This window comes from Sturnus vulgaris, chromosome 6, assembly GCF_052056855.1.
Source record: "Sturnus vulgaris isolate bStuVul1 chromosome 6, bStuVul1.hap1, whole genome shotgun sequence".
Lineage (NCBI taxonomy): Eukaryota > Metazoa > Chordata > Aves > Passeriformes > Sturnidae > Sturnus > Sturnus vulgaris.
Window position 1 is genome coordinate 23633737 of NC_142248.1, and position 131550 is coordinate 23765286.

Below are 131550 nucleotides of genomic sequence, written 5' to 3' on the forward strand. Positions count from 1 at the left end.
AAGGATATGCAGGGCATTGCTATAGCAACACAGCCTCCCTTCCAGCACTAAGAGAAAAGTCATGAATAAAAGATGGGGTTCTAAAGACAACAAAATAGAAAAGGTTGTTTCAACCCTTCTAATACCTGACATTTGCCGTTATTTTGTTAAATGCAAACCAAAAAAAATGTTAGGAAAGGACATGCCATTGTTGAAAGTATGCATTTATATATTGGGAATGTCACCAAGTAGATATACACTTTTTGCATTTATCATCTTAGAAAAAAGAGTAGAAGGCATGAAGCTGACAACATGCAATTTCTTAAAATTTACATAAAAAATAAACATCTAAAATATCTATCTGACTTGAAAAACAGTGTTTGCTTTCTATTTGAATTAGCGTAACGAAAATATAGTGTTGGAAAAACACCACCATTTTCTGGTGCATACTTGAGGTTTATAACAAATTCGTATTTTCCTTTAGCTGAATAGAGATTATAATGAAAGTGACGCTCAATCTCATTTTCCTCTGTGCCTTACTCCACTTTCTGGCCCTTAGTGTTTTTCATGGAAATTATTAAAGAATTAACTGTGAGGCATAAGGACAGCTGTATGGTTTGAAAGGATTTTTTTAAAAATGCATATTATTTGTTACTGCATTTCAATTCAGACTAAATCCAAAATGGACAAGGAGACTGTTTCCTGGCTATGATCTTGTTTGCTAAAAGATTCTTATTAAAAAATGCCCTTTCTTTAGAAAAGAATGATAATCTTGTTTTATTTACTCTTCAGAGTAATCTGCAGTGTTTATGTGCACCAGGACTTTTTCTATTTGAAATGATACCCTAGTGAGAGATGACTGTTGGTTATGCTGCCTAATTTTCACTGAGTGACTGTAAATGTGATGGAGGGAGCAATGTGATCCAGTAGTGTTAAAACCTCCTCACCTTTCAGTTCCACATCTTGGCTTCAAAGCTGGGAAACTCACTTCCTGCAGTGCATAAGTTTAATTTGCTTTGAAGATACACTTTGCTTATAATTACATCTTTCCACTGAACAATACAAGTATGAAGAAAGATAAATAACATTGCCCCTCACCACTAGAAAACCCAACTGATTGATTTTTGTTTTGTTTTTTTTCCTTCCATTCCAATCCAGTTACTTTTCTGTGCTTTGATATAGAGGAAGCAGATGAAATATCATTCCAGAGGATCCTGAGAAATGCTTTAAGCAATTTTATAGCATTTAAATATGGTATTAATGGTCCTTGGACTTGCAAAAAAGAAAAAACAAACAAAAAAAAGCTTTTGCAGGGAGATGGTGAGATAAGTTCCCCTTTGCATCCCTGCTGCTGCAGAGCTGCTGGTTGTTTCCATTCTTCAAATCCTCTTTGTTCTGCTTGGTGGTTCTGTGGTGTGTCACATGTTGCATTGAAAGCCTTGTCTTGGCAAGACTTGTGCTCTTTCACAGCCCTAGACACAGCAGCAAAATTCAGTTATCTCTGTTCCTGCAGAATTCTGATTTCTGCTGTAACACAAACTGGAATGGAAAAAGGACATATCTGCATTTAATAATTCTGGAAATATTTAGCCTATAAATTTGTTTCTACTTGGACATCTCAGGACATTTCCTTTATTCAAAAAACTTGTAAAAGTTGTGTTTTCCCAAAGAAATATCTCACCATCTATCACAGATAGCCTTCACCTACACTACTGAAGTTTTTAGAAATGAAACTCTGTTTGGCAATTTTGTTATGTGACAGTATTACCTTGGGAGATGAGGGAAAGACAAAATATCACTGACAGGACTGGGAGGAGGTGGGGGGGATTAAAATCTGCAGTTGTTAGCATGCTATTATTCTGATCAGCAAAACTGTGCAGTGCCACTGTCACAAACAGTCACCAACATGATCCCATGCCATTGTAAAGGGTATTTATGCTCTGTCTAGTGCAATATCATAATGATTCCTTTCTCCAGCCCTTCTGGTGACCAGGCATGCTCAGACAAAGAGCAACTATTTCATATTCTCTTTGCTACTTTAATCTAACCTGTAGTTATCTAATCCCACCATGCCACGTTAGAACTCTTTGATTTTTGGACAGCCCAAAGAGACTTCCTTGCTAAAAATGTCAAAATCAGTCTGCTTAGACTATGGTGTTGAGATTTATTTTTGTTTTGAGCAGTTGTCTGTCTAATGCACCTTAAAAATTATCTGTTAGTTATTTTTTTTCTCTGGAAATGAGAATGTTTTTGTGCTGATCTTCTACTTTCCATTTTATCTACAGATTAAGTTGCCCATGCCTGTTTTGTAAGTTGTTATAAAAGAGAAATTTTTCAACTGCTGTTTCCTTTTTTTTTGGCCTGTCAACAGGTCTCTTTAGCACTGAGAATGGTCACTGCTCTGATCCCACTGTCTGTGTACTTGAACACTACGAAAAGACAAGACAAACTACCTGTAAACATTGAAGTGGACTAGCAGATCCTTTTTCATATTAGCAGCTGCTGTACAAATTGCTTTTGCAACTCTCTTTGTGGGAAAAATTATTAACATTCATCAAACCATTTCTCACTGCTGCTGAGTTAGCCAGTTCTAATACATGTTCCAGCAGTGCTTCTTAGCTCTTGGATTCCTCTCGTGGTTTTTAGTAGCTTGCTGTTGAAAGCCTTTATAAGATGTGATATGGTTTACCCATGTCTCCTCTGTCATGGTCTCTCATTTAGCACTGAACCTCTCTGCACGTTCTGTGGAGCTGCTGCTCTCTGGGTCCAGGACTCTGCATGTCCTGGCACTCTTCACCAGGGCAACTTTCCTGTCCTATTGGACTTCTGGGTACATCACTGCTTTCTTGCCTGGTGGGATACTATAAGCACACAGCCATCTAAATCAGCTTGCATACAGGTAATAAATAGCACAAGGAACTAACAAAAGATTTTTCAGAAACATTTTACATGTGTGCTGGAAATCATATTGCCACATTCCATGGGTGGCTTTTGCTTTCGAGGCCTCATAATTTTTGTTTTAAACATGAAACTCAAAATAAATCCAGGATTAAAGTCTCAAGTGGGAAGCATGATGTACTTTTCTTTTTGGTGCTAGATTGTGTCTGAACAGAGGATGGTTATTACTTCTTTGTCATGGCATGTGGCTTCGCTCAGAAGTCTCTAGATAGAAAACATGCCATAGCAAGTAGCAGAGCAGCCAAATCCCTGCAACTCAAAACTGAAAACAGAACACATTTGAAATTAATTAGGTGGAACAATGAGGCAGAACTTGAAATGTGACAAATATGTATAGGTGCCTATTGCAAAGGTAAATGTGTGTGGATTTTCTGCTGCATCAGGGCAATTCTTTACCAATAGTACTCCAAAATAACTGAAAAAACCCCATTGTATCAACACAGAGGAAAACTAAACTGTTTTGACAACATAACAAGAACCCTAAAAAGAAACATACTGTGATTATTTAATCAATTAGTAAATAACTTCATCTATGGGTGCATAAATAACAAGTAATAAAGGCCAAGCAGTGCATAGTACTACCTAACTATTAATGGCAATGAAAATTCAGTATAAAAAAGCTGGATAAATGTGCAGAGAAGAATTTAAAGAAAACCTGCCTGGCCCCCCCCAAAAAAATTGAAAAAGGGAATCCATGGCAATCCAACACTTCAACCAAGATATAGGCAAAATAAAGAATTATGTTCAATGAGTTTATCCACCACTTTATTGCCCAAGTGGCTAACAACCAATCATGTTATGGCATTTACAGTTTAAGTTATGACTTTGATGTTTGTGAAGGTTACAAATCTATTAACATAGGATTGGGCCAATTATTCTGTTTTTATGGATGCATTGAATGGCTTGATTTATTAGTAAGTGTCAACAATTAAGTGATTCCCAGTAGAATTCATGGTTATTTTTGTTTTAAATTAAAACATTTCAGAGGAAGAAACCTCACACTTACAGGAATTTAATTCAATCTTCTGAAAAAAATGCTAACAATTACATAAACTGACAACTGTAGTATTCTTCTGATTTCACCCTCTAAAAAGAGTACATTGTGATGTGTTTCTTGATTAATGGATTTGTGGGGTTTTGGCTAAGAGAAGCACTTTTGCCTAAATGTAGAAAAATGCAGTTTCTCAAGCTCAGGTACTTCTGGGATGCAGAACTTGTCACAAGCTAATGCAGATTTTTTTTTTTTTGCAAGAACCTCATGGAGAAATAATTGGCAGAGTATCCCTGAGAAGGCTTCATGAATGCTTTGCTAGCACTCTGTTAAAAGAACCTCCTCTTCTCATCAATAGATTTTGACGGAATTGAAGGTTAAACATTTAAATTGCAGAAAGTGGAGCAAACATCTGTTAGCTTCTGTAAATAGGTGTATATTCAACAAGGAAAACTTTCATTCTAATGTTCTATAGACACAAAAATCTCTTCAGAGCTTCACAGCTATGCTTCCCATTGATTACACTATGAGTTCATTAGAGCAAGAGTACAAGGGTGGAGTGTTGTCCTTGAAAACCTCATGATGTTGGCAAGAAAATGTGTGCAAATGATTGATTCCTGGCTTTTGTCTCAGCTGGAACCTGGGTCTGTATTTGTATGAAGTTCTCTGAGGACTGTGTTTTCAGGCATTTCATCAATGTTAACATGGCTTAATATCCATCACAGGCCATCTTTTTATAAATGAATTCCATAGAACCACGAAGGTGTTTGGCGAAATTGTAAAGTAGGGTTTGCAAGACAAATGTGGTTTCCATTCTTCTTCCATGGATTCCATATTCTCCTGGTTGCTGTGGGAAGTACCTCTGAGCTGTCCAGCACGGCAGAGATGGGAGGAGGAGATAAGAAGCATCACTTGGAGAAAAGAGACAACCAGCTTTATTTTATTTTTATAACAACATAATATTGAACAAAACAAATGCAAAGCCAGAGAAGAAAGAAGATATCACAGTAAGAAACCTATTGTTTTCTGTGAATGCAAATAGGTGTAAAGATCCCTAAGCCATTAAGTTTCCTATTCTTACTATTCTAAGACTATGACAAGACTGTACCTGGATATCAGGGAAAAGGGCCTTTATTCCCTAGGTACCCTCTTATGAAAGAAATGTGTGTAAATTAGCTGAGGTTGGCTTAGACAGAGGCTGTATTCCAGGTACCACTGCTATTTGAACACAACCAAATAAATCAAGAGGGGCTAAAAAGAGGAAGAAAGTCAGGTAGACAAATAAAAGAATGTACAGGGATGGGAAAGAAGAGAAAAAATAATCTAAAAATGTCAGGAAAAAATCAACAGAGCAAGGTGTAGAGAAATGAAGAAAAAATGGTATTAATTTTAAAGAGGGTAAAGAAAAAAAGACCTTTTTTTGTTTTCTGTTAATAAAGTTTGTTGCAAAACCAGATTTACATGTGGTTGAAATTATTTTCAGTGTTGTGTCCATAGATTAGTGGATTCTTGTCTATATCTCAGATTGACTAAATCTGATTTCTCTACATTCTTGCATAAGGTGGTTGTGTGCAATATTTTATTGTATTTTGAGTGTATTTGAAAGAAAAATATTGCTTTTCTAGTGTGAAGTGCATAGAAGAGGGCTTTGGTTGCAATCCATGTAGTTACAAGATAGAAAATTTCTCTTGGAAGTGCTGCTGACATTCTTCAGCTCCTATCATTTTAATTTCAGTCAGTCCTGGAAATTGTTACTAGTTTCATACTCACTTAAGAAAGTGAGAGGCCCAAATGTAGTCTTTAGTCACCTTTGTTCACCCTTGAATTGTGTTCAATATTTGCTTCATGGCACAGTAGTTTTAGACCGTTCAATTCATGTTTATTTATACAAACTGACTATTCCTCACTGTGCTGGGGTGGCCTTAGTGAATTTATCTCTGGGTTAAACAAGCAAGTCTTCATTCTGATCTTATTTCAAGGGAGATCACTGAGCTGGAACAAAACCCCAAAAACCAGTCTGGGTAACAAAAGCCATTGAGAAAAAATTATCAAGCACTATTTGTATCCCTGAATCAATTTCACTGTGATCTGGGTGAACCTGGCTAACTGGGGTAGTCCCAGATGACTGGAAGTTAGGCAATGTGATGCTTATTTACAGGAAAAGTAGGAAAGATCATCTGGGGAACTGTGGGCCTGTCAGGCTGACCTCAGTGCCAGGGAAGGTTATGGAGCAGAGATTACCTTGAACACATCACAAGGCTCGTACAGGACAAGCTGGGGATCAGGTCCAGCCAGAATGGGTTTAGAAAAGGCAGGTCCTGCTTGATCAGCCTGACCTCTTATAGCCAGCTGAGCCACCTAGTAGCTGAGGGAAAGGCTGTGATATTGTCTACCTGGACTCCAGCAAAGCCTTTGATAGTGTGTCCCACAGCATTCTCCTGGAGAAGCTTGGACAGGTGTGCTCTCCCTGGGTAACAAACTGGCTGGATGGTGGGGCCCAGAGAGGGGTGGTGGAAGGAGCTACATCCAGCTGGCAGCCGGTCAGCAGTGGGGCTCCCCAGGGCTCAGTGCTGGGCCAGCCCTGGTTGACACCTTTGCTCATGGCCTGGGTGAAGGAGATCGAATGCACCCTCAGCAGGCTGGGAGGCAAAACCCAGTTGGGTGGGAGTGTTAACAGGATGGAGGGCAGGAAGGCTCTGGAGGGATCTGGACAGCCTGGACTCATGACCTGAGGCCATTTGTGTTAGCTTCAATAAGGGGAAATGTTGAGTCCTGCCCTTGGGTCACAACAATCCCAGGCAGTGCTACAGGCTGGGGCAGAGCTGGATGATTGGAGGGCAGCCCAGGGAAATCTACCAACAGTTTAAAGGAGACCCCTCAGCTGATCTTCCCACTTTTTGACCCCTCAGTGGGTTTTCCTCTCTATTTCCATGTGTTACTGCCAGCACCTGTGAAAGACTCACAACAACAGTTTATGGAATAACACTCTTTGTTGATATAAAATTGTGACAGGTTAAGGTTTGGGGATTGTTGGTGATAGTACCTGACTGAAAGCACATATTTAAAGCAATCCATAGGCAAGATCTAATCCCCAATAAAAGTATTCTGCACTCATAAAGTATGATTGTTACCCAACAGGTGTCCCTATGAGGCAGAAGGCAGGTTCAGCCTATTGACAGATCCCAGCAGTTACAATGGAGACTTCTCTAACTTTTCCCCCATTCTCAACCTACTTTCATACGATCCCTTTATGTTTAGGTGGAGCTTGAGTGACTCGAGTCATAAACACCTTTGTTACTGATTGGTGTAAAATTCTCTTGCTTTGCTGTTAAAGATACAGTCAAAACAGTATAGAGCACATGCCCAGTGAGGGGTGGCTGCACTGGTGGTACCTTGGGGGGGTAACTCTGGGGTGGATTGTGTGTTAGCTGTACAATTAGGCTGTTATGAGCCAAGATGGAGAACTAATGAATATAAGGAGAGGGATTTTACCACCACTGTTGGCTCAGCAGCAGGACATCTCCTGTCTCCCTTGGCTGACAGATGCAATGCTGTTTATCAGCTGCAAAGTGCCATCCCTGCAAGGATTGCAGCAGAGTCTGGCCCGTGGTGTCTCCTCTCTGCTCCACCCTCCATTCCATCCCCCTTGGCAGGTGCTTACAGTTGTATCAGGAATCATCCTGGGTTATGCCAGCCGCTTTCCATCCAGGGAGTAGCAGCTGCATTTTACCCTATAATTTCCATACAGTCATAACTCCTTTTAGGATGTGAATATAACTCCTCAGTTTCCTCTGATTTGAATTCCAGCCGTCTTTCCACAAATGGGATATGGAAGAAATTTCTTCCTGAATTAGCAATGGGTTAATAAACAGGGCGGAAAAAAAAAAAAAGTAGGATGGGTTATTATTTTCCAAAAGATCTTGTAGATGAATGGATGGAGCTGTATACCACTTAATATATCCTTAATTGATCAGGCAAAGGGTGCAAATAATGAGACAATTTCTGGCAGATATGAAATTATTCAAGATTGCCAAATCTTATTGTAAAGAGTTATGCAAGGAATTAGTGTTGAGAGGTTGGGTGAGAAAAGACTAAATTAATGCTAAGTAAACCTCCTGAGGGAAAAACAGTTTAAATGATGAAGCTCACAGTGGTGGACTCTAAATTAGCAAAGATCTCAAAACTCTTCTGATTAATTCCTTTAAGACAGCAGCCCAAATCTCAGCCACCACCATCAAAAGAAAAACAGGATGCTAAGAAGCACTGGGAAAAAATGGCAATTTTAAGAAAGCATCAGAAAGCTTCATTATGTGTATATTGATGAGATGAAAAGGTAGTAAATGGTTTGTGTCAGTTTAGAGGCAAATAAACCTAGAAAGGGCAAAGAGAAGAGCAGAGAGGGAGGGTTAAAGGTATGGAACAACTTCTGTGAGACATATAACTGTGCAGCAGTACCCCTCAGCTTGGAAAAGAGACAACAAAATGTGGGTGTGAGGGAGGAATAGCAAATTATGAATGACATGAAGAAACTGAATAGGGAATGATTACTCACTGTGGGGTACCCAAGGAAACTATTAGGCAGCAGGTTTAAAACAAACAAAAGAAGGCTCTTTCCTGCATAACAGTATTACATGTTGAGATTCATTTTCTTTGGATGCCAAAATTATAAATAAGTTAAAAAAATGATTAAACAATTTTGTAAAGGAAAGGCCGTGAAGAACTATTAAACATGAGATGGATGATTTGAAACAGAAGTAGCTGGCAACTACTGTTCTACTTTCCCTCTTTCATATGTTCTTTTTTTCTAAACCTGAGCTGCGGGCCACTAGCTGAGAAAAATCTTTTGGTTTTTAGTTTGATCTAGCATATCTGTTTTTATGTAAAGCAGACTAGAAAATATGGTTTATTCAATACTAAGTATGTAAGTTCTGATTCTGCTCTCCTTTATCCCAGCCTATTGTCAATATAAAAGCTAACCTGGTTTCTTTTGGCGACAAAAATTATTAAATGTCACATAACTGAGCACTTCCAAATCAATAATATATCACTAATAATCCAACCAAAACTTTCTATTAAATGATCCTTTTTAGACATTTATCATGTATGTAATGGTATGCAAATATTTTCAATATTACTAAGAAAAAGGAATAAATATAGAATATACAGCTTGAGACTCCATAAGTATTGCATGACTTAAGGACAAATGGGAGAGATATATGTCCACAAGCTAGCATGGAATGCTAACTCAGTTTCTCTACAGTTCCTCTAGTTTTGCTTTAGTGAAGCAAAATTAGGAAGGAATGAATGGTTAAGTATTCTCAATATCTTTATGTTTACAAAGCAGCACCAGAACAGTAAGCCAGGTGGTTTTTGTTCTTTATTACTGTATGAATGTGGAGACTTCCATTAGTTTCAAGGGCTATTCCCACTAAATGTGTGATTTTTGTAGGAATAGAAAACAGCATGGTTGGAGAATGTTGGTGTCTTCACAGATCTTCAAAACCAATGTGACAATGATCCTTCCTCTGTCAAGGCCCAACATGAACAAAACTGCAACGTGGAACTGGCACATGGAAGGTCTACAAAGCAGAGTTGTCTGCTAGCTACAAAGCTAACTGCTAGCAGAGTTATTTCTGAGAATGAAGGAAAAATTCTGAGGGCTTTTTCTGAGGAGAGAAAATGAGATTCTTCTGACTGCAAAGCTGAGAAATGGGAAATTCAATTTGGATTTGCTCTGCTGGTTGAGAATTCTGAGGTGAAAAAAAAAAGCACCCTAAATATTTGAGGAAGAACGAAATCCTTAGAGCTCACGCCATGGGAGATATAAGAGAAAATGGAAAAACTTGCTGTTAAAATTGCTATCAACAACTGAAATACTGAGTTAGACTTTCAAGGACCAAGTGTTGTCCTAGCAATTTCAAATTTACAAACAGGTACTGTTGTATTTTCTGGAATATTCACTTCTGAGAGCTGCAGAATGACAGAGCTACAGAATTACAGAATGACAGAGTTCATTTGAACAGGTGTCCCACCACTCAGGCAGCTTCCTAATGGAGCTGGGACTTGTATTGACATTTGTTTTCAAGATAAGAGCTCTGGCAGCATTAGACAGGGCACTGGCTTCGTATGATGATGTGTGTGCATCTGGACAGGTTCCAGCTGTAAGAGTAGCATGTCTGCTGTGTCAGGTTGGACTGGCTGGAAATACCCGTGGAGGTGGGTTCTGGCACTGTTGGATATATTGCACAGTGGCAATGAGCTGAATGGTCCTGTCAGGCTGGGGTGTAAGAGAAGCAGTCTTGAGCACTGCATAAACATCCTGGCCTTTGAGACTTGGACAGACTCTGAGAACAGCTTCTCCCTGAGCACGGCTCAGGTGTCATTGCATATGCTTCAGTGTCCACATTTAGGTGCTTTGAGGAATTTGTGTCAAAATTGAGATGCAAACTGCATGCAGGCATCAGTGAGGATTAGACTTCAATATTACTGGCTTGAACTTTTCACATTTTTCTCATCCGCTCTGCCATGTCTGATGCATCATGGTCACTGCCAATTGCTTTCTGATTATGTTTGATGGATGTTTGCAGCTGGTGGAATCAACTAGTTATTTCCAGAACTGTGCTGAACTCACTTCTTGAACTCCTGGAATGACAGCTCGATGAAACCAGAATAAAGATGGGATCTGCATTTATGCTGGAGTAGGAATACTCAAAATTAAAAAGATTCATCACCTGCAGTCTATGTGAGGTAACATCTGTGTAGGTTTGTTTTCTGAGGGCTAGTAAAGAAAAAATATAGGGTTAAAAGAAAGAACGGGATTATGTTCCTGCTGTTACTCTGCAATTTTAAATAAAATATCCAAGACCCACAGGCTTTGTTTCTTCATGCTGTTAAAATGCAGGTTGTAAACCTTGGCCATACTTGAAAATGATTTTGTATTAAAGTTGATAATACAATTTCAAAATTATTTTAACAAAAAAAAAATAATATGAGGGGAAGAAATATTTCCTCAAAACATTTAAGAATGGTAAAATTCTGGTGACTTATCTCTGCAAGTTTGCTTTGAGTTTTAGACATGAGGCTGTTTTTTGGTTTGTGCAGTCACAGAAATGCTTGCCCACTGAATTGAGTCTGATATAAGTTAGGTATAAAAAATAGCTCCTCTCTTACATAGGAACAAAACACTGGAAAATTGTTGTCAATTCTCGTAACAATATTCAGACTGTAATATTTTAAAAGACGTGCTCTCTTTCTCTTAGTAGTACAGTTTCTGCTGTCAGAATTAAGGTTTTTTCAAGTTTCAAGCAAAGTTGATAGAATTTTCTTCTAAAGTATCCACCTAAAATGAATGCATTAAACAATGTATTGGTTTGTGTGTTTGGTTGTGAAACTTAACTTCAACAATTTAACATAAAAGTGGGATCCAGTGCTGTTTGCATGCAATTATACTGGTGATAATTAATAATTGGAGGAAGGATGGGGATTTTGATTTTCTAGGATTAAAACAGTGGAGCTACAGAGCAAAATATTCTTCATGTTAATACTAATTATATTTTCCCATACTTTTTCATGTATGGGACACATTTTAACATGCATTGTACTCTGTTAATTGCATGACATTTCTACAGGGTAGTAGAGCTATAACAGTGCTGGGGAATGTGACAGGGAATGGTGTTTTGGTTTTTTTACCCTCCAGTGCTCTCTGGCAAGGTAACTGTCTGGATTTTCTGATTGTAGCCTTTCATGTTGTACAAGTAAGAGATTTTGTGGTGGGATTGTCAGATATTTTTAAAAAGTTCTATTAGATTTTCTAAATCTGAGCATACGTTTTCTGACCTTCCTTCTGCATCCGCAGTTTTGATATTTTCAGATTTGTTTCTTGATTTGAAAACGTGCTTTCTGATCTATCCCTTCTGGTCGCATGTGGTACTGTTATGTTTTCCTGAAGCTGTTGTTTGTGATGAATAAGAACTACTGGAATAATCTAGTGATGCTAATTCACATTCACTTGTAGTGCTGCTGCCTAGATACATAGTAATTGTTACAAGAGCCTCCATTCTGATAAGCACAAATATTCATGATGAAGACATCGCTGATTTTTAACTAATTTGCTCTTTAAGCTCAGAACTACATTTTTTTTTCCTAATGGAGAGAAGCAAAAGGACAGGTATATAAGTTTTGAGGATGTATATGTATGGCTTTAATAACCCTAAAATACAGTGACTGATCAGTTGAAAACATGTGATGTATATTGCTTGAATTTTGTGTGCCAATGTATTTAAAGTATGAATGTCTTGGAGACCACAGTGCCAGCATAGCACCCATTGCAACCCTCCCTGTCCATTGCCACTATTAAGGCACTGTTGTACATGAGGGATATTCCCTGAAGATAAAATCAGGAGTGCTCCTCAGCCAACTGTTGGTTTCTGGTGGTAATGCACACTCTTAGAACTTCACCAAGCTGGAGACCTGTAGACGGGCACTAAGTTTGAAATTATTTACTTTCTGTATTTGCAGCCTTTAATAAACTAAAGAGAATTTGTTTATTCCGAGTGGTTTGCCTTAAAAAAAAAGTAAAATAAAACAATCACTTGGGGATTTTTGCTGGCTTTCCTGTATGGGTGTATATAACTACGCAGTTATCAATTGCAAATTCAGATGTTTGTGGACAAGGGTTTTTGCAATAGTTTTTAAGATCAGATTTAAAAACATTGTTCTAGGGTGTTCAGTTGGAGTTGGGCTATCCAATGGGAGAGAGTGGTAGAAAGAGTTTGTAGGAAAAAACACTGAATCATTTGCAGCAGCTTTGAAATTACCATTTTTAACAGCAAAGGTTAGATGGTGCAATCTATATTTGCTGGCATTTAAAAATCAAAATAGGTTATCTTTCTAAAACTCTTGGAGTGCATAAAACAATTGATTCTGTGTCATATGTTCTGTTGGGCTCTGAGTTACTACAGAGTTTTCTTTAGCTGCAGACCTAAAGGCTTTGCTTTCAGACTACTCACCTCAGTCTTATCTCTGGTGCTGCTGCTAAGCCCTGAGTGCTTGGGGTGCTCAGCAGACAGACAGAAGGCAAGTCCTAGTCAGAGGACTGGATTTTTGTATTAATAACACCATGTTTATTTAACTGTATTAGAATATGATAAACAGGTTATTTGATTGGCTTTTGAATTTCACCAGCATTTGAAGAGTTTTATCTCATTTAACTCCTCACCTTCAGTCTTCTTGCTTTAGTTGGCAACTGTTAATTTGAACCAAATTGAGAAAATGCTGGAGACCTTTTGTAATGGCAGTTTGTTAATCTGACTTCTTTGTCCACAGAGAAGTCAGGGAATTGGCTCTCAGAATAGCTTCTCTTTGTTCTGTCTGTGGTATTCTTAAAGGCCTTTTTAAAAATGGTAAATGCTAATTACCATGTATCAAGTACAGACAATCTCTACGAAAGAAAAGGAATGTGAGAGAAAATAAAACTGCATTCCAGAAAAAACATATCATAGAGAATAATGAGAACCTAGGAAAAACTGTATCTCTTTTAACCTCTTTAGAGAGATTTTTATAATCTTTTACATGCTTTTGCTCCCAGCTCTTATCCAGGAAATGGATAATTAAAGTCTGGATGATGAGCAATTACATTCAAACTAAATGTATATTTATTTAGAGAGTATATATATTTTAGAGGTTTTATTAATACCAGTTATCATTTAATATCAGTTATCATTTAATATAACACTCACGGAATGCTGGAGCATGTCTCAGGTTTACTGGCCACCGCTTCTCCATATTAATGTTTAAATAATTTATTAAAAATGTAACTTTGGGAGCCATAAGCAGTAGCTTGCCTGTTCTTACATCAGCAACTGTGGACTGACTGCTTGTTTCTCTAACCCATATGGACTGTTATTGTCTACTGGCATTCTGCTTTTAGAAACTAATTTAAAAAAATGTAATACTCTCCCTAAATAGTACTATCTCTTGGCAAAGAAAATCTCTATGAACTGTATATCTAAAGAATCAAACACATGTTTTTCAATTTAAAATCTAGGCATTTATTTCCTCCTTACCCATATCAACTCAATTTTTGTCAGTAACTACCATGGATAAGTTATGCCTTTTAAAGTGCTGGTGGTTCATTGCAATAGCCTTCATTAAATCATATTAAGAAAATGTTGAGAAACTACTGCTTTTGGTTTCCCAAAAACTCCATAACCAGTGATCACAAAGACATCCATTTATTTTGTAGGATATTTGGTGAAGGAATTGACTTGCAAAAGATTGTAGATGGAGTAACTGCAGAATCTTTTCCAAATGGATACATAGTGCTTTCCCAAATCATTCTTGGGTTTTACTAGATTCTGTGCTGTCTGCATGACCAGATAGGATCTACCTAGGAATTGTTCAGCAAGAAACCTGCTGAAATTGTTCACCAAGACACATTCCATCTTTTCCATCTTTTACCATCAGTTCTGACCAGGGAGGTATCAGACAGTTGAAGTTAGCCTTTGTGATGCTTACCTACAAGAAGAGTTGGAAGGAGGATACAGGCCTGTCACCCTGACCTCAGTGCTGGGGAAGGTTATGGAGCAGAGATTACCTTGAACACATCACAAGGCTCGTACAGGACAAGCTGGGGATCAGGTCCAGCCAGAATGGGTTTAGAAAAGGCAGGTCCTGCTTGATCAGCCTGACCTCTTATAGCCAGCTGAGCCACCTAGTAGCTGAGGGAAAGGCTGTGATATTGTCTACCTGGACTCCAGCAAAGCCTTTGATAGTGTGTCCCACAGCATTCTCCTGGAGAAGCTTGGACAGGTGTGCTCTCCCTGGGTAACAAAGTGGCTGGATGGTGGGGCCCAGAGAGGGGTGGTGGAAGGAGCTACATCCAGCTGGCAGCCGGTCAGCAGTGGGGCTCCCCAGGGCTCAGCGCTGGGCCAGCCCTGTTTGACACCTTTGCTCATGGCCTGGGTGAATTGTATCACTACATATATGCCTGTGAAAATATGAATTTGACAACCTTTCAGAAATGGCTTCACAAGCCTGTCTCTCTATGCCAGTCTTGACTTATTTTGTCCAAATTGAAATCTTAGACCAACTTTCTCATATCGCCTCCAAGAGACCTGTGAACTCATGTACAGGTCAGAGATAGCTACTGACCTTTGATTCTAATTCCAGCCTACAATTTCATTTTCTGAGTATGAATGCTGCTAGACTTGTCAGTGAGGCATAAAGCATGGTTTTGCTATGTGTGTTATTTTTCCCATTCAGGCTGTCTTGATGACTCTTGCTGCAATATTTCAAGTCTTTCCCGTCTTTTCATGTAGCAGAAGTTGGCATTATCTTGTGACTCCATTACTATGGCATACGTTTTGTCTTTTGCTGTAATTTTTTTCCTCTGGCAATTCTTCATATTGCTGCAAAGGTCTTCCTTCCAGTGTTTCTATTACTTTCAATTCCCCTGTTTCACAAAATCCATCCCCCCCTTGCTTTGCTAAACTTCATCTGTTGAATAATTCTCGAAGCATTTCACAACAGTTTGCAGCATACTTAGGACCTTATCTTCAACACTGAGGGTGAACAGCAAGCTCCAGTTGGCTCTGGAACAATTACTGTGTATCTAGGCAGCAGCACTACAAGTGAATGTGAATTAGCATCACTACAGATTATTCCAGTAGTTCCTATTCATCACAAACAACAACAGCTTCAGGAAAACATAGCACTACTACATGCAACCAGACAGGAAATAGATCAGAAAGCACCTTTTCAAATCAAGAAATAAATGTGAAGACTATCAAATATGCAGATGCAGAAGGAAGGCCATAAAATCTGTGATCAGATTTAGAAAACCTAATTGAGGCCCCAGCCTTCTCCACCTAATTGTTGAAGTTCCAGGTAGACACATTTGGTTTTTTGCCTGTAGTATTCCTATACCTACCCTTAAGCTGGGAAACTGGAATATCCCTATAAGCAGACCAAATCTACTCCATTATCCTCCAAATCCCTGCTTAATATTCTTCTTAACTAAGACTAATACATGAGAGCATGAGCACAGTCTCCTGAGATCAAGCTGAGCAATGCTGGTTGCTTTATCTCCACTGCTGATGCCTGCATTAATTTCCTCTGTACTTCACAAAATAAGTTGTCTGAGGCAGGGGCAAGTAGCATAAACAAAGTGCTAGTGAAATGCAGTTGGTAAGTAATGATTTTGGAAGGCTGGCCCTTCTAGATTTTGGAGTGGTAGCCTAGGCTATATGAATGCTACAGAACGTGAACCTCTGGCTGAACAATAAGGTGTTAAGGGATTTACTTTTCATTTCCTTACTTCTATGAAAGGTTTATTTTATTTTATTTTATTTTATTTTATTTTATTTTATTTTATTTTATTTTATTTTATAGAAACCTTTCTTGTTTCTCAATTAAGTTATTTGTATAATAACGGCATGTGTGGGTAGCACAGGATGATAAATATTGAATATGTGGAAGTGATTCATATTTCATGAACTCTGATCCTGACCTTCTTACAATTACCAGAACAAATTACATTAATTACATCAAATTACATGACAGGTGGAGGAAGTTGTCATTAGTATCCATTACATACAGCAATATAGAAAGAAACTCCCTGGTTTTCTGTGGTAATTGACTGTAAGCATGACCACTCTTACATAACAGCAATACACATTCAAGAGGTGATGCTTTGTTTGTGTCGTTTTCGTGTAAAAAGAGCTTACTTATTTCAGAGTAAAAAAGTTTCTCCTGAGTGATAAAACCAATGGAGCCTAGGTGCCTATGGATTGGGATCTACTGTGTCCACTATTGCAGCCCCTTTTCCCCCTCTCTCTAAGTCCTCTCCAGTGTCCTAAACCAAGCAGTGATGTGGGTGCCACACATGGACCTCCTGCCAGTGTTTGTGCCAGCTGCAGTGGCAGCTGCAAAGGCCATTTGTGCTCCTCTGGGGCAGACATACATTCCTGTCTTTTAGACTTTATTGCTGGTCTTCAGGAAACCTGTAGGAGTGCAAGCATTTCTAAGTCTCAAATTTGAGTTAATAGTGAGTGTGTGTGTGTGAAATTAGATGAGAGGAAGATACTGTGGTAAGAGAAACCACAATCCCCTAGACAAAGAAACAGTGAAAAATATTTTATGCGGAGGTCAATATCCAAAAATGTGCACCTGAGAATGATCTAGGAGGGTCATACAGTATGACCCATGTGACAGACTGGTGCAGCATGGCATTATGCCCTGCTAGGAGCCTCACCAGGACCTCCCATAGTGTTTGCTTTCCCCTGGCTTTTTATTTTTAGTCACTTTTTTCTTTTAGTCACAATTTTTCTGAGGTGAAAGACTGTGATAAGAAAGGGAGATATTTTTGCATTTTAACCCCAGCCAGCAGCTAAGTACCCTGCAGCCACTCACTCACTCCATGCCCTTCCTTGGTGGGATAGATGGGAGAATTATAAGAAAGTAAAACTTGTGGGGTGAGATAAGAGCAGTTTAGTAACTTAGAAACAAATAATAATAATAATAATAATAATAATAATAATAAAGAGAAGCATACAGAGGAGGAAAAGGTACATAAAAAAAGAGAGAGACGGTTAATAAACCCCAAGAACAACAAGTGATACACACTAGACACTTGTTCACCATCCCCTGACAGATGTACAGCCTGTCCTCAAGCAGTGCCCAGTTCCCCCTGCCCAAATCCCCCCAGTTTATACATTGGGAATGACATTCTATATTGTCAATCATCCCTTTGGTCAGTTTGGTCAGCTGTCCTGGCCAGGCTCCCTCCCAGATTTTTGTACCTCCTCACTGGCAGAGCATGAAACACTGAAAGACCTTGACTTGGGGTAAGCACCACTTAGCAACAACTAAAATATTGGTGTGTAATCAACATTATTCTCATACAGAATCCTAAACAGAGCAGTGTACTAGCTACTAAAAAGGAAATTAACTCCATCCCAGTCAAACCAAAGACAGATATGTACAAGTTTTCTTCATGCCTGACATAGCTGAATTGTTTACTAAGCACAATGGAAATATCCATTTGACCAAAATTTGGAAATTCCCACTTTTCCAGAGTGGGGAAAAAACCATTTTGCCATTTACTATTTCTCTCTTCAGAAAGAAGTAAAGACCACAGATAAGATCTTGTTCTTCCTTCGCTTTGTTTTATAAAGCTTTCCACTGTGTTCTTCCCTGTGGAGCTTGTAATGTGTGCTTTTGCTTTCCTTTGCTTTCACCTTGATCCATTATTCATCCTTAAACAAAGTTTTATCCCTGTTGTTAGTTTGTGTTAAGAAAAAGAGTTTTAATTTAAATCTTTCAAGGTAGTATTACAAAAAAAATAGATAGAAAATTGTATGAAAAAAACCAGAACAAATTCCTCCTAATTTAAAAAAAATCTCTGGTTGTCTGTGAGGAGTTTAGAGAATGTAATTAAAAATTTATGGTAGAGACTGGTTTATTCAATTATCCATTATCTATATTATTTGATTCCCTTTGTAAACAGTTTTTAGCCAGTTGAAAGGCTCAAGTAGTGTAATAAAAATGGAGACACCTTCCTTTTCTGGATGTCTGAGCAGAGCAGACTTTGACATTGCATGTAATTAATGGCCACTATATCTCTAAATATCTCTTACACTGGGGCCTGAGACCCTGTTAATGTACCTGACTCTTGCTGGGCTCTTGGAGCTTCTTCATGAAGGACCATGTGCAAAAATAGCACATGGTACAGGTATTTTCTTGTGCATATGTAGCTGGGTTTTTTTATGCAGTAGGCATGATAAAAATAAATGAAACTGCTCCCATGAACTCCAGTTTGTTTCCCAGGTAGGTGTGTACAATTTGATATACATTAAAAAGCACAGTCATTAACAACAAATGGATCTTGCTTTAAAAAAATGCAGTGAGCCCCCATGTGAGTGATGAAGCAGTCGTTATTTTCACATAAGTCCTTTGATTTCAAAAATGCAGTAAAATCTCATTAATGAAGATAAGAATGCAATCAAGAAATTAACATGTATCAAATCTTTGCAAAAACAGCAAGAGAATCGTTGAAGGAGACAGTGGAGAGGAAAGTTTTGAATAAAAACTTAAAAAAAGAGAAAAAAGGTTAAGTAATCCTTTAAAAAGTGGATGAACATGATACATGCACAGTGGTATCCAATGCAGTGTCACTGGAGGAAGCAGTATGGTTAGCACCTTCCACCCCACCTGGGGCATCTTTGGCTGGACCAACCTCAAGCTGGGAATGTCAATTCCTCTGTTGTAATTACCTAGAAAGTGTCTTTAAACAGTTCAAGGTCAGTATATGATTAAAAAAACCTTCCATCTTGTTGATCGACCAACTACTTCAGAACGAGGGCCAGCACTCTAGTTTGTGGAATAACAATGTATTTCTGCTATAGGTGCACTTTTTCACCAGTAAGGTGAAAGATTCATCTTTAAGATGAAGGGAACCCTGGAGCTGGAGACAATTGTATTGTGTATAATGAGTTTTCTGCAAGAAAAACCTAAATATTGTAGAGAATATATGAATGGAAAACCTGAGGAAAAGAGTAAGGTTTGTGCTTTGCCTTGCATTACTGAAGCATATATTTGCTGAATTTGTACAGAGAAAGCTTTTCTTTTTGAGGCTGCCTAATAAAATTGGAGAACTTATCTTACAGTTAGAATCAAAATTTATAAAGGTTTTTATATTATGACAAACACACACATCTTTTAAGCTCTGGGCTTGAAATCCAGGCCTTCAACAGCATAGTCTGAAATGTCATAGGCATACGTCAGCTCATGATGCTGGAAGGGAAGAATATATGGGGCACAAGATTTACCCATTCCACGGTAAATTAAATAGGACTTTAAATTTTATGACTTTTAACATCTTTTATAAAAGTTAAACCTTACTCCCCTTTTCTTGGAAAACTATAACAAAACACTATTTGATATGTTATTACAATTTTTCTTCAAGCCAGCATTGATCTTTAGTATGTAGTACCACCTAATACTGTATAATAATTTAAATCCGTTTTAATGACTTTTGTAATATAAATGTTTTAAGTATAATAACAATTATTTTAACAAGTGTTTCCTGATTCCAGGCATGTGTAAAGAAGATAGGGTATGTAATATAGCTGACCAGATAACTGCTTTTACAAATTATCTTCATTCTTCTTTATTTCGCTGCAAAATGAAGAGAGTTCAGTGTAGTTCAAGGAAAGCATTGTGATAAACAGACAGCTTAAATGTGAGCAGTGTAAAGAGCAGCAGCTTGCAGAAATATTGCTATAGATACTAAGACCGTATCCTGCCTCACTACGGACCACACATAATTGAATCATGTTCAATAGAAGGCCATTACAAAACAGTGCTGATTTGCAATGCTAATATGGTGAAGACAGCTGTCACTGGGAATTAAATATGATCATTCAAAGCCTGAATAAATGAGGTGCCCATTATCTTCTGGCTCTGCTACAGCCTGCTTAAAGAACACAAATAAATGATACTGTCTCAATAACCAGCTCAGTTTTGTCTTCCAGCCATAGAAATATGAAGAAGACAGAGGGAAGAGGGAGGGGACACAACAACATCAACAACAAAAAGCAGAGTCAATTTACAAAGACATGCAGAAAACCAATGCCCTACGACTTCATTTGCAACAGAACAGTATTTGTGGAAAAATGGAGAAAAAGCTCTTTAACCAAGCTAACATGTTGTAGTGTATACCATGCATACTTATTTACAAAAAACCCCCAAAAAAACAAAACAGTGAAAAAACCCAGGTGTCTAAAAAACTCAGGCAATGATTTGCCAAATAAATCAGTTAGAGATGCCAAAATGTCAGATGAACTGCAACAGCATCTGCCAAGAGTGATAAAGGACAGGTCAAGGTAGATTTATTACCTTTTGCCATCCAGTACTTTTAATGTAATAAAATATTTCAATTCCATTTTAATGTGAACCATAATCTATACACAAGGAAAATGCCGATCAAGTGGAAGAAACCTGATTTGTTTGAAGAAAAAATTTGTGTGAAGTTTGTGTCATTCCACAGGGAGCAAAAAAGCCAGCAGTGATAAGAAGGAAAAAGAAAAGTTAATATAAAACATGAAGGGTATTTCTACTTCAGGTGAGAGTGTCAGAGCGAACTTACAAGTAAGTCCCTAGTGTAGCTAGCTCAGTGCTAAGTGGAATGGGTCTGAAGCTGGGGCTGGGCAGTGCAGGGAAGCAGCCGAGCCCAGGTGAGAGCCGTGCAGGGCTCAGGATGCGCCTCATGCCGGGTGGGGAGGGATGCTCTGGCTGCCTGCTCCGTGTCCTGCCCAGCAGCTGCCTGGGCTGTGGTGCTGGGCTGCTGGCAGAGGGGATCACTGACAGCTGCTGTGATAAGAAATGCCTTAATTGGTATTTAATTACCAACTCATGCCTATAGAAAATGCTGTGTAAAATTTGCACCTTAAAGGAGAAAGAAGAGAGAATATAGAGGAGTAACTTACAGCAGTCCTACTGATAGCAGGTGTGAAAGCACTTCTTTATACCTGTGATATCATCAAAGGAGAGCAACATATGAAGGAGTACAGAGCTGTTTTTCTTCCATTGAAGTATTTTCCCACCCACTGCCTTTTCACAGTGTTTTACATTTTCCAATAGGAGAAGCAGCTGTTAGAGCCTGGAAATGTCAAAATGAGCTGGACAAAGTGGAAGGAAAGGAGCTGAGCATAATGATGACCTAGAGCACTATTTTGTGTAATGCCAGGTCTCAGAGCAAGTGACTGTTCTGGGACCTTTGGCAAAATTATGTAAGTACACAACAGGCAGCAGCTTTCACAGGGGGGCTGGCTGTGAATGTGAGGACATATGCTGGTCTAGAACAGTGAGATAATTCCCAAGAAAATAAAGATATGGGCAGGGATTAGAACATCCATCATACAAAATCAGGAAACAAAAAATGCTTAGAAGCTGCATGACTGAAAAATTGCATCTGATTAAATTACCAGCAAGTGTAAGGCCATATATATGGCACAGGAAAAAAAATCAAAATCAATAGGGTGCATAAAAACTGGGGAGTAGCTCTTTAGAAGTCAAGTTTAGAAATGGGTGGAGAAATAAAAATAGAAAAATAAATATAAAGTTGCAAATTGAAGCACAGGCTGGAATTGGTGAAACGTAAGTGCACAAACAAAAAGCAGCAGTGTTTACAAGACACATGGCATTAATGCATCTGCACTTGAAATGCTGTGTTTGCTTATATCCTCACATGTACTGAAATGCTTGTGAAATCATCAAGAAGGACATTTAATAGTGGAGAAAAACACAATACAGAGTACATGTGTAATGCCCACTAGCACCATGTCTCTCTTCTTTAGAAATTAGAGGACACAAGTCAAGCTATACCTGAAGAAGTGAAAATGTTCATATTTTTGAAAGGGATCATAGATGTATGAGATAACCATGTAAAACAGGTGTGAAAGGAATTTCAAGGCCAGAATCCAGAATTGGTATCTAAACATTTTTAGATAAACTTTTCTTAAATAAAGCAAGGCTGAAGAAAGACAGATTTGAAATCACTATTTTAAGTTCCTTCATCTGTCATTTACTTGATAACTATGTGTTTTGCAAACCCGTTATCTGTAAGCCACTAAATAGAAGGCCTGTTGTGTCCTACTGTGAGAATATCTTTAATGGCTTCTCTATTTTCACAGTTTCACTTGGGGTTTAGTATTTTTTCCTGTTTTAAAGCCCATGGAGTGAAAACCTTGTATTAACTGTTTTGAAACTCTGTGGGTGCAATACAGCAGCTGTACATTTAATATCAAAGCGTTTGATTATGGTTAACTGAGGGGGTTCTTCTTCCCTGCCCTATTCCTTCCTGTGTCTCAGGCATTCCCTGCAGATTTATGCATTTTATCACTTCAGGGTTTTCAAAATACGTTTTAATTGCGAGGTAACTTTTTCTGTAAGACTCTTGTTGATGCAGGTTTGTAATTTTTTAAAAATAGCAATGGCAGAGGTGAAGTGCAGCCAGAGAAGGAACCAGGGCGTGGGCAGATTGTCACACACTGCACAATCCTGCAGTGCTGTGCCTGTGCACATCTCTCAGATAAGTTAAATGTGCATTTCAATCCCTCTCCTCTGATTCTGGTCCTTTTTTGGTGAGACTTGGTGAAGGTTGCTTTCCATATGCCTTAATTCCTCCCATCTTACAGTACCCACAGCCACAGCATTATCTTGTCCTCCGTTTTATTAAGTGCTTTTATTACTAGACAGATTATTAAGTCCACATAATTAGCAATTTTGCAGCCAATATTATTTTATTTCTTATGCAGGAGCTACAGTGTTCATTGCACAGCAGTAAATGCAAGGCCCATTTGGTGTTTTTCTTCTCAGGAAGGCCATCAAATGCCACTGGATGAATGAACAATCCTGATGCTTTACAAAGAAAAGCTAGGATAATTCACAATTTTCCATTTTCAATAAGGCACTTAGTGTTTTCATGCATTTAAAGCTGTAGACATGGTAAATGGTGAGCAATTCATATTTTTGTCAAATGGAAGTATGGCTCACACATAAGGTTTGCTGCTGGCAGTGCAAAACCAAACTTTAGTGTTGTTAAATAAATGACTGTTAAATAAATGAATGTTCCATGTCAAAGTGACAAGAGTAGTAGATGAGGGAAAGATGTTTTTTACCCGGACTTCAGCAAAGGATTTGACACTATTACCCACAGCATTCTCCTGGAGAAGCTGTCTGCTCATGGCTTGGACAGGTGCAGTGTTTGCTGGGTATAGAACTGTCTGAATGGGTGGTGTCAAATGGAGTCAAATCCACTTGGCTCACGATTGCTACTGGTGTTCCCCAGGGCTCAGTCTCGTGTTCAATCTCTTTTAGTATCTCTATCTGGATGGGGGTGTTGAGTGCACCCTTAGTTTGCAGAGGACACCAAGCTGATGGAGGTGTTGATCTGCTGGAGGGTAGGAAAGCTCTGCAGACAGGTTTGGACAGGCTGGATCAATGGGCTGAGGCCAATTGTATGAGGTTCAATAAAGCAAAGTGTTGGGCCCTACCCTTGATTTGTCCACTTAGGGCTACCTTGTCTCAACATTGAGAGACATAGAGAATCACAAAGGACTTTTGTTAGAGAAAGTGACCCTAATTGGCTCTACCACATAGGAGGAATCAAGTAAGTAAGGTGCTCAGAAGAAGTGGAGCAGGTGTCAAAATTGTGAGATATATATTTGATTTGTACCAGGGGAGTTCTGAGAAAAATAAAACTATGCATAACCTAAGCAAAAATTTAAAAAACCCAGGAAACTGCATGGACATATTCTACAGAAAGCAAGGGTTTTGTCCCTATCTATCTGCCTCCATCTGGATCTTAATAAAGAGTTAGTGAATCTTGACTTCAAAAAATGTGGTCCTTATGCTTGACTGCATTACCCCCAGTACCTTCTGTTCCACTTACATCTCCCCACACTGCTGAAGGAAAAGGGACAAAGCATGTATAAACACAGTATTTATCCTTCGCCTTAAAATCAAAGCATCTGTAACTAAAAACCAGGGAAATGAGGAGAGGAATGGAGCAATGGAGGCATCTTGCTGTCAGTAACTGGAGAACTTTCTGCATATTTCAATTCCAAGCTGAGCTGCATACTCTCACGTTCTTGTTATTAGCCCAGTTTTTTTCAGATTTCTCTTCAATGCTGCTGAAATCCAGGGGAGAATTCCTATTCATTTCCAGGTTTTAACTATATTTATTTTCCTGTCTAGTGGCATTAAAGTACTAGAATCTAAATTTTCTAAAATACACACTTTGTGATGCCTAGATCTTGTTTAATTTCCTATTTTATCTCAGTATCTAGAACAATTAAGAAAGAAGAGCACAGATAATGATGGTATTGCATTCAGATAGGGATGGAATAAAATCTCTTTTGGATTATCTTCTTGATACAGTTAAGGAATGTAGCTTTGCCTATTGTGGAAAAATGGTGGATTTTGGTGTTTGTGGGTTTTTTTCAGACTTGCACAACTCACTGATTAAATCTGTGTTTACCATAGTAAATGGTACATAACTGATGGAAACTGATTGCAGTGTCTCATAAAAAATGATTGCTGTTAAATTTTGATCTTTATTTCTTAATTTTTGCCTATCAGTGAAGGACTCTGAGATTTCACATTTCATGATAAAACAAGTGTCACTGTTTCTTAAATTCATGGCATACTGCCTCATAACTTTGCATCAGGGCTTCAGGTATTGCACAGCTCTCTTTATCATGGTGTAAAAGAGACGCCCTGAAAAGTGAGCAGAACTTCATAAAATTTCTGAAAGCTTTAAGATACCCATGTGCTTAGATCCCTACATAATCTAGCAATCATTACTCTTTCCCTGCTTTATGAGGCAGGTAGATGGAGGCAGTTAGGCTAATTAAAACCCAGCATCAAAATACTGAGTCTGATATGTTTTTGAACTTCTGTTGTTAATCCTATGTATAAAATGTAATTTATTTCCTTTTCTCATTATGCATTAAACTATGAATAGGATAAGTGTTGTGCTGAAGTGTTTGTGTTGGATTCATAGCTATGAGGCTGTTGCACAGCAATGAGTGTTTTATCTTTACATTATGACACTACATTAATTTTTGTATGCTATACTCAAAATACTAAAAGAAATGGTAGAGGAAGGAGTAGAGATTTGTCTTCAGTTTGCATTTTTTCAGTCATTTTGTGTCTGTTCCAAATGGTCTAAACTGTGTTACTTCCTGTCAAATTTTATTAAAAATAATGCCCAAAACTTCAAACTAATTAGCTGATTGAGGGCATAAAATGTTCTCTCTGTCCACCTATTTTTATTTTTGTTTACTTTTGAAGTATGAATGGGGTGGAAAATCTTCCCACTAAAAGGCAGATGGAGATAATTGAACTCTTTTTATGCAGTCCCAGGTAGAAATAAAATCCAGGACCCAGAGGTGAAAGGTGAGCTCTGTAACTACTATACCAAACTATTCTTGGTAATTATCAGCATGAACACAATTATTAACATTTCAATTATATTCACAGTTTTACATCTCTCCAAGGGGTTTAACTCCACTGATTTTCAACTTGTCTTATTTTTTGGTAGACATCCAGTTGGAACAAACTTACTGGATAATATTTTTGACACAAAAGGGTAACATGCTTTTCAAAATACAGGATCTATATGTTTTGTCCTCAGTGATACTTGTATGCTTCCAGATTTTGATTGCTTGGTAACACTGCTTGGCATAGTGGGTAGATTTAAATAGATTTAAATAACACAGGAAATAAAAAATGACACAGGAAATTAAAAAAAACTGTATCTAAACTCTTCTCTTGTAAAATATATAGTTTGAAATTGAGACCTAAATTATTAATAATTCACCATTTAATTTTAAAATGTTATTCACTCTTTGTCTGTTGTTTAATAATTTTTACAAGTGTTTCTTATAATTTATTTAGCCAATGTATGAAGCCAAAAAATGTATCTATTTTAAAATATTTTGTTTTTCTGAGCATTCAATCTTAAAATGCTTAATAAAAGGTTTTATGATCAGTGGGAATCACATGAGCTATTTCTGTGCCTTTATTAATTCTATATAATCATCTTTAGGGCTTGTACATTATGGTTGAGTTCCAGTTACTGGGAATGTGAGCATCTCTGAGTAAAGGTACTGTATTATTCTGTATTTATGGAAGTGGTACTTTCAGGAAAGGCTCATGAGAGAGACCAGCTTATCTGGAAGAAAAATGGAGACTTCAGCATGAGGAGTGATTATAACAGCAAAAGTGACTCCAATCCTAGAGACACGTGAATCAGCACAAAACAAACTAAACAAAACAGCATTCAACAGCAGCAAAGGTAGAACCCTGTATTTCTGCTTTTCATCACATGGGTGTGAAAGAAACCTTGTTTAGCAACTGTAAAATTCTTAAATCTTCATAAGAAAATGGCAAACGTCCAACAGGGCTGTAAGAGAGAAGACTGCAGTAAGCCTGTACTGAAATTGTATGGCCATTTTAATATTTTTTCTGTAAGAACCATCCTTTTTAAGGTTATAAGCTGATATAAGTTACTGATGCATGGAAAAACATGCTATGGCTTTGGAGGACCTTCCCTACGTCCCCACCCAAAACCAAAATGTCTTTAGATACTATAAAAAATGTATTTTTATGAAAAGGTAAACCTTTGTCGGTCAAGTCAAGGGGTAAAAAAAACCTACCATAATGGGAGATACAGTAGGGGCTTAAGCTATTTTTCATATATTAGTGCCATGCAAAACTTCAAAAACAACCATACTGGTCAGCTCAGAAATGGAAAAGGAAGACCAACAGATGAGGTAGGTGTCTATAAACATGTAAGGCTACAATGATGTCATCAGCTCTCTGGAAGAAGGACAATCAAAACCAACTCAATGCAGTTCTACAGCAGAGTGGTAAAAGACTACTAGGAGGAATGTAAATTTCATTTACAATGCCAGGTAAAATTTTCATTATGGAATGATCAGATAAGTATCATAAAATATAAAAAATTATTTATGATTTTAACTGAATAACTTTGTCAAAAAATTGAAACATATGCCAAAATCATATGCAAAAAAATGGTTAGGTACCATAACTGTGCTTCAACAATTAATATAAAATTGCCAAGATGAAGTTAAGGAACAAAAATATCTTCTGGGCATATTATACCCAGAAAAACACTTTGGATTCTGAAAAGTAAAACTATCTGCTAATTTTGCCAGCACTGCCTGCAGATACAGTGTGCCATGAAACAGAGGATGCTGCAAGGAATAATGAAAAGGAGAGATAAGGGTCAGAGAAAAACATCTACAGTAACACTAGGGAGTGATGCTGGGGAGATAGTATTACAGGAAATAAAATCTGGGTTTTTTTAAATGGAGGTGGAAACAGATAATTTTAGTATTCATGGATGTTGCTGAGTAGGGAATAAGTCAGAATACATTCCTTTATTTTATATTGCAGATACAGATGCTGAAGAAAGACCCTGTGAACAAGATGCAGTTATTTTTGTCTCAGCAGTCGACAGGTGATTCAATGTCAAACGCTTCAAAAAGTGAAAAATTCATTTCCAAAACCCAGTAATCATTCTAAAAGCACATCTCCAAATAATTGAGATATTTTTGACTCAGCTATGACCACATTCACCATCTCAGTAAGCTTTGCAACAACTGAAGGTTGTAAAGGCCAGATATTTGTGTAGTTCAAAAAAACTGACAGCATCCTTCCCCCAAGCCCAACCAACCAACACTGTCTTGTGTATCATAAAACTCACCTGGTAATAGCCAGAAACACTTCAGGTTTATTAGTATAAAATAATTGATGTTACAATTTCCTTCTCTCTCTACTTTTTTAGGAAACTATGCAAGCATTTATTGAAAAACATTAAGATGATAACTTGTAATTGTAATTTTTAAAATAAGATGAATGAAAGAAAAATTGCGTGTGAAGGATTAACAGATCTTTGATGATGGATTTAGAATATTTTAATGGGAAATAAACAGTAACACGTACAAAGCTGCTGAGCTGTTTTGTCTACAAAAAACGCAGGTAAATTCACAGAAAATTTCTTGGTCATTGCAACAGAAAATTGGAGTTTGGACCAAAGTGATTTTACTTCTGTTTCTGTAAATTTGAAAAATACTTGTTTAGCTCTAATTTTCCTGAAATGCATTCTAAAAAACTGCAGCTAGAGAAGTGATTATGTATCTCAGATCTACTGTCCACTGGCATCCCCAGGTGTACTGCCTGCCAGCAAGTCACACTGTTTTGGGCAGGAAGTCAAGCAGCTGGCAGAACTGTGCAGTCTCAGATATGTATTGGTGCTCCTGACCATTCTCAGTCTACCTACCCAGGAAAAGTGGTGAATAAAATTGTATTTTAAATAGTAGCCTGACACAGATTGCCTACAGTGTTTATGACTGATTAAATTACAGCACATTGCCACTACATGAGCAGTGGATTCATCCTGAACCTGCTGATAATGGGAGACATGAGCTGAAGAACCATTTCATGGTGACTTTGTCATGAAATTTGAAACATACACACAGAGTATATGACCATTTCATGGCTCTTTCTCTCTCCTGACAGAGAATGCCTGCTCACCCCTTGGTCCACCATCTGAGTGTGAGTGTGATGCTGCCTGTGTCTGCAGTGCCCGTGCTTAGGAGAATGTTGTAAAGTTGCTGTACTCCAGATAGAGAAGCTGCACTGTCCCCAGAACTGATTAATGGGGTCAGCAAGGATCTACTAAAAAAGAAGGCCAGAGGTAAATTATAATAATAGGTGCCTGAAATATAGGAACTGGAGCAAATGGACTGACTGTTTCTTAATAATAACGACATATGATGGGCATGGTTTGAGTGCATTGGCTGTTCACATAAGGCACTACACAAGGCTCTTCAGGCTACCCTGAAAGTTGTTAAGAAATTCAGTTGATAGCACAGGTAGCTTATAGTTATTTGTATCATACTCATGTCTCTTTTTTTAATACTTTTTTTGTTTTGCTATTTTTTTGTTTGTTTGTTTTGTTGGTTTTTTTCTTTTTTGTTTCTTCTCAGAAATCTCAAAATGGATGTTGTGGCACTGGGAACTTCAACATCCAAAATTACTGGAGGTAAATGGTGCTATGGAAACCTGTTTAGTTACTGATCACTAGAAATGGTTAAAGAATGAATCCACTCCTTTGCAAGAATTGTTTTAAACGGCCTGACTGTCCAGTGCAAAAGAAGGAGTGAAGTTGTTATGTGGCCTTCAATTCCAGAGCAAGGCTTTGGATTTTAACAAAGTCAGAGAGTGAATGGTGCAGGAGAAATATTGTCTTAGCTGCTTGCAATTGGACAGCATGTAGAGGAGGGAGCCAAGAGTAAGACATGCTAGGAGGATAGTTCTGTATTAGAAAAGAACAAAATAATGGAATGGGGCTATAATGACAACAGCAACAGTGCTCTAATTTTCTTTATCCAGATGGTGGAAATAGATGAAGACTAAAGTCAGAGTTGGATATATTGTCTTGAGTGAGAATCTGATGAAAATGAGAAGTTTAATCCCAGGAACAGGCAATGCAATTGAAGTACAGCTGCTTCTACAGGGTGCAGAATAGAGAATCTCTCAATCCTCCACAATCATATTTCTGATCTTATGTCACATATATGCATAGGCGAGTGCACATGTGCAAATATGCATGCACAGTAGGGATGTGCATTGTCATAACTACTTGTTACCAAGCAAATATCTACAAGCAAAGATCATTTTGCACAGTAGGAATACCCTGTATTAACAGCAGTATTAACCTCTACAGGTTTAACAGAACCAGCAGGTTCTGCCTGCACTGCACATGAGGTGCAGTGGGAGCTCCTTGGCACCCCAGTGCCACTGCCTCTTACACCCTCTCTTGCATCTGATCCTGGGATGTTCAGCTCTGTAAGGACATTCTTTTCTGATTCACTTGAGAAATTAGGATTGTACCACTTATTTACTCCCTTTTTTCTAATACTACATTTTTGCTTTTAAAGCATTTGATTCCTAATTCTTTTTGGTCTTATGGTTACAAATGTAGTGCTAGTGTATAACTGAGGATGCAGAGCTTCATCATTCCCCTCCACTGTATCCAGCAAAACCAGGTCCCAGAGCAACTGAGCATTTTGAAATCTGAGGAAAACAACCTACTTTTCCTTCTATACCTCATGTTATTTCCAATGGCCTGTCAAAAAAACCATGAACACCAAAACCAAACCAAACCCGAAAACCAAACCAACCAACCAACCAACCAACCAACCAACCAACCAACCAACCAACCAAAAACCACCTAAATAATAGAAATAGGGCCATAATCCACCTGAAATAGACTGTCCAATTCTATTGCCTTAAGTGAATTTTAAAGCATGTGATGATCTTGTGCTAGGACTCCTACTCTGAGCACGTAAGGACACCTGTCTTATTTTGACAAAGCTTCACTGTTTTCAGTGGGTTTTGCACTGGTGGTAGCTAAAAATCTGTCTGCTGGTAGTAACTAATGTGAAGAAGGTCGATATTTGCTCTGATATTTCAATATCCTAGTTTTACAACAACCAGCCAAGCTATCTCCCTTGTTCTGTCAATGTTAGAGTGTTACAGTGTTGATATTTTGATTACATTATGCCATTTATCTATACAGAACAAAAGAGTGCAGGTAAATTACAGAACGTATGTCCTGATGTTAGCTAGACATGTTGCTGGGCTAGATGGTTTGGCTGTATGTCCATGTGCAAGCTGGACTTTGACAGCACTTACTTATTTATGTGCTATTTTTCATCATGAAGGAGCAATATATTCAGAAATGACAAGAGATCTACCTTTATAAATAAAAGGGTGAAAACAGTATCCCTGTATGATTGGAGAAACATATGGAGGAATCCAGAGCTCCCTGCTCTTCCCACTGTCATTGACAGGAACTGGTGGTGTTCTGGGTATTTGTTTTTAAACAAAAAATCACAGTCTTGTCATGTAATTATACTGAATGAAGACATACAGCAAAATTCAAGAAAGAAGACTCATCTTAAGTTTTTTTTCTACTTTCAACTAATTCTTCTGTACAAATAGATATTTAAATAACATAGGCTGTAAAAGCAGCAGCAACCAGCCAGAGTGTATGTGTATAGAAACTCTCTAATATAAATGAGTGCCTTTTAAAAATCATGGTAAACTCTGTTTTCTGTAATTATAACAAACCCTAGAGTTTTACCCATGTAATAGTAATTTTTAGTGTCTTCACCATTATTTTCCTTTTTATTTATTTAACTACAACTAACTTGAGCAGACAATGTTAAGTGGGGAAACAGATGTGGTTAAATAGTCTGTAATTATGCCTTTAGTCATCTCTTACCATCACAAGGCTCCTCCTGCTACTATGACCAGAAAAAGTGACCTAACTGATTTCACCAGCAACCCTGCCAGTGTCTGATGTAGAATAGATGGCCTTATTAAGCAATCAGAAAAAAAAATAAATAAAAATCAACCATTACAGTGGAATAGTAATCAGCAGTGTTTATACTAGTCCCACAATGCACAATCAGAACCATGAATTCTGCTAATTGGGTACCTTTTGCATCCAGAGGTGCCTGCAATAGGAAACAAAAGGGACTTGAAAATTAATGTTTGTAGCAATTAGTCTCTGTCTAAAGGCTTAGCTTAGTTCATGGAAGCCATGATTCAAACACAGATTATTATAGTAAGTATGGTATTTAAATGTCCTCTGTCATTATTTAGCATCAAATTTAGCACTGCAAGACTAATTTGGATTTACTCTTTAAAATATGTTTGCAGGGAATTTTTAAAGTCCCCAACTGCAAACCATTTATTTTATGCTTTTTTATGTTGTTAACTTTTCAAGATTAAGAGTCCGTTTCAGATTCACTGTAGAGCTGATTAAATGTGTTTGCTATTGAATAGATGAGATTTACAAATTACATATTGAAGAATGTTGGACTATTCTTTTTCACAGAATGATCTATGCTTTATGGCATATTGAGGGATTTTATACTCCATAGAAATGCAAGGACTGGAAGTTTATTATTTATAAACACAGCTACAAATTCACACCAGTGTGTACTGGTATACAAATTCTTAAGAAGAGAAATTTAATTATACAATTTTTGGAGCAAATTATTCATGCATTTTCACATGGACTTCAGTGAAAGCTCAGTGGATTATGTTAGTTGGTTATACCTTTTACCTTTTTCTTTCCTTTGAGTCTTTAGCATTTCTGATATAATAATCTGATAGACCTCTGTTCTTCAGTCCTTACCATTATAGACTCCTTGCTGTAAGTGTTTAAAGGACAAATTAACAGTAGTACCATTCAAGTAACCTCTTCACCTTTGTATTTAAGAATCAGCTGCATGTTCTTGCTTTGCTAAAGGTCTCCATATGGTTACAGAAGGACTTTGACAATAGCATACAAAAATGTCTAGAATTCAAGAAAAGAAACCTCAGGTAGATATATGAAAAGAGAGGCAAGAAGTATTTAAGTCAACCCTCAGTCTTAGCTCTGCTCTTTAAAGGTTACACTGAATAACGGAAGTGTATCAACTGTAATTTATTAATAAGTTGTCACCCTCATTAGTTAACTACTGTTTAATCAGTATGTGATTAACTGTGTGACCTTAAAAAGATTGTTATTAATACAAAACATTGCATTATGAAACCATTAAGTTATAGGAAAATATTGGTACTTTGAAGACAATCAGAATGTTAAGTGTGATAGTTTTTAGAGATACTATATCAACATTTCCTCTGACTGATTGCATTACATATTGATAGCAAGTATCAGTATGTAGTGCAATCAGTCAGTGGAAAATGAGTGAAATGTGAACTAATGAGAGCTAATTGTCTCATATAATAGCAAGGACACAGAATTCTATCAATTAAATTAGTCTGAGTTGAAACAACTATCAGTGTAATAATGTTGATAATATCAACCAAATTAGATGTAATGAAATAAATGGTATGCTAAAGATCAAGGATATCCATTGGCTTCAGCCCCCACCTCCTGCTAACTAGGGAGAGAGCCTCATGACTTTGGGCTCAGTTTGCTTCAAGTTCTGCCTAATGCTCAGCCTGAAACATGTGACTCTGTACTCTGTACTGGTAGTGGGGACTTTGTAATTATCACAATTTGCATCTGGCAAATGGGGGAAGCCCTCTGGGAGTTTGAGGCAGTGAACAAATAGTGATATGACATTAAAGACTATTGCTAGCTTCAGCACAGCTGTGGGGGAGAGCAGGTGATGAGAGGGTGAGAAGCACTGGCTTGGGCACACCAGGTGTTGGGCCTTTTGTTTTTTCCTTTGGAAACTACTGCAACTGAACATCTGTATTGTATCCTGTGATCAGTAACAATCTCACAGTGCTCAAACACTGCTTTCTCTCCCCTTGCTTAGTCCCATTCCTTCCACCTGCTCTTAGGCAAGGCTTCCAAATCTGTTCCAAAGTTGTTCACAAACAATTAAATCACAAGGGGACTGAATAATGAGGGTTAGGTTTTCAGAGAGATGCTGAGAACACAGTAGCTCCCATTGAGGTTAAGGGAAACCTTGGATCATCAGTCCTTCAACTCTGATATTTAGTTCAAATGGAACTAGAAGCCTAACATTACCCACTTCTGGGCTTCCAGCCTCTGCAATTTCTGCTTTGCTCTGTATTGCTGTTTCACCTCCTCACTCTCAGACTTTCTGATTCTGTGATCTAATTTTTGGGATCAAGAGAAGCCCATTAAAGGACAAGTAAATCCATTAGTCAGTCCTGTAACAGGACTTGGCATTACTAACAACAGGAATTATCAAAATTGATAGAGAACATTGATCTGGGTTTATGCAACAAAGCAGAAAGGCATTTAATTTATTATAATGGTCCTGGTAACCTGATCAGCACCAATCCCTCCTCAGTTAACACCCTAGAAGCACAATCTGATAAAATAAAGAAAACCAACCAGGGCCAGAAATTGAATGTTCAATAGACAGTGACTTAGAAGTTGAAAAAGTGAAAGAACTTGATGCCCAGCCTGAGTGTGAGCATTGTGAATGATTCAAAAGTGAAAACTTTGTGATGCAGTGAAATATTGTTTGTAAAGCCCACCTTCTGCTCTAAGGCCTTTGGACTATGCTATCATGCAAGAGTTTGAGCTGGTGAGACATGGTAAAATAAGCTCACACATAAAGAGCAGATAAAGGCACCATAGAAGCAGATAAACTCCAAGGCTGGCAAAACAAGAGAGAGCAAATGCATGCAATTTGAGAAGTAGAGAAGAGACATGTGTGGCCAGGATTACCAAAGGTAACAGTTTGCACTTATGCAGTGTTCACTGTGCCAACCTGTAGAGCTACTCACGGTCTAAGACAACAGAAACACAGCCCACAGGTACTACCAAGCTACTACTACTACTTGTGATGTATGCTTATCTGAAAATGCAGCTCAGGGAAGCATTATAGAGGACAATGCCCCAGAAAAACTGCAAAATTTGGCTGACGGCTTTCATGCTGATCTTGTAAAACTCTGTGACTGTGTATGAATGTTTAAATCGGCCATTCATGACTGGATGAAGGGAAATTTTTTATCCATGATAAAGAATGTGGATGTAAGAGTGTTACAGCTGAGCCATCCTACTGATATCCCTTCCAAGAAAAATTCATGTCCTTGTATTACATGATCCCAGGAAGCAAATGCTGAGAATATTGCCGTGGTACAGAAAGCTTGTGTCAGAGGAGGGGAAGGCACCTAAACCATCCACAGTGCTGAAACCACATAACTGAAAAAACATAATCACCTACTAAATGCATATTTTATTTATTACTTAGAAAGCACTTGACATCTCTTATCTCAAAAGTTTAGGGGGATGCTGGCAGATTCAACAGCATGTCACTGAACTCACCACAGGCCTCTATCATCAGTATCAAACCATGGTGTGAAGATGAAATGAGAAGGAATGATTCTATTGGACTGGGCATTTAAAAATGCTCTTTCAACAGGAATATTAAGCTTATTTTGAACCTCCTTTGAAAGAATTTTGAAAGACGGAAGGATCAGAAGTTTCCAGTGGTGAGGCTGTCCTCTGATGCATTAATGGCATGATGCTCTGTACTGCAGTGAAAGATGCAATACAGTCAGTTCTGGAGGTGAGAATGGGCAACTAACCAGGGACATGAATCGTCCTGAATATGTTGAAAAAGACAAGCACATATGCTGACATAAGTCCTAAAGATAAATGCTCTTTAGTAGTAGAAATACAGTCAAAGAAAAAGGGACTCCCAACAACTAGCTGAGAATCTTACTTTGTATGAATTGAAAAACATTCAGAAAAGAAATTAGGGAAGCACTAAGGGAGTAATAACATAGGGAAAGCTAGTCATCATGAAGATCAGATAGATGGTGAATGCATTGGCGAGATCACAAAAATATGAGTCAAACTAGAGAAGTCTCTGGAAACTGCTACAACATCATCACAGGTCATGCTTGAATATGTAGATGTACTTTCTGAAGTTATAATAATCAGTGAGTGAATATATTTGTTAGCTAATTCTCATAATACATAAGGATGAATGAAATATTTAAATTGTATAAATAATTAAATTGTAAATTTAAATTGCAAATTTAAATTGCAAATTTAAATTGCAAATTTAAAATGTATAAGTAAATATTTAAATTGTAGAGTCTTACATGTCATTACCAATGGTTGTTTTTGGTGGACCTTTCAGTTAATTTTTTTCCTTCTATTTTTCATTTAGCAAGACTATTATCTTACCTATTTTACCTATCTACCTATTAATTTTACCAATTAATTTCATCCTCCTCATCTGTTAATAGAGTTTCTTTCATATGGACTTCCCCAGCCATAAAAGCCTTTTTAATCCTCCCAAGTCTCTTTTTACTTATTCTGGATTTGATGGTAATGTTGTACTATGTCCTCAATAATTAGATATGTTGCCCCAGGAGTAGGTCAGCTAATTAAGCAGGACTTGGAACTCTGGTCTCCCTCTGCGCTCTGCTCCTGAAAACAGGGTTGGATTGTGGCTGTGTGCCTCCAGTCTAACCAGTAACTTTGTCCAACAAGCCAGAGGGAAAAGCGTTTGGCAGACACAGTGACTGATTTCCCTGATGATTTGTGTGCGAGTGACGGGTCCTGCTCTCCATGCCAAACTTTCTGCTGCACAAGAGAGCAACATGCAGCAGGTAATGTAATACTTTGGTGTTTCTGTGAGCCTCAGCTTCAACGTTTTAAATGTTCTTAGCCTTGAGCCAAATAAGGGAGTCTCAATGCTGTGGTGACCAGCAGGCACAGAGGTACTGGCAAAATGTCATGGTCAGGAAGCCTGGGCGGGGAAACAGCATCATGTCCTGGTGCATCATCATTCTTGTCTTCACATGTCAGCTTTCTCTAATTATGTCAGAATGTTTTAGACTGGTTTGCTAAGGAAATGGCCCTTCTAGAATTTTACTGCATATGTGTGTGTCTACACATCTCTCTGCCTACATTTTAGTTATTTCTCCCTTTCTCTTCTTCCCTCTCTATAATGTTCCAGCCTATTCTTCAAATGCAATCACACAGAAATAGAGAATCCAAAGATGTTTTGAACACAGGCGTTCAGATAAGGAAAAGCCAGTGTTTACAAAGCCAGTGTTAAGGTTTCTTTTTCACAGGACCTATCTGTGGTACATACACTAATTCACACTTAATAGTCACTTTTCCTGAGGGCTCCCTTTTCATCTTGTTTGGTTTTTTAAATCAGATACCTTTTTATTTGTGTCTTACTGCTCTGTTTTCAGATAGCTTCTGGCTGCGGTTTCTTTACTTTTTTTCTATGAATTAACACGGTTTCTTGTTCTGAGCAATAAAAGTTTGTAACTTGAGAACCTCCTTAATACACGTGTACTGTATTTGTTATCCAACAGAGACATGAGAGCTCAGGTTTTCTCCATGATGGCTTTTACAAGATGAAGAAATAATTATCCTTCCTTGACCCTGTGTACTTTGTAGTCAGAACTGTTCTTCTCTCCAGGTTTGCTCAGTGTGGGCCATTCCACATGCTTGGTGGGGCAGGAAGCTTGCCATATGTGGCCAGTAGTCTGCCCTTGCACAAAACTCACCCTGTTGCACTGTATTGCCATAAAACCCTAAAGTATTGTCCACTCACCTGGTGAAACTTGCAGAGAAAACTAGTGGGATGAATTAATCTGCAGAAGGAAAGAAGAGAAACTAGTTGGATATTTTCTCCATGGTTAATACCAATCAAAAATGATGGTATAGAAATGTGTCAGAATATTTATCAAAATAAAGGATAAAATTCTAGATAATCTTTACTTGGCTCTTCCTACATTTTTGCCTCTTTTCTTCTGTCCTGAATACTCTTGTGAAAAAGCCCCAGCAGTTATGACATCTGAACATGATGAATTTAATGACCTAAAAATATGTTATTGTCCACAACTTTAACTGCTTTCAAGTAACCTTCACATTTGGTTGCTGTTATGTTTTATCATGTATGTTGTGGCTCCTTTTTTTTCGCTCCCTTTGCTTTTGTATTGCTTTAAAAAGACAACAGAACATGCTGTGAGTTAATGTTTCACTTGTAAAAGGTTATGGATTAAGCTCAGCTGGTTTCTCAGGCTGACACAGGGTTCATGATTAGAAGAATGAAAACAAACATGAATTGAAAATGTCACTAACCTTTATTGGGTCCTGAAAATCCCTGAGCCTGCATGACAGGAGGCTTTCCTGTTTTCAACAGGATAAAAAAGATTGAAACAAAACAGCACGGATCTTGGCTATTTACATCTTTTAATGAATGCTCTTCACGTTTGGGTCCCTTTGTCAATCTCCCAGTTTTCAAGGGTTTAGCTGTGAAAAGTGCGGATGGTATCACATACTCTTATAAACCATGGAATAGACATCTGTCTAGGATGCTTTTCCCTCCAAATTATGCTGAGTGTAAAGGACCACATTTTAAGCTTCATTTACGACTATGCATGTATAAGGTAGCCAATTATCCAGTCTGAGTGTTCAGCAGCAGAAAAGCTGAATAAAACAGTCTCCACATAATACAACCAATTTAATTTTAATAAAGTAGATCAGAAAAAAAATTATAAACTCTAGATGATAGTGTAGTTTGAACTTTTAAACTGTTTGTTGAAAAAAAAAAAAAACCAACCAGCCTATTCACTTCAAAAATAATGAGTTCTTGCTCTAGGTGTTATGGTAGAACATGCCCTGTATTAGCAAGGGTAAGAGGAACACAAAGCCAACACCAACTGGCCAGAGTGGGAACCAAAAATGTCACTGATCTGGGATCCTTTGTTCTGTCAAGAGCACAGAGCAGGTCGAATATCTTAGATCTGCAGGCTGAAGGAGGCTGTTGCATGAGATGGCTGCCCTTTTCAGTGCTAACTCTTCCATGCAGTAGGAAAAGAAGAGTCAAGCATCATGTTTGCCCTCACAGACCCAGGTATTCCCTGCTTCCTTATCACCTTACACTGCTCAACTGACTTTTTTCAGTCAAATCACTGAAAACACAAAAGAATTATCAAATGTTTTTCTATCTAAGAAGAAACAAAGGTATATGTTTCCCTTCATTTTAATTTTTTCTAGCTGTATGTTTTAGGAACAGCTGCACCATTGCTTCACCGATTTCATAGGTAACCTGAGAAAATACTTTATGGAGGAAGAACACCAGGGGATCCTGCAGCCAAATCTATTTCCTTCTTCTGATCTATAAATGTCTGGTGGATATGGAATTTTTGCCTCACAAAATCACATTTACCTTTTTCACAAAGTGAAGTGAGGCAATATAGACCCACGCTTAGTACATAATTATTTAACATATCCTACTATTTCATGGTGCTACTCTGACCTGTAACTGAGATTTAATGAAGTGCTTTGGCAGAGAATTAATATTAGGGGGAACATAAACCTGCAATTTTTTAGTCTCACTTCATCCAATTATAGCTTGTTCTTACATTACATAATCTATTTTACAGTTTTTGGTGTAGAAGCAAGAGTGAGATCTTGCAACATTTAATGAGGTCTAAGGCTTTTTATCTCTAGCTATTTTAGTCTTTCGCAAATACTGAGGGAAGTAATATTTGATAAAATTTCCCATGGATTCTTAATAATTTAGAACCCTAATCCACAGCTTCAAAATCAGCTGAGGACTCAGTTTCTAAAGGTACATGGACATATGGTTCTATTTATTGAAAGTGATAAACCAGATTAAGTGAGTTAACTGAAAATGAAATAAATGTCTCAAAAACTAGAGTTTTGATTCTTAAACAATTGATCTGAGACTGACCAAGTCCGGATCCAACTTCTAAGTGTTTTGCTGCACACAGAATATACATCAACAATCTCTCATTCTCTGGATGAAAAAAATAGGGAGCAGGGTGAAGAGCAATCATAATTATCCGTGGGAAGAAATGCCAAGGAGCATTAGGGACATGACTGGCAAATGAGTATTATGCCTTGCCAGTTACTGAATTGCCTCTCTGTCCCCTGTCCAAAATCATCTTGGAGAAGAGGAACACATGTCTCTAAAACCTTGTAAATCCATAATTATGTGTGAAGGGTGAGGCTTGTTTCTGATGTGCTTCTGGAGAACAGGGCAGCTTGATGCAGTTTGATGGTTAAGATGCTCACATGGAAAACAGAAATACAGAAGTCTAAGGGGGATTGGACCCTGATCCCAAGGAAACATTTGTGATACTGCTGCTACTACTACTGGTTGGGATAAGAAGGCTTGGAATAAGGGAATGGCCACACTTTGTCTGAGGTTAGACATCCTCAGGGTATATCTGACATGTCAGCTCTTGAAGGTGAGGTAGTTGGTAGAAAACCTGTTCTGGGCATGTCAGTGCATTTAGATGTGAGACAGACATCAAATTTCTGAGTACTTTCAGGACCTGAGCATTCTGCTCATTCTTTGTGCAGAAACTCAATCTCCTAGGAGGTTTCTCTTGTGAAAACTTGCAGAAGTTTTGAGGATTTGAATTTTGTATTTTTGATTTGAGTTCTTAAAGTGGTATCAAGATCCTGCATACTCCTCTTAAATCTAATTAATGGAGGCAACTTTTTAAAGATAAGTAGTGTGCAAAAGCACATGGAAGCACTTTACTTTATTTTGATACTATCTGTACAGGACATGTACAGATCTTCAGCATAAATTAGTTAGAATTAGACTCTTGGGCTCTTCAGTACCCATATCTATCTATCTATCTATCTATCTATCTATCTGTCTGTCTATCTATCTATCTATCTATCTATCTATCTATCTATTTTCCCTAATACATTTTTAGACAGTGAACATATATGAAATTCGCTATAAAAGCCCAATGGGCCAATGTTTCAAAGGCATTTATGCATCTTTGTAAATTTCTTAAATGTCATTTTACTGCTGCATTACCTGCCGTGTAGTAATAGAAATATGGAAAATAAAAGAGAAAGCAATGGCATTTTCATCTTGTTTTCAGCTATAATAGCTAACATCACACACTATTTATCTGGAAAAAAAGAGGAAAGAACCACACTGAGCAATGTAGCATTGTTAAGTTTAATTTGATAAGCTCTTGAGAACAGTGTTACTGAATACATGGTGCTATATAAAGTCTTGGCTTAGTCTGGACTGTGGGACAGTGAAGCATGAACTCAGGCATAACTCAGCAACCATTGTTTTCTGTGTAGAAAATGCATGGGCACAGCAGATTTATAACCAAAGGAAGGAGCTAGTGACACTTGGCAAGTGGAAATTACTGTTTAGCTTGGTGCCAGTTTCTGCTAAACTTTCCCAATGTACTTTTGTCTTGGTCCAAGCACTTTTGCTTCTTCAAGGAGAAAGGTTTCCTTCAGCAGAGAACTGAGCCAACTGTTTAAAGGGTGTTTTTTCCCTAATAAAACTTTACAGCACTTTCACGTGAATTTAGTGTTTGTGAAAGGCCCTGCACTGACAGCCCAGGGAGCAGAGGCCCTAAGTTTGTTCACAGACCATGTGCAGTGCAGACAGGGGTGCTAGCAGCACTGTACTCACTCTTCACAGTCCAAACAGGATTACCTGTGGTGGATAAAAGATTGATGTGGTCTCTGATGCTCTTCTGCTATCTTCTGATTTTCATCTGAGACTGCCACAGGACTGTGGCCAGATTCTAGCTGGGGAGAGGTTTTGTGGTGTGGATGCCTGCACAATTGTTATACAATTAACAATTAACTTCTATTAGGTAGTTTTCTTTTGTTTGAAACCAATTGGATTTGCACTAGTAATCTCCAGTGGGTGAAACATCTTTCATTTAATCCACCCCTTTACCTCTGCTAAAATGTGATGATTAAACCAGTGGAGGAAATGTCCTTACATAACAGAACTAGAATAGAAACGCTTCTGTTGTCATCGCCAACAGTAGATCTAACACAAAGTGTAAGGGGAAATTTGTATTAAAATTGGTGTGCACGCCAGAAGCTGCATGCAGGGTACTCAAAGGCTGTAACTCCAGACAGCAAAGATGTTAGAGACAAGGAGCCCTGTCAGGATTATTTGGACTGCACACACACTGAGGCTTTGTGTTTGACACACACATCTCTTGCATGAGCTGGACAGGCTGTCCCACTGGAGCCCCAGCCTGACCTGAGGAGGTCACATCACTCATTTCCTTTAAAATGAGAGGAGGTTGGCTGCTGTACACTGAGCAGCCCAGTGTGGGAAGTGATGTCCAGGGATGGGGGAAAAAGACATTGCCACCACCGTACGGTGAGGGAGGGTGTGGGGGACCAAGAAGACCCAACACCCTGGGCTCAGCAGGAAAAGAGGTTCAAGCATTTTGGGCAGTCTTAGGCAAGAAAATTGGTATGAAGGTGGTTCAGCAAAGACATGGTACCTCTAAGTATAAAAATTAGCACAGCTCTGAGTGTCTACAACAACTTTTTTATAAATATCTTGAAAGTTTAAGCATTTTTCAATGCGTATGATGCAAATTATGGCTGAGTTTTGTGGACTGCTTTTAGCAAGTTAAGAGAAGAAATTGTGGCATTTTTGACTTTATTTTGTCTTCTTGAGAATTTTTGAAGTTCCATGAATTATGGTCTGTGAAACAGTCATGGTGAGGTAATTAACATTTTCACCAAGGCTTTAAAATATAGGAGGAATGAAACACTTAGGCATGGAAAATGCACTTCTCCTGGTCTGGCATTGGCATTTACTGGAGCTCAGAGGAATACTTTCTAAGGAAAAAAAAAGCCCTAAACCTCTTATTATTTGTGTGAGTAATATAAAGATTACTGGCTCTCTTGAGGAACTGTCCATTGTGAGCTGAGACTAAATGCCTCACTTCATATTTTCCTGGTGATTCAACTGTGAGGGACTCGACTCTTCATTACTAATTTCCCTTAAAGAATCATTTAAAACTATTAAACCTCAATTAATTTGAGGTTGGATTCAGTACAACAGACTATGTTTAGAATTAAATGCAAAAATTCAATGATAAAGAACCTATTTTACAACAGTATTGTATTTTGTGATGGTGCTATTTCAATGTGTACAACAAAATAAGGCCAAATATTTCCTTATTTTCTTATATGTTCTACTTGTATTTCTGAAAAGCCTATTGTAATCTTGTATTATTTTTTATGCTTAATTTTGCATATACTGAGAACTGGGAGAAGAAGAGTTTGAGAGATGGTGTCATTCAGCTGTCCACCAAAATCCTACCCATAAAGCATCCTTCCTAGATGGCCCTGAAATTTCTGTGTGTTTCCAAGCTGCAGTTTGTCTTAGACAAGCTTATTTCATTGCATTTCATGTTATGGTTCTCTCCGAATGCTTTGTACACAGTACCTACATATGTTTTCCTATTTAGAAATCTTGCTGGCAAGTCATTTCAAGTAATTCTATTAATGATCCACAGCAAGGTTTTTATAGATTGATGTGTGACAGTGTCTTGGATTCCTGGTGGAACAATGTCATTGAGGATATGAACCTGCAGACACACACAGCACTGGGAGGATAATCATATTTGGTTTAACAACACCAGTTTATTGAAACAGGCTCATGATCTGGCCTATAATTTACAGCCTGAGTTTAAGGTGTCTTTGTCTCTCTCCTCCCTCTTCCTTGCACCCTCTTTTTCTCCTTCTCAATCCCCTTATCCCTCTTTCCATCTGTCTCTCTGTGAAATCAGGGACAAGTAGCAGAAGCCTGAGATGCCATCTTTGCTACAGCTTGAAAGATGACTACATGCAAGTAACACTCCCTCAGCTTTGTGTAGCATCATCAGTGACTTTTGAGGCCTCTGTGCCATGTATTGTCCTTGGGACAGTGTCACTGAGGTAACAGAAAACTCTCATAAATCTGGGCCACACAAAAAAAGGGCAGCTCCTCAGTGACTGAGCTCTCACTGTGCTTTGCTCTCCATAAGGGATGCTTAGACGTGTTAGGGCCAGCAAAAGCTCCCTGTGCACTTCTTACAGTCTCAAAATAGAGCTTATGCTGCATATAAGTGGCTCCAAAGACTTATTCTGGCCCTCCGTGCTGGAATGAGTGTCGTGCAGCACGCGTGCAATGACTGCATCCTGATGAGGAGTGGTGTCATCTGACGCTAAATGACAAGGCAGCAAACCAAACACAGGAAGGTCTTTGCTTGCTGCAACAGCTGCTCCCGCTGCTAATTGATGCTGTGTATCCGTGGCATCATCCCAGTGCTTATTTTAGGCTGTTTCCAGCTGTGAGGGTTTTTGTCTCACAGCTAGTGGTATCTGTGCAGCTGGCAGAGTGAGGTAAAAATAAACACAACTAATTCAGCAAAGCAATGAGAAAAATGTACAAAGAAGTGTAAAAATAATATAAGTCAAGGTTATTTGGGAGAGACATCTGAGTTTGAGTGGAGAGCGACCAATCTGGCAAGGAAAAGAGTTGATCACCTGCCTGTGTCTATCAAGAAAAGTGGAAGATTTTAATGTGAATTTGGGACTTATTAAATTTGTTGGATGACAAAATTTTCCAAAGACCAAGCTCTGATGGCACTATTGACAGTTCCTCTACAATGGCCTACACATATGCTTAAACATTTACTGTGAGGGAGGCATTTTGAAGAATGAGAACATATTTATTCATATATTATTTTCATGAACTCTCTGCTTCTTTCCTGAATAACAGTTAAGCAACTACTGCTAATTAGAAGTCTTGTCCCCCCATCTTTTAATTTGGATAATTCACCTTAAGAAATAAAATTTGTACCATCAAACCTACTCCCTGGGTATTCTGTTTATGTTCTTCTAGTTATCTTATCTGCTGGTCCAAACAACTATAAATATGTGTAACTACTATTATTTTAGACCTCATTAAACATCTGAATGTATGTAGTCCTGGAAATTTGTCTTGAACTTTAGTGACAAGAAACATAAATACTTATACAATTAATCCAAATATATGTTTCCTGGTTTAAGTTTAGGTTAAATCTTGGAAATTTTCCTTCTTAAAATAGAATCTGACTGATTTTATTTCAGTAAGTTTTTCCGGAGATAATTGTATTTAAAAAAAGTGTTTGTAGTTGGCTACTGTTTTGAGGAAAATGTAGGTCATATGTTTGTTAATGCCAAAAGCATAATGTAGTTTCATTAACTTACAAAATTAATTCTAATTTTCTAGAGGGAAATATATCAACTAATGTTTTGCCTCAGAGTTATGGATATACCACCACACGCAGAACATCAGTTTCATGAGTGGGATTATAGCCTGAAAATGCTGACCTCTGCTCCTTTTAAATATGTACCAAATTTCTTCTTGCCAGAACTTAGGGAACTGGCATTTCCAGGTCGGTCACATTACCTAGAATGCAAATGTGTTCTACTTACAGTAGCGAGACATGAAGTAACAGAAAGATAAAATAAATGAACTTTACTTGATTTTATCAAGTTGCTTTACTTGATAGTCTTGCTCAGCTATTCTATTTACAATATCATTGTTTTCTTAATGCATTCTGTTTCATAAGGAGAAATGCTACCTAGAAACACAGAAACAAACATTGCAACAGAAAAGAAGCAAGTTCCTAAAATAATATTTGGTTAATCTGCGATAACAGAGAAGTCCCTACTTGATCTCTTTTTTTCAGGATATCCATTTCCTACAGTTTCCTGTAAGTTTGGATCCTACACTGGTGTAGAGATATATTAATATTGTTTATGGCAGTGGAATACTATATTAAATCATATCTCTTTATATAAGCTTTAAACTGAAGTAGTTTTTCCAGCCCCACATTTATATGGATGAATTTAATATAAACATTGATAATTGATATTGATTCATATATTGATAAGTTTAATAGAAAAAGATTTAAATTTAACATTCCACCACAGTGGAATAGTATTAAGTAGGAAAGAAATTTGTCACTCTTCACTCAAAGGAATACTTTAATATTCTTTTTTAGGAACTCAATCATGGATATGTGAGTAAATACAGAAAAGTTTTATATCTGCTCTTATCTCATATTCAAACATCTTCAGTATAAAAAAAACCATCCTTTTTTAGTTCTACAGAAAAGTATAAGTGAAGCTCATTATAAATGGATTTACATTCAGTAAGCCCTGGCTGGTAATGGGACTTCTCTTGGGAAAAGAGTGCGCAGCGGTTAAACTTTCAAAGATGCCTATTAAAAAAATTTGTTTTGTTCTGGATTCATGATTTTTTTCAAAGCATTATTTTGAAATGTGTGCATTTTTGAAAAACCTAGACAATGTTCTACTGTGAATGAAGCTTTCCAAGGTACTTTGCCCAGCCAGAGGATAGATGAATCTGTCTAGTGCTAGAGGAGGTTTAGTCATTAACGCTGCTGAGACCAGGATTTTATTCAGCGAGTTTGCATTTTGTTTTAGGGTGCAGCAGTAGAGTTGAGACCTCACATAAGGATGCAGTTCCTGTAAAAGTCACTTGATGCCAGCCAGGCTGCTGCTTTGCAGCCTGTGAGAAACACCAGTGCCAGTACAAGCAGAAAAGCATCAAAGTGTAATTTACACAATTCCTTAAACTCTAATGTCTCTTCACAGTGTTATTCCAAATTCTGTATCTAATGAGGCTGCAATTCAGCAGCTTATGCCAGATAGCCAAAATCCAACACAGAGATAAGCCCAATTTTTGCCCACAAGCCTGAAGTTGTTGCAGTGGAATGAGTGCTGCTGAACAAGACGTTTCCTCCTTGCTAAAATGCAATCCCTAATGCGTCCCCTCTCAAATAAAATCACTCAGAATGATTTCCATGGATGTCCTACCTAAAGGGACAGTGACCCAAGGAGAAAAAAGCCAGAGAGTTGAGAAGAAAAGCTTGCTCGTATAAATAAGAATCAATAATTTTTTTTAATTTTTAATTTTTTTTAAAATTTTTTTTTTCCCCAGAGCATCCCATTCCTTTTATCAAGCCACCTAGGCAGATTCTTGAATCCACCTCCTGGAAAGGAGGCATAAACCTGCTGCCTGAGCTGTCTTAAGAGCTTGATCAAGCAGTGAGGTAAGTGCCTTTTACTACATGGAAACTACAAGGTCAGAAGGGGAAAAAGTACTGACAAGATGGTGATTATGAGCATTAATCATAATAATATCAAAGTCTTATATAGCACTTTTCATCAGGAGATTTTAAAGCACTGTAAAAAAGAAGTAAGTCTCATTATCTCCATATTTTAGATCTAAAATGTGACCTCCAGTACATTAAGACTTGTTCTCTGAAGGGGAAAAAAAGACTTCTAGAAATAATAATACTTACTCTTTGTTAAATTTCTAATCAACACTGTGAACATTTTTAAATCTTCTTGTTCTGTGAACTGTGTAAGGGAATTTTAATTGCTTCACTTTAATTTGATAAAGAACTAATGAAAAATATAATTTTTATCAGGATGCTGCCATCAGCTGATTGAACAAGTACATTGACATTTGCAGGAAAAATCCAGAAAATTCTGTTAACACGTTCAATTATGTTGCTGGTTACTGCCTCATTTGTTGGGGATATCTGCATGCTGTACTGCACAGTAAAACAGATCAGCTTAAACCATCTCCTGTCAGCCTTCAGGAAGCAATGGATTCAGACAGCCAGCATTTCCTAGGACTCCTAGGACAGATGCCCAGCCTGCTCCCGAGCAGTGGCCCCAGGCCACCTTTCCCCTTGGTTTATGATGTCATATGATGTGGAATATCTCTTTGGTCATTTTGGGTCAGCTCTCCTGGGTCCTGGCTGTGTCTCCTCTCAGTTTCTTGTGTCCCCTCAGCTGACTCACTGCTGGGGAGGTGTGAGAGGTGAGAAGTCCTTAGCATAAACACTGCTTAGCAACAGCCAAAACAGTGTGTTATCAATATTATTTTTGTACTAAATCAAAAAACCACAGCACTGTACTAGAAGGCTACTAGGAAGAAAATTAACTCTATCCCATCTGAAACCTGGACAGCAAGGCAAATGGAGCACTACCATTGTAGTATCTTTTGGTTTGGTTAATAAAATAGGTAAGGCTTGCATTACTGAAGAGAACTGGGATGTCCTCGAGATGGGCAAGTCAGAAATAACTTAGCTGCAGTCCTTATATTGCAATCTTTTTGTTGCTTAAGTAACTATGAAAATAAATGCTGAACATTAGGTGTAGCAGAAATTTTGGGCTTCAGAGGAAGGTTTGAAGAAAATACTGATTTCATTAGGAGCACACTGCCCACAGATTTCATTCTGTTATTCTCCCTTGAGGGCCACAATTCCATATTCCATGGGAGGAAAGTGTCTCTAAAGAGACGTGAATCACAGCCTGTTACATCACCATGTGACAAATGGGTGATGTCAGATTTCTGCTTGAATGGAAATGCACAACACTAAGTGCAGCTCCCTGCTTTCACTACTGAGGATGGAAACTCACCCTTATGGAGGCTGGCACTTCCCTACTGAGCCCATCCTCTTTGAGTATTCTTGAAGGATGACAGATATGGCATCTCTTCTATATTACCTGTAGCTCAGTCTTTTTACTCTCTTTCAGATGACAAAATGCCTCTTGAGCTGCCTCTCTGCTATTCCTTCTGCTCTCATGCTTGTCTCTTGGGAAAGCAAGTTCTGAAGACAGATGCTGCTTTCTCCTTCTGTTACAATTGCACCTCTTTGCAGAGTCTTACCATACACCATAAGTTACAGTTCATAAGTGGATACATATGAAAATATTATCATGGTCTCCATGCCATTAATTTAAGCACACCAGTATTGACTTTGCCCTCATTTCATTGGTGTTATCTTACAGTGAAACCATGAGAATTAACAGCTGTAAATATTTAACTACCACTTTTCCAATGGTCATTAGGTCAGAATACCTTGGTGTCTTAATTAGTTCGGTGTGCCTTTCCTTTTCTTTTCTGATCTGAATGGCCAGTACAGGGTAAGTAAGTACTCTGTTTTGTCACTGTCCCAGTACAGCAAATTATCTTCTTGTCATGCATCACATTGCTAACTTTTGTGAATGGATAATATTGATTAAAATCGATTTAGGATGTAAGACACAATTTATGAATGCAGTAAGCTTATTCTGGAGGGAGTTTACTTTTTCTTTTTCCTGATCACTGGATAAAATATGTTAAAGAATATTAATTCTGCTGTGGTGGAATACTTTGACAAGATGTTAAAATCCTTGCGTCTAAGACAAAGGTACAGTTATTTGCAGCAGTGAAATAAAAATTAACATGGACTCAGAGTATTAGGTCTTAAGGCCAGGATATTCACCTTCTAGACTTGTTTTCTGTTGGCTAAACCCATTTAATTGCAGATTTAAAATACTGAAGAAATGTGCAGTACACGTGCATCTCAGGTAACTCTGGGAAAAAAAATAGTTTAACATTTTCAAGTCTGAAAATGAAAGTCAGGCTCTTTCAGACCAGTAGATTTGGAAATCTCCCTCATATTCCCACAGAATTCCTTCCTGGACCTGATCAAGACTAGACATATTTAACTTGGTGATACACAGGCCGAAGATGTCAAGGGAAGCTACTGAAGCAACTGTAACTAATGGCACAACAGGCTGTGAGCAGAAGAGAAAAAATTCAAATTATTAGTACATGTATTGGAATTTCTGTTTAAAAACACCTTTTAAATGACTGAAATAGCTCGATAAAATTTGGAAAACTCAATGAGAAACTCAGTCTGAGTCTCCCGCAGCATCCAAAATGGTTTTTCTACTACTTTTCCTTTTATTTGCCAAATAAGCAAATCAATGAGGGTAATATTTCCTTCCAAAAATGTTTTGAAAAAAATCCTTTTAAAGACAAAATTTATGACAAATAAGTATATTTTTATGAGAAAAAAGTATATTTCTTGAAAATGTATTGATGTATAATAAAGATTTTCTGTTTTTCTATTAATTCCTGTTCACTCTAGGGTTCCCCATCCCTCTTAGCAGGCAATAGACTGGGAAAACACCTGAATGCTTTTGTACTTCTGGGAAAACCAGGTAGATTGCTCTTCTGTGTGCTGAAGAAATGCAATGCAAGTTTTCACACCACTAAAACTCCCTCTGACAGTCAATCCATTTTTTGAGACTGTGCCTGCGTAGCCCAGCTGATTCACTCTAGTTGACACTACTGGCATTTTGCCTTTCTGGATCTTCTCTCCAGTTGTATTCAGCTGCTTTGTAATCGTCTGTTTCAAAGTGAAATAGATGTTACAATTTTTTCTGTATTACCATTTATTTATTTATTTGTCACTGTGTGCTGCCATTCCAAATACCGGCAAAATGCATGCCAGGGCCACAGAGGTATTTTGGAGGTTCTTCAAAAGAGAAAAGATGATGATAGGCATTGAAAAATATTTTAGTATAAGCCTCACTAAAAAAAAATGCAAACTAAACCAAATAACAGAAGCCTACTGTATTGCACAGCTGACCATATGAAAATCAAATGTGAATAGAATTGTTTTGAAAACTCCAGTTTACAGGAGGAAGTGTAATGTAGTATGGAAATTGTCAGGGGAAAACTGAACAGGGTTTCTCCATACTCCAGTTGCACTGAGAAACGTGTGGTGAAGGCGTTAAACCAGACCAGACAGCCCTACCACAACAGGGATATTTTGTCATGTAACAGCAAAGAATTACACTGCTATATTGAAAGGGCTTATATGGAGATCAAGACATCCCATCATCTTTGGTTCCATGGACAAATGGAATAGAACCTGAAATAGAAAGCAGTCTTATGTGTGGGGGATTTGACAAGTTTGTTTCTGTGTTATTCAGTCAATTTTTGCTGTCATTCTCCAGCACAGCTCTTGAATCTATTCAACCTCTAATAGCATGAGAGACTCTTTATTCACTGAGGAGATGTTGATTAATCAAATTATGCAAGGAGTTGTCTGAATTTTCTTCTTAGAATTCAAATACTCCAATGCAATTATTCTGTGAAAAATTTACACATTTTCACTGGCACTGATAACTGCTGTGGCTGATGTGCTCTGATAAAGTCCAATATTTCTAGGAATATACTTGGGTCTAAAGTACCAGCTTTTCTAATGATCAACAAGGATTTGAAATCTCTTAGTCCTCATACCAAGATTTTTTTGAGGATTAACCTGAAATAAGCTATAATCATGTTAACTCTTTTAGTACTGATGTCTTACATTGTGTTGGAGTTTGCACCCCAAAGTGGCCAGCCAGCCAGAAACATGGAATTAAGCTAACTAAGGTGGTGCTACCTTTGACTGGAGCTTGGCAGAGCTGGAGAGACATGGTGAGGATCAGACCTAGAGGAGGTGCTGGGAGGTCTGACTGTGCTAAAAGGTGCAAGCATCTCCTGCACTCCCATCTGCCTGCACTGGGATGACTGACTGGGCTATCTGAAGGTCTCTCAATTAGCACTGGTCTCCTACATTGAGGGAACTGGCTGGTGCACAGAGTGTTCAGCATTATTCATGGTCAGACCTTTGAATGTGTGTATCCACTCAAAGGAGCAGCAGAAAATGGGTAAAATATTAATTAGATAATAGTTCTGCTTTAGTTAATTTGAGAAAATGGGTGGAAAGCAAAAATATAGAAAGTGGAGTACATGCAGTGCTTACTTTATATGCTACTTTTTTTTTTTTAAGAGAGAAACCAAATCTTGGAGGTTTCCATTTTTCTCTTCTTATGAATGATGACATTCTGGAGCTTTTCAATGCAAGAGAGAGGAAAGCATTTGAAGTATTTTTGCTAGGGTCCAGTACCAGTACAAATATAATAGAAATATGTTGAATAGCATTTCAGTGTTCTATGTTTTATGGAGAATTTTGTTTTTCTTTTGTTTAGAGGTTTCTTACATTCATCTATTTAATGAAATGTCAATAACTGAACCTCTTTTTCTTTTTAATCTCCACACTATGAGAGGAAAATACCCTGTAAATATTCTTGAATTTATGAGATTATTAAACAAACAGAAAAGTTTATCAGACTACCAGTGGCAGTCTAGGAAAAGAGCTAGCCAAAAATGAGGAATTTCCACTGCATAAGAAATTCAGATGTTTAGAAATTCATTTTCATATCTAACACTCTAATACTAAACAAACAAAAAAAAAGATTGTTGTTTCTTTTGGATTAAATATTACTCTATGTATTTCCAATTTTTCAAGTCCTCCTGCTTTTGTACACTTTGACTGGTTGTGCTGCTCACAGAGCTGGGCTTCACTGGACATCTCCAGAGAAATTCAACCCAGTTGGTTGGAAGACCTCTTTCTGAAGGGATGAAGGGGCTATAAGCAAATGCCCATCCCTCCTGTAAAGCACAGTAACTGAGACAGGCATAGATGCATATTTGATGTGAAACACAACATTTATGAAGAAACAAAACAAAGAACCTGTATATTTTGACTTGAGCCCCAGAGAAATCCCTTCCAGTGGCAAACTGAGAATGACAACAGGATTGAAGCAATTAGGTTAATTCTAGTTCTGCAAAACAGATGTTTTCAAAGAGAATAGTTTATATAGGGAAAGGTCTGGGCAGATCTTCTTTGTTGTCATAATGACACATCTAAACTTTTTAAAATAATTGAATGTTTTCCCCAAAAACTGGTGGTTTTTCTGTTCTATAAAAGGTCCCATAGTCCTGTGAGGTGAAAAGTAATGGAGGATAATAAAGGAGAAACCAAGGGTAGAGTGGGAGACAAAAATTTTATGGTATTTTATACATAATGTAGGGATATGCAGAGAACACCCAAATACAGTAGGAACAGTATGAATCTCTTCCTTTAAAGTTTAAACTAAAGGCCACAAGAATCCCAATTGGATTTTGTCTCAGGCAAAACTGACACTAGAGGTTGCTATAATGGCAAGTAGTTTGAGTGTATGTATACATATCTATCTATCTATCTATCTATCTATCTATCTATCTATCTATCTCTATTGATATATCTCCAAATACATGAAGTGATATTTAGAAGATGGAAAGAGAGAGACTGCAAACATACATATAAAGAGTTTGCCTACTATCATGTGGAATTTAAAGTTATATTTGTTTGACTTGGTAAATGTGATCTTTCTCTTTAAGTTCATCCTTAAATTTTAAAACATAATTTGTTTTGATTGAATTTCTAATGTTAATTAGTGAGGCTTGCACTGTTAAAGACATCAAGAACATATAATTATGTTCCTCATAATTATACCATAATTGTTTTAGTATGTTAAATGATCTAATAGATTTTTTCCTGTTTCAACAGCAGCATTACTACCATCTCTGTTTTATGAAATAACTGGCAAGCATTCAGTAGGTGCTTTCAAGCATTTCAAGTAAAGTTTTGATGGGTATTCATCTACTAATGAAATATTCATGCATTATATTTTTCTCTATGACAAGTGACTTTCACTGAAGCGCCTAATGCTTGGTTTGCTTAGACAGATATAACATTCAATCAAACTAATGGAAACTGTGGAGTACTGTTATACTGGTTATTACTAAATCAAATTCTCTTGATAAATATTGAGTCTCTGATGTTAAAAAGCATTTCTAGCATGATGCATGGATAGTAAAGCAATAATCTGGCCCCTTGTTAAAAATGTTAATATTACAGCTGTTATCATTTAACAATTAACATGATTTCCCAAGTGGAGCAATGCCTTAATCTTAGAGTATTAAAAAATACAATCTGTATGTTGTTTGAAATTTTCTATATTGTGTATGCATTCACTCCCAATGCACAACACTTGGATAAGTTTATATTACCAGCAAAATATGTATACTTTCTCTGCTTAAAATTTAATATTTCCTTCAAATATCATTATTTTCACCCACGTCAATATGAAGAAATCAATTTTGGTAATTTCATGGGCAGGACACTAATGATCCTCTTACAAAACAGTGGGCAAAGGCCTTTAGAGAATTGTCTGGGCATACTGATGTTGTTTTTCCTACTTGCTGTCTGGTTGCTAAATTTCATTAAACTAATCTAAAATAAATCAAATGTTTTCCCACAATACTTTTTCACATGTGTTCTTTTGACAGTTTTTGCAAGAAAAACAGGGTACAAATGTGAAGTGGTTGACCAAATAATGAATAAAATATGCTTCGTGCCAGGTTTAAAATGTATTAAAGTTCAGAGGTCAATATTATGCTTATTTTTACCACTTCTGCATATATATGAAAGTAGTGACTCTATGAACTTAATATATCCCTAGTCAATACGAACCTGTGGAGGAGGAAGAGGCCACAAAGGTGGTCAGAAGGCTTGAGCAACTCTCAAGAGGTGCTGAAGAGAGGCTGAAATAGTTTGGGTTGTTCAGCCAGAGTAGAGAAGGCTCCACAGAGACCACAGCAGCCTCCCTGGGTCCCTCCCAGAAAGCTGGAGAGAGACTTTTTCCAAGGACACACAGTGATTGCTGTGAAAGGAGGTAATGACTTCAAACCAAAAGAGAGTAGATTTAGATTAGATACTGGGAACTGGATATTAGACGCTGGAACAGGTTACCTGGAAAAGCTGAGGATGCCCCATGCCTTCAAGTGTTGAAGGCCAGGTTGGATGGGGCCCTGGGAAACCTGGTCTAGTGGAAGATGTCCCTGCTCATGGGTGATCTTTTAGGGCCCTTCCAACTGAAATCATTCTGCAATTCTGTGAACTCTAGGTTCATCATTTTTCAGGTGACACTGTACTGGCTTCTTCCAGGAATCAGAAGAGACTCTGTATAAGAGCCAGTTCATGAGGGAAAATGCCAAAGGAATGCTGAGAAAGTAGATGCAGAGATGATCAGTAATTAAATTGCACTGTTTGATACCAATTAAAGGAGTCACCAAACATGCAAAAATATTTCACCAAATATTTCACCTGTTCTAAGGCATCTAGAAAATAGACACTGAAAGTCACACGTTCTATAAATATGTACAATTCACAGGCCCTGATAGTAAAAAAATTGTCCTCTCTCATCACACACCATGAAGGCACATTCTCTGCTTTCAAAAAAGAGTTTATAATACATGGATGTTGTGTATATGCAATGCATGTTATTCTGGGATCAGTTAACTCTTGCTTGAAGCTAAAAATTAGATCCAGATGCATTCTGAGGTCTGTGTGAATGGGTTTGGAAAACCTACTGAGTCTTCGACATGTAGTGGCCTACTTTGTCACTCTGCAGGTATTGAAACTGAAAAGGTGTCAACACCAGGAGGACTGAAGCCTATTCCTTCTTGTGAACTTGATTCTGGAGCTTTACACTGAAATACTTGATTTAAAATAGTATTATACATTATTCAGGGATCAGCTAAATTATTCTTTTGACATTGCTGATTTGTTTTCCTTTTTTTTACATTTAAATTTAGAAGGGCAAAGCATGGTGCTAGGAAAATTAGGAAATGTGTATAAAATTACAGAGCAGTAACTCTGTAGGGAAAATGTTTACTCTGCAGGCTTTTCTCTTTAAAACACAACTGCTTTAAAGTATTGCATTAAATTCTAATGTGTGTGTATTTAAAGAATGTACAATATATGTGAGAAAAAGACATGAAGTGCCTAAGGTGGGGCTGCTGTGGCTAAGCACTACTTCTAGCAGAATACTACAGCAGTGCCATGAAATCCTACGTAAGTGGTCAGAACATAAGTAAGAGCTGCCTGTGGGTAGTCCCAACCTATTCACAAGCTCTTTTGAACAATTTTCCTACTTTTTTAAATACTGTTTTTGGCAAACATTTGATACTTGAAATACAAAATGCATGAGTCACCTACTGAGATGGGCACAGTATGTGGTTCATTGAATTTAGCTAAATTGTGAGTAATCTATCAATAGTCCTCATAGTGAACATACTTGTAATAATTTCACACATTACAAACAAGAGTAGGTATGATTTTTCAAGATTTTTTTCCAAGCATTTTTCACCGTAAGTTTTTACATTTTTTACTATGCTCCATTTATTGTTGTAGAAAATTGCTAACTTTTTAGTGATGGAGGATAAAAAGAAAAGGTAGCTTATTGCTCGTCAGTTTAAACAACAAAGAACCAGAAAAGCAAAGCCTGACATATTATAAAATACTGTCTTACAAAGCAAAGTCCTCAACAAGAGATTGAATGAATACAGATTCTTATACAGCTATTGAGATTTATTCTTCTGCCAGCATACCAATTTCTCTTGAGATGAGTAATTTTAAAATTCAGAGGCAGCAGTTCTGAAGGAGAGAGCTGCAAATTACTACAGATTCTGCCTCGCCAAGAACATGGTCAGTTTTTGTGGTTTTTTGGATTTTGGTTTTGTGTGTGTGTGTGTGCAGATTGCATTTTTTTTAAAGAGGGAAACAAGTAACTAGACAGAAAAAAAAAAAGGTGAAAAGCATGTGTACATAAAATTGCATCACAACTGTGGTTTGTTGGATACAGGGAGTATCACCTTTCTACTGCAAAGAAATATGAACATTCAGGCATAAAATCTTTGAGGAGCTTTTTAAACAAATTCCTTAGAGGAATAGGAATTAAGCATTCCTATGATGAAAACGAGGGGGCAGCCAGCCCCCAAATACTTCACTTCAGCACCAGCCTCTGGTAAGAATCTTTCCCGGAATGTTTTTCACGAGCGCATATGTTTATACGTGCATTTAAATTTGTCCCTGGAGTAGTTATTTCAGTAGCTGAGACTTGGAAGCTGTGAACCCCGGTGCTGCCTGGCCCTGCTCTTCTCTTCCCGCCCTGTTTAATTCCCGGGAAGACCAGCCGGCCCCGGGAACCTCCCGTGCGCGACCCTGACCGTGGAACAACGGGTGTGTTTTGACGAACTGGTATCTTGTGACTAAATCCCTTCGAAATTACACTTCCCCCTAGAAAAATACAGTAATAATTTATAAAAACAGACTTTTCTTCTGCCTTAGCCCTGGCATTTCCAGCAGTTCTCTGCCGAGCCACCTTTAGTGCCCTTCCTACGCTTTTGGCCCGCACGGTGCCGGACGCCTCAAAGGCGGTGCTGCTGCCGGGGCCGGGGCCACGGGGCTCTCCGGGGCTCCCAGGGGCCGCCCGAGGCTCCCCGGGGCTCCCACGGGCCGCCCGGAGCTCCCCGGGGCTCCCCGGCCCGCACGGGCCGCGCGGCTGCCGGGCGTTCTGCTGTGAAGGGCCGCTGCTCCCGCCAGATGGCGCCCTTGCACAAGGGACACGGGAGCGGGAGCGCGGCCGGCACAGGGAATGGCTGTCCCCATGGAGGGAGCGGGAGCGGGGCCGGCACAGGGAATGGCTGTCCCCATGGAGGGAGCGGGAGCGGGGCCGGCACAGGGAATGGCTGTCCCCATGGAGGGAGCGGGAGCGGGGCCGGCACAGGGAATGGCTGTCCCCATGGAGGGAGCGGGAGCGCGGCCGGCACAGGGAATGGCTGTCCCCATGGAGGGAGCGGGAGCGGGGCCGGCACAGGGAATGGCTGTCCCCATGGAGGGAGCTGCCCGGTGGGGTGTCGGTGCGTGTCCCGCGCTCCTCTTACTCGACTTTGGCACCTCCTGAACTCTGCCCCTCCGCCTAGAGCGGCCTCACAGAGCTCGCAGAGGCGCTCGTCCGGCCCCGCTGCCGGGCACTCGGCTTTCCCTTCCCAAAGTTCGGAACACCTGGCTCTGGTGGTACATCAGTGGGAAATGTAGGAGCAGGAGGTGTGTGAGGTGTGCGAACCGGGCGACAGCTCTGCACACACCTCCCGTCCCATTGCTCATGTGGTACTTCTTGTTGAACAAGTTCCGTGAAAATAAGGAAATCTATTGTAGTCACTGTTAAAGATATAATTATCTATTCGTGAAATTTCCTGCCTAGAATATTACTACTGAACTGCTAGTGCTTCATATGCTTCCTCTTTACAAGTTGTCAGAAGGAACTTCTAGTTAGGAATCAAATACATCGAGAGTTGTTTGGTGTTTTGTGAGGGTTTTGGGTGTTTTGTTTTTGGTTTTGTTTTTTGTACGACTGAACAACTATTTGGCTTGTATGTACACATAAATATGTGTGCAGTCCAATGACAGAGAACTCAAGCAAATGTGGCTATTCCTGCTTGTACAGCAGCCACCAGCCCCAAAACCAGAATGTGGTGTGAGTAGATGGAAGAAAAGTAACATTAACTTTTCCCCCCTTGTTTTTCATTTAGCCTTGTCTTTGACTGTCCTTATGAGTCATACATTTTTTGGGCACAAATTACCATCTGGACAAAATTCTTTACCTTCTTTGTTAAGCAGCGTGAAGATCCCAGGGGAGATGAAGATAGCATTGGGACCTGGAAGACCCTAGTTAGACCAGCTGTTTGAAAAACTGTATTTTAAGAGTTGGGTGAGGCTGGCTTTTATATTTGTAGGTTTTTCCTTTTGAATGCTTCTTTCTTATTTCACACTGTTTATGGGTTACAATGAAATAAAGCTTTAGGAGACATAAAATTGTTTTCTGTCAAGTCTTAGCAAATAGCTAAATCAAAAACATAAATTGCAAATATCACAGTGTTAAAGGTGTCTTTAACAGGTCTCTCATTAACTTAGGTGATTTATATCAGTAATTAAGATCCTAGCTGACAAAAGTTTTTGAATTGTGTGTTGTGGAAAACGGGAGCGGACAGACATGGGAACATTTAGGGAAACCATGGCAACAAAGGGCTCAGTAGCTTTATACAGGTAAGAAATGCAAGATATGTATTTGGAAGAGAAAGAGATTTAGGAAAAGAAAACTCTGCAGCTGTAGGGAACCAGGGAAGCAATTAATGCCTGACAGATAAGACCAAGAGACAAAAGATCATCTCTGCTTAGGGTAATTAGACACAACATCTCTTTCCCACTCAGGGTTTGTATCTGCAGTGTTTCAGGTGTATCATGAAAACTGTAAAGAATCAGTGCTTAGTTACATTGCTTGTCAGAACATCAAAGCAAAGAGGTCAAGTAATCAATACCAGTGCTCCAGTTTTTCCCAGACGTATGGGACAAAAACAAAAGGTACACTGGTGTTTATTGGCTAATGGGTCTTACTGGATGAACAGGTGACTAATCCTGCTATAGAAAAGGTCCATTCAGAAGGACTTCTGCAATGATCCCTTGACCTTTAATTTCTTGATTAGCTGTGCTTAAGGGAACTGTGCAGCTTGGCAGTCCTTAAAATTTGTTAACAGTGTTTTAAATCAACGTATTCATGGCTTCTTGGCATTACTTCATGTTGTCTATTTGTCTATTTCCTGTTTTGACAATGGATTGTGTTCCTTGAGTACTCATCAGAGTGGACCCGGAGGCACATGTGTTTGAGAAATCAGAAATCTGAATAGCAGGATCTTTCAAGAACATGTATATCAACTCTGACTTTCATACTTCCATCCATTAGTATAGCGAACACAGAATTAATGGCTCTTCCCTAGCACTCTTCAGATGCAATCCAATGACTGCTCAGCTCATCCTTTTTGCAAACTTTAAAATCTGTACCATTTGTTTTTGCAAATGTGTGAAGAGCGTTTTTCCTTTTCTTATTTGAAATTAATATTTTTTTCAAAGTCTGTATCTGCTAGGCCTATTCAATACTGTTTTGCATCCCTGATGTCTTCTATGCCAAATTCTGAAACTTTGGGATTCATGTACAGGCATGGTCTGTCCTACTTAGAGAAAGTCAGGCCCTGGAGAAGTGTTCAGTATGTTTATGTCTGGCTGAGAACGCAAAAATTTGGGTATTCTTGGCTTAACATCCTTCACACTAACCATCTCATGTAATTCTCAAGAACTGCTTCAAGAACAATTTCAAGAACCATTCTTCAAGAACTGCTGTACTAATAATGTCTGAACAATTCCTAACAATATGACATTGAAGTCTCCTGGAGGGAGCCTCTGGTGGAAAATAAACATCGTTCCAAAAATCCTCGTGGGATTCTTCAAAAGGAGGCCTAAGAACATCATATTGCTCTGAAGCTAAAGACTCAATTGTCCTCTTCTTGCCCCATGCATGGAGATGCAGAATACACTGCTAGGTGATTTATGCAAAGGGAACCTTTGTTCTAATCCCAACAGCAGTACGTGCAAATAGAGGATTAAACACCTTGTCCAGGAATGTCCTCTACAAGGAATTAGCAGTTAGCACTGACGTTTGTAGCAGTTGAGTCACCTCATAAGACCATAACTCAGATACCCCACTCAACTTATTGCTTCCACTGGTTTCAACTGAAAAATCTTCCTCCCTCTTTGTGGACAGGAACCTCCAGGAAAATTTAGTTGGATCACACTGGAGTGATACTTCAGATGACCATTCTGGCTATTAAGAATTCATGATCATTACGGCGCACCAGGGAAGGGATCCTACTGGCCACCAGCATCTTCATCCAGATGACCTATGCCAAAGTCAAACTCCTTCTTTCACAGAGCTGGATGAATTGCATTTGTCAGTCATCTGCAGTGGGCTGTACTCTGGCATGCATGTGGAACAATCATTTAAGCTGTGGTGGTGATTTGAGATGCCAGCCTGGACACCCTAAGTTCTCAAGGGTTTCCAGGAACTTCCCATACAACAGTGGAGATCCTCAGAATGCTTCCCTCACCTCAGTGAATGTAAGACCTGGAAAGATTTCATTGTCCTACACACCTGCAAGGCTGTGAGAGTCCAAGCAGTGTCTGTTACAGCTGGGTAACTTACTGCTTTCCCAGTGCTGTATGCCAGCCATACTGCCTAACAACATTTAGGAACTGAAAAAGAGAGAAGGCATGGAAGGTGTTCACCCCTTGCAATTATTAGAGGCCAATAATAGTTGTCACAGATGCTGCATGTAGGTCAGAAACATGGTCTGAAACCGCAGAAAATTCAAGTGCAGAAATTGAAGATTTTGGAAAAAATAAACAAGATTTAACAAGCTAGAGGTTGCAAAACTACAAGGAAAAGAAAACATTACTTCTTGATGCTGGATGCTAATCTGAATAAAAGCAGAGTTCAAGGCTTGCTACAAAGGATCAAAGAAATCAGATGACTGACTGGCAAGAATGAAAATGGGGATTACAAGCAGCAGACGGGAACCTGAACTGGAAAGCAAACCAAAGCTTTCTACAGAGGCTTGGCAAAAAGGATCAAACCATCATGGAGAATGAAAGATTCAGGCACAAAGAAGACGAAATAATGATTGCAAAATCCCAAGTTGTGATAAAGATTGCCTAAAACAGTACTTAAAGTGTCCATTTCTTCTATCTGTTTTTTTGTGGAGTACTTTTGATTAATTCAGCTTTAGTTAACATACAGCATTGAAATTTAGATTATGAACTAGGTAATACATTTTATTTAAGTTTAAATTATTTAAATCATACTTATAGTAGAACCAATTCCATCTCTTATAGGTGAAAAATCTCATGGGGCTGGAGGTGTTTGAGGAGATGGAAATTGGGCAGCAAGATTAAGTGGGTCTAATGCACACCTTCGTGAATTGGATATATGCTGCTCTCTTTTCCTAGTCAATATAATCCAGGCAGTGTGGGGGAACTGAGCTCTTGTCAGCTCTGTTAATTCAGTTCTTCATTAGCCAGTTGGTGCTGCTGAATTGGTAATCAGCCTTTACCAGAAAAGCTGCTAAGATATTTATCCCTTCAGAGTTGTATACGTGTGATGAAGACAATCAGGAAGGGATCTGTATCTTGGCTGCTGCCTGCTCAGCTCCCCCTACCCAGATTGTCATACTGACCACAGCTAATGTATTTATCTCAAATAGGCTACCATAGGTTCAGCTTCTCTGCTTCTGGTGTCATTAACAGTCATAAAGTCCATGGGACTATCAAAATGTTTCCAAGATACTTGAATTGTGACTTCCTTCAGCCTTGAGCCCTCCTTCTGGCTGTGGAGGCAATCAGCTGTATGTCAGGTTTTGCTGAGCTTGGACAGCTTTGTGCTGTGCTGTGATCTGCAACACTTCTGGGCTCTTCAGAGCTCTTTTGCAAGTGCTAGTCACTGCTTCACCTTCCTGGTGTCATCCCCTCATGCTTTCTGGGAGGCTGTAGGAAGCTTCGATGGCTAGCTGGGGTCACAAATAAGCAGGAGTGCCATTACCAGGGACAGAAAGGAGGAGCCTCAGAGATCCCATCAGATATCAATTTTCCGGCAGAAATAGTGAAGTCCTACTGTTTATCCTCAAGATAACATTGTAGTGGTCTGAGGATCAAAAGTCATAACAGATTGCCTATTAGAGAGAGAAACAGCAGTCTGATCTTCTCGGAAGTTTTAGGCACATCTTTGACCCTTTATGCAGGATTTTATACCATTTCCAGTCCTGGATGTGGTGACCTTGAACAGGTCTTGTACTTCCCAGCTTCCTTCTTTCTGCATTTGGTTTCCTGGGGTGGGAAGAGGTGATTTCATACTGCTTCTTCACGGCAGAGCTCTGCCATTGGTGGGACAGCTGTCCCAGGCTCTTGGCAGATAACTAATTCAGAAAGACTCCTCTAAATTGTCCTGATAACTGAACTAGCTCATTGCTTTTTACTGTGTGAGAAATGAGAATGGATAACAAAGGTGACAGAAAATTACCTTTTTCTTATCCCTTGGTCCTGAGTATAGCTTGGCTGTAACTGCAGTAAAACTGGTGTTGGGATTGATTGAAAGTTATTACACAATCTTTTCTTTTGTGTGTTTCAGCAGGAGGGGAAGAAACGGAAGAAGGTGCTGTTTCTTGGGGGGTTCTGTTTTATATTTAAAATATTTATAATATTTATATTTAAAATATTTAAAATATCTCTAAATACAGTTGCAGAGGTTGAGTCATGAATTCTGCAATTGGTTGCAAATATAAATGTGAATTCTGAATTACAGAGTGAGTAGAAATAAACATTTTTTATGAGATTGGTTGAAAACTTCTCCCTGAAAAATTTCTTCAACATTAGATAAGGCAGAAAATAATTAATTTATGTCTTTTTTCCCTCTTTTCATAATATGGGCTTTCCTTAATAATGTTTAGATTTCTAACCCACATGATGTATTTGATAGGGGTGCCTTTTTAGTGACTGAAGTTGTTAAGGCTGGAGTCGAACAAAACTCCAAAATAAGTAGAACATTGTAGCTTTGGTTGAACAAAAATCATAGCTTACTACCAAAAGCATACACTCAGTAACTCCCATCTGGAAATTGTGGTTTGTTTGTATATTTTTCTCTCTGAGCTGGATGACCTTTGTAGGGCACATATTATCAAGGCTGGCAAGGATGACTAAGTGGGAAAGGAAACCACCTTGTACTGAGCTTGGGAAGGTTTGTCCACCATGTTGAGTAGCAACACAAGTCACAGAGGCAGCATTTCCAAAACTAAATTTTCTGTATTTAGCCAAAGTTTCTTTTTTACTCTTCCATTGCAATTGAAAAATGTTCTAGGGAAAATACAGCTACACAAGTTCCTCTTCCTCATCCCAATGTTCTAGTAGATCTTCCTGCTTCCCAGTCTCTATTTCTGTATTCCTTGCAGCTAAAATGTCTGTATTCTTCCATTAAAAACTAGACAAATGTGTAGAAACACTAAAAACGTGGTTGTGATGTACTCTGCTCTGGCTGTAGGCTGCTGCTGCTGTGTGCCAATTGCCTGGGAGCTGTGGGGCCAGCAGGGTGCTGCAGCTGAGACCAGCATGTACCACTGACCCAGGGCAAGGTTCCACAGCCTGAGAGCTGCTCTCTTGTAGCACCATAAAACAAGACAGAGAACTGCAGGGAACTTTTGGACAATCCAGCTTATACAATTGTATTTTTCAAAGGCAAACTCTTTCTGCTCACACTGTTGTTGAGGATGGCTGTTTCTGCTTTTTGTTCTAAACGCTAGCCCAGCTTTGTGGAAGGATCAACTCCTCCTTGGATCTGGGAGTGTTGTCTAGTGAGAACACTTTTTTTCATCCTCCAAACATCAGAGCAGAATTTCTCTCTTCTGCTTGAGGTATCTTTGGCCATCTAATCCTTTGGTATTTTTCAGTGAATACTTGACTTGAGCTATTGGGGTTTGATTTTGGTTCATGTGTGTTAAGTTTACAAATTGTATTATCCCATATAAAACATACATAGTGTGGAAAGACTAAACTTCCAGTTTATGTTGTGATGTAGGAAAGGAATATCTGTGCCTGTTAGATGTCTAGTTATGTTCAGAGGATTCAGTTGTAAATAGGAGCAGAGACATGTAATAGGAGAAGGATAATGAAGGTGTCACTCCTATGCACTGGTTGGAACCACAACTAATATGCTAAGACTAAGACTAGGGTCTTTTATTCTGGGAATCGATCTAGTCTGCAGAGAAGGAGAAAATGTGTGGCAGGTGCAGAGACAAAGGGAGGCAGTGCCCCACTGCTCTTCTGAGTAACAGGACTGAAGATGAAGAAATGAAGATGTGATTTTGAATGAACAGATCCATACATGCTTGCATATTTAATGATTTAAATAGAGACAGTGTGGTCTGATATCATAAGACTGGTGGAATGTTTTCCTTGCTTTGAATTTCTTTTTCTCATAATTTTGACAGTGACTTACTATATGCTCTTGGTTAAGTCACTTTCTAAATTTCTACTTTGCATTTGCTATGTGGATTGCAGGTTCACAAGGGAGATGGAGCTTCTCCCCTGACAAATTTGTGTAGCATTGAACTCAGCAGAACTGCACTTTAATTAGGGTGTTCAAACATGGATGTAATGCTAATGCTAATGCTAATGCTAATGCTAATGCTAATGCTAATGCTAATAATAATAAAAAATAATAATAATATTAATAAATTAGACATTTAATCATCACAGTATTTACATAACATTGCCAGCATTTCTTGCAAATGTTTTTTCCAAATATTTGGAAAATATTTGTGGGAGTTTACCCATGTATCCTTTTCATAATAGTTATACATCTTCATAAGAGAGAAACAATATTAATTTCTTCTTGTGGTTTAGGACCATTCTCTCTCTCTCTCTCTCTCAACTCTAATGTAATAATGTTCTTTGCAGTTAATAAAATCTGCCCAGCCATTAAAAAGGCTCTCCTTGGTTGAAGGCTATTACACATTAGACAATAACTAGTCTGCCCTCCATGACAGTCACTGTCCTTATGAAAGCCCTTTAAGTAACCTACCATGTAGATTTCCATAAAGAAAGTCTTGCAGATGCTGAAATGCACAGATTTAGTTGTTGTTCATATATTCTAACCAGCTGATTCTGTATAGCATCAATTTAGTTACATCAAGCTGAGTATGGTGTTACCCAAAGTTTAGTTTTTCCATACTGTTGCTAATGGTGATGAAAAGTGCTCAAACTGCCAGATTTCAGGCTGGTCGTCAAACTTGAAAATTATTCCTATATATGACATCCCTCTGAAAGAAAAAAACAAAAATCAACTTAAAAGATGAGAAGAAATAATGCCTCTACCATAAATGGCAAAATCTTGTGAAATATAAAGTTATGCATGGCATATTGCCAGGGCAGAAGCAGTTCTGACTACTGATCTAAAACTGCTGGCAGTGTTACCATTCTATGCCATGTCCTGGGTTCTACATTAACACCTGATAGCAAAACAGATTCTCTTATTGCCAATACAACACAGATGAAACATTATTTCTGAACAAGGAGGTTGGAAAAGCAACAGGTTTAATGATTGTACTTTGAGTTTGAACCTGAAATCTGCCTAGCTGCCCAGCTGCTGGAGCAGCAGGGTGTGAGAGCACACAGGGACCTACAGGGTTCTTTGCCCTGTCTCTGCAAAACTGCGTGGCCTGCAGGTATTTCCCAACACCTCAGGGTCAGGGGTCAAGGCCATCCTATGTGAATGGCCAGAACAGGGACTCATATTAAAAACACTGGTTTCCAGAGACTGCTGTGGCCTTAGAGCTGCTCTCCTCTGACGGTGGGGTCATTCTTAGCACTACTTACTACTAGGAAACATTGTCCTTCTCCATGCCTCCTAGCCGTGTCTCTCACTTGGAGCTCACACAAACTTGTGTTAGCCAAGTCTAGATGGAAATGCACAAAAGACAAATTTGCATAATATCAAATCAGGGTTTAATGAGATCACATCTGCTGTTTGATCTGTGATAGGTGGTATGTGACTGCATTTCCTACTTCATATGGTGGTTTGAGGGGTTGCTGAAAATGGTTATTTACTTTAAATTTGGTCCTGTTACTCAGAAGAGTAGTGGGAAACTGCCTCCCTTTGTCTCTGCACCTGCCACACATTTTCTCCTTCTCTGCAGACTAGATTGATTCCCAGAATAAAAGACCCTAGTCTTAGTCTTAGCACATTAGTTGTGGTTCCAGCCAGTGCATAGGAGAGACATTCATGATGAAGGGGGAGATAGAAGATCTCCTTTCTGCTTATTTTCCTTGTTTATTTATTTATTTATTTATTTATTTTTAATTAGGTAAAAAGCTATTGAGAGAAAGCTTCATAGTGTTTCATCCTAGGCAGAGCTTCTCAGGGAATCTGGAAACATTTTAGTCACTAAAATATTGTCCCTCACTAATTTTTCCAGTGCTTGCCAGCTCCTCGGGAAACTTGGACAGTGAATTCTTTTTCTCTGCAAAATCAGGACTCAGTTCTTGCAGGAGCATTGGAGATGTTCTTGGAAAAGTATGCACCTGTGCTTCTAGGTGGTCCTGCTTTATCACAACATTTCAGTTAAAAAGAGTAATTTTACTTCATCTGTTAAGATAAGAAATAAATAATATGGGGTCTGTGACCATGGGGACAAATACAGAAAACAAGAGAATACAATTTTAGGTTGTTTTTTAAACACGCTCCTTTTCGTTATTGTTTTGTTGCTTCAGCATCTCAGCTACCTTGAAAGCTGGCTATGCTACCCCAGAAGGGTGCTAAGCATTCCTAGGGCTGTTTCCTTTCTGCTAGGGCATCTCTTTGCCTTCCCCATGCTTCAAGATCTGACTTTCAAAGCCTCTCATAGCAACATCACCAATTACTGTGGTGGATTGACCTTTTCCTTAAGCTTGTTGAAGAAAAAGCCTAATTTGTATGTTTTCCCTTGCTCAACTGCTTTCTCTTGTTAAAAGTTTCTACAAGCAATGATAAAATTTCCTGGATTATGTATCTTGAAAAATATTGGGGTTTTTAGACTTATTTTCAAAGGCATCATTAGAAGATGAAATATGATTCAAGGCACAGTGTCATGGCCAAGAGGATATTTGGGATAAGAAACAATTGTGCACTGTCAATTAAGTGGGATGAATCAGAGACCTGATCCACAAGAGATCTCTGTTCCATATTCCACTTGGACAATGGACAGGTCTATGCCATTGAAAGGAATGGCTTCCAGCAAGCTTATTTTTGGCAATCATAGACAAGCCATTTGGCACACTGGTTCTCTTAATTTCAACTGAATAAAAGAAGGCAGTCAAGCTCCTTTATGACAGCAAACAAGGAAAAAAGAGAAGTCTGTCCAAAGCAGAAAAGAGCTAAAAATATGAAAGACCAAGGTGGTGATTTTTGGGGGGATGGTGGCAACTGCCATTGTTTGGTAATGCAGAGCTCAGGCAGTGGGTGGAACACAGCTGTGGAAAGAGAAAAGCAAGAGGTGCAGCAGGAGAGGCAGGAGAACTTGGAGTAGCATTTCCCCTTAGAAGAAACCAAGACCAAGCTTCTTTTGAGCAGATTGGTGTCTGAAAAGACAGGCTTGGAAGCATGCCCAGGTGAACTGTTTCTTGTCTGTTCCTGTTGGGTTCTGGGAAGAAGAATTATATGTACGTTCTTTGTGTAAAAAACCAGTTTTAGCAAAGAGATACCTGGCTCTGATCACAGGCTTCACCACGTAATTGTAACAATTCAGCAAATCTCAAACATCGTCTTAACTACTGCTAGAAGGGGAAACAATAGAAATAAACATATGTAGTAGGTATGGCTTTTCATTGGAATAGTCCACTGCTTGAAAGGAATCATAACTTTCTACAAAATTAGCACCAAATTGGTGATGAATTAGAACAAAGAAAAGACCGAAAAGAAATTAATTGAATATTTTAAAAAGTAAATAATTCAATGTCTCATTTTAAAACTGACTTCAGAGTCAAGATGCTGAACCTGGAAGTGGGTTTTAAAAATGGGCTTGAAGAGTCAGGTTTTTAAAAATAAAATGTAAAAACTTCTCCCCATGTTTCACTTTAGCCGTTGAACTTGAAAAACACAATTATTTTTGGTAGTCTGAATCTGGTTCTTCTGCCCATGAAAACAATGTGCAGCCTTAGCAGGCATTTCTTACAATCTGAAATGGTGAGTCTAGCAATTTTAGATATAGAGTAGTTATTCCTTCTGACATTCAACCCTCTGAAATCAATAGCAAGTCTATACTGACTTGGCACTCAGTCTCTGCCTTTTTCACTTGCCTGGCAGGAGCTTAGCCAGCACAGGTGAGGTCTCATCAATCCAGAGAGGAGGAGGAGAAGACTGAGATGGCATTTCATTAGTGCATATAAATATTTCAAAGATGGATGTCAATAGGATGGTGCCAGACTCTTTTCAGTGGTGCCCAGCGACAGGATGAGAAGCCATGTCCACAAATGCACAAGATAATCTCCAGAGGTACCTTCCAACCCTAACAATTCTGTGGATCATTTTCTCTGCTTCCACTTGGTCATTGCCATGCCCAGACCACCCCAAGCCTGGACCAGGGGTCCCCTTCCTTGACCTGGCATCTGCCTTCTGATATGGCCTAGGATCCTTTAATTTTCTCTGACCTATGGCTTCAGTTAAGAAGTGTTTCCTCCAACTCCTTTACTTAAAATAAAACTGAAGCAGTTTCTGATTCTGCTTCTTTAAGTGTTCTGTGCTATTACAGGGACATATCCAGAACTATGTCAGTGACGTAAGCACTTGCTCTGGGGAGACAGGTGAAGTTAAATTAGATCTTTTGTGTTATTCAGATTATAGATTTTGTTGTTTTGGTGAGTTTGATATTCTCATCTGCTGTTGAAAAAGCTGTAAGCAATGAAAAACTGATTCTACTAAACCCTCTTATATGCCTGTTATGTTTTTATTTCAGAACCAGGTAAAAAGAATTTTGAGATAATGTTCAGTTTTTATGGTTTTTGGTGTAAAGTGGGCTTTGCTAGTGGTGGCAGTCTTTACTAATGACACTGCCAGTCACTCATTATGGTCTGGAATGATTAGTTCTAAAATGAACTAGAGATTACAAATATCTCATTTTATCTCCTAAGGGTTAATCTAAGACTTTGATATGAGAAAAATCCATTTACAAGTAAGAGTCAGACTAGCTTTATCTACTTCATCAGAAGTGATCCCAGTGATCATTAAGGAAAGATTGTAAAAAGCAGTAGAACTGGAAAAGATTTGGAGGAATTCTTGCAGAAAAGGAGGCAGACTTCATTCTGAGAGGTGTTAATGGGAGCTTGAGGTTATAGATGTGAGAGGTGGATATTCCTGTTGAGTACTGTGTCCAGCTTTGGACATGGCACTTCCAGAACAGAGCAGGTCTCTGGAGAGAGAAGCCACAGGATTGAAAAAGAATTTGCTAAATATTTGCTAAACTGTGTGGAAAGCATGATGTGTCTGTATCAATTTATGCTAAATGAAGGAAAATACAAAAGGGAACAATACACAATTCTTTCAGTATGTCACAAATGGTTATGAAGAGAACAGTGATCAGTTATTCCTTATGTCCCCTGCAGGGAGGACAAGGAATTTAATGGGCTTTCTTCAAATGGGTCAGTGCTATGTGCATAAACACAGAAGTCTGAGGCACAACCCGAATAGTACTTGCAATAGACTGACCTGCTTTTTCAGCTTCTCTGTGTTAACCATGTTATTTTATAGTCTTACTGTTTAATCTTCCTTACTTTTGTAAAAACCTTTTCTTTTATAATTTCATCAAGTATTTGTACTGTTATTCATAATATGAGTATTTGTTCTCACCCAAGGCATGTTGGAAAATGTTCTTAGACTCACCCAAATAACGCACAACTGTGCCATTATTCTCATTTTGGGCACTCATGGAGCTACTAACATTGGCCACCACTACTACTTCGTGGTGGATGGTGGTTTGTACCAGAGCTTTATGGCACCATCATTCTTACTCCTTGTATTCAGCTGAGAAGAGGTGCATGCTAAACATCTCAACATCCTGTTGTGCAGAGCATGGGTGTTCAAGGGGTACAGAAAAACTGGTCCTAAATGTTGAGCAATGAGAGATTCAACAAAAAAAATGTTTGTAATAAAGTAATAGATTTTTTGGGGACATCTACAGGACAAGGATTATAAGCATTTATACAAAAAGTAAGATTTTATGTACCTTTGTATTTTGTTAGAAGATAAATCATATATAACATTTCTCAGAGTAACATTCCTCATCATAATTCCATGCATTATGGCCATCTTAAATGGCCACATCTAAAATGTAAAAGAATAATAATATTTTATTCACAAAATTAATGAGAAAGAATTACAACTGATATGCTAGATGATTTTTTTTGAGATTAATAATTCCATGGGAGCAGGCGAAACATAGGCTGGACAAATAATACTGAATGTAAAAGAACTCAGTTAGAAAGGCTAATATTTGTACAAAAAACAGTTAAAAAATCGCACATGGCATAAAGCCCCTGGAACAAAAGTACTCCGTTTGTGTCAATTAAATTCTTGTCATTCACTTCAGTGAAGGCAGGTTTTATCTACCATTTCACCTCACATTATCTTATAATATGAAAATAAGATTCTGCTACTAATATAACTAGAGAATTAGAGTACAAGATAATCTCCTCTGTAAAATGGCAGGCTTTTGTTCAAAATGTCTACAATCATTGGTTTTATCTGCCTTATCATCTCTTTTCCTCTCTGATGAATGCAAACTGTTTGGGTAATTTGCTTTGACCAGATCTGTGTCTGGGAGATCTTAAGTGGAAAAACTATTTGCATACTTAAGAATCCTGAGAACAGAGAGTGGCATTATAGTTTGGGATTTGGTTGGGGGTTTTTATCCCCTGTGCTGGGCCAAGAGAGACACTTTACATTTATATGTAGCAATTACCATTCCTAATTTTTGTAATGAAACTGGCTTATGAAAAATGTAACATGTAAAATGGAGGCTGCCAGGCTAAGCTTCCTGCTGTTTGCTTTCTTCATTTCTAACATACCAGCCCATTAAAGTTTTATATCTGTTTCTCTCTTCTCTGACTGTTTTTACAAAGTATTGTCTCTCAAGAGATGTGGTCTGTAAAAAAAAGGTAGTTCACTGGAACTCTTAAGAAGAAATACTAAGGGGTTGCTTCTATCCCTTTTTTTTTAATAGTTAGACAAATGAAGTGTTTCTCACACACACAGTGTTGTGATAGAACAGAAATTTCAGGTTCTGTCTTGTGCCATTTTTTTGGTTGAAAATGTCAGCACCACTAAAGATTACTGTGGAAGAATTACTGCCAAAAAATACATCTACATAAAAATACATGTTGTAACAGTACTTACTGAACTGGTTGTACGTGTGTGTGTTTTTGACAAAATGCACAAATCTGCTTGCAGGCAGACCTTTATCCAATGGCAAGAGTGATGTGATGAATAAAGCTCACTGCTTTGGCTGTATTAGTACAGAGAAGTCCATGGAAAATGACTACCCTATCCTTGCCTATGGAAAATTTTATTTTTAAAAAAATCCAAACAAGAACATGTTGTTAGCAATTTTTTTTTTAATTGAATAATCCAAGGGTAATTCAGAGGCTAAAAGAGCAGCAGCACTAATTGGAAGTATTCTATCTGCAAAAACTGCAAAGCAGATAATAATAAAAAAATGGAAGTGGCAGAATTATTTCACTGATAATACCCATGCACATTTCATAACCCTTTTTGACTCCTGGTCACTGGCAAAATAAAAACCCATGATTAAAAATAAAGATTCTTTTTATATTAAAAAAGTTATTACTGATAAAAACTGAAACAGATGCATTCGTTTCGACTAATAAGTTCTCACTTTTTCACAGTGCTATAGTGTTGTTTTAATGAATATAGAAATAAAACTCACATTTCTCTCTGTCTCCTATGGTGGTATGTCACATTATTTACAAATAGATATTTTAAACAACGCTCCGAACTTGTGTTGCCAGTCTTACTGAGGAGTGAGATACTGTATTTCTATGAATCCTACTTCAGGATGTTTCAAAGCAAATGCCAAATTATTACATTTTAGACTATAATCTAGTTAGAAACTCATCTAACATTTCCATGATGTGAAAATATTTATAATTAATTTCCATTTTCTATTTTTTAGCATGTGTAATGCCTAATGTGGATTTATGATTTTTCAGTTTTACAGATATTAACCTCACAGTCCTTTCCTTTTGTGCATACCAGTAGAAGGGCCGTATTATGCATAATTTTTGGGAGCATTAACTTTTTCAGGTTGCTCAGACTCATAGGAAATAATTTGCTTGCTTATCCTATAAAATACAATGGCCTTTTTCAGTGAGAAAAGAAGATCTTGTGTCCAGATGCTTTAAAATTTATATTTGTTTTTTAAACTACTAAAAAAGTGCAGCCTGTGGGCAGAGAAATCTCATTACTTAAAATCTGCACTTCAAGAGAATTTGAAGTTGTACAAATGGATTTTAAGTTTGATAGGAAAATTGATTGGAGATTGTACATTGTGAATACATTAGGTTTATAAAGACAAAACATGCATGAAGGGCAATTACTGCTAGTGTTGCTATATTAGTATGAATGTTAATAGCATGTTTGTTTTTGAAATGGGTTATGCATTCTGGTAAATGTCTGCTTGAATCTAGTCATCTGTGTATCACTTGTCTAAGTACTCTCATTTAAGATGCCATATCCCTTCTTGTAGCAATAAAGGGGTAAAGCAACATTAATATTAAATAATTAGAAAAACAAAAGGGGAATGATTAAACATATTTACATAATTGAAATAACACTGAGTCGCAGTGGGAAATCGGGACAATGTTGTCTCCTTTCAAAGTAATTCATAATTCAGATTTTTAATTATGGCATATTCATTCATTTAAAGATGATTCTGGATGAGAGGGCCACTAATGAAATACAATCATTAGCATCTAAACAAAGTAATTTAGAAAGTCTCCTTTCGGGGAAAAGATTTCTAGAACATCATCAATCACACAAGATATGCAAAAACAAGCAATTAAACCACACACAAGAACTACAACAACCTTATATATTAGTAATGTACACATGAAAACATAACTGATTACAATGATTAGAGTAGGGTAGTGTGGTTAATTTGTATGTTATGTAGTAATTTCATGGAAGAATGTACCAGGACAGACACATCTCACAAAAAATGAATGCCATGCCATTGATATATATTTCAAATATATCAATGTCATCGTTGTCAGTACCAAGTTATCAATAAAAATCCAGTGATGAAAATCTGGAATTATGTTCTCCAAAGATACCTAACTCCCTGACTATGAACCCTGGACTGTGGTTTTGATTTGGGGTTTATTTGTTTGGGGGTTTATTCTGTTTATTGTTTTTTTCCTATTTGCATTGTATTTGATTTTATCGAATTGACAAAATACAGGCTTAGGAAGATATTTAATGAGAGAAGCAGGTGCTGCATTAGTTTCTCATTAACTACTCAAATCCTGCTCTGGGTTATAGCAACAAGGAGTTCATAGACGTAAATGGGTCAGTGATTTACAGGGTCTTTCCATATACACAATTACAATTCATTAAACATGTGGCAGCATTAAATGGATGGAGTAATTCTGCACGATTTTAATGTCTCTGTGCAGTGTCCTGTTAAAGCGACACAAAAAGGCTGGCTTTAAACACCTTCTTCTTTGAGTTAAATTATAATCTGTTGTAAAGCCATACCATTTCTGCCTCTCCTGTAAAGAAAAGGCAGAAACAGTGGTGTGGGTGTGAGTGTGTGCGTGTGTGTGTGTGTGTGTGTGTGTGTGTGTGTGTGTGTGTGCGAGGAGCGTCCTGCCGTGGTGAGGCGGGAGCGGCTGGTGTAGCTGTGCTGCCTTTGATAACCACCAGGCTTAGAAGCCAAAATATGTTCTATTGGGTACTCAAAAGATAAAAATACTGGTTAATTTTCAACAGTGCTCCTTCATTTGACTTTACAATTTATGGCAGTGAACATTAATGCAAGAATAGCTTGGTTGAGGAGGAGTTTAAAATTAGAGCACCTCTTCTCATTAGCCCCAGCAGCCTGACCCAGGGTGAACTGAGAAGTAATTTGCTGCCAGATCCTCATTTTGCTTCTGTTATCACTCCTTGTAAATGAAGCACAGCAATTTATTGTAGCACCTCAAGGAGTCAAGAACATAATGTGTAAAACACATACAAAAAAAATCTTTCTTCACATTCATTAACACCCAGCACATAGAGGCTGTTCACTTTTCACTCTAATGAAGGAGGGGGATCTTAAATATAAAGCTTTCCAGGCTGTGAAGAAGGCCTCTTCAGGTCATTAGACAGAAGCTGAGTTGGACAGAAGAAAGGTCATTGACAAAAAAGGGAGAATGGCAATATGATGAAAAATAGAAAATGGATAAAAGAAGAGACTTTAGAAAGCTCAGAGAATGGAAAGTACATTTTTGGCATCAGTGATCAACCTTTCCTGTCTCTATGTTCATTTTCTGTTGTCAGTGAAGAAAATAATATCTGGCTTTTTATTTAGCTGGGAATTGCTCTTGTGTTTGGTCAATTCTCATTTCATCATCCTTGATCTGACCTTGTAGAAAGCATTAATAGGTCTATTTTTAAGGGACCTTTGTCTGCTGGCTACAAATTCAGCCCTTCATTTTGCTCTGTTTTATTAAAAACGTGCAGTTTATCAGATTTTAATGTATTCTGATTATGTAACTGACACTTTCCCCTCAGGGAGATTATTTGTCTCACTAGTCCTGATTAACACTTTGAGTTTATAGCTGTATATTAACACCACATTCAGGAATACTAGGAAACTCCCATATGCAAATTAATTTATATTGGTAATAGAAACAGAGGAACTTAAAGAGGAGTTGGGAGCACTCCTTGAACATGTGCTGAATGCAGAACATGTGTACTTAGGGGTGGAAGGTACCTAAGCCAAGAGGCAGAGACACTCATGGAAAATACCCTTTTCTTATTTACCAGTGTCAAGTGGCAGAAGGATTGAATTCTGCAGTTCTGTAGCAGTCACCATTGAGTGGGGGTTTTTTTCCACAAATGCATATAACTTGCATTGATTTACCTAGCTTTTGACATGTATATGTATCTGGGGATAAAGATACAACAAAGTAGGGGTGTTACCATTCTTGGTATGGACAAGCAAATATTTTTTCTCTCATAATGTATTTCCTTAAGTTTGCCCACATCTCATTGCTGGATCTTCGCTTGTACAAGGTAATCTCATAAATTAGAGTGTATACATTTCACAGTAAATGATTTCCCATTTAGTTAACAGCATGAGACCATTATCTTGTGACAAAAATCTGTTCTAGTGAAGACTCTTCATTAAATAAGTAATCACCCTTTACATACAATGGAATTAGTATATAAATATACCATGTTAAAAAGCCATCGTTTGACAACATGACCTACATCAAATTATGCCTTATTCTTCTAATCCTTCTGTAAACTGGTCTGCAGTTATAACCCTTGGATATTCATAGACCACAAACCTCTGATAGAAATCAGCTGTCAACATATTCAGCATATCAAAGAGATTATTTTGGAACTCCATGAGGGTTTGGTTTTACTTTCCTCCAAGAAGCACCCTTATGAATTATGCATGTAAATAACGCTCCAGACCACTTTATTTGCTGCTAAGCAGGAACAGCAGCTTGCCCAAAATTTCATCACTGTACTCCCAGTTCTGTCAGCTTTGTTGTTCAACTGCTCTCTTGGTATTAAGTGTTACTCTTTTTAACCCAGACACCTTGGCAATAGAGGTTAAAGAATGGTTAGATGAATGGTTAGAAAGGAAGATCATCTGCATTGTCAGCACTGAAAACCATGTTGAGGTGAAGAAGGCAGACTTCCACCCCCAGTCCTTTCACTAGCAGTTAAAACAATTTGTCTACTTGTTTAAGTCATTGATTTCACGTTACTGCTCATTATCAAGCAGAATATATCTAAAGGGAGCAGACATGGGGTCTTCCAAAAGCCTTGAATGTTGAGCAGATTTAAATATCCAGATGTAGCTCATACTGCTTCTCCTGAGTCCATGTTCATTTCCACACAGTTGTTCATTGACAGGGACAGCCTGACATCAGTTTGGCCAAGACTTTTAGCAAAGTTATGCTCATGCACAAGTATTTTGTGGTGTCAAATAAAGTACTCCTGGGCTACCATCTGCTTTCTTCTTTGACAATATTTACAATGAAATACATGCATTTTCCAGTCAGTCCTGGAATTATAATTGTAACTGGAATTATAGTTTTCTATGGAAAGTCTTCTACGTCCCTCTGCTTGTTTGGGACTCAGCTGAGCCCTTCTGTTGAGTTCAAAGGAGTCTGTCCTGGAGCATTGGAGGACAGAACTCAGCTGGCTGGACAGAAGAAAGGGGATGTTATTTTTGTCCTACCTAATGTCCAGGATAGCCAGCTGTAATTGGGAAACTGCTGCTGTTCAAACTGCTCCTTTTTAGCTCTGGATGTTTATGTCACATTCTCTAGGAAGAAAATGGTAGCACAACATCAGCAATACTGATACCTGTTCACTGGTACAATAGTACATTTACAAGACACAACATACACATTTACAATGGCATAGAGCCACTACAGACAAACCCAGGGATTTGTAGAGCAAATTTGAAGCTGGGGTATTTAGTGAAATATGCACCTATTCAGTCCCTCATCTTGGCTAGGTAACATTTGGCCAGAAAAAAAACAGGTCTTCCCTTAATGACTGGAGGTCCTGCTTACTCCATGGTACCTTTGGGATAGAGTCCTATTGCACCTTCTTGCCAGGAGCCAGAAGGCAGCACAAATGGATCTTTCACTCTGAAGGAAAGGCTCCTGCCTGAACACCATGGCAAGTCTAAGTTATTGAAAGATTTTCTAAACTAATACACCTCTTTTTCCTTTCCCTCCTAAAAGGTAAAAAAGTGAATTGTCATTAAATCAATTGAGTATTCACAAATACCCCATGAACAATACGATCTGCAATAACTTTAAAAGAATGTAATATTTATTCATAACTCAGTCACGCAAGACTGCAGCATTCTTTTATCTGATATCTAAACTTCAACATTTTACTTCCTTCAACAACTTTCTACTTTTCTAAAAGATAAGACATTTCATGTAACTAGTACCAGAGATATACACCTCATTTCTATAGCTACATGTGGATTAATGAAGCTCAGACAATAATTAACAACGTTGAATCAGGAACAGCAATATCTCACAGAATAGTCACTTATCTTATAGTTCCTTAAAATCGAGGAAAAAACATGTTTGAGAAAGGAGGGACTGAATAGTTTCAAAGTCCTGAACCCTTTGTTGGACCAGTATCCAAATTAAAGATTTTTTTCATTTATGGGAAATATTCTGAAAATGTCTCAAAATTTCACTTCTAAAATTCCTTGATGATGTTCTGGTCTTTCCTGTCCATTTACTTGAAGCTGATGGAGAAAAAGGAAATGGGGAAAGTGGAAGGCAAAAATAAGACAAAACTTACCAACCATAACCTCTCATTTCTCATAATATGCCTGTATAAAAAGACAACATTTTCAAAGCCCACTTTATGTTTTGTTTTGTTTTTTTCTTATAAGAGTTTTGGTCTTTTTAAGGTTCAAAATACTTGTTAATGAAAACTTCCAGTGAAGTTTTAGAGACAGATTTTTCTCTTATCATCAGTGTGAAGACAATTATTTTGGCTGTGTGTGTTCTAGCCATGTGTATCGTATGTACATTAAAGATGTATGTATTCACTTGTTTTCATTTTCTTGTACAATCCTTTCTAAACCTTGCCTCCATTCAAACCTCCTCTTTCTCCACTCTTTTTTTTATTCAGTTCTGTTCTTCTATATTTTTAACTCACCTTGAGGTTTAAAATAGTGAAGGCTGTCTTCTGTTTATTACTGGAGGGTAGAATACAAAGAGCTTTTATGTTGATTGTCACTCTGCGTGGTGGGGAAGGAAGAACAAACTGAGAGAGGTGAGCAAACCAAGGCTCAGATGAGGAAATGGTCCTGCTCCTGCCCTCTGTAATTCGCAGACTATTCTAGACACTAAAATTGTGACAGCTTGCTCTTGTGATAAAGATGTTAACAAGAAAAGAAAATGACATTAATTTAATCTATTCTTGCAGGTCATGCTGAAATGAGACTGTGATGATACAAAATTATAATAATAAATATGGAAGTAATTTCACAGTTCTTTACAGATACTATTCACAATCCTTTCACATGCAAATGTCCTGTCCCGTCCTTCACAACAGTGATTTTTGGTGCCATCCAAGGCTCTAATTCAACATCTTCTAATAGTTGATTCCATAATTACTTTATATGGCAAGAACAATGTAAAATACTATTCCAGATTAAGATCTCAGGATGGCTTTACTTTTATATTATTATTTCCTCTGGGCCTTCCCCTCAAGACATTTCTGATTTAGACATTTTTCACGTTTTCAGAAGCAAATTAGGCCATCAGTATCCTCAGCTCATAGTACATTAATAACCAAACAATGTGCAAAACAAAAAGTGTTGTAAAATAAAATAGTTAAAGATATTTTTGTATGAATGAAAACAGTGATTTAATTTGCTGATATTTTCAAGAGCCAGACGAACCTGGCACATTCATTCCCAAATCCTGTAAAGTTTGTAGGCAAATGATTATTTAAATCGAAAAGGGATTTGGTATTTAAAAATTCAGCATTTTTAGAAGTTCCTCACTCAGTCGACAAAATGCTAAAAATACAAAGAAATGCTTTTCCAAGGAGCAATTCAAACAGCAGCATTAAAATTATTGAAAAAACTCTAATCTAAAATTTTAACTGTAGTCTGATTCTAAAAATGTGACTGTGATCACAGTGTCTCCCTTTTTTCCAGACTAGTTTATCTTAGAGTAATTTTAACTAAGCAGTATGTGTGATTTACACTGGGAATGGCTTTACTGAACAAAAGATGCTGAGAGGCACCTGACAGGCAGGATGTTATTTTGCTGGGCAATGAGCCCTCGTAGTGTAGCTTCAGCAGCAGCATCCCCAGCACATTTTGTTGAGTTTGCACCTCCTATGTAATCTGGTAGATACAGAGGGTGGAGCTCAGTCTCTGCATTCTGCTTAATAGCCTCAATTACAGGTGGAAAAGCACACAGTATGTAAATCAGTACACACACTAGATGTGATATAATTGCAAGGTCAGTGTGGACAATGTTTTGCTGAAGTGCTGCTATAAGTGAATAATTTCAATGATGAAAGTGTATTTTTTCATATTTGAGAGCTAATGTACTGAACTGGTCTTTCAGAAACATCGCTCCAATTGCACTGTAACATTAGACTGCACAGAAATAGTGACAGCCAGATATCCCCCAACTTCAGCATGAAGCACCTATCTTAGCAGGTAATGTGGCACGTAGCTACCCATAATTGTACTAGGATTTGAAATACAGTGTGTTTAGGATGGGGAGTCATAGGAGAGGACACTGGAGAGGTTTGATAGTTGCAAGCAAAGACAGCAAGGGAGTAGTGTCTGTTCACTCAGGACACTGAAAGCACTGCAGAAGAGCACTGAAGCACCGGCAGCTGGTGGCACTGGTCTGTGTCCCTCCTTCAAGAGCAAAGTCTCAGGATGCAAAGTCCATTTTGGAAAGATATTTATGCTTTCCTTTTCTAACTGTGCTTTGTTAATTTAAACAATTTAATTGATTTCAACTAATAATATAGGTAATATGCAATCCATTCAATTTAGCTTTCAGCTATTGGGATTTATTTCAGCTTACAACTTCCACTGACTTATCAATTAAGATCTCACCTGATATATTAAGGCAGAAATCATCAAGATAGCGAATTTCAAATGCTTTTAAACAATTTTTACAGGAGAGTTGCAGAAAGGTCCCCTGCTTTCCTTTGAAGCATCAATTATTCCCATAAAACAATTAAGCACCAATTTGTTCTTCCATGTAGGTGTAAAGCAGATGATTCGGTTCAGTAGAAGAACAGCTGCTTACAGACTCAAATGCAGAAGCACTAATGATTTTAGCAATATTTCTCTTGTGAAATACATATAATGATGAAGAACCATAGCAGCTAAGATAGAAAACGAAAATCTGACAGAATCATAACAATGGGATAAATGAAGAACATTAACTGTATATAAGTAAGCCTGAGATCATGTGGCATATTTGAAAGCAAAACATCTTGTTATCTGCACCTATCTTCTTTATCATCATTGTGATTTGTGATGTGAAGACTTTAATTAAATTAATTTACTTTATTTTCACAGTTCTGATTTATAAAGATATGTTGAACGAAGCTAATTACTTTTACTATTATTAATAACAATTATTTCTGCTGAACAGCAAAGTTACTTTTCCTTAATTTTTCTGTTCCACATAGATTATTTCCTGTTTCACATAGGTTATTTCTGCTTTATTATGAAATTCAAGAAAGTAAGTATCTGGTTAAAAAGGATGTTTATTGGCAAGGGCCTAATTTACAACGCATAAGTACCATTATACATTATTACTCTCACAGTGCAAAAGACTTGAGTTAGCCTTTCAAGTAATACCATTTGTAACTAGATGGAAAAGGTCAGGAAAAAGCACAATTCATTTTCCTATTCAAATGAGTGGTATCAGGAACCATTCCTGGATGGAAGCAGCAAATGTGACTTGGGACAGTTATCTTTCGTCCTCTTCCTCCTCCCCATTTTATTTTCATTTTAGTGTAATGACTTTTGCTTATGCTTAACTGGCTGGGAGGACAGCAGTCAACCAAGCTCTGTAGGAAGCTCTATCAGACGTGTTACATACACTGTGCTGAAATAATTTAATTAAATATCATAAAAGTAAAAAAATTAGGTTCAGTTATAAAGAGTCTTTGAAAAGTTTCTGCTTTTACAGGAAAAGGTGAGAGGGGATTGTTTATTTTTTAGTTTTATTTGTCTTCTTAAAGTAAAGCTCACTGGTTTTCAATACAAGACCAAAATTTTTTAATTCTAAAGAACAAACCCTTTAATCAAAAGAGAAAAATATACATAATGAATTGCCATCATTTTCAGATTCGCTTCCTTTCTGTTTCAAATGTTTGGTCAGGAATAAGACTATTATACACTGTGATTACAAACACGAACAGTGACATCGAAAAAAGAAAAAGCTAACTGAGCAAAAGAGTTTTTACACTATGGCCCAAACACAGAAGCCCCCTGAAAACATCAATATTCCCCTCTGCATGACAGCAAGACTCTTCCCAGCTCAGGGAAGGTTGTGCTCACTCTTAAACTCAGGCACCATATTTTTTGCTATTGATATTTAAGAGGCAATCATTTATGCAAAATAAAATTTGTTTTCATGATCTTTTACAGGTAATGGGAATCACTGGAAGACACAGACACAGCTGGAGTCACCAGAAGCTCTATGGTGGCCATTGAATAAGAAATAGTTTGAAGTAGCTACTTGCATGCTGTTACTGCATTACAAAGAGGAAACATCTAAGTGCTCATTTTAGGAATCGATTTGGATGAAAAAACGTCAAAAGACATCTATTCCCTGGTTAATACTAGCCTCCTCCAGACAGGAGAAAAAAATCTTCTAAAATGACAGTATTATAACAAGAGCAAAACACATTCGATATATAAACAAAATAAATGTAATCAAATGGTGGAACTAACACACTAATTCACCTGTGAGCAGGTGAAATCTGTCTACAATATAATCAAATTGTCAACATTGTTTCATCTAGTCCTACTTTTATTAATTTCCTGGAAATTTCTCGAGGAGGAATATCCAAATACTAGGAGAAAGACATAACCATTTTATAAAAAAACTTTCCTTGTGAACATTTAATTTACTGCTGTCACTAAGTGATAGTGAGGAATAGCGGGTAGTGACGAAAAGTTGATTCTGTAGTCCCTGTCTATCAGCTTTTGTCTTCTTCAAGTTCAGTGATCCTGTTTGGGGCCAGGGAATCTATTCATGTTCAATTAGGCCCAGTCCAGACTTAGGAAAAGAACCAATTCTTGCAGGCAGGGCAGGCAGCCAGTTGTGGTGAGGAGGGCAGAAACAAATATTGCAAAATGAGACAAAGAACATCTGTTTCAACAGGGTGGGCAGGCACGTGCACTGCCTGCAGCATGAAACCGACTCGAATCTGCATGGTAATTGTAAATGGACCCTGTAGTTCAGCAGGTTGATTAAGTAAACTTTTTGCTGGAAATATTGTTCTTGGTCATTAATTGTGATCTTACTTCTTGTCCAGATTTTTTTTTCTTTTCTGTGGGAACTTAATCAAGCTTAAAGAATAGCCATTCCAACTATGCAGCTGCTTTTTCTTTATCTTGCTATATATTCACAGACTGTTCTTTACAATGCCCACTACAAAGGGGATAGTAGGAGACAATACATTTGACCTGATGTTCTGATAAAAGATGCCATTGGAAAAAAAAATTCTTTGAAATGGAAGCTGATGAGGCAAAAATGGACAGTCTAAATAACATTGCTCCAAATGGTAGAGGTGGACAAACGATGCTAGAGTACATTATTCCACTCCACTGGATGAAGTGACTTTCAAGGACTGATTAGCTCCATGTCTGAGAGGGTTAGCCCCCTGCCTGTTATAACAAGTGCCTATGAAAGGGAGAGCTCATCTGACAACTGGCTATGCCAACCGTGAAGTTATTTCAATACTTTCTCTTCTAACATATTGATTAATCCCATCATCATTTTGAAACCCTATTTTATACTGAATAAATCATTTTCTAATAAAGAGCAGTTAGGAGGTGTAAAACTTTGACTTCTCAATGATGCTATCAGACTCTCTGCAGATTTTACCATTTCTGGTTCTCTGCAAGCTCTGTGTGTGGAAGATAATGCTTTTTTCATGTCTGAAAAGCTTTATTTTTACAATGAAGCCTTTAATATCCTAGTGAAAAAGTCACATCGTGAATTTTCCACACTGAAGATGTACCAATTTTACTGTAAACACCAATGTTAAATGCCTCCATTATTTCTATTCTTTCTCCTCATTTTTCCCCTTGCTATGACTATTAAGCCAAATGTGATACAAACAAATGACTGCTGCCTTTGAGACCATATGACAAACACACCACAATACACAAGGGAAAGCTCCAAAATAACGTCTTGCATTTGCAGTATCACCTAATTGTTTGGATCATATAAGAGACTGAGGAAGAAAAACAGCTCCAATTACTTGGGGAACTTCTCACTTATGCTCTGGGAAATGCAAAGATTTGGAAAATACAGAGCCTAATATCCAGCAGAATTGCAATAAGGCAAATTATATACGCCACTAGCATGCTAGTTTTGTAGAGCAGTTCCTATAATGACATAATGTTAAAAACCATCCTGAAAATGCAGAGGTATCAGGCTACACAAGGGGTGGGGTGCAGCTCAAACCTTCTGTTTCTTCTGTGACCTTCAGATCTGTAGGAAGATCTAAAGGTTCCCTGGGCTGGAGATGTAAGAATGGAGAGAAATAATGGCTCTTCAGCCCAGTTCTTGGCATGTCCTCCTGATTTTATCCCTCGGTTCAGGAGTGTTTCAGAATTTTACCCAGTGACTGTTTGATGTGTCCTTTGCATGTTGATGAGAACAGTACTTGCTGCTGAAGCTTTTTTTTGCAGTAATACTTGTAAATAAGAAAGCTGCAACTCCCTTCACTCTTCACCTTCATACAGCAGGTGACAGAGCAGGATTTGTATTGCGAATATGAAAGTTTCAGTATTTGTAATAGAGATTGAAAAGCAAACATTTTTGACCAACATAGTGCTTAGTTTTGTGAAAATCGTTTCATGTATTTAGAACATTTCAATTTGTTTCTTTCCAATTTTTAAAATAGAGGTATCACTAATGCAAAGTAAAATAACTCTTTGTTTGCATTAAATAAGTGAATCGGAACACTGAACATCAAAACAGCAGAACACACTTAAAATGTTTTTAAAAATTAAAATTACTCGTCAAATGTAGGGATTTTTTTTTCTTCTTCTACAGAAATCTGTGTGTAGGGTATTTTAAGGTATTTCTTTAGTTAAGCAAGATACTACTTACCTGAGACTGTGAAAATTTTTATGTTATGAGTGTAGAAGCATTTCATTAAGTTATTTTGCACTTTTAAGATCTTATATTCTTAACTAGGCTTTTTGGGGGGCATTAACACACCTAGTTAAATATATATTTTATTTTTTTTAAATTTAATTACAAAATGTGTTTCATTTGTCCTATCTCCTACTTCTTAAACTAGAGGAAAGAAGCACTATCACAGTAATAGCCATGACTAGGAAAGAAGAAAAAAAGAGCTGAAAGTTCTAATCAAAACTGTAATCAGAAAGATGACAAATGGTGAAGACTATTAAATTTTCTTTGCTCCCTTGATGAATTTAATAAAGAACTAATCAAAGATCATTAGAGGGCTTTTGTGCTTGGTGTGCATTGTAACTGGATTGCAATTGGAATTTATGTTTTAGTGGTTATCTACAGTTGAATTGGACCTTTAAAGACAGAAAGAGCTATTTTTAGCATTTTTCTTTGAAAATATTTATTTTAAAATGTCAAATCATTGTATGTTGGTTCTATGCCTTACACGGTAAAACACAGTCTATTTCATTGTGGTTAGAAACTTTAAAATTGGTATCAGTACCAGTGTTTAGTTTGAATTTTCTAATGATCTTCTTCCTTTTAATTTTGCAAGAAAATTAGAAAAGAGACATTTACTTTCCAGGCAGTTATGTAAGTAATCCGATTGCTAGGACTATTGACAACCTGTAGAATTACATAACATTATAGAAATTCACCTTTTGCAAATCTTCAGGGTTAACTGAGTATTCTTACATTTTAAAGTGTGTTTCTTTGATCTTATTTTCATATTCCCTATTTGGTGCTTGAATATATAGCAGATACAGCAACAGAAGATGTTGTAGACTAAGCCATTTTTTTTTCTTTCTGAGTCTTAATATCTGCAGTTTCAGGTTGAATAATGAAAGAGAGAGATTGTACTTCCCTTTGGGTGAAATATAATCATAAGGATGGCTGAATATTCTGGAAGCATGCGTACACTTCCCATACTTAATTTGCAGATGACTACAGTAATGGTATCAAAAAACATCTTTTTAAAGTAACTTTTTGGAGGGTGCAGTTAGCTGGCGATTTATATCCACCTGGTTGGTTATGACAGGGTAGTAGAGAAGGTGACTTTACGACTTTCATTTCCACTCCCCTTTGTGTCACCTGGGCAGTTCCTGCCTCATTAACTGGAAAGTGCTTACGACAGTGGGCTTTCAATACCTGACCTCAGCATCTGATCTATTTTAGGTCTGCCACAGAAGAGTTTTGCTCTTACTATTGCTGTGGCATTTAGGGAATGCAGTACTGTGAAAATATTACGGTCTTGTCCTGCCTCTCGGTGTCCCTGACCGCCGCCCTGCCACTTCGCCTTCGGTCCTTGCCCGGGCTGCCCACATCCCACCCTGCCGCTCCCATCCAGCCACCCGCCGCGACTCTGTCCGGAGTCCCCGACCTCCCTCCGAGCACCGCGCGTCCGGCGCCGCGGCCGCGGGAGCCGCGGGTACGGAGCCGCGCGTGTGGAGTCCCGCGTGTGGAGCCGCGGGTGCGGAGCCCCTCGTGTGGAGCCCCTCGTGCGGAGCCGCGGGTGCGGAGCCCCTCGTGTGGAGCCCCTCGTGTGGAGTCCCGCGTGCGGAGCCGCGGGTGCGGAGCCGCGCCGCCCCAGCGCTGCGCAGGCTCGCTCGGCCCCCCGGGCAGGCAGCGTACGCGCGCGCCCCGCCCGGAGGCCGGCAGCACTTCCCTGACTCGCTGGTGATAACGCGGTCCTTTTCCCTCTGGCTCCTCTCCCCTCTCCCCCAGTCCTTTCCATTTTCATTCCTTCTGTTCCGCCTCTTCTAGCCCTCTTTTCTATTGGCAACTCCTTTTTCTTCTCGTTTTCGTTACCAGTAAACGGTTCTCAGATACAACGTTTGCCTCGTTTGGCTTAATTTCATTCCCGACCATCCATTATTAAAAGAACTCATAGCTGTTCCCCACACCGGAACGCGACAAACAGTAGTCTAAAAAACACATCAGTCTGCTACGCCAAAAAAAAAAAAAAAAAAAAAAAAAAAGGCTACTTTAAGTCTTACCCTTACCCTGAAAGGAATAGGAGACTCTCTTTGGTAGTGATGATGTGCACAACACTCTGAATGTACACATTTTGACATGATTATAATAATTTTGGAGTTTTATGCAGTGAGACATACAGATAAAAACATAGAAACAGATCGACTGTTCAGGTGCTCAGAAAAAAACCCACGTTGTCTTCCCATACCTAATACAGATGAATCTATATCCTATTGTTTGAATGTGCAGTGTCTCACACTACACAAAGGCTTTTCAATAGAAAAATTGTTTAAGGAAAATGAGATACTAACCTCCAAAACAAGTGCATGATAGTTTCAGGAATAACTCTGTCTAGGACTAGTAAGATATGAGAGCTTTGGCTTGCTTCCATATTTTTGAGAAATTGAAAGTGAGAGAAAGCTTGGCCTCTGTGAATTAGCATGGGATGTAAATTACTACCTGCATAATGAACAGGTCAATAATTTCAAAGCTAATGTAACTCAACCACATCATCAAATCTACAGACATTGGAAAATGTCAGATAATGGTGAAATCCTAGCAGAAACACCTTCTAGCCTTCAATCTGCATAAACTGTAATTGTCTGACAAACAATAAATCGTTTCAGTCTTTCTAACAGTGAAAGACCAGATTTTCAAGAATTGTGGACTTACCTCATTTAGATGTGAAAGACTGCTCAAGGAGAGGGGCAGCCTCTGGCCCTTCAGGCACAGATGCAGAAATGTTTGTGCCCATTCTGGCTCCTCTGTCTCCCACTGGGAGTAACGCCAGGCTGAGTCTGTGCAGGGCACGGACCACAGAGTGACCTGTACCAAAAGCATGGCTTGAATTCCTTCTTGGGATGGGCTGTGAGGTGCTGCTGCAGAGGGATCCATGAGCAAGCGAGGGTGGCTGCAGGGTGGTTGGGCTGCAGGAGGAACACATAGAGTGTATAACACCCAGTACAGACAAGTGTCCGTGTCCCTTCATTAACCGGAGAGGAGGGGCAAGATCCCAAACCAAGTACCTCACCTGCCTTCATCGTCTACAGGTGTTTTATTTCTTGTTTTTTGTGGTGTTGAACATACATGTGAACTGCTCTACAACTCCACCTTTTGCCATTCCACCTTTAAGGTTGTGGGACAAGCTAAAACAGAGATTTTGTGTTCCAAACCTAGTAATCCACTGACAGGGATCTATGTAGACAGATAGCTTGAGAACTAAGAAATTATTTTACATTATTTAAGCCTCTGCGTGTCCATATGATTTCCCAGGACCAACCACAGAAAATGAGATACCCATGAACAGGAAAACAAAGGACGGAAGAAGCATTTTTTTGGGAACCTGCTTGAAATAGCTGTGGTAATCTTAAACAGTAAAACCCAGGAGATCTACACAGTTGAGAAATTTCCAAGATTTGTCTACCAAAGTTTGGAGAACAATTAACCTGGAGAAAGGTATCAGGAGCTTCTAAGAAGCTAGAATAGATAAGCAAAGGATCACAAACTTCAGTGAATTTTTTGAAAGCATAGCTTTTTCAGATTTTTAAAATTTGTTATGGATTTTCCGTTCTGTATTTAAATGATAAATTATTAGATTTCGCAATCATAGTTGGTGATAAATACAGCTTTGGGTGACACACTGCAAGAAGGCTTTTTATTTCTCTAGACTGGCAACTTCTAAATAAACTGGGAAACTCTCCTAGTGCCTGGGATTTTAATGTATTCCCAAGACTCACAGAGTTACAGAGGTAACAGCGCTTCGCCAGCAGGTTTAAAATGTGATAAGGGATGCACTTTACACGTAACAAATGTCAGCCATCGACCATAATAACCAGGAAAGATCCTGCAAATCATTACATAAATGAGAAAGGTGCCTGATGTCAGGAGCCTCAGAGAACATAGCAATGGTGAATGAAAATCATTACTTCTTCTATGCAGCAATACTTTTTGGAGAGGGGTAAAAGAAAGTGATCAAATATTGACAGTGGGAAAATAATGCCAGGAAGACTGTGGTTTGGGTGGTTTCTAGGAACATTGCAAAATTGGGCACCCAAGCCCTATCACAGACTGCCTGTGTTTGGTGTCCCGAGACAGTGGCTGTATGGGGGGCTCGGGCCAGGCCAGGCCTCACTCTCTGCTGACACAGCCCCGCCCCCAGATGCCTATCACACACAGGGTGGGGCTAACTCAGCCTCTCATTGGCAGATCTGTCCATCAATCACACACAGGGTGGGGTAAGCTCAGCTTCTCATTGGCAGATCTGTCCATCAATCACACACAGGGTGGGGCTAACCCAGCCCCTGATTGGCCAAGTGATTGGAGGTCCCACCTCCCACAAATATCCGAGTGGCCTTTATCTATTATTCGCTTTTATTTTATTGGGGTTTTCCTAAGTGCATCTGAATGTCCAGACATTGTTGAAGTCAGAACTGAATACACCCTGAATTTGAGATGTTAATAGATTTATTTTATGTTAAGTTTTATATAACTGTCATTACTTTTAACCTATTGGGTCTCCATTTCTCTTCAAGAGGAGCGAAGGCCATTACAACTCTCCATAAGAAATTAAGGGCTTACACAGGAAACCAAGAGATAGACCACATAAGAGAAAACGTGCTCATCTTGAAGCAGCAGGAGACTCGGTGTATTTGTGTGTGGGGTTTGCCCTCCTGAATCATGTCCTTTGCTCCTACAGCAGTGCTGGCTCCACTTGTTCCCAGAGCTGTGCCAAGGCAGAGGAATGGGGAATAGGAGCTGATGCTAGGGGAGATGTAAATCCTATCCCTGCAACAGTGGCAAGGAAGAACCAAACCACTGTCTTGGATCTGCCTTGGATCTGGATCCAGTGTCAGGTTTGCTTTTGCTGTGTATTGAGTGCTGCTTTGATCTCAGGCTGCTGTGTGAAACCTGTCTTCTCAGAGGATGGACATCCCCCTGGCAGTGGAAAGCATCCCACATCCCAGCTGTGGTACCCGTACTGTTGTGTGGGACCCCTATCCCATTCCCACTGTTATGTTAGGGCTTTCTCCTCCCTCAGCAAGAGATGGAAAAGAGTTCTGTAGCAGCACCATTGCTGCTCAACTCATGCCTGACTTTTATATTTCCATCTGGAAATCTCAGAGTGCCTCTCCAGGGTCACTCTTAGAGGTCAAACCTAGATTTAACTGGCTGCAAAACCCCAGTTCTGCCTTACTGTTAGTTTTATGATTGATTATGTTTATTTAATTTTTCATCTGTTGCTGGCCTGGGACTAGATTGCAGTACAGTAAGTATGAGCACAGCTATTTATGGATATAGCAGAAAAGGGACTTATTCCCACTCAGTATTTATTTTCAACTTCTGCAACTTTTTTAATTAGAGCAAGTGGAGTAAAAAATAGTAAAAATAGATTTATAGGCCTGTGTCTTTACACCTAGGTAAAATAAACTGTGGCTGGAGAAAGAAGTCCATGTTCAGGTTTCCCCCAAAGCACAGAGAAAGCAGAGGTGTGAGACAAGTGAGAGGTGGCAGGTGCAGTGTTGTAGATTTCTGCCTATACTTGGGCAAGTGCTGCTGCAGAAGATCAGTCTGTGTTGGAGGCAGCAGTGCAATGGCAGCAGGAACTCGAACTCTGACTCCTGCAGAGGTTTCTGCTCAGACCACAGTGGCTGGGAGGTACTCTGGTTCCTGGATGCACACCTCATGGTGTTTTTGTTGCTGGACATGGCTGGAGTGAGTGTATTTCCATTCCATGCCATACTCCCTTCCTGTTGCTCTGCAGACACGCACAAACACGCATGTGTGCACACATGTACACACACTGCACTCATACACGGAGTGTTTTGTTGTTTTTCTTTTAAAACACATCTGCATGGAGAGGTGCCTTTCTCTCTCAGTTCCTCTCCAGTCTGCATGTCTCCTAGTACTACACAGCAGTAAATAAGTGTCTGTTGTTCAGATATTATTCACCTTTCGCTTTTGTTCTAGACAATTTTGTTGATACAGTGTGAGAAAACAACTCAAGAGATTGGGTTATAATGTTCATTTCTAAGAGCCATAGTTAAGTGTTGCATTTGTACTTCTGACTTGTTATCTTCTATTGCATAATAAAAAGTGAAGAAGCCAAGTACTTTGTTATATAAGTAGAAAATACTTGTGCCCACAATTTAACCCTTCAAACAGTGTATAGGAATCAAAGCAAAGTACATGGAGTTTTTCAAATTATTGAAGGCATTGTAGTACAATTGTAGTACATTGTTGTGCTCTCTGTAGTTCTACAATCTCAGCAAGCTGCTTGTGAAATATATCTTATTGCTTTTATACTTTAACTGACTTTTCTTTACACAATGATTTATGGAAGCATAACATGCTCAGCCTGTTCATAAATTAGGCAGCATAACTTTAGCAGAAACCATGAAGAGGCTTAAGTCTTGAACTTAATGTTCTCACTCTATGTGCCAGCACATACTTTACTTTTTTAAAATTACTTTAATTGAGCAGGTATTGTTAGTGAGTATCTTATGGACACTGAAGGCATTTTTTTCCTTGTTATCTCCTGCAATACTTAAATTATAAATTAGTTAAATTATGCAGAAAAAATTATGTCCTAACCCGTTGCATAAACTCTGAAGAAATAATTAGGGAGTAAAAAGAAATATACTTTTTGAGAGCAGAAAGAGTTGTGGCTGTTTTTAGTGTAAAATATATTCTTATTTACAAGTCTGGGGGATAAAAAGAAAGCATTTTTTTAACTTCTATCCTGTTGATACATTGTATACAACTTTAACACAACTCATTAGTAATTAGCTATTTACCATTTAAACCATGACAAAAGTATCTTAAAACTTCTTTTGTGCTCTTATCATTTTTTAAGGAGCACATTTATACACAAATTGCTTGGCATCTCTATATCAAGGCTTTGATCTCCTCCACTATCAATTGTTGGCTCAGGTACAAGAGACTGTAAAATATACAAAGCTGTCTGCTCTTGACTCCAGTTGAAATAAAAAAGGAGTCTGTTTATACACAGCCACTCATTAGCTAAGTCAGTCAATATTTACATGTTACAAATATAATGCCTTCTTTGTTAGATAAATTATTTAATTCAACCTCTATGAAACTCCCTTTCAAGAGACTAACATTTGCAAATAAATAACTTTTTGGTTCCTTAATTATAATTGTAAGCTGAATACCATCCTTTTCTTCCTTTCTTTTTTTATCCCAACTACTAGGTCAGCTTTGATAAAACATTAAAGAGTGTTTTACAAATACATAAAGCCATTTATGATGTGTTGCCATACAATGTATTTTTTTGAAAATGTCATCAAACTGGACAAACAGGTCTTGTGTGGTGGCACATATGTTTTCCAAGTTTGCTATTAGTGCTATATGCCATAGACTTAGTCTACCATCATCCAAGATTTAAAGTTGAAGCTTAGAGGACTTGGCAGTTGCCAGCACCACTGGCAGGTGTCATGCTGATGGAAATGCCTGTTGATGCATTAGATGACACATGTCTGTTGGTGTCTTGTTTCTTGATAATTGCTTTCCAACAAATGAGGGCTAGAAGCAACAGTGCCTTTCTCCATTTGTGCCTCCTAGGACTTTCTGTTCTTCTCTGCAGACCTCTGTGTCTTATTATTTTAGTACTTGAAATGACACATAAATGTCATGACTGCAGATGATTATGACAATGACAATAAACAAAATCATAGCAGCATTTCACGGAAAGAACAGGGAATGAGGGGGAAAGGATTTCTGCCCTTACGTGCATACAAGAAAATACAGACGCATATGTTCATGTGTTTCCAGATGCAGAGGGTGTTAAATCCTGAGCTCTAGTTAGATTTCCAGTATTCTAAAAAAATAATGTGTGTTTGGGGGCTCGGGGTTTTTTTTGCACTAAGGTAAATTCAGACTTGCTTTCAGCATGTCATCATGTGACTAAGAATCCTTTTTTTCCCTTTTTGTATATGCACATAAAGGAAAATGTTTTCCTTATATTAAGTATTTCCAGCAATTTTCTTATATAGGCCTGTCAACCTTGTCATCCTTGTAACATTTCTGTGGTGAATTATATTAGTGACATTTTTGTGTATGTTTCAAGACATTTCAGAGATGTAAGAATGCAAGTGACATAATTTGCAGATGTCACCTCTGACAGTTTTAGAATTTTTATGTGTTTCTTCAGTGGCTCTAGTAATGACTGTTATCTTCAGTATTACTGTACCCAATAGTTGATTGTATATAGCCATTATTTCCTTAGTGAAAGTCCTTAGCACTATGACACTAAAGCTTTGTATGTCCTAAATGGATAAATTAAGGGTGTTTTGTATGGGGAATGCAGACACAAGTTAGGTTTCCCAATGCAAACAGGCATACTCTACAGAGAAGAGTAGAACATAAAGCAGTGATTTTCATTTTGTACTCCTTAAGGAAGGGAAAAATAAAATACTCTAAATCTTGCCTCACTCCTAGAAATTCCACTGTTGCTAGTGATTGATGCTTAAAAAATTTATGACCCACCAGCTTTTCACTTGCTTTTGTAATTCATCCAGTTACTGATATAGAAGCCCAGGAGAACCACATAAAATTAAACATATGCAGGTGAGTTGTTAGAAGAAGAAATGTGCCCAAAAGAGCAAGGTCCAATTGACTCAGTGTGCTGCTAAGATAGCTGAGGGGCTGGGGCAAAGCTCCCTCACAAAGGCTTGCTGGCTCCCAACAAGCTGAAGGAATCACTCGTGTGACCTGTAAACACAGTGAGTCCTAATGGCTTGGTCCCCTGGGACCTGTCCGTGGCCTGGGACCCCTTCACCAGCCTTCTGTCCCCTCTCACAGAACCCAGACACGGCCAGTGCATGGCTGTGCTTAAAGGATCTTCACTTACTACTCAGCTTGGAAGGGTGAAGGAGCTTTGGGAGACCAAGTGAAATTGGATACGCAAAAAGATCTCGGGTATAATGAGGAGAAAGGAGAGATGGAGAAAGGGATGGGGATTTTTTTGAGGCTGTCTGTAGATCTGCAGTGATTTAGTGTTTGAGACTTACCTCCTGTGAAAATTGTTACTTGAAAAAAGAAGGATACAAAATTTGTGTTGGTGTGTGTGGTTACGTCTCTCACCAGAGTCCATTCCCCAGGGCAGATCTCAACACTGTGAGCAGCTCACCCCCCAACCTGCATCACATGTGGGCAGAGGTCCTTTTGAAGCTCCTGAAATGCTCCCCTTCTCTTTTTTTCCCTTTGTGTATAACTCCTGCTAATATTTGCCTTCTTCCCGGCCTCAGTGTTGAGTGAGCCTTCCAGAGGCTGAGTGTGAGAAGCCTGAGGCAGCACAGGGAACCAAACCCGGACATTCCTCTGGCCACTTGAGAGGTCCGAGTGCTGGAGCTGACTCACACCTTGTAGCCATCAGGCTCTGAGGGCTGGTGATATTCTGGAGCCTATGCACTTGATTTTAAAGTGGGAGAGAGCTGCAAGAACCTCTCTTCACACAGCATTTCCTTCTTGAAGTGGTGCTACTGTTGGCTCTAAAGAAAGCATATTCTCATACTAAAGATTACACTAAACCTACTATGTATTATTTATAGAGTAGCTTCCAAGGAATATTTCCTAATTTGAAGAAAAAGCTTGTGAATTTTCCAGTCATATTTGAATACTGTGAAATGATTTCCTATTACTAGCATAATTACTAGCTAATGCTCCTTCTGCCCTAAAAATGTGGAAGTACAAGTTTAAGGTGTCTTGTGAAAGAAAACAAAATGATCCATTAAGGTTTTTACCTTATCCTGGTTGATTCCTGTTCTCCATGATGAGAAGTAATAAAGTTCTTTACATTTTTAATGTGAAAAAATCTAATTATATTTCATTCATTACAACAGATTGGTAGCTGGAAGGTTTAGGTTAATTCTCACTATCCATATATACCACATACAGTCTGTACTTTTAATTTGTGTGGACATTATGTCAGAGAATCTCTCCGTGCTATCCCAGTTAATCTCATAAAATGTTAATGTAATCCCTTCACAAATTTGTAAATGCGGTACCACTATGGGTCTGGCAAATAATAAACAATATGTATCTTATCCTGGGCTTTCCTTCATGTAATTCTCAGCAATAATTTAGTCCTCGTCTTCCACTCTGAAGGATATAAATGGAATGACCTTTATTCTGGTTTTGTTTGCTCTCTATCTACTAAGCAGCTGCAGTGAAGATGAAGACAAACAGTGGATTAACAGTGGTACCTTTTATAAGGCTGATTAGTCTTAAAACATGCTCAGTGGAAACAAAAAAGCATAAAATGAGGTCTGAGAGGTTTTTACTCTTTTCACTGAAACTGCTGCATTTCTTTCAGTAAGTTACAAATACTGACTTTTCAATCAAGTATTTTCTTGGAGAGCAGTTGTTTTTGCCAGCACAGCCTATATAATATTTCAGAAGTGCAAGGTATGTAGTTCTAAAATAATTCTACCTTATTTATTTTTCTGGTTCAGATGAGAACTTTGTGGGGAGTTAATTAAAAATATTTACTGGTATTTCATATAATCTGGTTTTCGGTGATTATACATATAATCAGCTGTTAAAACCCACACTAGAACTGCTAAGGGTGATAGCTGTAATGGGCGCAGCTGGCATTCTTGCAATTTATAAGCACTTTGCAGAAACTGATTTTTAACATGTACAAATTGTGTAAGAGAGAAGTGGCTTGAGACAACGGGTGAGCAGCATGGTTTATGGCATGGCTTAACAGCACCTGACAACATCTGCAAATTTTAGGACTCGATGTGGGAAATAGTTTATTCATCAGTCAACAAGGCAAACTGTACTTACCTGAACTGGTGTCTGTTAAAACCACTGCCTGATAAAACCATACCTCAAATGGGATTTCTTGTGTTACACCTGTTTCCCCTGAAAGGCTGCTCTGTCTGCAGAGCATGGTCTGCTCCCTTTACTCCTTCCCGAAGTGGAGGGGGAGAAAGCTTGCTAATTTAGCCATCTTGTTAAATCACCCACATCCCCTTCCTGAAGCACCTAGACATTCCTTAGATGTCTCCTATCAGAATCCTGCCCCAGCCTGACCCTGCTTATCAAGCGCTTGTTGTTCTTTCAGAGATTTGAAAGGATTACAGCAGATTAGCTAACATAGCTCCTTCCCTTATATTGTTTTGTGTGACAGTCAGTTCTATAATAAAAATAAAATAGAAATTTTAAAGCACGTTTTAAGAGTGGGAATAATGCTAATATGCTGAATCTTACATTTTGGTACAGTTGAATTAAATCTTGCATTTTTAAAATCTGTCTTTATCATCAGCTAGCTATTTTCCCCCCTTTTTTTTCTGTTTTTTTTTTTTTTTTTGTAGTTGTAATGAAATTCACATCATATCTAACAAAATACCAGCCCATGAGAAGACATTTCATCTGATACAAAATACATGTCTGATATAAGCCATGCATAAATGCAGTTTTAATCTCATTTTCATGCCTATTTTGATTTTTAAAACATATAACTTCATGTACTAGCACCTTAAATAGTAGCCACAAGGTTTTTTGGCATTAAAAATCAGGTTCCCAAGAAGAACTGAAATCACATGAGAGCGATCCACACTGAATGTCTTTGACGGGGGAAAAAAAAGGAGCTAAAATAAAAATGAGGAAGAAAGGAAGAAACTAACTGCTATAAAGCTGGGATAAAGGCATCAACAAAACGAAATTCCAAGGGAAAGCCAAGCTCCCAAACAAGTCAGAAACCTCAATTACTGAATTAGCAATAATGCTGAGTTTAACAGAAGGAAGTTTGGACAGTAACTTCAAAGCCTATCTCTTCAATGAGAACTGAAAAACTGAGATTCTGGAGCTGCATCCAGCTGAAAACAACAGAAAAATGTGACAGCAGTTCCCTTTCAAACAACTAATACATTATTCCTCTAATTTCTGCTTCACATTTGGTTTTGACTCAGTAACATTTCTCCTTACTTATCATGGGTATTTGTCCTCCTGGAAAGTTTAATGTGCTTTTTACGGCATCAGTATCTTTCCTGAGGCTGGAAAACAGGAACCAGTCACAAAATTCAGTGGCAAATGTTGAGCCGTGTTTGAATGTGTGTCCAGTGGTGACTTTGAGGTGAGCAGGCTCTGATGGCCACCAGACCTCCCACCTACAGAGCACCAGTGGTTGCCCACACAATGCATGGCCCATGCTGGTCAGCCCCCTTGCCAGCCAGATGGGCACATCCTGGGCTAAGCTCTGGGCTTGACATCTCCCTGCTTGCAGATCTGGTTTTGTGGGAGACTGTAGGCCAGTGAGGACATACCCAGAGTCAGAGTTTAGTCTTGCATCTCTTAATGTTGTACAAATGGTGGTAATAACCTTTTGCTCTCTTTTATGCCAAACTCCTGTGGTGTTTTTTTTTTTTTAATAGTAGCATCTCTTATTCTCATCTCCCGAGTCAAAGAGAGCTCCACCTACTCTGAAGAACTGGGAATTGGTTTTCATCCTCACTGTCTTCTGTGCCACTGGTCACTTTGTTGTGCTTGCAAGGCACAGAGCCATGTAGGACTAGGTGCTCAGGATGCTGTGTGTCTTCTACTTGTATTAAGAGATTTAAGAGATTTGAAAAATTCTGGAAGGGGAATCACTTCTATTTATAAATTTAACTGTGGACTTGAGAGTTGAAATGTTTTCAGTAAGGTCTGAAATCACCTTTTGGGCTTGAGCAGTTGCCTGGAAGCCAATGGTTAACCACTTGCCTGAATGGGCGAGACGAGTTACACATCATTTTTCATGCACTTCAAGTTGAAGAGATGTGAGACAATTCCTGGTCTGGAAACTGCACAGCCACAGTAGCTGTGTCACTAATAAGCTCTACTGAGTTGCAGAAACACAGAAGATTTGGCAGTTCTGTCATTTCCCTTGACCTCTGTCTGTAGCAAGTCCCTTTTCTTTCTCTCTGTCACTTGTGACTGTTAGGTACAGAGAACAAACCCTTCTTTTCTTTTTGTTGCCAAGTTATTAATTGATGTTCAGGAGAGGATGGGAGGAAAGAAGCTTTGTCTGGCTCTGAAAAGCACCAGATGTGCTTTTTTGAATTGAGGAGAGGAATTAATTAAAACGAGGTAATAATATTAATCTGTCAACTGCAGTTAAGATTGGCTGTAACAGGAGGGGGAGCTCTCAGCGCATCAGGCGGGGGAGAGGGGGGTGATGGGGAGCTCAGCTCTCCCAAACCAGAGAGGGGCTGGGACCCTCCTGCGATGCAGCAGCAGTGGGGGAGGGATGTCTTGTCACCCTTTTCACAGAAATACCTGTGTGACTGCTGGGCTGCTGCCACACTCAACCCAAAGACAGAAGCAGGAATGAATATTCAGTGATGAATGCGGGTGGAAATGCTGATGGAAAGAATGAAGTACAAATTAAGAAGCTTTGGGATTCTTCTTAAAGTGTGTCTGTTTTGATTGCTTTTTCTGTAGATTTTTGCTATGTATTATATTGTCTAACAGAGCAAAAGAAAAACAGAATACATGTTTACTGTGTACTAAGCTGTAAGTACCTTTTTCAGACATCAGTAATCATCCTTTCCAGCTGAGAAGGCAATACACTTGCAATAGAGCTCTCCAAAAAACAGCAATTGTCCTATATTAGTGTTTCTGAAGCTATCCCTTATGGAAAAGCTCTCCTGAATTTAATAAGGGTAAAATGAACTGGGCTATATAGTAATTTCATAGAATTAAAAGAGAATTAGGAATTTAGCAGGAATTATACCTCTGCCGTAGATGAAGCTGGCATTAGCTGATGCAAGGCTATGTACAGAACTGCTTCTGCTGTGCAAGTAAATAATCTGTGTGCATGTATGCGAGCATGATAAATCCTAATTTACTACCCAGTCTCAGAGGTGTTTGTATGGTCCTGGGCACGTGTCCAGAGCACCCCAAGAGCAGAGGAGCAAGGACAGCAGGATTGCTGCTGTGTCCAGCAAGCCCTGGGGCCAGCTGGAGTTCACTGCAAATTAAAGTAAGAGTCACTGTACTTTGATGGTCCTTGGCAGCTTGTATGAAGGCTGCCAATTTCTCTAGCTTTAAAAAGTAATTTCTTAGAAAACTAGAAATGCCAGGGGATTTGGGGAGGTAGTACTCATGGGAAGTCATTGTGGCATAGATGCCCAAGTAATTTTGTTATTCTGGAATCCCCACTCTTGAGGTTTAAAAGCAGACAAACTTCATGGTATGACAAGCTTTTTTTCCTAAAGGACACACCATTTTCCTGGGACACACATAAGTTATTAAGAAATTTCATATTCATGGCAAATATTATTTTTCATCTTTGCCCCAATTGTTTTGGCATTAGTCAAAGAGCTACTCCTTAGGTTATATGTTTGTATTGATTCCCCTGCAAGGAAGTCTGTATCTCCTACCATTTCTTTTTAGATTCCCAATCCAACAAATGGATGAGTTGAGCACCTGAGAGGCAAAACCTTCTTTCGGGTGCTGTGCATTCCACCAGCAGTCCCTAGTAGGAGACACATGGGGTATGGAATAGCTCCAGTCTGCTGGTCTCAAAAAAATTTCAGGAAAAAACCTTCACCAAATTAACCCAAATTAAGCCACTCTGAGCACTTTTTCAGCTGCCTTTGCCAGCAGCTGTAAACCTCTTGTTGCTCCAGGTGTGTGAGATGTTGGGCAGCTTAAAGCCACAGCATGTGAACCTCAGTGGCTCCACTAGAGACAGTGAGCACATCCATGGCTGCTTGGGTGCAGGTTCTGGCTTAGCAGCTTTGCAGGTAAGCTGGGTTGGCTGTCATATTTATTTTCACTTGCCTTCTTTAAGGCTCTTGAGTGTTTCTGATAAAATAGTGCTGTTTTTCCTGCAAATTCATGGAACTTTGGTGACATCCAGTGACAGGTTCTGCTGGAAGGTGTTTTTTTCTCCTGGTGTGATGGGAGAGAAATGCTGGTACTCTGCTGATTTCCCTTAATGGGATCAGCAGATGAATTTGAACACAGAGTGAAAATCAGACTTCCAAACCATATACTATTGTTGTTTTAAGGCAGTTGGGATTTGCATTAGGTTTTTCAATATTTAATGTGTTATGCTTGTTGAAAAGGTGTTAATTAATCACAATATAAAAGCAAGATCTTGTCTGGCAATCCATTTAAATAAGGCTCTTTAAAGAACTTTCTCCAGGCTTTTCGTGTAATTTTTCTGTCTCTTAAAGAAATTTTTTGAGTGTCAAATTCAAACCTGTGAATAGCACCTGTTATTTTAATATTTTTTTCTGACAGTTTAATTAAAATTGGTGTAAAAGCTCGTATTCTGGGGAAAAAAAGAAAATCAGTGATTACATACTCTGACAATGGTATAAAATGTAATAAACTGCAGTAGCTTACTTAAAAAGTAGCTATTCATGGATTAAATTTTAAAAAACAAATTATTGCACTCAACTCCTGGAGTGTAGTGTTTTAAGCTAGATGGAATCTGAGGTTAAATGACATTGCAAGCTGGAGAAATGAATATTTAAAAACTATATTCAAGCTAAATTGCCAAATGGTTACTCTTGTATAGTAACATCCAAATCATGGCAATTGTTCTTCTAATAAATATGATTTCTATAGCATTTTCTTCGATTATTCAGTTAACCGCCAGTGCTGTTTTACCTCTTTATAATAATGCATGCTTTCTTTAAAAAAAAAAAAAAAAAAAAAAAAGCAAAAAAAAGAAGTTGGTTATTTCTTTGGTCAGGGCCTATTTGCTCCTTTTTTATGTGAGATTTTCAATACTCGGCAATGATGCCGAGCAAAAAAGGTCCATCCACTTCACTTGTGATGCCTCGTGCATTACCTAAAGCACAACAGAACAATGGCAGACAACAGAGCCTTTCTCCCCGCTAACAATGCAGTCACCATGACAACCAGCAGAAGAACGTTTGGCCAGGAAAAGCTGGGAGCTTGGCGGACCAGCCTAATCAAAAAATGGAATAAGATGACAACAATTACACTGATGAGTGAGAGGGAAGCTACAGATGCATTCAGACACCTATGGCACTGCTGGCTGGATGCATTCAGCATTATTTTTTTGTTTTGTTTTGTTTAGTGTCTTCTGTTTTTTAAGAGCTGGTAAATAGACAAGATCGAATTGTGTAACAGAATGTCAGTGCTCTAGTTAAACTGAAAATTCCTTTTCTTTTGCTATGCTACTTCAAGCACACTGAAGAGGCTTTAGGAGAGATGAGGTTTTGAAGTGAAATATGTAATAGATACAATATGAGTGTCACAAGGCAACTTTATTTAGCTTTAAAGATGTAAACTTGGATTTTCAAATGTGTGGATGCAAATAAATAAGACTGGATTATGTTATGAATAACCAGCCTCACCTTTCACTTCAATTTTAGACAACTGGACACATGTCAAGCATTGATTAGAGGTCATGGCTTGTTGTTTTTGAACCAACCCCTTCTGCACATTAGTAATCACTCTAAAATTTATCATGGCATTTTGTGCAGACCTCTCTTCCAATTCCAGGAAAACTTGAACTGCAACTGTACATGTGCCACAAATAAAGTGACAGACATAACGATATACTTCTCTGAAATACCCCAAACTAAGCGTTCTGCTAATTGCCTCCTATTATAAGCTTCCAATTACACGGTCAAAGTATTTTCTGGTAATTTCTCTATAGGAAAGGGATGAAGAGAACTTTTGCTGCTGTTGCTGACAGATGAGTCTGTGATTTCTACTGTTGAGAACAGTTTATATATTTTAGGGATGGGAGTAGAGAAGAGAAGCTGCTGTTTTAAAATGCTGAGGTATTTGGGGATAGCCAAGAGGCATTTTAACAGTTTGAAAACAGCAGTGAGCACAAAACCCTGAATGTTTCTAGGTGCTTTATCTGATAATGGCACTGTAGAGTTGAGTCATTTGGCCAATCCTTTCTGTACTACCCACTGCTATAGCCAAAACTGCCTCTATACTCTGTGATGTCTTCTTTCATGCCCTTGATGGCTCCTGGGGAGATCTTGCAGCCAACTTTAAGATAAGATATCATGTGGAATTATTAATTTTATCTCATAATTAAAATCATTATGTAAAAAATGCTTAGGCAAACTCTTGCCCTTACTTAAAGCCCTTTGAACTCCTATAAAGGAGCCTTCAGCCATTGCAAAAACAAAGGCTGAAAATCTTTGTTTGGCACAGCCATCTGTGTTCATTAACGGTCCTCCACCACATAAGCCAGCCAGATTGGTGCATGTCTGGTATGGGCCGTGCACAGCACAGTGAATTTTTGTTATAATACAAGCTAACAGCAAAGCTGAGCAGGGCTTTACATGCAGTGGTCATCACATGCTGGCATCATCTCCTTATGTTAGCAGTACAAGAGATTTTAGGCTGCTAACTTCTACTACTCTGCCACTCTCCTCACTAAATTCTGCTCTCCCACTTTCCCACGAGATTCAGAGCACCAGCTTCATATCAGAACTCTGCACTCAGCTAGAGATACTCCATGGAGATCCTTAACACAATATACTTCTTCTTTTGTACATATACAAAATCCTTTGCTTCTTTCCCTCTGGGGTGACTGCATTTTATTCAGATACTCATGCTGAACATTGCTTTTGTGCAGTCATCTAAAACCTACCATCACCACCACTAGGGTTTTTGGAAGTAAAGTTCCCAGACCAGTTATGAGCTCTATCTCAAAATAAAAGTATTAGAGCCCATCATGCTGCTCTTGGAGCTGTAAATATCAGTGCTACAAGGAGGGACAGAGGCAAATTAGGTTAGATTATGTGCTGGACACCATTTAGGCAAAATTAGTGGGCTGTTGGAGAGATTAGAATAAATCTGGGTGATAGCAGTAAATCTTAGCAGAAACTTTAGGAATAAGATGGAAAGGGGAAAATTGCAGAGATGAAGAGTGTAGAGATTGTGTTGAAGACAAATTCAGTTCAGCCCTACCTAACCTGGAGACTGGGGATAGAGGACACATTAATTCAGAGGATGCTGGAACAAGGCTGGGGCCATCATCAAGGCTGAACAGCAAGCTACCACTCTTGCCTTGGCATCCTGTTGACCTTGGATCTGTCCCCTTGTCCTACACCTGTACTGTTGTTTCTGCACCTGGCTTTCTCCTGGTGCTATTGCCTATTGGGGTTTTTCTTCTTTCCTTCTGTAATTTTTATACTTTTCATGGAAGATCATGCCTCCTTGCTCTTCTTCAGACTCTCCAACCCATTAAATATCCTCCAAGGCACCCATAAGGGGATGCACAGAAAGAAGATCCATCACAGGGAAGTGGGACTTCTTTCCACTAGAAATGGGACAGCAAAGCCTCCACGTATTTGTGCATGGCCTCTAAGGTAACTTGAACAGAGTGGCATATGCTTAAGGTGGCCTATTTAATTTAAAAATCTGAATCTTGAAGAGAACTGTAAAGGTAGAGACAGGTGCCTGCTCAGGAGATGGGTGGCTCAGAGAAGTCCTCAAGACAGATTGGGTGGTAACAAAATTTAAATAGAATATGAAAATATGTGCTAATACATCAAATCAGAAGAGGAAGAGAGCTCTCCCAAATAAACGAATTGAAAGCATGCAGAAGGAGCAAACCAGACTTATGGATCCCCTTGCAAATCCCTGAGAAAGCAAAATATAAATCAGGAGCTGATAGAGGTGACTGCTGCCATGCTGATGCCGAGTGTGGGGGGCAAACACTGGAATACATCTGCTCTTGAGATGGAACCACTCTGTGGTCTCATCTGTTTCCCTGATAGTCCCAGTGAAGAAGGGAGTGGGGAGGCAGTGGGCTGTGCAAGTGTGCTGCCCTGGTTCCATGTGCCAGTAATGCCAAAAACTAACTTTATTAGCTCTGCTGAGCATGACTGATACTTTGGATTTCACACATCATTGAAGCAAAAATTACATGTAATACTTGAAAGGGTATTTCTGGTGGAATTCTGTCAATAACATGCAGCCACAGCCAGCCCAAAAGCTTTTTGTATAATGCAGTTGCAGTTTTACTTTATCCACTTATTCTAGACAGAAGGAAATTCTTACTAAAAATAGAAGGCATGGCCTATTTTTAATGAAGTTGTGTTTTTAAATGTCATACATCTATTTGTTTTTTTTCATGGGTATGACCCATATGTCAGACATCCGTCAACTTTTTAAAATGTGCTTCAACAGTGGTGCCCAGGTAACCCAATCCCTTAAGTATTATGTCAGTTAATATATGTGAAAACACGGTATCAACTGCTTTTCTAAGCCAAAGAGGAGGGGAGGTCCTGGGTAGAAGACACCAGTATGGGAAGAGGGGTCATAGCCTGGCAAAGACAGAAATAAGGAAGGAATATCCCCAGAAGGATGTGAAGAGACATTTATTATCGAAGCTTGTCTTTTGGACCTGAGTTGCCTATTTACCTCAAGTAAACGAGCACTTTCATTACTTGCACATCTCCACAACCCAAGGGGATGCTCCATAGTGAAAAAAAAAATAATAAAAATGGGGGGATTGATATAATTTATACACTGGAAACCTTTTCATGCTACTGAGGTCAGGCTAGAACTGGTTGTAGCCCAGGTCTTTTTTTTCTGTTTTAGATGTAGGTGTTATGCTTACTCTTTTTCAGATACACAATCCTTCTCTGACTTGATAGATTTTTATTTCTATAGGGCTCAAAATTTCATATGTCAGTCCTTTCAGTAGTCTGGGAAGAAGGTTATCTGGTGTACCGTCCTTAAACACATTGAGCCCTTTGAATTCTTCTACCAGCTAAGATAGAAAATTATATTCTTAACATTTCTAGATACTTTCCTCATTATTCAAGCTGCTTTTATTCTACATTGTTATCCTAGGTGAAACCTAAGTAAAATAATTTAGTTTGGGGCCCATACAGGTATTATTTTTAACCTCATTCTCTTTTCTTTGTTCATTCTTCCCTTTTTTATTCTTGAGAACAGACAACATTTTAAGAGGTAGTTTCCACTTTCTTTGGAAAAACACTGGGCAAAACCCTGATTTTGGTTTTTCCATTGCTTGAAAATCATGAAAATGTTTTCTTTTTCTTTAATATATTGTAAATAAGAGGTTTTCAAAACGTGCTTCTTCATCACACTTGATTTTAACTGAGCATTTTTAACAAAGTGGATTTTTTAAGCAGAGTGTAATCTTTAAATTGCTGTGGAGGCTAGCGGGGTTCAAACATCTCATTTCTTTTTAATTTTTCTTTCTCTGGTATTAAGAAATCATAATAACTGAGAGCTTCTGTGAACTCAAGAAGAAACATTTGGTTTAAATTAGAAATAGAAGGCTGATAGGTGAGTTAGTGAAACAAATGGTAATGTTTACACAGTGTATTTATTCTTTCACTTGAATTTTTCCTTCCTGCTTCTTGTGTTTACTCTTTCCATATAGTAGCCATATTCTGAGTTGCATTTTTGGGCTTATCATGTTTGACTTTCCCATCCATAATTAATATTACTCTAATAATCTCTAGGAATTAATGCATTCCCCTTCAACACAAGATGTTCAATGTTATTTTTATGTGCTCGTACACTTTTAGCAAGAGAGCAGTCTGCCCCCAGAGCTATTTGGAGAATAGTAAGGGTCTTTCTTCTCCCCATGCTACTCCCCTCTGTTCTCTGTCCCCCACAGAAGCATAATGACCCAGGAAGGATTTTCTTCTTTTGTACCGTCCCATGCCATTTCCATTGTTAGGACAAAATGCAACGAGAATTCACCAAACTGCAGCTGGCAGGGGTATTTGCAGACATCTGGAGCATAGTATAATTCTGTGTTCATCCACTGATAGTTGGTTGACTATTGCATTGCATTTTCAGTGTTTGGTTGTTTGGGGTTTTTTGAACTTTTTGCTGCTCTTACATTTTCTCCTTGCCCTGATCTGGTCACCCATTGTATTCTCTTCCTTGTTCAAAGCCCTCTTTTTTTTTTTTCCATTGAGCCTCCTGTAACTAACATGCACATAAATAAAATTATGTTTTCTGGAGAAAAGACAAGACAATAGACTTAAGCAGCACAAGGAAAGGTGACAAGCAACTCAGCCCTGAATCTGAGAAGTGGTTGAAATGAAACAGTAAGAACAGCAGGCCGGAAACTTTGTACAGACTTTAAGATGGATGATTTTCAGCTCAGACAGAAAAGTACCAGCTGAAACAGTTGCTCCTTCGGGGACTAGAGGCATCAAGTTGCAGACTTCCTTGAAAAGACAGCAGCAGGAGTGGTTCCTCTGACACCTGCTCTGAGCAGAGGAGTGGCTGCTTAGGGGGGATCTTTAGAGGCAAGCTTTGAGCTGTGTGGAAATTAAAAGCTAGAGCAGAGCACAGTCCCGAGACTTCTCTCAGCAGGACCAAGTAAATATTGCACTGTAAAAAGGATCACCTCAAGTGACAAGGGTGATGCTGTGGCCCCCACGACCATGGTGTGAGTCTCCAGGCTTGGTGACCTTCTGCTAGGAGAAGTTCTGCAAGTAGGCTGGGCCCTGAGTAAGGAACAGTCTAGCTCATGTCTTCAGGTGAGATAAGGATTTTTGGCCAGCCGTTATTTCTGTTCTAGTTTTAATTCCAGTGAAGTTTGTATATATGATGGCCACAGTTGTAAATCTGCTGTCTTTTCTTTTTTGGAGGGAAACATGCATCCAGTGATTCTGGAACAGATCTTGGTTGTTTTAGACATTACAGTGCTTTACTTGAATCATAGCAGAGCAGAAACTGCTTTCTTCCCTCTTAGTTCTTCCAAGATCTTCTATCTTCAGTCCTCACTGCTTCACTAAAAGCTCACAGGACTTCTGCTTGACTAAATCCTGGAAAACGATATTGCCTTTTTTCTGCCATTAGCAACTGCCTACTCCTTCAGCTCCAGCAGCTGTCATTTACCTAAGTCTCTAGTAATTCACATGAAGAATTGTTCTTAGACTTTTTCACTGGGATCTCACCAAATTTTGTGTCAGCCCCTTTTGCTCCTCTGTCACAGACAGGTGTTCTCCTGACAGACATTAAAGATGCTTCCATCACACCAGCCTGAAAGCTGCCGTGGCTCATAACTAGGAAGGAGTCACAGTGTCACCACAAAGCAGGTGACATCAGACTCCTTCTAAGCAGTACATGGTCGTTTTCTGAAGGAATAAAAAAAACCAACCAACACTAACAAACAACCCTTCCACTCCTTCTTTTTGTAGAATCTAACAATTGATTAATGTATTTAGACAAAGATATTAATCAATTGTTAGATTGATTACAAACAACATTTGGAGTTTCATCTGTTCAAGTTTCCTCTGTTGAAGTTTCAAACAACAAAATGCACTGAGAGCAATGGTTTTAAATCAGTCTCTTACAGAAGGTATTTCTTTACTCAGTACAGAACTGGGAATATTTATCTCCAAAACATATAAAACCTTAAATAAAAATTGCCGTTTTGTTACATGAGATTTTAACTCTGAATTGTTTTCCAATATGTGCTATAGAGACATATAGTCACTGGTGTTGCATTCTTAAATTGAAGTTTAAGAAGATAGATAAACAAGTAATATATAAATGAATATCAGTGGAAAATGGGATTATTTAAGAAGACTCATCTCCTAGGTGAATAAAAATAAGATATTCAGGTAATTTTCAGAATGCAAAGCTATCTTATACAATGGAGACAGCAAAAAAGTACTATTTGCTAGCCTGCAGAGAATGATTTGTAGTCATCAGGATCCTGCAGGTAATTGAGGATATCTGCATCAGCATATTCTGCATTACTGCAAGAATATTATTGTAATGAAGCGGCGCGAATATATGACTGTAATTGCCCTCTAGTGCACAGCCCTGGAACTGATCCCAGCTGTGGCATAGGACTGCACGGCTCATAAAAGGAAAAAAGATCCTGAAAAAGGTCTGAAGTGGGGGGAGACAAACCCAAACCCAGGCAGCATCAGGAAGCTCTGAGAAGCCATGGATGAGAAAAGGGACGGAATCCAGCCAGTGCACCAAAACTGTTGTCTGAACCAGCACACGGTAAGTGGGGATGACTGGCTGCAAAACCTCAGGGCTCCTCCAAACCCAAGTGCTAACGCAGGCATGGCCATTAGGAGCCCAGATAACCATGGGCCTCTTGTTCTGTGTCACTTCCAGTTGTTTGCTCACGGTCGTGTTTCATGGGAGGCTCAGGGTGCAGTTCCGTAACACTTTAGTAAAATCTGATATTTCTGTTAGTGCTGATAAAAAAATTAAATGTCCTGAAAGTGCTGATTCTTTCCTCAGATGGGCAAGAGAATGTATGTATTCCACATGCAAATCACAAGCATGTGCTAGCAAGCAAACCTTGAATGAAAGTTCACAAGGGAGTTCATAGCACCAGACTCTGTGTTGGATATTTTCTGTGTGTTACTTCTCACTACATAAAATTTAATGACATTGCAGAGTGCAAAATCTTGACTCTTTATGTGAATGAATTATTTGACAACTTGTCTAGCTCACATATATGTCTCATTAGCAGTTTGTTCACAGATATGAGCTCTGTGTTGATCCTGCTACCATGTCTAGTGTTCTAGTTAATGTGTTTCACTGCACTTCCATATAACAAACTGGGTTCAAATTGTTGAATACTGTTAAGGTCTTTCCAGTGTAAGATGAAGTCTGTAATCCTTCAAGTCAGTGGTAAAATTCCTACAGACTTTCACAGAATTTTGGCCATATCAATTTTTGCATATGGCACCCCTTCACTATTTGTCCTTATTTAAGACCTCATCAGAGTTTTAAATCTGCCAAAGCTGTGTCTGAGATTTGCATTCTTAAGATCTACATATTTTCCAGTCATCAACTTAAAAGAAAAAAGTCAATTTCTGCAGAAAATTTTCCTGTTTTTCTCACCATTGTCCTTCCTTTCAGAAATAAAAAATACATTTCCAGTGCTGTAGACCCTTTCCACAATAGCGTCTAAGGAATGGCCTCTGTGACCAGACATTTGCAGCAAAACTGTGTTGCTACATTTAAATTGCCAAGACTCAGTAGCCAGCAAGTTAATAGAGTTCTATTATAGTTGTGACACATGAATTCTGCATTGTTATGGTAATGACATTTTTCTTTCTTCCCTTTGAAGTAGCAGAGTAAATACAAAGAATATCGCATTGGTCTTGGAATAGTGACTCCTTTGCCTTCCCTCTGCATAACTGCAGAAAAAATCAAAATTACATATGAAACAATTAAAATGTCATATAGCTCATTCAGTGCTCCTGCTAACTTAATAAAGGTTAAAGCTAAACCAGAGCATTAACTTGGAAAGAAGTATAAATAATACTTTACCTGACCATCAGCCGTGACATCCAGGAAGCTGGTGGTCTAATTCAAGGATGGTCATCTGCCTTTCACAGCACAACTGTGCTCTGAAAGCATCATGGTGGTTTACAGTGGTAGTAAAAATATAATATTGTTTCTTCATATAGTCATCATAAAATATTACAGCTGACCAGATGGTGGAGCAATTACATTTCCATAGTTCTAAATGGCTATTTAGCTTATCCACTCGTGAACTGTTAATTAAAATTGGAAAATATATCATTTACCTTCAAAGAGAGGCCATAACTTTAGAGGACATGCTTAAACAAAGACTCCACAATGTTAATAAACCAGAGATCCATTTCCTTCACCTCCCCACATAAACTAATAATCAACAAACAAAAAAGGCTTTGACAATAGGGCAGTGACATAAACAGATGAAATGTAGGAAACTCAGGGATCTGAGCTGTGCTGAGACCACGTGTGCAACACATCAGGTGTTTGCTGTGAAAGATCTGAACCCCTCCAGCTGTGTGGGTGAACACATGCTGCACTGAGGTTCCCTCACACACAGTGAAAGATGGGCTGCTGTGGGAAAGCAACCCCTTCCTCCAGAGCCTGAGAGCACTGACACAACACCCTGTGTGTCAGGTCACGTTTGTCTTAATTCAGCTGCAATACAGACAGTTTGTGGGTTCAGCTTTATGCAATAGCTAATCAATGTGCTATTAAATTCTATCACAAGCTAGGGTTAATTTAGCCAAACAGATAATTCAAAATCCTTGTCTTTTAGGGTAATGATATATTCCTGAATTTTGTGTCATTGCCTTGATACAGGTATACTAGTGCTAATTCATTAATAAACAAAGGAGTCTTAGGGCTGAAGTGAAGAAGACAGGGAAGATTTTAAGGAAGAAGCAGTATCTTTTATTGGACAATCTAACGGAAAACAAACAGAAAATACTTATTTACTGCTAAAACAGACAAGAGCAGAGAAGGGTTTAATGTAGCTTAATACATTTTCTTTAACTCTCTTCAGTTAATTCAGCTTTCCTGAGTGTCTCTGTGTAGGCTAACCTAAGGCTTCTGTTCCCACCCAGCCCCCAGATGAAGGTATTTGAGTCTCAGCCCTTCTGCAGTATTCTCACTGCTTTGAAGGGGTGAAGCACATGTTCCCCACCATCTCCAGCCCACAGCCACAGTGTCCTCCGTGGTTCCAGAGGATAAGGAGAATGTACATGCTCGCTGCTGTAGTCTGTGCTGTGCCCTCTGTCCCTTTCCCCTCTCCTGGTGGATCATGATCCTATTTCTGCTGAAGAGCTGCAACTGCCCTAAGCTTGTTTGGGCTTCTCTCTGCCCATGGACCAGGAAAGCTTTTATTGTCTATTAGATTAAAAATACCCAAAGCCTGAACAAAACTGTGGCTGTTCTATAAAAGAGTTTCAGATAGTTTAAACGCTGCCGTGGATGGCACTACAAGCATGTAGCACACCAAGCACCCACATTCATATCCAAAGTCCTGGACAGTCTTGAACAGCCTGTCTGTCCTTAATCTGTTTTTACATCCATGGCTTCACTCCCCCATTCATGAAAGCTAGCACATAATATAGATATGAAGAACTAAACTTCTTAAAAGCATTAGAAGGCACATGCTTTCAATGAAAAATAAGGGACAAAAGTAGAACTAGCTGGTGCCTCTTTTTTTGAGCCCTGTCTAATACTCCATTAAAGGAAAAGAGAGTCTGAACTCCAAGAGAAAAGTCAGCTCAAGCCTTGACACCAAGGAAGGACAAGTGACTTGGTTCTTATTTTTAACACTTTAAGTGTTTCTCACACATTATGAGAAACCAAGTGTATTTGGTCTAGCTGTTTATTACAGAAATGCATCTGTAAGTGTGAACTATACAAAACATATTAAAAACTAGCATATAAGTTTTTGAGCATACTCGTGCTCAAAAATCCCAAATTTAGGAGAACTATAGTTAGCATTGAACAGAAATACTTAAGGCACAAATTGCAGGTATCAGCCTCACTTTTCTTCATCCAAGTTACTTCACGGTGAGTTACTTCTGGAAGACTTTGATAGACATTTTTTATTCAGTAGTTTTTGCTCTCATTTGGCATTTAGTGAAGAGTGAAGTAGGGTATCCACATGACTGTGTGCACTTTGAACAGAACAACTGAAACCACTGTATCAAGAGAGTCTGTGGGTATGACCTTTAGCAATATGTTAACAGTTCCACTTGCAGACTATTTGCAGGAATCAGTTTTCCTTTCCTTCACTTCAAAGCTGGATGCTGAATAATATGACTCTTCAATTCTTCTGACTGGTTTTTCTGTTCACTGGAGATTGACTCATTTCCTGTATTTGAATAAGATAGTAAAAGTGGATATAAAATATTCTTTTGCAATTGTAATCAGAATAACTCTCAGTGCTGATATTAATAGTGAATTCTAAGACTCTGCCTGATAGCAGCTGAGTTTATAGTTTCATGGGCTAGATTCTGCTCTCATTTATTTAATTGTAAACCCAGAGTAACGTCCAGAAGTCAAAAGAGTGAATTTCTGCAAAGATACCAGTCTGCCTCTTGCTGTTTTTCTTCTGTGGTGGTGGGGGTTGACATCATCAACCTGGATATATGAATTGGTGCACAGATGAATCAGACAGTCTCTAAACTGAAACTTCTGTCTTTTGGATTCATTAGTAAAAAGAGATCCATTACTTGACTTGTCTTCTGACTCAGGTAGACTTTATTTAAACTTTATCGCTCCATCAGCTTTTACCTGTCATTTTTCGCACTGCAGTCTATGCTATGTTCGCCAAAACACTGAAGAATGAAAACCTGCAGAGTTCAAAACAGAGGTAAGAAAACAACAGGAAGAAATAGGCATCTTTTATCAGTGTGGCATGTGGCTCTTGGTACTTTTAAAGAGAGGCTGTTGAGCAAGAGCTCTTTTGGAATGCAGTTTGTCTGTTAATTCTTGATTTTGCCAGCTGCTCTGTTGCTTCAGACTTTGCAGAAGTGTGTTCATATCAATGTGTGCGTGTTTGAAGCAGTGTGGGAGTATCTCACACTGAATCATGTTTTGCTGGTTAGACTTCAGAGGCTGAACTGTAGAGTATAATTGAAATTTGTCTCTTTCGTTAATTCCAATCAGAAGTGTTCCTTTGGCACACCTGCCCTTAGCATACAGGAGAAAAACATCAAGCCAATAACACATTGGAATTTCATGATCATCCCATGCCAGTTGTTTCCTCTTTTGATACAAAGATCTATCATGGCATCTTCAGCTTAAAGAAGGAAGAGAAAACACAAACATGTCTCTGCTCAGACCAAAGCAAGCAGAGGAGAGCAATCTCTGCCTGCAGGCTGGGCCAACCACAGCAATGCACATTTGTAGTTACTCTTTGGTCTCAGAGAAGTTAGTAATTAAATATGGGGCTTCACATTTCCACATCACTGCCCAATTCTGCAGCAACTCAAAGATAACTTTGGTATCTCTTTTGTAGGCTAAAGAATGTGGGTTACACTGGTGATCTGCTTGTTTTCTACTGTGTTTCCCATGTTTCAAAGATTGCCACTTCACATTATAAACTGACCATCTAGGAGAGACAGGGATGGAAAAACTCCCAAATTAAACAATTTATTAGAAATCTTATTGCTAGATTCATTAAGGCTAGCACTTAAGTGACTTTCCTTATCTCAGTACCTTACCCAGAAGATATAAGAACATCATTGGTGTTTTTAAGGTTCCTAGGGGTGCAAGAATGTTCTGCAAGCTCTTGTTTGGTCTCAGTGGTCTGAAGGAATTACAGAAATTATGGTTTTGATGCAGTTCAGCTTTCTTCTGTACTCCTAGGTATTGCAAATGAGCAGATTTGAAGCATGGTTACAGTCTGTTTACTCAAGCTCAGTTTGGAAGCAATGCCATGCAAAGTCTGCATTGTTTAACCTCATGCTGTGACGAGATCGAAATCATATCCATCCAGCTTAGACCAACGGGACAGACACAGTAATTTAGAAAGAGGTCTCATGTCCAAGGTTTTGCACATCCTACCCCTGGTGTCTGTGTGCCCAGTGGATTTTGGAAACCTTCATGAGGGAACAAATTTTAGAGAAAATGGAAAAATATTCTGATTATATGGACCAAGATTTACAAAGGTTACCTTAGATTAAGTTTTGGGCCAGACAAAGATGTCAAATCATAGGAAAGACTTTTATGGCACTCAGATTCACAGAGGCTCCTACAAGGTGCCAGAGAGATGATGCTTTCTTTGTACTCAGTAGACCAGTTACATGCCACAGTCCACTAACACCTGCTGAGAGAAAGGAGGGGAAAGGCAATTTGGTGTTGAGGTCCTGTTGGAGAGTCCACAAAGGTCAGAGAAGTTCAAGGTTGTCTATTGACACACTTCAGTCAGTGTGGATGACATACAAACTTCATGCCAACTCAGTTTCTCAGCTGGATATCTGGCCCCTGGGCCTTCTACATGACCCTGAGAGCACTATTGGCAAGACCAATGCCAGTGTGTCTGACTCAAAGCCTCAGCCCAGTGCTGGGCCCTCTGCCTGCTCTTGCAGCCCTAGCAGCCACCATTCATCTGGCTGAGGGCTCTGCTCCTTTTTGGGAGGAATTCTGCCTGGAACAATGAGTATGCACGACACATGCCAAATAATAATGAGCTACTTGATTACCTAAATGGAACTGTGGGAAGTAGGGCTGATGGACCTAGCTGAATGCCAGATCATTATTAAAGCTGGGTTTAAAAATGACTGCATTTCAGTGTGTCATCTCTTGGCAGACTGCCTGCTCAGACGACCCTTGCAAGGGATCTCACTGGGGGCTGCTGTGGATTGGAGAGCTGTCAATTCATGTGAGGAGGTCTACAAGGCAGAACTATTTTATTAATGGAGTGTTTGGCTCTTTTGGAGGCTGTGGGAGAGCAAGGAGGCTTCTCCAGTGCTCTTCTCACCTTGTGTGAGATGTGGCAATTGGAATTGGTCCAGCTCCTGCCAGAGCTTGTAATCATGGCAGAGAACAGTTAATGTGATACTTTGTTATATGTTTTGAGGGGATGGGAAACTTCTTGCCCAAAAAGAAAATACTGTTATGTGGGTTTTGGATGTCATATATAGATATCAAATAAAACTTAATTCAGGAAAAATCTGCATGCTAAAATAAGTTTGGTACCTATAACAAAATGCACCGATGGACATCATCTTACATGATGTAAATCAGGCGCAGCCATTTTTTAATGATGTTTGTCTCCTTTGGTCTTGACTGTGAATGCAGTTATATTTCCAAATATGTACTTGCTGATGTTTTCGTTTCTTCAGTGCTGATGACATAAAAGATCTTTGCACTGGGTATGCTGTTTGCTGAGGAAAATTCCACTTGAACTCCAGAGGAATCTGAAGAATTCTGACAGAAAGTTTGAGGGGGCAGGATTTTACTTTGCAGTCTCTCTTGACTTCGGTCTGCTCCCTTTGAAAACAGCCATAAAGCTAACATTGATTTAAATGGATGTGTAAGTAAATTGATCCTGCTTGTTTCGGGAAGTCCTGCCCTGAAAATTCTGAGTTATCAGAACTACTGATTTTATTTATACCCTTACATTGCACCTTAAAATTCAAAAAGAAAGACCTGCCTTCTTAGATTCTCATTATTATGAATTAAACTAATTTATTATAATCTTTTTTTGATGAGCCATGTTGCTTCTCTTAGATTTGTAAAGATTGGAGAAAATAATGCTTTCAAGAGATTGAATCCAGCAAAAAGAAAGGAAACACTGTGCTAGTATTGAAATAACTTTTTAAAACATTTTGAAATAGGTCTTGATAGTTAATTTTATGTGCATTTTAAGAAGCAGTACATAAATAGGCACCATATTAGTTTAACATTAAAATTTTGAATTTATTTAACAAAAATTTAAATAAAAATGTAAATGTTTAAATTATTTAAATAAATTATTTTGACCCAACAAAATTTTTATGCCTGAAACTTCATCTGCTGTTGGATAAGTTAAAAAAAATTTTGCCATCTGTTTGAATTGCATTTTGGAATTTCCTGAAAAACAAAAAATTGTGTTCCTAATAGTTGTAATATGTGGGAGATATTTTGCTTAGCATTGCAGAATGAAAGAGTTGTTACATTTGCAGAGCTGCACTCTAACAGGTTTTATTATAACATGGCCCAATACAAGCTATTTTCACCCTGTGGAAGAAGGAATGTTTCTCTTGTTTTTAAGCAAGGGACATGCATTTTAGAGAAAAGGGTTGATATAATTGGAGCTAAAATAATTGAGCTCTTAGTGAGGGAATTCGCAGCTGGGAAGTTTTTGGATGGATCGATGGGGAAAAACTAAGTAGAAGGCGGAGCCCTGATGTTAAGCATTAGTGACATTGCTACTGAAAGAAGAGGAGGTTTTTGTCTATTTGCCCTTGAAAAAGAACCTGAAGTTGAAAGGAGTTACAAGAAAAAAATCTGTGAAATCTGTCTGCCTTAAGGAAGTCTGTCTGCTGTAAGAGTGTAGAGGTACCATCTTTTCCAGTTTACCAGAAGATAAAAACCAGGCATGACTATGATTTGTAATTTCTACAGAGAAATTATTTCTGATAGTCCAAGGCTCTTGAACTTTGCAGACCAAGACACAAGTAGGTAGGAAATATCCAGGCTAAAAAAAGGTAGTTTTATGATAACGCTAATTAACTTTCAGAACCACTTGCAAAGAGATAGAGTAAATTTTCTGTGATGTGAAATCTCTAAACAGGAGATTCTCTAAGACAATCCACAGTAATTACCAGCTGGAAAGCTCTGTCCAGTATCACACATAGCACGGATTAAAATAGTCCCTTCTGGCTGTAAATTTGTGCATGTATATTTTAGATAGAGATGACAAAAAAAAAAAAAAAAAAAAAAAAAGAGGAGGATAGAAAGATGCAGAAGTTGACAGTAGAATTATCTGGGTACTGCAGATTTCATGCTTTACTATTCAGTCTTTGATTATATTCTTTCAGGACTGATCTTTAAAAGGTTAAAGCCTTTAAAATGAAACTAAATCAAAAGATAATGTAGCTGAAGGGATCTGCCACAGGATAGATTTTTTACATAGGGCACAGCAACAAGCGCGAGGGCTGGGGAGGGAAAGTGGGAAATTTGTGAATTAGGATTGAGCAGCCAATCTGCTTATCTCTGCTGGGTTTTTAAAAATCTATAGATTCCAAAGGGAATAAATTATATTTATATAGACGTATAGAAAAAGAATTTTGCTCTGAACAGCTCCTAATGCAGGTGAAAACCATGTATTGATTACTTAAAGAAAGTTAAAATAAAAGCAATTTTTCCCCCATTTCCACACATTGCAGCTTTTGGCCTATCCACTCATAGCTAAAAAAGCATTCTTTCCTGATAATCAAGCTTCAGCTGTCTGAATTTCAGGCCGAGCCTCTCATCTTGAGCTTTGCTGAAGAGCTTCTTTAATTAACCATTATACCACAGATGTTATTGATTTTTTTTATTTTTTTTTCAAATCTGGTTGAAACATCATTGTGCTGGATCGTCGCCAAGACGAAGGCCTGAATTTTTTGTGCACTGCTTTTACTCCTTCTGCATACCTTATTAGTCTCCACGTCTGTTAAGTGCAACCCTTAGTATTGACTCAGAAAATATCATTGATTTTTAGCCTTGCAGCCGTGATCTAAGGGCTCCTAATTTGGAATGTGGAAACCAGAGTTCAGCGAGAAGCTATATTACTGTACACTTCCTACAAGTAAGACCTTTCACTCTCTTTACCTTTTTTCACAAGACTTTTGATGTGCTATAAAGTTCTTGGAATTGTTTTTTTTTTTTTTCAAGAGGATTAGAGCAACATATCCAAGATGTGTGCTTACGTGTGTGTAAATAAATATGTGTTTATATATATATATTTTTTTTAAAGAGTAAATAAAAGGTCTGATCTGTAAAGGTGCTGGTCATCACACTTTGTAATGAATTCAGCCAGGTTGTGGCAGCTTAGTTCCTTTCCAAACCTGTTTGCTCACCTTTAACAGTATAAGTATAATTCTGTGAGAGAAATTTTGCTGCCCAGATCTCAGTATTTTGGCAGCATTGTTTTAAATTATTTTAATTGACTGTATTTTTTCTTTTAGTCTGTCATAGGGATACTGACACCAGTTATTACAACTGTAACATCTTTGGTCAATCTAATTCTTGAATTTCAGGACTCAGTTAAATCATTACTGGGGGGAAAGGGTTTATGCTTTAGCTTGAGAGAGAAGCTGTGTCCAAGCCTTGAGTAATCTCAGCCTTCCTAACAACAGCACATTCCTTTCAAAATACGTCTTCCTCTGATGGTGAATTCAAGAACTAAAAGTACGACAATAGGTTCCTAAATTCTGATAAGATTTCTCTGAGTTTAGTGATACGTTGTTTAAACATAATTTGAAGCTTTTAAAATACTGTAATGGCACCTCTTGACCTTTCCAAAATCACATGGAGCAAGAGATGGTGAAAAATGTTTATTTACTCTGCAGTAGAAGCTAAATCCCCGTTCCTTCTTAGAACCGGTAGTTCTTTTATACTGGGTAACTCATGCATGGCACTTCCATTCTTCAAACAAGAGCTAGACAGTCCTACTTGAACTGCAGAAACAATGACCTGCAGTCTATCCTATGCCTGAGTGATAAACAACAATGCAGACCTCTTGACAAGCTCTGGCATCAAGCGTGGAGTCTTGCCGCTCAACATGTCTGCTGAACAGAAGTTAGAAAAAGAAAAGATCATCTTGTAAACAATTAATTAATGTTTGTCATGAATTATCATTTTTACTTCCTTCTCAAGAGGCTCAAAGGGAATAAAAAGGCATTTTTGCAGGTGGTGGCATTCAAAGTAAGGGCAATCAAATGTTTGAGAGCAGTGGCACAGCACTTTGAGTCTCTAAGGGTGAATGGTGCTAGGATTAGAGCACAGCAGGGGGTTGAGGGTTTCAGGTGTGAAGCTTAATGTTTGTGATCAGCAAAAAAAAGTCTTGAATTTATCTAAACTGCTCTTCTGCTAACAGTACTTCTAGCACATAAATGTTCTGAAAGTGACAAGTGTTCTCATTGCTCTTCTAATGCAAACATGATCTGCATTTGAAAGATGCATCCCTTTTGCCTAAATTAGAATGTGCATCACAAAGAGCGTAAGATGATGACCCAAAAACAGTTCTTTACACACACACACACACACACACACACACACACACACACACACACACAGAGTCTCTTACTCTCTTTCTTTCACCTCCCCCCCCCCGCTTTCAATTCAAGATACAGCCACCAAAATGCAAACTTCCACTCCTTTTTACACAGCTACAAGAGCTGCCACTCTGTCCATTATTCCGCCCGCACCGCAGGTTTGTAATTAGGATGCTTTACCACCGGTGCTTCAGTTCTTATCTAGCATCATTCACACAGAGTTTCGTGTCTTTGCAGCGCTGTGCCGAGCAGCTCAATTTTATTTCGGTCAAGCGGTTTTCAGGGATTTTATGCTGTGACATCCTAACGCATGCACACTCTTACCTCCTCCTCCTCCTCCTGCTCGTATTGCTGAGCACCACAGAGAAGATAGCGTGATAGGAGTCCTAACAATAAGTTAAAACTGCTCTGAGGGTATTAGTGGGTTTAGGACTCGTGTAGGACCTTTGCTAACCCTGGGGGGGGGATTAAAAAGTCTCAATAAATAAGATTGATAAACGGATGGTACAGATTATTTTCTGTCCCTCCTAGGACCATCTATTTTGCGTTTTTAGAAAATATTTTTCCTCTATTTAGCAGTAAATAAAATCTCTGTAAGCAGCAGAAGAAGTATTGACCAACATAGGGTAGAAATGAAAGCAGCAAACAATATGTATAAATGTAGGAAAACCATGGATCCTCTATTTTTGCTTCAAATGTTTTCACAATGCAATATGCTGCTGCAATTTGATATCCAGAGGGAATGTGCTAGCTTGTAGAATTTGAGAACTATTGAGGCAGACTGCACTGTAACCATAAAGATAACTACATATATGTATTTATGAAATCCTACACCTCAACTGAAAACTCAGTAGAGAGTTTATTTGCTTTACAGTCCTAAGATGGCCCTGGAAGATCAGGTGAATCAGCTTTCAGTTCATAAGCTTGTCTATTGCAAAATAAGATTTTTAATTGGTATAGAAGCCAATTGTCTGGAGATTTTGATCTTTGTCTTTAATGAATAAAATTATTTCGTGAGCTACTATGAGGTATGAAAGAAAGAGGGATGAAGTAAAATAGCTGCATTTTTTCCCCAGTCTCTCGTATAAACTGATATGAACTGACAATAATTGATTAGTACATGTTTTCATCAGTTAACATCTTAAGTTCAAGGACTGGATTTCTATTCACCCTGAGGTCGTTTCACCTCTCTTTGGCAGAGTGTCAGGGACTCCATGACACAGCACTTTCTCAGCAGAAAAATCCCTATTTGTCAAAACAAATTAGTTCTAATCTGTGCTGCAGAAATATCTGTTTCCATGCAGTGGTGGCAGGAGAAAGCATCTCTGCTCCAGTTCAGCCCGGGGTGATGCTCTGTGGCAGTAACCAATCAGAGCTCTCACTCCACTTGATTTAGGCAAGGGTCTGGACCTGGTCTTTGCTATTCCAGTAAGTCTCTAAATCTCTCTTTAGAGTGTCCATCAGCTGACTAGAGGGAGTCTCTGTCTCTGTTTTGGAGTTGATCCTTTTTGGCTCATCCCTGACCCTCACTCAAGGAGGGGGCTGATCCCAAGGAAGCATTCATGTGTTCTCCTTCCTTGCTCATTCTTTTCTGGCTTTATATAGAGAAATAACTAAATAAGAAAGAAAGGTCCCCTTGAGTCCAAGTAAGTAAGGGAGTTTGCAGCTCAGGAAAAGTTTTCTGACCAAGTCCCACAGAGTTTTGAATAGAGAACCCATGACTTGTGACCCCACTTTAAAGACCCTTTCACACTGTCAAAGTGACTCAAGGGGTCCCAGAAATGACAGGGATCTGGTCCAAAGTGTTTCTGCCAGATTTCTCTTTGCCGGCTGCTTGTTAAGGTGGAGGCAAGAAATAAAAAATACCAGAAAGTACTGCGGGGCTGGTTGTTTGTTTGCTTGCTTTTCCCCTCTCTTGCTCTGCCCCTCCTCTTCTGATTTCAAACTCTTCTGGAACAACTCATCCTCCCACTCTCAGAGGGACTGATGTTTGGGGAGGCTGAACTGGGACCTTTCCTCTCCATTGGTCAGGCCCCGTGTCAAAACACTCCCGGCTCCTGGGAAGTCAGCTCTGCTGAATGCCGGGGCTTGCCAGTGCCAGTCAGCTGCTGTTTGAACTAAGTCCTGACCGCAAAATCAAAAGTGGGTCCAAAGAAAGCTGTAAACAGTGTGCAATGAGCCATTTGAAGGCAGCTGATGCCTCATTTGGGGTGACATGTTGTGGCTGATGAGTGTGGATGATGTGGGGTTTTCGATAAGTGCCTCATCAGTATCCTCATCATGATCGTGTTGCTCAGCCACGGCGTGTGCCCTGACTTGATTGTAATTGCCTGAATCTGCTCCTGCTGCTCAGGAGCGCACAGTAATATGCAATAAAACAGCAAGAAGTGAATGTTAACCATCTGAGTTCTGACATGGCTGCTTGCAGTTCAAGTTTTCCATTAAGGACAAAAAAATCTATATAGACATACAAATATGGATATATAATTGCATGTTTAGAATAATTATTGTTTGTATATGCAATAAACTCATTTTATAAATAATGCATGATGGTCATATACAGATACATAGATTGATGTGTCTGTATACATCTTCCCCTGACACCTGTCTATTCCACAGACAAATGAACGTCACATGCTGATGGTGTGTAGGGAAAGAGCAGAGGGTTGAAAAGCATCAGGACCATACTTTGGTTCAAATTTTTAGAAAACTAAGGAGAACCTGTAGCTAAATCTATGCATAGTCTTTATAAATCTTAATAACACGTGTGCATACAGATAAGTAATTAATTTTTAGATGCAGTTAATCTACTCATGTAAATGTATGTGTGTGTGTGTAATTGTGCAGGTGTGTCTGGGTGGGGTAAGGTACACATGCATATGTGCTTTGTACCACTGAATTAATCTTTGGAGAGAACACAATTTATTTTCACAAGTTAGCTAGTTTGGATTGACTCCATAGCATCAGTGGCTGGGAAAAGAACCCCAAAAGAACCAACAACAAAAAAAAGCACCAAAGCACCACCCCCCCCCCCCCAAAAAAAAAAAAAAACCCAAACCAACCAACCAAAAACCACCAACACACACACACACACACACAAACCCAAAACCAAAACAAAACAAAAAAAAACCAACCCTCAGCAAAACAAAAAAAGCCCTAACAAAAAACCTCACAATCCCACCCCTCAAAGAAACCCTAAAACCGAAAAAACCCCAACCCCCAAACTTCCTGAACCCTATGCCCCTGAGTCTGACAACGCAAAGTACTGAGAAATTTTTCTTGGGGAAAGCCTTTCAGATCAGAGACTTTTTGTCAGGTGGGAGCTGTCATTACCCTGTTGGGGTCCCAATGCATGGGAGGGGTTCCAAGGCAGTGTGTTCATGCCCATCAGTGGCACAAATGTGGCTCTTGAATTTAAAATTATTCTCAGCTTCAGTTATAGGTCAGAAAAGTAATAAACCAAGGACATTATGGTTATATAACTGTGATCCCTGGTGTCTCAGAGTGTAATGCTACACCCTGGTAGTCAATAGCTTTGGGGTTCCTGTACACAGCTGGGCTTTTTTCAGCACAGTTTGGAGAACGTTTAAATAATAAAATTTACACAAGCAAATTCTGTTTGTGTTCAGGAAATGCTTGATGGATTGAACATGTGGGTTTTCCTCATCACAACTGTACTATTTAAGCATCTCAGTAAAAGTGCAGAAAAATGTTTTGGAAATGTTATTTGCAGCTGTGGCTCCTACTGTGCATCGTCCTGCCTGCTCGGTGGCTGCATACGGAGGGTGCTGCTGTAACGTAGGGTCCTGCTACACTGAGATAGAAAGAACAGTGTTAAAGTGAAGGTGGATAGGGGGGAGGTTGTTATTTGCAGACCAAAATCAAGGTTTTTTAAACCCGTTAAAAATAGCTCACTTTCCACAATTCAAGTGAAAATTGCACTGTGTTGGGAATGTCCTTAAAATCTTCATTATAGAAAACAAATCTATACAGATTAAACACTCTAAGTCTGACCATTTGAGAGGTAAGACAATCATTATAATTATAAATACTTCTGTTGTCATGTGTGATCAAGTGGTTTTGCTGTTGTAGCTTAAATATATTAACTTTAACCCTTTTTAATTACGGATTTAGCACAATGGTGACAGAATCCCTCCTAGAATCCTGCATTCTCCGTGGGCCTCTCTTTATGCTCAAAATATGTAGACAAATAGAGAGAAATTCCAAGGAGGATAGAAAACATGACTGAGAAGTTGGAAGGATGTTTTTGTGAGGAAAGATTAGAAGAATGAAATGGGGAGCTGTGGTTAAATGGGATTAGTTAAAAGCAACTAATCTGCACAGTTTCTATAGTTTCAGGGGATGAAATTCATAATTTCTCTTTAATTAACTATGATTCATTCTCCAAACTTCTATATCAGATATCTGATCACTGCCTTAGTTGTTAAAGAATGACTTCTACTGTGAACAATTATGATTTTTCAGAATTCTAGGAAAAGAACCTGTGTTTGTTCAACAGAGCAAAATGATAACAAAGGGATGGGTTTTGACTGGGTACAAGCATTCAGGGTGTTCAGGTGAGGAGTGGCATTTCTTGACTTGAGTAAATATTGATTCTGACTATCAGAAGAGAGAATTTTTTAAAGCTAACGATAGCTAGGCACAAGCCCAGATTTCCTCTCATTAGCAGCTACATGTAGCAAAACAGTTTTTTGGAAGGGAGGCTAGGATCTCACTTGCAAGAAACACAGACTACAAATCTGGATTAAGGATCGGGACAAGATTTAGCTGTATGAGTCACCTGACAGCCATGATTTTCACAGTAATTCTTGCATTTAGTAATTTTTCTTCCTTTAATTTCTTTTTTTTTTATTTTTTAATAAAGTATGCATTGCCTCACATACACACAGACAGCATGGCATATGATTTATTATCATTAGAAACTATCTTGAGGAAAATTTCATTGTGAGTTTTTCCAGGAACTTGCTAGACATTCAGAGAGGCAGCATATGTCTTGAGAGGGATTTTTACTAATTTAAATTAACCCCAAAGAATTTAAAATAACTCAGAAGCAACAGATTTATACAACCATAAACCAGAATTAATGAAATTGTGAATTGGACCCCACATCTTGGATCTTTCTGAATCTAAGTAGCAAACAAATACAAGGAAGATGCTGCCTGGTGTGAACTGGATGTTTTGTTAATATTATAGGATTAATGCATCTTGCATTAATGCAAGGGAAATTTTCTTATGAAATGGAAGAAAATTCTTTCAGATTGCAGTTTTTACTTAAAATCTATCACAACAAAAATATTTTTTTTTCTCAAGGTTAGTGTAGCATCAGGACTCCCTTGCATAAAAGAAACATTCCCTAATACAAAGATAGAAAGATGAGTACAGAAAACCAAATAAACAAATGCAAAACCCCACCCAGGATGATAACCTAAGATTCAATATAAACCAATTGTAAAAATTATATTTCTAGCCCTTGTGTTTATAAACTAATGTACTGGTCCAGATTTTTTATCTCTCTTTTTTCACACTCCTGTCTAGTCCTGTTTGTGCCAGCTGGGATCAAGCAATTTGGTACATTTGGATGCTACCTCTAACTCCAACCTTGTGCTCTGACCCTGTCCAGTATAGAAATGTTAATGTAGCACTTCTTGATCAAATTACCAAATAAATCCTGCCAGATCCATGCTGGGCTGCAAATTCATCCTTTCCTCCCACTGTAATCCTATGTTCCTGCAACACAGACGATACCACCCTCAATTTTGTTTTCCTCTGCACGAGCTATATTCCCAGAAGGGTGGAAGAAACTGTCCAATGGGCTAGATTTGCTTACCAGATTGCCAGCCTTGAAACAAAGGAAATTTCCTGAGATCTTGATTTTGCTTAAGGCAATATAGCAATGACCATACAAGGAGTTCATTGTTGGTAATGGGGAATTTAATGCAGGGTAGGAAGAATGACATCAGATAAAAATATGATTGTCCAATAGTCATGTTAGAAGTCATTCACATCTCCTTGTGAGTTTAAAAGGGTGTTTGACTCATTAAAAAACTATTATTTTTTAATAAACAGTAAATTCAAACTTAAACTTGGAATCAAATTCTTAGTTATTCAGAATCACACCTTTTTCACAGTATATGTGAAGGTTGCAAGGAAGAAACGTGAGCAAGCTGCACCTCCAGACACTGTTTCTACAGCTTAACTCCTGCTCTGGAATGACTGCTAAAGCCAGCCCAGAAGAGGGTGATTTGTGGCCCATCTCCTCCAAAGGAGATTCAAGCTTTCCCTTTTACCAAGCCTTGTTTTTCCATTCTGAGCCCAAGCCTGCTGCACACCTGGATCTTATTCCTTGCCACCACACGTAGGGCTTCTGTCAGAGCACCAGCAGGGCTGAGGGGGCTTTACCACCCCTTGCCCACTTTCTGTACAAAGGCCAAATGCTATTATATCCATATTATATCCATGTTATATCCATGTTATATCCATGTTATATCCATGTTATATCCGCCCATGCCCTTCTCGGGGTGCTGCTGTGTGGTCCCCAGGCAGGGGCCGTGTGCTCAGAGCAGGGAGCAGAGCTCAGCCTGCACTGCTGTGCACAGAACAGGGGCCCTGCAGCTGCACTCCAGCTGAACTCTTCTCTTGCTAAATGATGGCAAGGGAAGGGATTATTCTTGCCTCACCGTGGCGAGTGTTCCGCCTTCACCCTGAACACACATCCCAAATATTTCCATGTTCTCAAGATAACTTCAGAGATAAGGGGTTATTTAACTCTGCCAAACTGTGGCGTTTGTTCTACACAATGTATAACTTGCAAATATTTATGTGATTAACATCTGAATTCAAGCATACTTTAATAGTACAAAGATGTGATTAGTCCTACCAGAATATGAATTTTTTAATGGACGTGGCTCCCACTTTCCAGCAAAGATTTAATAGCTGAGTCCTGCAGAGAAGTCTCCATTTACTGAACTTTCATAGCTTTAAAAATATCCTAGGGTACATCTTCTAGCACGCAGCATGGCACAAAACAGAATTTAAATGAAATACAGTTTTCAAAATGAATGAACAATGTGCATATTGTCACTACCTTGATTCTTTCCAATTTTTTTTTGCCGAAATCATATACATGACTCGTACATGACTGACAATGGGCATGACTGGTGGTTGAAAGCAGCATAATTTCTTTTCAGATCTGGAACGGGGGGCTCTGAGCACACCTTGGGGTACCTCCTCAGCCTTCTGCACTGCAGTGGAAATCTGCTGGCATGCCCAGCATGCAGAGCCAAGGCATGGAGGCAGGCGGCTCTCACAGCTGATTTAGAGCCTCCTCGATCCCAATGCACACAAGTAGTCGGGGCAGTGGCAATGACACGGCCCTTCCCTTTTGCCCCACCCTGTACATCTGTGGCTTCTGCTGAGTTCCAGCTCAAGGTAGGTGACTCTGACCCCTACCAAGTGTCCCAAAGGACCTGGGCTCTCAGTACACTAGCCCTGGTAAAAGTTCCTGAGCTGCAGGAGCCAGCCATTGGGACTTCTCATGGACTTCTCCTAGTTTGGTTCTTAACCAAGTGTACCTTTTCTGCCTTCACACCATTGTCTAAAATCAGAAAGTGGCTCCCAAGCTACATACAAGAGGGCAGAGATCAATTTGCATGTCAGTGTGTTTGGAGACAGATAAATGAAAATAAAATAGCAGAATCATCCCAAATTGCAAAGCCCACCCCCTTCTTCCATTTCTTAAAACAGTTAAATAGACTCAAAATGAAGAACTCAAAAAAACTCAAGTTGGTTTTGGGAAGAAAATGCAAACAAACCGAAACATACGTAACATGACTTGTCCCTAATGATGATGAGGAGAGTCAGTGGCCACAGAATTGCCTTCCACGTGCTGTTGAGGATTCAGACTACAAATCTGATACAAGTAGCTGGGTGTGCAATAACTGCAGAATCAGCATCTTGTTTTGAAAGGACTCCTGCAAACCCTGCAGGAACATTTCAGTACTAGATGGTGTTGCTATGGGCACCAAAAGGAAGCTTAATATAAGAGAAACTGTCTTAGGAATTCATGGGGGATGGGTGTAAACAGTTTACGTACATAAGAACTGGAATGTCCCTGGCACTAAAAAGTAAATAGCTTTTGGGGTTTTTTTATGTTCTGCTAATAACATTTTTCTGTAGGTGTTTTCAGAGGGACAATATCAGTCAGTACCTTTTCGTAGAAGTTGCTTAAAGTGAAGTATAGGTAATCAAGTTCTGTAAGGTATATCTGCATCCTGTGTAGCAGGAGCATAATGAAATCTGGGTACTACAGACATGTAATTTCTCTGTAAAAACAGATGTTAAAATGGGAACGGAAAATGAGGGAAATTGAAGAACTGCAGTTCCCTCTAGCATTCAGGAAAGAGGATGCCACTCTGCATTTGAGCGCAGTTCAAACTTTATTCAAGAATCACATTGGCAGGGGACAGCCAGATGATTTAATTCATGGCTAGATTTCTCCCATTCTGTCTCTCTCTCTGCCAGTGTAGGCTACCTTAGTGGATGAAAAGGAAAAAAAGTAACCAGTGTAGAATAACAGCAAGTATATCTCAAGACAGACAAAGAGAATGAAAAATTAAATTCTTGATGTGAAAAGAAAGGGACAATGAGCCCCTCTCCCCAAGATACCTTCAGAGAGGTTCCATTTCAGTGCTTTCTTTCTTGCTTGCTTGCACTATTTTTCATTGATGCATACCAAAGAAAGCCTGAAAGCCTTTTATTATTTCTTATTTTCTTTTTCTTTTTACTATGTGGTATAAGTTCTCTTTTTTTTAATATTATTTTCCTGCCAATGTTAAAGCATTTCCCATTTTTCTAGTTTGCTTCTGACACCTAGCTGTGATCAACAATGCCTTCCACTGAATCACTTCTTTCATCTATTCAGCTTCTGTTTTTTCCCTTATCTCCTCTCCCCCCTTCATCAGTTTACCTCTCATTAACCCTCAGGGTTCCAAACATATTGTCTCTCTCGCAAAGATACATATTTTTATTCAGACATTTGTAATTTTTGCTCGCTAGTTTCAGTTTCCATAATTCCCTAATAGAATAGCTGTGTGTAGTACATACCTTTTTTGGCACAGTGAACAATAAACCCAGACACTAATTTATACTCATGCATTGTACACTGTTCCACCTCACCTTTTACTCCCTCTGAACTGAGAGTCCCATAAAATCTCATTCTTCCCTAATGGAGGAAATATAGTTCAATCCACGTGTAAACATCTGCTTGACTAGCAGTTTTGTTTGACCAACAAAATAATTATTTTCTAAGAGTCAGTTTAAGGATTGTCATATATTTAAAATCCTGTTTTAACTTGCAAAAATAGTGGTACATTTAGGTCAATTTCTGCTACTTTAAGATGTACAGGAGATTTCTAAAAAACAAGGTCTCTTTTAACTACACTAATAAAATTAAAGCTTGTTTTCAGCCATACAGCTGCCTTTAATTTTCTGAGGATGAAAAATAAGCAAAACCCAAGAGATTCCCTGCCTGAGTTTTAGGCAAAACTTTTGTGCTTAATACTGGTGAAAGCAGCTGGAAATATATCCAGGTACTCATGTAGAAAACCCTCTCTGCTTTAATTGTGTAAACCAGCTCCAATCATGAAGTCAGATAAAATTCATATAAAGTTTTTCAAAATGTTTGTTGTGTAGCATGAGATGAGAGTATAAGTTCAGATACACACAGAGAAGGCTCAGTACTTATCCTGGTAAATAACACACGTGTCAATAAATGTACATAGGCATCTATGCTTAAGAAAAAATAAGATAATATATGGGACACTATGTAAAAATCTTCAGAATTCATCACGGGTGTAAAAAGAAAACATTTTGGAAAACACGTTTGTTCCTTGATCTTCTGCGTGATTATTAACAATAATCAAATTATTAACATTGGCTCTAAATAGAGGTTATTCAGAGACATAGAAAGGTTTGGTTTGTTAATACTTTAATGGGTGTGTTTGTTGGAATCAGGCAGAAGTTTCTATGTGTGAATATCTCAACTTCAAAACTTACAGCTGGGTGATTTGATGTTTGTAAAACAAAAATGATTCTTTCCTTTTTTTAATTTAGGCAACGTTTCTCTTGATTTTACTATGTAACTAATCATTATCATCTGACCGTGCAAAAAAAAAATTCATAGAAAACTGAATACAACTTTTATATTTTAAAATAAAATGTTTATATTGGTTTATGGTAAACTTTCTCAAAATTCAGTAAAATTCTAGCATAATTCAATGCAGTCTTTGAGCAAAAGCAAATTACATCCAAGAACGTTCTCATGGATATTAAAAATAATTGCCTTCACTAAAAATTTCAAGTTTGTGCCAGGAGCAAAATAAATACCTAAGTTACATTTTGTGCAAATGGTCCTTGCTAAATTAATCCTCAGAGATACTCAGTCCTTCATAACTTAATCACTCCTTCATCTTATACTTATTACTTCACAAGGTTAGTTTTCTGTTACAGAGGAACTTATTGCTGTATCAAAGGCTTAATTGAGCTCCTTTTAAAAAATCATGATTGTCACTATAAAATCATGCATCCACAGTAAGTGTGTTTATAGAGAACTTACAGCTTTAAATTTCACTTAGAAAAAAAAGCCTTATACTTTTCTGCAGGTTCTGAATGCAGATTTACTATAAAATAAGTGAATAATAATACCAGGTTATTTTGGAAAGTGTTCTTTCATGCAATCCCTGCATTTAGCACAATCCCAAAATGGCAGCCCAACAGGTGGTCCTTTCATAGCCTTCAGCCCAAACAATCGGGACAAAAAGGACACCAAGAATCGAATGTTCTTCAGGATTTAAAAAGCTGTTCACTTCCCTTTGTTCATTTTCAGATTTAGCCATGTTCATTATTGTTGAGCCACAAATGCAGGACATTCTTTTTTGACATTTTGCCATAAATAGACACTGACTGGGGCTGACTAGCCAGCTAGCTGCTTTGTCACATGCAAGCGGAAACTACTTCACAAAGCAAATGCATTCCTGTTGCCTCAATGGCCCCGGCAAGCACCGGTTGTGACATGCGGCAAATCTGGCAAAGTCTAGGTTAACAAAAGTATGGGTGACAAAGGCTGGAGTTTCTCTTCCTATATTTTCCTCCACAGTAAGTATTTAATTCTGGCCTAATGAATTTGCCTGGAAGACTGGGTGTCACGTTGACGGCCTCTTGAATGTCTGAAAATATACTTTTGCTTTGTGGGCTCTCTTTGGAGGGAACGGTTAGTTAGCTGGTAATGACAGACTTCAGGAGTGAAATCTAAGATGAAATACTTGTTTCTCAGTATTTTGAAAGTTGTAAAAGTTACTCGTTACAATGATCTCAATCTCAACACCCGTAACAAAAGATGGGCCCAGTGCTATGGGTCTTTAATGATGCAAGGAGCCCTTACAGCTGCCTTCAGTGTGCTGCGGGGAATTACACAAGTAATGGGCGTAGAAGCACTGATCAAGCTTCTTCCTTCGTGTGTATGAATAAGCGTGTAAAACACGTCTTGTAGAAAAGGCAGAAACATAATCCCTTCAAAGATAGTAAATTAATTTATCTTCAAATTTTTTAACTGCCAACTTAAATCTTCTCCTGCTACTGTGTATTTTAAATGGAGTACACACTGCAGTGCGGTTTTTTGTTTGTTTTGTTGTGGGTGGCTTTTTGTCTTCCCTCTTTCTCTCTCTCTTTTTTTTTTTTTTTAGCGTCTCCTGCCAGATTCAAAACTTCCAGGGTCTTCCACTGCTATTATCTTGCAGATTTTCCAATGCTCATCTGAGTCCAAGGCTTCTGGCACAGGCCAGAATGTAGCAGCCCTGGTGTGTGGAATGAAGGTTTCATACTAGACCCTTGTTACTGTTAACATCTTACTTTTAACATTAATTTTTTAGTGGAAAATGCGACTTACTTCAAACTGTCTTATGAAAAGATATGTTGCAAATAAAAAGAAAAGATTAATGCGTTTTAATTTAAAATATCTATGTGCAGAATTGCATATAAAAGTTAAAAAAATATATTTGATCACTGCTGATAACAATTCCAGTAGAGTAAAGGAAAGGTGTCTCTCAAGCCCTACTGCTGCCAAAGGCAACAGCATGGTCTAGAAAAAAGGCACTCTTTAGGTACAGACATGCTCTTGACTGTGTTAGTGAGGTAGCAGCTCTGCTGAGCAGTGAATTTTTCAAAATCTTGAACTCAGCAGTGGAAAAACTCAGTTAAATAGGTTGGTGAATGACGCCCATGTTCAGTGCTGTTTGTCATCCAGATATTTGTTTCGTGGTTCACCTGAGCTCGCTGTATGTGGAGGAATCAGTTTATAAATGAATTAAAGGACAAAAGCGCTTAACAACCTGAAGATACTTGGGCAAACCTCCTCGTTGTGGGTGTCCCCTTCCAGGGAAAACATCCACTGGGGTGTTTTCCTTGCAAACCTTCCCAGAGGGCTGATTCCTTGTGGTGCTCCTCCAAAAGAGGACACTCCCGCCTTTCTTCGTAGTACAAAAGCAAAATTGTTCAACCTTTTCAGTATATCCATGGAAAATACATAGCACTCATAGATTTCAGGGGGAAATCAGTCAGTAAAATGTTTAGGCAACAACAAGTCAAAATTATTATTGGGGGCTAAATTAATGAAATAAGCATTGTCAGAGGATTTTGGCTTACTTCAACCACAAGGTACACACAGACCAGAAAAGTCAGCTTGTAAAAAAATGCAGTAAAATGACACAAAAGAGGGAGTTGATGCTCTTTCCAGTCTTATCTTTACTTTAAATTTTAGTCTAATCTAACTATAATTCCAAATTTTCCTAACAATTATTTTAAATCAAGATATCTTCCATTAATAAAAATACTTTTATAAAACAGCTGCGCACAAAATCCAAATTTCAAGTTAAAACTCTGGGAAAAAAGTAATTATCTTTGTGTGGGAGTGTGATTTAAGGGAAGAAAAGTAGGAGTCACAGAATGCAGAGAAACTTCCCTAGAATATATCAAACAGCACTGGAAGTCAATTAATGAGGAGGTAGAAGCAGGGAAGCATTCAGCTTTACCTCTCTCCAGACAGCAATAAATCTCTTGCAAATTTAGCTGTCAGAAATGATTGCTTTGTTTTCGACAAGTGGCATTACTTCCTCTTATACTGGAATTAAAATTGATTGAAATTGATTCATGACTTTTCAATATTTCCCACACCCCTTCATTCCTTTCAATTTGAAAACATTATTTCTGTGAAACAAGCACAGATAAAAGCAGCATATATGTTTCTGGATTTTGTTTTTGTTTCTTTCTTTGAGACATCTAAGTATCAACATGAGAGAGAGACTGGTAATTAATTTTCCTTCAAAGAAATGCTTTCAGAACTGATACCTTCCTAAGGGAATGCGTTTTTTCAAATTGTTTTTACTGATTTTTCTGAGTTAAAAAATAGGAACAGAATAATTATAAATTCTTAAGCAGACACACAGAATGGTTCAAATCAGAACAAAAGTTTTGCTCTGCTGCTTGGAAGGATTTCCCATTTGCAGTCTCACTTCTGCTTTTGGGCCCACCTGGATGAAGGGCAGTGAACAAGCAGTGATGCCAAGTGTTGGACTGGCCCAAGGAGGAAAAGAAGCCAGTTCCAGGCAGGGGCCCATAAGGGAGAGCAGAGTGCACTGGTGGCTCACGGAGCTTGTGACAACATTTCGTGGTCAAACTGCCTGCACACAAAGCTCTACCTGCACACAAAGCTCTACCTGCACTTCCTTGGATTTAGCAGCTGTAAAACTCAGCTTATTTGGGTTCAGCTGCAGGGCCAGTTTACCTAAAGTCCTGCAACTGCAGAATGCAGTAAAATTCAGGTGTCTTTACCCCACAGTGTTGCTGAGAAAAGATCATACTGAAAAGTCTGCTTATTCTTGTTCCAGGTGCCACTTTAAGTGCGGGACCTAAATGAAAGCACCATTTTAAATGCAGGACCTAAATGCATCCTGAACATTTCCTGAT

General features: G+C 38.6%; 2 long non-coding RNA genes across 2 annotated transcripts; both read right to left on the minus strand.

The window, feature by feature from the left end:
• Nucleotides 1–792: 792 nt before the first annotated feature.
• On the minus strand, nucleotides 793–108406 carry LOC148223363 (uncharacterized). The gene is made up of 3 exons (XR_015804608.1): nucleotides 108302–108406; nucleotides 86711–86964; nucleotides 793–1518 (listed from the first exon to the last, which is right to left on the minus strand). It is a non-coding gene; the product is annotated as an uncharacterized LOC148223363 (long non-coding RNA).
• Nucleotides 19649–38195, minus strand: LOC148223364 (uncharacterized). Its single transcript, XR_015804359.1, has 3 exons — nucleotides 38145–38195; nucleotides 37615–37654; nucleotides 19649–19720 (listed from the first exon to the last, which is right to left on the minus strand). It is a non-coding gene; the product is annotated as an uncharacterized LOC148223364 (long non-coding RNA).
• Nucleotides 108407–131550: the final 23144 nt, after the last annotated feature.